General features: G+C 38.3%; 3 protein-coding genes and 1 long non-coding RNA gene across 4 annotated transcripts in view; 1 reads left to right on the top strand and 3 right to left on the bottom strand.

The window, feature by feature from the left end:
* LOC139138402 (2Fe-2S ferredoxin-like) overlaps positions 1-7,679 on the top strand; it is a 13,983-nt gene extending 6,304 nt beyond the window's left edge. The window contains exons 5-6 of the mRNA XM_070706769.1: positions 3,443-3,495; positions 5,623-7,679. Coding sequence (XP_070562870.1) covers positions 3,443-3,495; positions 5,623-5,726 — 157 coding nt within the window. The 3' untranslated portion in view covers positions 5,727-7,679. The remainder of the gene's footprint in view (positions 1-3,442; positions 3,496-5,622) is intronic.
* Positions 7,680-26,806: 19,127 nt separating this feature from the next.
* On the bottom strand, positions 26,807-54,577 carry LOC139138401 (uncharacterized). Its single transcript, XR_011553600.1, has 2 exons — positions 54,011-54,577; positions 26,807-34,828 (listed from the first exon to the last, which is right to left on the bottom strand). It is a non-coding gene; the product is annotated as an uncharacterized lncRNA (long non-coding RNA).
* Positions 54,578-57,181: 2,604 nt separating this feature from the next.
* Positions 57,182-72,338, bottom strand: LOC139139495 (uncharacterized). The gene is made up of 17 exons (XM_070708409.1): positions 72,305-72,338; positions 71,755-71,883; positions 70,882-71,007; positions 70,219-70,335; positions 68,659-68,781; positions 68,092-68,211; positions 67,383-67,618; positions 66,733-66,908; positions 66,164-66,270; positions 65,726-65,889; positions 65,215-65,307; positions 64,807-64,912; positions 64,112-64,184; positions 63,769-63,826; positions 63,271-63,341; positions 62,788-62,863; positions 57,182-61,300 (listed from the first exon to the last, which is right to left on the bottom strand). The coding sequence occupies exons 1-17, from the start codon at positions 72,336-72,338 to the stop codon at positions 61,028-61,030; spliced, it is 2,082 nt and encodes a 693-aa protein (XP_070564510.1). The 3' UTR covers positions 57,182-61,027.
* A 1-nt stretch (position 72,339) lies between these two features.
* Positions 72,340-135,847, bottom strand: LOC139139494 (neurogenic locus notch homolog protein 1-like). Its single transcript, XM_070708408.1, has 13 exons — positions 135,660-135,847; positions 104,326-104,577; positions 102,477-102,599; positions 100,894-101,016; positions 96,295-96,441; positions 93,228-93,344; positions 90,665-90,784; positions 90,139-90,267; positions 88,062-88,184; positions 87,614-87,739; positions 74,791-74,930; positions 73,165-73,223; positions 72,340-72,748 (listed from the first exon to the last, which is right to left on the bottom strand). The coding sequence occupies exons 1-13, from the start codon at positions 135,727-135,729 to the stop codon at positions 72,340-72,342; spliced, it is 1,938 nt and encodes a 645-aa protein (XP_070564509.1). The 5' UTR covers positions 135,730-135,847.
* Positions 135,848-144,179: the final 8,332 nt, after the last annotated feature.

Genomic DNA, 144,179 nt, shown 5'->3' with positions numbered 1-144,179 from the left:
TTTTAATCCTTCACAAATACTCGATCTTGTGTCATTCAAAAGCTAATTTTTTTGCACTCTAAGCAATTAGTCATCTGAGTCACCCAAGGGAAGATTCTGTAGGGTTTTTTTTCTGCCAAAAAATGTGAAATAGATTGAATGCTTTGTCAGCGGGGATAAACAAGGAGCCATTGTGTGATTTGGATTGAGATGTTTATCTCAAGACTGTAGTCACAGTTGCTGCAGTTTGTCAGAACAAGAGTTCTTTTGTCAGGGCTTGGCAGCTCACCATTGGTGATTTCTTGGTGAGAGTCTTGAATAAATACCAGGTCTTCCAAAACAACATCTTTACTACATGAGATAGTGTCCATGTTGAGCTGTCTCCATCGAACAGTGTATTATAAACACTCTGTGTAACATCAGTGTTGTTATCTGGCGCAGGATAAAAATCGCCAAGTTCAAGTTGGTGCTACAATAACAAGTGTGTTGAATAACATACACAAGTTTATTGCTCAATGTTGTTTACATCACGATGCCTGAGTGATGGTTGAGGTCAGGCTGATGGAAAATCAGATATAGGGACTTTGTTTCTTTCTCTTTCTGTGTCCTTTGTGGTGGTTTCAGATTGGTCCTTTACTTGGTTGCAGTGTCTCTTCTTACATATATTACTGTGTAACACATAATAATAATAATGCTGTTTTTTAGGGTAAACTATAACTTTACCCTGGTGTCAGGATCACAAGTATTTGAACTACAATGCAAAATGACAAAATTTTCATTCTCTATATTGTATATAATTGTAGGTTTTCTGGAAATCATGTTTGGGGTTGGGTGGGGGATGGGAATGACGTGTCCACTGGACATATGGATATACTCTTCAAATTCAGTTCTGTGTATGTGTTGGGGGTGGGTAACGTACAGAAGTATAATGAGAACACAGACTGACCAAGTTATGAGAGTCGCCTGAGGTGGCATGTTATTCATGGTACAAGTGTTGCAAATGAATTCTACATTGATCTAGTCAGAGTGGTCCTGGAGTGTCAAGGCTGAAGAGTCCACCAGGTTCAACTACTCTGCTTCAGGCATCAACTTTTCATCTCCATCTCCTGGTTTTGTAGAATTGACCTTCCCTCTTGGAAAGAATGCTGAAATTAAACTTGCCCATAAAAGACAGAATGGTCAAGGTTGATAAGAGGACAAGTTTTTGACCTTTAGGGTGAATTTTTATGAGTTAAGCTTTTATTGGTTTCAAACCATAAAACTTCCTTGATACAAGTTTAATTGGTCCTGCAACTACGTTAAGGCTGTCAGCTTGTTAGCATTGTGTCCTGTACAAAGCATATCAGCCCATGGAAACCATAGCGAATAAAGATGTTGAAGGGAAACACTGGATTGTTTTGGTCTAGGTTATGAAGTCCCTATGTACCTTTATTTCTTTCAGTAGTCACAGCGTACATCCATGCCTTGTTCATTATAAATATCATGATTGTCACCCATATAAATAGCCATGTCAGGCCATTTTTAGCTACTATAGACTATAGTCTATAGAAGCTATTGGGATGGGTATCCGTCCGGCGTCCGTCGTCAGTCTGTATGTATGTATGTATGTATGTATGTATGTATGTATGTATGTATGTCCGTTTGTGAGGCGTCCGTCCACTCAAATATCTTGAGAACCGCAGTACTTACTGATTTGATATTTGTTGTGTAGATGAAAAATATGATTTTGAGAAACTATTTTTTTTAATTTTTTGATATTGTTGAAAATAGGCAAATTAATGCCAAAAAAGGTGTTTTTGGTAAAAAATCTTCTTCTTCATAACCGCTGGTCAGACAGCTTTGTTATTTGGTATACAGGTCCCTAGGGATAACCCAACTTAGATTTGTTCAAATTGTGACGAAATATGCAAATGTGTATTTTTAAGGAATTTTTTTGTCATTTTTGGTCAAAGTTTGACTTACATTGTATGTAATTCTTGTACTGTATAAACCCTATCAATTCACCCAGAAAAAAATAATTAATATGATTTTAAATAATTGAATTAATTAGGAAATCATCAAAGCCAAAATAAATTTAGTGTGGAATTATCAGAAAGTTCAACTGTTTTTGACAGTTCATAGTGAATTGAGGATTAAAACATTTAAAGGCAACTTTCCTGAATCCCAACTTTGATATATTCTGAACCACCATTTATGTTATCTTAAAGAATTTGCTCACAATAGTTTGTCATGATAGGGTGGTCAAATAAATAGAGATAGAGAAAGTTCTAATTTCCATTTATGGTTGACTTGGTGAGGATAAAATAAGATTACTTTTTGAGGAAAAAAATAGAGTGGTCAATTATAAGAGTGGTCAAAGTGATAGGGTTTTTATGGTAAAGCTCTGCTGTAAGATTCCTCATGTGCTATTTATAGCAATTATGCAATCTGTGTAGTGCAGTGAAAGTGTAACATGATTCCTTATAATGCTTTTGATGACCTTGAACTTCTTAAGTTTCAAACATTTGTCTCTTCAGTGTGCTTTCTCTGAGTACGTACAGTCTCAACTTATTCAACAGAACTTACTTACGATGTTAATTTGAAAGTTAAAATGTGCTTGGTTAATAGGATTAAAGTACTGATATTAAAAGATAACCAGCTCAAGATTTTTTATAACCTGACAGATATGCTGTTTTTTTATGACGTAAATCTTGATTTAAGCAAGTCTTGTTTACTTTAATTAGAATGTAATTAACTCTCGTTTATTTGCTATTATAGACTAATATAGTCTGATGAAATATGCAAATCTGTATTTTTACGGAATTTTTTTCCATTTTTGGTCAGGCCATCCTGAAATGAGCTATCAAAGATATCCACCTTCTTCATCAATACATGTGTCACAAAAGGCTATTCTCTACATAACACAGCAGAGCTCTGTCAACTGTTGAGTCGCTTGTTTTTTCAAAACCGCTGGTCAGACAGCTTTAATATTTGGTTTACATATCCCTAGGATGACCTTAGTGAGATAATTTCATACAGTTAGGAAATACTTAATTTTGTATCCATGTCTATAGTAGCTTCAGGGACTTTGGCCCTATGTTTAAATATTAGGAATAGAGGATTGGAATGTGTGTCTCAACATGCTGTGGGGAGAAGAACAAGAAACTGTAGTTGATATACAAAACAAACATAGCAAAAAAACTTCAAAAGTTAAAGCTACTGGCACTTTAATGGATCTGATTAGTGTCCTATGCAGATAAATTACCCATAGGATTCCCACTGCTTGCAGACATGGTCCTATCACTGCTACCAGTACTGCACAGCGCCATCATCGGCAAGAATAACATGTTACATTGTCTTTATATGATCCACCCTCCATCAAGTAAAATGTGAAACTTTATACTAGACATTTCCATTTATAGCAGACAAATGTATGGACCAATGAAAGCAAATTTTGATCAGTGTAATTGTTATTCTTTCACAGGGAAGATGACATGTTGGATATGGCACCATTTCTCACGTCCACATCAAGGCTAAGTAAGTCAAAACCTGTCATTGAAGTCAACGTTTTCACTTGACGTGAAATTTCAAATTTTCTGAAATTTTTTGGTAAATATGAAATCTTTCCCCGGTGAAAATTCAAAGCCTATTGTTTTTAACTAGGCTGTTCTGTTGGCAGAGACATTTGCAATGTAACAGATTGGAGACAAAACTAACATGTGCTTTCATTCACATATCACTAATAAAAAATACTCCTGGAATTGAGTCATTCAATTTCAAGTGTACAACCAGTGATGTGATACAAGGTTACAGCAGAGATATTATAGGCTTGATGAATTATTCAGTTCTGATGGTGTTATTTGTTAAGTTAGGAAACCAACGAGAGCTGGAAAGCAAGTCGTGATTTCACAACTTCCTATACTATTTTGCTTCTCAGTAAAGATTGCTTTTGGCATATAATACATTAGTTCCAGATTTAAACATTTTAGTCATGTGACTGAGATGGTCATTTTCTCAGAAATAGAGCAAATATGCTAATAATTGATAAGGAGAAAACGGTATGTATGTTGTAATGATTTAACTAAGTGAATAGATTAATGTGATGTATGTGATGTAAAGATCTGTCTTCTTTGGTTAATCTAAGTTTATGTTTTACGCTTCTAAACTAAGAGAGGAAACCTTTCATTGTATTCAATAATGCTTTATTGTTTCAATATTTACAAACACGCATAGTATGAAATTGATTTGCCGACAACGCGTCTGTATCAAATTTTCTTTTCATGTATTGTACAAAAGGACATAGGCCTACAGTACTGAATAAACCATTTAAGTATATGATATATAATTCCCCGTCGACTACAACATAAATATGATAATTATACACAATGTAAATTGCATTGTGCATGCAAAGACTTACGGTGCTCTCCTTTTATTGCAGTAACTTAGTACATGTTTGTATCACCACGGACAAACATAAAAATAAGTGTTGTAGGGTGAATATATTAGTTTTTAATCATTTAGGAATTAGTGTCCTTGCTACAAGTCATAAATTTCTAGGCCAATTTTATCATGTACTCTGTGTAAAGTAGCATGCCGCGTTGTCAAGCCTAAGGAATGCCATGAATACAAACAGTAATTGAACTCAAACTGTCACTTAGTATAAGACATGAGTTATCGCCTTGCGGCAAGCCTCTTGGCGCTATAAAGTAAACATTGGCCCTCTGGGTGCCAGTTTTGATATTTTCTAAAGTGTGTTCCCTGTGGGTGTCCGTTATGACTCAAACAGTGTTGAACTTTGACCTGTTACAATAATGTGGATTTTGCTTGTTTGGAAAATATGGTTATTAATGCACAGAAATATCACATGTTACCTCCTCTTACTGAGAAATTTGACTTCAAAAAATGTGAACGCAGCCTTAAAATGTTTTGCTCATACAACTTGAACTCTGTGAGCTCGGGAATTTTGTTATATGGTAATTCCAGATATAGTTTACTGTTCTTCATGATGAATATAGTCTTCAAATTTTTATGACTCACTGGTGCAAAAAGTCCAAGAGGGAGAAATTTAGAACTGCAAATGAAAATTGTGTCAGCCAGACAAATCTGATAAATATCTTCTATGAATGGCGGCTTGCATAATATAATATAATGGGTGACATAAATGATAGGTCTGAATTTGTTACTTTTTAAAACCTAGTGTTGCACCAATGGGCATTAGTCTTGATCTCATGTGATTTCACTGCCCTTATCAATTACCATAAAAACTCTATTAATGTAATCACCCTTAATAAGTTAACTGTTATTATTGTGTGCATAATTTTTTTTCTTCTGACATCTGTTGACCCACCCAGATTCTATTAATTTCACTAATTGATATCTTAAGTGTTTAGAGCAGTATATTTTACTAATGCATAGTGTTACATATTGTCTCAAGTGTTTCCAAAATGGACTACTGTAATTCTATACATTTATTCTGTATATATGTGCATGCCCAAGGAAGTTCCTACGGTAATATTCCATGTATGCCGATAATACCGGTATGTCAGCCAATTTTAATTTTATTTATGCACATAATTAATAGAAATCTTAGTGCAGGCAAAACCTAGTGTCACAAAATGTTTTATAATAATAAAGCCTTAAATTTATTTTTATCTTCTCTCCTAGGTTGTCAGATTATTTTAACCAAAGAAATGGATGGAATTGAAGTGAGACTGCCTCAAGCTACTAGGAACTTCTATGTTGACGGACATGTCCCCCAGCCGCACTGATTGCCTGTCTGGGATTCCGTGTATATTCAAGAGACATTTTGTTTTATTCCACAGGCAACTCCACATCTCTATGATAATTACTGTGAAACTGTATTCCATTGTTCCAGGTGTTCTTTCCTCTACTAGTGAACTGACCAGAGGCTATGTTCAGTCAAACATGTCAGTTACGCTATTGAGTTGCTCTTATTGGACAAGAGCTCAGGCCAGCTGTGGTAAAAAACTGTTTTTACCGGTGCTAGTCAGTGTGTGTGTCAGTCTGGTCAATGCATCATTCTGATTGGGCAAGAGCTCATGATGGCTGTGGTTAAACAAATGTTTTACCAAGGTTAAAACAGGCCCCTCAACTAGCATAGAGGCTTAATGTAGAGACAGTGCATGTAGACAGCAGGAAAAATTTGAACCAGTTAATTGGTTAAATACTTGGAGATAATTGCAAGAGTAGTTGTAAAGTTGTTTTTAGAACTGCTATATCAGAGCATTTGCCTTGTGCTTAGCCAAATCCGTACTGTCCCATTTTGTCATCTGCATCGCTTCCACTATGAGTACGCGTGATGTGCGTCCTTCATATCAACAATGGTCGGTCCCTGGTGCTGGATTTCTGTTTGACGACGATCACTCAATATTTGATTCTGCTTTCTCCTTTCTGTTGTTAAAACTATGGAGGAAACAAATGCCATAAGCACAAAACGTTAATACAATATGACAGTAATTCCCTTGGCAGATGGATATACCATCAATTTAGGTACAATTCGCTCCATATCACACTTTCCCAGTTGCTCATGTAACATGTTGCCCATTACTGTACACCCAAAGTTCAAGTATACCTGCCTTGGGGTTATTGCTTAATTCAGAATAGCTGCTTGACTTCAATATATCACCTTTACTTGTTTCAGGTTCTCAATGTCTTTTTATAATGATTTGATGGAACAATGATGTTTCGATGGAACATAGTTTGAAGGAGTGTGGACAGCAGCAATCAGTATTTACTTGCAAAAAATAATCCCCTCTGCATACGGTTGGATAGCGCCCTCTATAGGCAGATTAATTGAGAAATTTTCCATCTTGGCCAGGATACAGCTAGCACCTGTCAGGCGTTTTCTGTGAAATGAAGCTGTCTTTTCTTTCCACTTTCATATCATTGGTGCTTAAAGACTCTTGTTAGGATGTTTGAGGATTTTTATCGTGTCTCTACCGATAGTTTTACTGAAATGTGCTGCTCCGTGACACGCACTTTAAACGATTGCGCAGACTGTGTTGCTGTAACATGGTTGGAGCTCTGCAGTGGTGTTTGGCTTTCATTTACTCCAGATTTCAATGTGTTAAGTATTTATTCATGATGGATGTAATGTCAAAATAAATAAAACCATGCTTTGTCAAACTGAGCATGTCTTGACGCTGTAATAAATTAATGGTAGCTCTTTATTAAAAGTGAACAATAGACGATTGTCGGATCCCATCAGTTTCTCATGTCCTTGACACAGAATTTTCCTCATTTTTCATGAAATAAAAATAAGTTGAAAAAAAAGGATATGTACAATGCATTGGATATTCTGTACCGCTGTGTTTGTACCCTGGTACCAGAGTCATCATTTAGTTGGCAAGCCTGCCCTTTTTTTCCATATTGTACAAAGATACAACATTTATATTTAAGTCTCTCATCCATAATAAAGCTATAGCAATTTTGACATAAAACACTGAAGTGCTGTATATTCCATCTAGGCCAACCATTAGTATGATGGAGTGGAATGTCTCTATGCAAATTTCTAACCACACTTAACACAAAGTAGACGCACCTTTCGCTCTTAAAACAACCTGCACACAAACACATTTAAGAGACCAACTGTTCATTTAAATCTTCGTTATCATTATGAAGCATCCAAGTCTTATCTCTTTGCTATGGTCTGCTCGTCACATATCTGTAATTCATGCAATTAAACTTTTGCCCTTTCAGACAATAACATGAAAAATAGATTATTTTCTGACACCTTTTTTTTCTTGTTTGCATTATATAGTAACATAATGAGTACCTTTTACCTGTCCTTTAGTCAGGCTGTGCCCCGCCCCCCTCTATTACCCTGGGGGCCATGTGTTACTATCAGAAATACATTGCTATTTCAGTAGGCCATATGCCCAAGGCAACAGCAGTGCGTTTCTTGAAACAGGGTCACTCTATATAGAGGGAACGTTTTTGAAACAAATAGCAAGGACAGGGGATAAAAAGTGCACTTTAGCCCAAATAAGGGTGTTGTATAACACACCCATATACTCATGTTGTTTTGTTAAAGTTTTAATTTGGTCAAAATGGACTCGTTTCTTTGGTTTCAGCCTATTAGAATTTTTTGACAGAGGTCATTCAGAGTTAGATATGCTGATCATTATATATACAGGTATTTGTACCAAATTAGGTCAATTACATTACATGTGGCCATGACCACATGGTGGCTGTTCCGTAGAGCGCCTGTCACGTAAAGTGTTACGGGACTGCCACAAAGTGACCATTATAAAGCGGTGACCGCTCTGTTAGATTGAAGACCGGTTTTACTGTACCCTACCTTGACACCCTCCCGCGAAATGATGTTCCTTCCCCAAGGCCACACTCACCCTTTACGGCTGTCGCGGCAAAATGACCAGGGGATCCGTCATGTATGTCGTTTGTAGTTCGTGTGCAACATCCATTAAGAGTATGAAATATTCGCTAAAATCCAGCTGTTCCCGCTTCTCTTGCGCAAAGTGCGCCTTGAACGCCTGGAGGTATTTTCCAGTTATCGATTTACTCATCATATATATAACTCACTGTTAGTCTTGGGAGGATAAAGTGAAAGACTTAAACTTTTCTCAAACTTTCCTCCAGGAATCTTTCATCCATTCTCTTTCAAAATCAAGAATAAAAATCGGGGTCACCGTGCAAATTTTGGTACAAGAATAACAAATAACCCAAGATTTACAGATATTTGAAATTCAAAATGGCCGTCATTACCTGTGTTAACTGTATGGAGAAAAAACAAAAACTAAGAGGTGAAAAATTGAAAAGGAGCCCTCATTAGTGGTAGATAAGGTGAGAATTTTAAAAGATTCCGAATATCTGTCCAAGAGGCGCATTTTACCTTTTCTTTTCTTGTCGTCTCACCTGGCAGGAAAATCGTATTCTTCTTCAGCTCGAAGGGCAACTTGGAAGAACCCTAAATGGGGTAGGACTCCTTCACTCGTAAATAATGTACAGTGGATCAGGTAAAAAATAATGCCACCTCGTCAATCTTTAACCACCCAGGATGTCAAATGGTCCATCCCTTATTAAAGCGCAAACAGTGTCAGCTGTCTGGGTGTTAAAAAAATAAGTTTATCCTCTAATCATCGATACATTTCATAGATCATTCATTAATAATACCAAAATGTGTGAAGAATTATTAAAATTGATATGATATAGTTAACATCATGCCCGATGGCAACTTTTCTTCAAAGTCCCGGATATCGATTGCAAAATACTGTTTATAGAATAGTGCACGGTTGAAGAACTCATGATACACCTATGATAACAGATCACTTAAAACACAACATGGCGCCGAGTTTGACTGTGCAGCATCCGTACGCGTGACTTTCGACAGACGATTATAATATACGGTCTCTGGTAATTATGGGTAAATTTTTCGAAGTTAAAGACCAGATGTTTCTATAAAAACTCGACATTTTTTACGATCACAGCATACTTTACTGGCGATATGACGACCGAACACCAGGGGGACAGATAAAACACGCCGCCCCGTTACTTTCAAGGACCTTTTTATACCGTTCGGTAGGTTTCCGTAGACATTCAGCAGCGAAGCGTGGGCTTGCCGTAACGAGGCTCGCAAAAGCGATCAATCGAAGTGAGTCATTAAAAACTGAAATGAACGAGGAGTTTGCTGTTTTATTTGCTCGGCTGAGATGTCGCAGCAAAACAAAAAACCTCATTCATAAGTGATGTTTTTCTCACGTGTTTACCATTAAGTTGTCACGTGCTATTGTTTCAAGCTTAGAAATAAGGAAAGGCGATTGTTGTTCCCACACACTGGTAAAGTGTGTCCACGGGGCCGGTTGGGTGTGTTATTGCAGTGCCTTGTGAAACTTGGTCATGTTAGTCGTTTCCAAGAGAAGAGAAATAATTCCTTTTATTTAATTATCACTGAGACGCCCTCTTGTCGGGGTTTATGATCCATTAAAGCGAAAATGCGACGTTTGTAGTGTTTTGTTTAATTTCAGCACGTCGTGCAACTGCGGAGTTCGTCAATTAATATGAATATTATAAACGATGAGACTACCCAAAATGTCGACAAGTCTCGCTAATGAGCGTTTTACGACTTGGCTGATCCGCGTGCTGTGCATTTAATGTTCACTGTATTGCCCTAATGCATGGATCTCGTGATACTCAAACGTTGTTATCTCGTTATGAATAGACGAAACAGGAAAGATAATTCTCTCTTTCTAATACCTTTCGCTCTGAAGATAAAAAGTACTTGTCCGAAATCCGTGATGAAAATTCCTAAGGAACAGTGAAATATGAAAAATGAAAAGTCTGTCGTATGAGATACGCTGTTACATCAAAACGCTCTCCGGAATAAAATCACAGCATCAATGCCACGATGAAAGGCCAAGTTCAGACCTGATGTTATCGAAGGTCATCGATGATTTAGATGTAAGTGAATTGGGTTTACTTTTATGGCAAGAGGTCAAATTCAAAAATCAAGATGAGCCGCTGGATAAAGTCGTGTGCGATATCAAGAAGACTAATTAGAGTAATTAATATAGCCTTGTACAAACAAGCACAAACGACCTTGACATTGATATTGTCTTTTGTTCTAGCTGTTGAAGTACCTGTTTCTTTCTTGCGACAAAAAAGTCAAACCACCATAGTCCAAAAATGAGTAATTTAATAATTGTCATTTCGGGCAAGTTTGAAAAGTTTCATGATAGCATAGTAAGATGGGCTGGAAAGTACATGTCATACGTTGACTGAGAAAAGGTGTAACATAATATTGAGTAGTCACGGTGGAAAAGGGCCAAGCTAACATCATAAAAACCATTAATTTTGCATAGTATCTCGATTCTCCGGAGACAAATTCTAGTTATAGAGATATTTAAAATGCCCCCGGCACAGCGATGCGATGATATTAAACGCCGGCTTCAACAGTCGAGCGAGCTGTATGGAATGTCAATCCGAAAATATCAAAATTATGTGTGAATGATGACTAACTCTTAAAAGAGAATTCCGTGCAGTGTTTGCTCAGATGAATTGGCCAAGGGCAAAATTCGTTCATCCATCAACATCTGTCAAAGAAAACCATGGTAACAGCATATCTTTCCATGTCATAGTAAAAGGTAATTTATCGTTAAGAGGGAAATTATCCATGGCTACACTCCCGACGGCGAACCTGACACTGAGACGCGGCGAAACGACAAAGCTGAGAACCTGCCCTAGCGAGGGACGCACCTATATCTTAAGATAAGCGATCACAGGCACAGATATTTTAATACTCGGCAAAGAACAAGGAATATAATTTGAAGGAAAGTAGTGTACGAAGTAAACATGGAAAATACCCAGGTCACCCAAATAATTTGGTTCTTCAAAGTTGGTCGCGTGGAAGTGAAGAACGTATAATTGTTGTAAAAATTAAATGTTTGTCAATCAAATTAGAATCGTGACTATCTTTCAATTTTCAATCATTATTTCAACGAAATAAGGATTATTTAACAATTATATACCGAGAAAAATAGACTAATTTCACGCAGGAGATTTATCTGGATTTTCTTATCTTAATTTTATTCCCGCCGGGTTTTATTTTTAAACAACTTTCAAATAGTGTAGTGCCTTGTGTATATCGGTGAACGTAGTCACATACGAAGGAGTTTCGGAATCACATGTACCGTTAATGTTTTAAAACGTTCGAACTCCCCAAAAGACGACGTTCAGAAATACGGTCATGTACTGTGGAAGACTCATTTGACCGCAGATTCTCCTTCCCGTGTGTGTTGCAACCGATTCCACACGTCAAGTGTATAACATTAACATTGACAGTGATCTGTGCGTGGAAAATGTGTATAATTTGCAGTTGTCGGTCAGGAAGTCTTGGGAGGTATATTCTTGCACGGTGTATGGGCATGGGGCGTGCCAGTCGTGGATTTGCTGGAATGTGAAACTACGGACGTATTCATCCGACGATTCATAAATTTTGAAGGGCGATAATGTCTCGTGTGTCTGAGAAAGACGTCATCGCGAGTCCCTGTCGGCCGGCCGTACATCAATTTTTGCATCCTGGCGGGCAATGTAGGCATTCATCCGACGTAAGGCAATGGGCTCAATCTTTCTGAATTTGTCCCTCCGGTGGCGCTGTCAGAAAATAAGAAAAGGGTGACGTCATTGACAAATTGATATCTGGACTGTCGATGTTGACAATTTATCACTCGGTTCGAGCATATTACGACATTTACAGAAATGAGTTTGCGAGATCACAAACGATTAACGATTGCTTTTTGCATCAATAACAGCGAACAAAACACAGCTTTAGGCATTTTTCAACATCGATTGCAAAACATCTTTCTCTACGTTTTTAATTATTGTAATCATTTCGGAGAAAAAAACTGACATGGATCAATTCTGTAATTGTTGAATGTAGACTCCATCTCTTTGCAGGATTCTCTCTCTCTCTCTCTCTCTCTCTCTCTCTCTCTCTCTCTCTCTCTCTCTCTCTCTCTCTCTTACACACACACACACACCACACATATATATATATATAATGAAAAAACCCGCCAATATATTCCGAAGAACCATAATACCATTACAAATACTGTGTACAGAGAAACATATATATTTATTTTGTGTGTGGATTTAAGGTAGTCGGCGCCTCCAAAATGAGATTTTAAGCTTTCGCTTATACTTTGCTCACGACGTCTTTAAGCTGTTTTCTTTCATAATCGAAAGGGGAAATACAGGTCACCTCAAATTTTAGAAGGAACCACAGGGGAAGAAATAAGTCCCCTGGGATGGGGAGGGAGTTTTTTTTTGTGCGCGCAACGGTTTACCATATTTGATTTATATCTTCGGGACGTACCATTCTAATTGTAGGTGGTGTTAAATTTGATAAATATCGCCACCAAAACAAATATTATTTATCAAATTTTAACCTACATATATAAATAGAAAAACAGAATCACTTATACGTTCCAAACATATAAATGAGAGTGTAAGGCTAAGAATCCTTTCATATATATATATATATATATATATATATATATATATATATATATATATATATATATATATATATATATATATATATATATATATATATATATAATGCTGTAGTTGTTACTCATACATATCATACACAAAACATCAAAAGCAGCAAAGAAACATAAGACACTCAGGTAACATTAAATACGGGAGTATCATGCCCATTGCATTCGAGAATGAAATAAGACACATTAAATCAGCTTACTTCTAAAGTATGACCAAACTTTGCGATTGATCATAAGATCTTGAAAGGAGTGTGTCGGAAAGATGATATATGGTGTTTTGTTCTCCATAATAATTTGATCTGATATAGAAGTAGGTCGAATGTTCATCCTCTTTTTTGTCGCAATCCAATTTTCGCTTTCATGTGTATATTTGTTGTAAACAAACCGGGAGTTCTAATGTTTTAGAAACAAGTTTTCATTAATTCCGCATACTAATTGTACATTGACCATCGATCCAAAGATAATATTTTTCCTTTTCGATGTCCGACAATCAGTCAAAAATGGGCTAATCTTAAGCTGTTTTCCTATAAAATCAACAAATTTCGATGTGAAAGAGCGAAACCGATCAAGGGTACAGCAAAGCCCATGGTAAAGAATTACTCCTGTATCAGTTTAAAGGGAGGATGTCGTCGGAAGTGCGCCTGTGCGACTTTCTTGTTTACGCTGTATTCTATGCACTCATATCGCTGCGCAAAGCACGATATCTAGATGCATCACGTCAACACATAGCTGCAACACTTAAATTTTACGGTGTGCATTATGTCAAACATGTTTTAACTTTCATCAATTTCCAACGTACCTTGGTTACAGTGTTTGCATTGGCCGTATGGATCCCATACGACCTGTGCGCCCAGTTCCGACAACCTCCCTTTAATGTTTGTGTGCACGACAACGTGAGAGTTCATTAGAACTTTCGCTTTTTTACCTGCCGTCTTGGATCTTACGGAGGCTAAACTGACAAAATGTTTCTAAGTTTGATGTCAAAATAGTATCCACACCCTTCGAACATAAATGCAGGCCGATTTAAATATAAATCATTGGAGGACGTAATGTCGTTATGTCCGCCGTTATCTCCTTTTTCAATTTTTTACAAAAGACAGTTTAATGTATTGGAGACGCTAAAGTTCTATTAAGTACTGGTTAGCAGTTTTTAGGTGCACTGCACTGGATGGGTGCAATTAGCTCGTTGCTATGAGTAGTCAGAGAGAGAGAGAGTCATGTCTAGACTCTCACAATCGCACATAATGAAACATTTGGTATTATATTACTGATGATAGGGTCGATTATTGTCGTCTAGATCCATAAAGGTAAAATTTAAAGGAGTTTCCTGTCGAAATAGGATAGTTATGAGCTGACGGACGATGACCTTTCGTTACATAAGAAATTTTAACATGGCGTCATGTTCATTTGACTAATTCGTATGCGCAGTTTCAAACTATCTGCTATTACTATTATTTGTCCTGTCCTGTACTCATATTCAGTCATCAGCGCCAAGCCGTGCATTATCCCGTTTATCTATCGACTTCTAATTTCCAGCGCAGTTCAGGGTTCACTTGTATTAAAGCGGTTGCAAAAGATCAACCGAAGATTGATTGAGTCGAGGTGCCCTTGTCTCGATATTATGGCCTCGGGATCCGACGCATGATGAACGATTGCCAACAAAACATGGAAATGTAGTGTAATGGCTCGTCCTTCTTTATGACATGTATCCCGTTGTACTTTATTTACTTTTTTCTCAGCGTACAGTCGATTCACCTAACGAAACAAGTCATTTTAGGGAACGCTGAACGCAGACCATAGCTCTGATTAAAGTGACAGCGGTCCCTCGACTGGAACATTCATTATTTTATGAGAGGAATAGAGCATGATAATTACAACGCCGCAAATAGGCGGAACGTCCAGGGGGATTATGCGAGATAAAAGATGAGATTATTAGAAGATTATGATCGTAACGATGTCAGGCGTACATGTCAGGAAAGACCGGTCAATGATTACTTTTTTAACATCGGGCAAGATGATATCCGACAAAGAAGAAGACAAGCGCAGGATAGTAGGAATAAGGTCAGTTAGGGACTGGTCAGTTTTTGCGGCCTGAGAGGGGCGGTGGATTTGTCCGGGTCGCCCTGTTTTTTTTATTTTGGCGATTTGGGGCGGGGCTCACGTTTTGGAAATGCTCAATAGGGAGGGGATCATTGCGGTTTTTTGTAAGATACCGGCCCATACTGCCATAAATTGATCGTACCGACCACAAATTTAATCATTTAGTTGCATTTTTCGGCGCGCTCTTCGGAGCCTAACCTTTATACATCAGGAAAATATCAGAGATATCTAGATTTTTTTCAAATTAAAAATCTATTTGCAAAGTGTACTCATCATGGTGAAATCTAAAATTTATATACAAAGCATGACAAAAACCCGATCCTTGACTATTTAAAGAAAACGTGGTTGGAGGTCGTACATGGCAGGAGGGGGTGTCACCCTGTTTTTTCTTATTTCCGTAAGGGGAGGAGGTCAGCCACTTTTGACGTCCGCAAAACAATCATCGCCCCCAGGCCGAAGAAACTGACCACTCCCTAACAACATCTGTTAGGGCGAGTTTGTATAATTCATTGGGGGTTGCCTGGAACGCTGGCAGCACAGCTTGAGCAGCGTGCAAGTAGGCGAATAAACGCGGCGAAGATGAATATTTACAACCGTGCGTATACCTGCCCCAAACAATTTTTCGAACCATCCATCCAGGAAAACGCGAGGCTGCATGCCTGGTATGTTGACAACTCCGTAAATGTTAAGAGAGGAATCGTTGTACGAAATTGATTTATGACGATGGTCTAATCTAGAATCTATCGGTGCGTTGCAAGCTGTTTAAGGTAATTAGAATTGGAAACGCAGGGACAGTCACTCGGTTAACGACGACTTTGCTGATGATGCGTGCACGAATGTCAACCTAACCTTCGCACTGGAGTATTAAACTCAAGCTGTGTAAAACTTACGCACTGACCTATCGGCAAAACAAAAACGAATGGACCAAAACAGTGTTATCGTACGATTGCTACATATAAAAACCGAAAAAGTTGATAAAATAAATAAAAGTGTCCATATATACCGTGTGCGACAATTACTCACGGTAATTAAATTCTCATTTGTGCTTTGTAGCGTTTTTTTTGAACGATGTGGCAATTCGTCAACATTTATTATAAAAATTGGGCAATTCGACAATATGTAAAAATTGGGCAATTCACATCTGATGTCATATTCACATTACAAGGTCAGACTAGACAATGTCGACTCTCCACTCTTGAACAATTTTTGTTTTCTGAACGTTTTGGACGAAAATGAAATTCTCCGAACACCGAATCTGCATCGCGGTCTTCTGTAACTATGATACATCGCGGTCAGAAAAATTAGTCGCGATTACTCTACTACGTCGCATTCACCAAAATTATTTTTTATTCACAGACTTGGACAAAGTCTGGTCCAATTAATGAAAGTTATTTGAATTGCATATTTTTCCTTCAAAATCACCTCCCCCAGGCTGAGCAATTCTCAAATTCGTGGTTTGAAATGGTTTGTCATTCGCCAGCCCTTCACGAGCCATTTCCGATTTCGTATCTCTGGATCTTCAGTTGCGCAGGCGTAGGCGAGAAGTTGGCCCGGGGCCCAGGGCAAGTTTGCCTTTCTTGGCTTTGCGTTAATGTATTTTTGAAGATTAATTACAGTCAAGTAAAGCTTACGCAATAAACGCATGAATACAAATAGAACAACGAACTTCTGGGAGTCCTAATAAAAAAGTACATAAACTTTAAGGGACCTTAGCTGTAATTGCAGATAATTTTTTCAAATTTTTTTTCTAATAAAACGAGTAAATTTTCTACTTCTTCCCCATGGATGTTGAAATGCAAACTATTTGATTTGCAAACTCTATCATAAGTGTACTTTGTAAATATGTAATGTAATCGTTGACAAATGAACTCGAGTCTGGACCAACATTCAGTCGTCCATAGGAATATATTGAACATCGTATATTACACACACACAAGCTGTGTTGAACTGTGTCACCGGGCAATTCGACTTGATGTTGGAAGTAGGAAAACAAATGCGCTTTCAACACACAAAATTACTGGAAAAATACACGAAAAATCAGAACTATGGAGCTCAAAGTACATCTAACAGGAAGTGATGTTATGTTTTGCGATAGGTGTGACTACGGCTGCTTAACGAGGATCCCGCTGTAAGCTAAGCCGTATAGCAGGTGTATGGCAGCACTCTAAAGACAAATTTCATTCACCGAGTATCATTGTTTGCCAGAGATCATCATACATTCACAAGATCATGATAATATCTGCAAAAAAGTCTTTATTAAGTCAGAGACAAACTGTCCTAATGCGTAGACCTTGATGCCGCAGTCAGCAATTGCATGCAAAACTTAACGAGCAACTATCATCCATATTCGAACGAATCCAATTTGTACAACGATGGCATTTATGTGAAATTTAAAATCATGCTAGAAGGACGTCTGACCAGTCAATGTAGAGAAAGTAATGATATAAACTTGGAATAAAAATGACATCCTCCACTTTACAGTAGTCTGCTGAAATCCAGATGTTACTTCGGTCGCTGTCGGGGACAGCTCCGAAGATCGAGACGGTTGTTTGTTCTCACACCACTTTACTCGTCTATGCACATCGTATGTTATCCTTTTCTGAGAAGATTGTAGAGGCAACAGTTCAAGATCGCGATGAAATAATGTTTTTCTATTTGCGTTTTCGTGTGATATATATTCTCTGTCCGATAATAATCCGGCCATCAACTGAACGGCATGAAAAATAGTTCTCCAATTAGGTGTAACGTTTTGAGAAACAAACTATTCCTGGTGATGTATACACGATAGTTGAATTACGTTTGAAAGCCTCGATTTAACCACAAACGTGAGTTTTTTTTATGCAAAACAGGATGTCTTTTTTCAAACGATTCTCTCGGGAGAGCCGTGATCATTCTAGATAAACAGCTGTCAAAAGTTGTCCTGCCCCAGTTTTCATATCTGCGTCATAGATATATGAATAAATTTTCCAATGATATTGATGCTATTTTTGTCCTATGCTTGGTTTAGATAAGGGAAGATATTTATGTGCGATGAAAGTACCAAGCGTACACTGAACTGTAGGTGTTGTCTGCCGGCTCGAGCTCATTTGCCACGTCGACGGTACATGTTTAACACCGCCGGGAGAAAATGATCTACTTCTACTCCAATTCCTAATCACCACTCCGATACCATTTCAAGGATATTTGCGGATATTAGTGCCCGCATGATGGCCGAACGAGTTTACTAATTAGTCCAAATTGCGACAAGAATTGTCAAAAGCCAACAAGTAGTGAAACGATTCGGTATGAACGACGCCATCTATAGGCGCCAAATTGCAGATGATATCTTTATTGCCACAACTCTCAGTTGCTCGAGTGGCATTTGTAATATATGGGCATATTTGCAATTCTATTGATTCAAATTTTGTCAAAGTATTATAGATATGAGTCAGTTCTGCCGAACAATTTGCAGGTATTATATCAAAATATTATTATATTTTACTGCGCATTTCAAATCGGCTACATATATTCCAGTACGGCAAAGGTTATCTGTTGCGTGCATCGGGATCATTGCTTTTTTCAGTGAATTGTCTGCCAAGGTCAAGGGTCATCCATCTTCCTTTTCCGTCTCTTCATTTCAGCGATAAGCGCACTTTCTTCGGCAAGCGCTGTCAATACCTAAAAACTTGAATTGTGTTCCAGTGTGAACCCCAAAGGAAGCTAGTGATAAAAACATGCATTTTTTAGAATGCCTACGATGTTTGGGTTATTGAAATCTGCTAGACATTGTTGAAAATGAAAATCAATGGGAAGGTATAATGAATTTTTTTGTTGAAGCATCAATACTCAGATAGGAAATAGGATTGTCGAACCATTTCTGAAAGGCTTATAAATATAAAAGAGAGAGAGAGAGAGAGAGAGAGAGAGAGAGAGAGAGAGAGAGAGAGAGAGAGAGAGAGAGAGAGAGAGAGAGAGAGAGAGAGAGAACATTTCAAGGTTTTAATGAAATCGAGGTCAGTGCCCATTTAATCCCAACCTTCATTTTGCAAATCAAATTTGCCACCTGAAAATAGATATGCGTATTTCAATGGCCGTAACTTGTGCAATGTTCACGCAACAAGAAATGCTTCCTTAAAACAAAGACTGTTCAATCTTGCCGTGCCAACAAAGTGTATGTACCTAATGGAAGCCTACATGTACAAAGTAAATTTGTCTACACTCTTTCCTCACTCTCCGCACCAGGGGACTGACGTGTACTCACAAACCTCTTCCCATTCAGGATTGACCGTCTTCCTCTTTTGTAGAGATGTCTTGTTAAAATTACATTTGCTTCATATGAAACTAATCGTATGTCTGAAAAGACTTTTCTTCACGATTTTTCTCGTTGGTCTCCGATGAGTTTACTGTGACCAAGTATGTGAGTGTCAATTATTTCATATTTCAGTCACAGCACATCGACACTATATTATATTAAAACAAACATTCAATGCAAAGGAAAATGCACGTTTCTAAGGTATGTTGCGATGGTTCTTGACAAAAACAATCTGGAATCTTGCAGAGTTGTTACAGGAAGCAGGAAAAATCAACATACAATTCCTCTAATTATCTACTGTCATATTGCCTTTGTTCAAGAGGATAATACCTGTAAGTTTTGATAATACTTTCCTTATTGTTCTTCAAGTTCACAAAAACATTTATAGAACCTCGCTCCACCTTTTTGTTATGATACCTCAAAACACTGCGGAGAGGTCCTGGTCAATAAAAACAAATACATTTTCTGATATATTCGTAACAAAAGCATGTTGAAGTGAAGATGATTAACCTCGCAAGCAGGCTGCACTGTATCAACAATATTCAATGTATTGTGTTCAAATGAATTCTAGTCCTAAACTAGAATTTAATCATCAAAAATAACATAGTCATTAGCCATGACACAAATGCGGGCTGTCTTGACACGTTGAGCCCTGATAATTGTTTGGCAGCTGAAGAAGAAATTTATTTCCTTTTTTTCAGAGAGAACAAAAATCCTGGAAAAATACCTGAATAATTAAACGTAAAAGGCCTTTAACAGCGGCATTTTAAGTTTAACAATTGCGTTTTCCAAAATCTAGGATTGTGAAAATTTTATACAATCAATAATTTTTCCTTTGGAAGAGGGGCCGATTCGTATCTTCTTCCGAAGTCTGAAAATCAAATGTTGTTTGTTGATGTTTGGGTTACCTGCGGCAAGAAATCTTCACAAGTTTCTATAAACATTCCCCGTTAATGTGTTTTTCCCTAGATACCACCTATGATTTTTTGGGAGGTGGAGACAATCCTCGCTTGTTGCCTCTTGTCTCATAATCCTATCGACACAACCATGGACTAGCGAGTTTTGATAACACAAAATAGATAGTACAGACATAGATAGTAAAACATCGATACTAGCTTCTGGCCGTCTTACAAGAATAAAAAGATAATAGAAAAGAAAATACTTGCGTGTCACCGACTGATAACGTTATGGTGCAGTTCTCTTTTGCGTTACGTTTAGCATGACGGACACCCTAGTTAGCTGGCCTTGATTCAGACGAGGCCACCTAGGATACAATGGCCTGACAAAACACAGACTCGTTTAACACCATTCTCAACCACGGTATGGTTTCTCCCATTTGAGGTTTTCTCCCGACTGGCATGACATTTCAAAACATGTATTAAATTTGCGGTTACTGAACTAGCCCCTTTGCGTGCATTAACTTCTACAGTTCCCCGTAGTGATATCCAAGATGGACTTCGTTCAACCTTGTCAAGTACTTAGACAAAGCGTTGGACCTGTTCAGCTTCATGGGCATTGTTTTTCAGAATATTTTTTTCTCCTTTTTCAGAGTCACTTGAAGGGACAAAGTCTCTGCTTTTTGAATTATTTCTGTTATTTTCGTTTCATGTGAGAAGTTATTATGTTGTTTGCCGACTTGAACGTGCCGTAGAGCTGTAGTCATACATAGCATGTCAATATGTTGATGACATATAATTTCTGATATATACCATAAATTGTGTCATTAAAGCATTTATTGTTACATCTACGAACAGCGAGGGAGTGCAGATTTCACGACTGACAATTTGGCACGTGAGCAGAACAATATGAATAGCCGCTCACATGAAACTATCATAATAATCGAAATTATTCAAAGAGATGGCGACTTTGTTCCTTTAAGACCAGAAACAACAACTGTTTCAAATTTGCACAGCTCATGCATGATAAAATTTCGTTACCAGGCCTATGCTGCACACTCCCCGATCACGTGTGATGATGTCATTGTTATGAGCTTATACTGAGATTTATCTCTATTACCAGCATGGCATGAAATATTGATCTTTCTTATTGCTACCCTGAGACTCTGCTCTGCTTCATTTCATTTTCTTCAATTTCAGCGACGCAAGGCTCAAACAAACCCTTACGGACGCCACGCGACCTGACACGCCTAGGCTCACCATGGGCACTGTTGAAAATGGTTCTCCATGGTTCCGCTGAAATCATGAACCAACAATCCATGTCGATGCCTGAGTAGAAACAATGAACACACCACAATTTTTATTTTGCATCATCATCATGTCTGGCTGTGAAAATCACAGAGCAGTTGACATTTTTGATGAGTTGTATACAGTATAGCGCACGCACGTTGACTGCGCAGGCGTAGCATGTATGAAGCTCTTACGTTACACAAATCCTATACTTACGACAATCCGATTTACAAGCAAACGGCGTACGACCCGTCGTTTAAGTGTGCCCATAGCATTAACGTCATAACGAACATTTCAATGCATAAAATTAATCGCTTGACTTCTCAAGATATTGTAAAAATATGGTAAATAGAAAATAATTATAACTGTTTTGGCTGCAAAGGCCGATGATGCTCTTAATTTACTAGAGGATCTTGTCGGCAAATTTTACCATTAAAGGTATACTAGTGTACAATCTCTCGAGGGCTTCCATCGACATATTAAACTTTTGAAAGTTGTTACAAGTAACTTTCTCTTGTTCCATCGATTAAAGACAAATCGTATATGAACACAGAACTATTGAATACAGACAACAGAATGTGTTTAATTTTCGACATCTTCGGATTTCGGTGTAATATTTAGTAAAAGTAATATAGAACTGTCCTATTTTTATGGTCTGTACAATTGCTGTCTAGGTCTGAGAAATATTTTGATATTTACAAACACGTTAGCGTTCGTTGCAATGAATTTGTACTTTGTTACCTTCAGATAACCCGTGCATGTGTCAGAGAGCTCTTTGGGTGATGAGGGCTTCATTCCAACTCGATAGAAATGTCACTTGAGAATGTAATCTGCATAGTCCGTGGCAAATGATTGAATTGGTCGGTATCGATAGGTCTGTAAGACAGTATCTACACACGCATTCGAGCAGTTGTTACAGCAACGATCGTTGCTAGACGATACATAGTAAATATGAGTGCCGAAGCTGTCCCATGATGAATGCCACTGACTCATATAGCCGCCAATAAAGCAGTTTAAGATTTTGTAATGTTACTGTTACAGAGCATGCATGCATGCATGCTTGTATGTATGTATGTATGTATGTATGTATGTATGTATGTATGTATGTATGTATGTATGTATGTATGTATGTATGTATGTATGATATGTATGTATGTATGTATGTATGTAATACACATGTATGTATGTATGTATGTATGTATGTATGTATGTATGTATGTATGTATGTATGTATGTATGTATGTATGTATGTATGTATGTATGTATGTATGTATGTATGTATGTATGTCTATGTAGTTTGTATGTTTGTATGCGTGTGCATGCATGTACATACGAACGTACATGAGCAAAGAATATATGGACGCAACTACGTTTCAATTAGTATTTCAATTAGTATTTCAATAGTATTAGACCGGACAGCTCTTGTTTGTCGGCATTTGTTACCAGCCAATCTCTGACGCCTGTCATAAAAAGTAAGTCGTAAAGGGGCGTCAAATTACTACTCTAGTAGCCACTAAATTTCAGGGGTTATCAATTTTTATCCAAAGAAAGCATGGGTCAGAAAACAAATGATTGTATTTTCAAATGAATGTTAGACAGTATACGGTTCTTTGCAACTAATATAAAACAACTGAGTAGACTGCTCGTAGTCTCCTACAGGGAGCCTTCAGTAATTACAAGGGGATGGGCTTTGGGAATTAGGGAAGGGCCGGTTTTTAGAAAACTGTCCAAGGGGAGGGTCACTTTTGACAGAAGATGACTTTACGGCCAATTCTTTGAATGTCCATTTGATATTTCCTGAATAGGAAATTGCCGACAAAATACATCAATTCTTTTAGATGCATACACATTATCGACTAGCTTCACAAGCAAAGAAGATGCAGTGGTATCCTACATTAAACACCTTGAACAGTTAAAACTGATGAAAGACAAGAGACGAAAACATATGGGACAGATGGCAAAGTGTATATCAATTATCAAATGTTTATAAATGCACAGATATTGTTAGTTTTATGTTTTATATTGGCAAAAAATTGATCATAGTTCTCTCATAGACTACCATGTATAGTGAATCAACATTTCGGTGAAATTCCAAAATCCAATTTCTTGCACACACATCCATTTGTAACCACCCTAGTCTAATCAAGTACATTAATATGAGTAATCAAGCATACGTAAATACACAGATTTACCTATTTGTATTGGAAAAAATATTTATAGTTTTGTCATAGACTAACTTGTATAGTTAATCAACATTTCAGGGAAATCCAAAACTCCAATGTCTTGCACACACATGCAAATTTATACTTCCCACTTCAAGCAAAGTACATTTATAAATATATATATATATATATATATATATATATATATATATATATATATATATATATATATATATTATAAGATATGGCCTATAAAGCTCGGAAATCTTCACGGTGTAAAACAGTGCTAAAAACCTAAATGGCAGAGCAATTTACCGTATTATAAAATATATATATAAATGTACAGATATAGCTTATTGTAGGGGGAATTTGTCAATAGTTTGCCTGATAGACTCTCATGTATTATGATTTGATATTTTTGGATGAAGCACTATATCAGCCACATCTTGCCGCCTTATCGTTGCGCAAAATATGGTGACCCTCCCGCAAATGCATGACCCTTCAAAAATGCTTGTCTGATAAATTGTAACACTCCCTCCAAAAACGCCAGCCCTCCCCCTTTAATTTTTGTCTGTAACTTACATGTAAATTAAAACTAAATGTAATGTAATTTAGCTGTACTGTTTTAAGTTATTCCTGGGAAGAATACTGCAGTGACTGGGGAGGGTTAAGTTTTAGAATGCCGGACGAGCGGGAGGGTCACATTTTAGACACAAGGATAGGGGGACGGTCACATTTTACAAGTAAAGGTGCGCACGAAATTCCGCCGGACCACCGCCTTGTAATTACTGAAGAATATATTTTAATGTGATCTCTGTTTAGAGATACATCAGCACAGTTTTAATTTTGCGTACTGGCCAGTTAGAACGTTTTAAATTTCGTTTACAAGCTAGGTCGGCATCGAAAATAACAGAGGCAATCGACTCTCTTTAATATAAATTGTGTGTGAAAGAGGTAGAATAAAAATCTTTAAGCTTTTCAGCGAGTTATGGCTAAACTATTTAAACAGCCGAAAAAAATGTCAGCCAGATCGCTGTACAAAATTTGTTTGGGCAATGTGCGGCGAGTCGGCAGGTTATATAGCTTAAATTGGTAGATTGTGATTTGTCACAGCGAATTAAGGAGTCGGTCTAAAGCTATGGTTATTGGGTAGTTTATTGGCTCTTTTATGAAATGATTTATTAATATCGATATTTTTTAGCCGACAAAGAAGCTACGTTCTGAGACTCAGCACGTTTGCAGAATTTCTGCATACCATTTTCTATCGTTATACCTATGCAATCTAGACAACCATAGACGCGTTTGTGGAGAGAATTCACCAGTTTCCGCTGACCTCTTTTCGTCTAAACCTGAGGTCCTGCTCATGACCGTGTATGTAAATTACGTCCAGCGTTTGCTGAGTTGAGACTGTTACCCTAGACGACATCAGCGCTTCTACAAAGATAAATTGATACATTTAATTCACCGGAAGTGTCTAACTAGGACGGAGAAGTAGGCAGATTACTGGGAAAATTCAACACAAACTACGTGACAAGAATTAAAGAGATTCGTGCAATAAGATGGCCTCTTTTCTACGATTGCAGTTATTACACGTCTATTCCAGTCACACGCAACGCAACGTTCTTTTGTCATGCAAATCAAGATCGTTTCTTTATGTTATTAAATATCACGAGGTTTAGATATATACATGTACAGAGACAGCTATGGTCATTGTCATACAAACGTTTAAAAATGATCATAAAGTCTTAATGGAGCAATAACCGGTATCAAAAATGTATCCAAAGAGAGAGAGAGAGAGAGAGAGAGAGAGAGAGAGAGAGAGAGAGAGAGGAGAGAGAGGAGAGAGAGAGAGAGAGAGAGAGAGAGAGAGAGAGAGAGAGAGAGAGAGAGAGAGAGAGAGAGAGAGAGAGAGAGAGAGAGAGAGAGAGAGAATGATTTCAAAATAAATTAAAAAAAATAAATCACCACGCTACATGAATCTTTGATTTATCCAATCTTTATATGTTTAAATATTAAAATCCGTGATACATGTTTGATAGTACAAAGCGGTTGCTACGGAGGTGGAGAAACAATAAAAAATGCATAATTAAGGCAAATCTTATTGTAGAGTAAGATAGATGAGGAAATGAACAGACATGAAATGCGAAACCGATAACCACCCCTTATTGAAAATAATCCACTAAAGAGACATACTACATATTACATACATTTGAAAGACGTTGAAGTACTGTACGTCAACGTTAAAAGGGGGAAAGACAGGCATTTTGTAACACCGGATTTACCGATGAGAACAAGTATTTGCACTGTTGAGCTTTCAGAACGAATGCAAGTTATTCTGTCCAACCGCGTTCAAGTCTAATGCATTCAAATCAAACAAGGCTTTTTCGAGAACTGCGACGCTTATCACAAACGCTAACTGCAAGGTTTCAATCATGGCGGCAAAAGTGCCTGTTGCTTGCGTGCAAAAATTGATATTGATGTCATATAACATGGATACAAGGTTTCTTCATGAGTTCGCTCGTCCTCGTCGGCTTATTTGGAGTGTATATGCGTATAAAAGTCAAGGCTAAACGTCGCTAGAGGTGACATTGAAAACGAATAAAACATGGTAATTATTTATGGCAGTACTGTGCATGCTCTAATAAAGATTAGTCGTAAGGGATCGACCATTGACATTCGGGGAGGCAGGGCACAATATAAGAAAACGCGGAAGGGGGATTTTGCAGTTCTAGCACAACTAGGCTCGTTTATCAGAATGCCTTGGAAAATTGTCAAATTATGTTATAACACGCCACTTCCTCGGTGAATTATGCTAATATAAAGTACAGTCGTGCTGCCAATAACTTGAAAAATGTGTAAGGAAGTCCGGCCGATTTAACAGAATGCAAAATATTCTTGACATTCTGTTTCTAATGGTGGTAAAATCACAATGTGGTATGATGGAAGGGGGGGGGGATCTCATTCTCCCATATTGAAAGACGCAATAACATTTCGCAGTGTCTACAAGAGCGTCTTGCATAAACCACACTCTTCGCATGTTCTTTTAGTGACAGATCACATAGACAATGCATATTGACTTTAAAAATCACCTTTATTATCACCACGTCCATTACAATTTTGAAGAAAAATAACAAATCTTACTAACATAAAGAGATCCCTTCGAACTGTGTGTCATCTCTTTGTCTTGTAACAGGTGTGATAATTGTAATTGTGTTCTTTGTTGGTTCTTAATACTTTTACCCATCTCTAAATTTAAACAATGATTTAAATTGTAGGAATTCTAGGAACATTTTAAAACCCTGAATACCAAACCAATTATAATGTTATGAAGAATATGTAACAGGATAGTAAATTTAGAATCCTAAATAATCTATACTTCTCTACTACCCTAACGTAACTATTCTTAAATATACATCCTTTCAAGGGTAAATCGTTTTCCCAGAAAAAAATGACGAATAAAATTACAATTCAATTTTTCCACTTGAAAGAGACAAGTTAGTCACTTGTAACAATATCAAGAATTTAAAATGATTGGCAAGGCTGTCCTATACTTTTATGAAACAGAATTCAAATTGTTATTTCCTGGAAAAAGATATAAGAATATAAAACACCTTGGTAAATTTTTAGACTTAATATAAGTGTAACTGTTATTTTAAACATGAAACCAAGCCTCAGAGGACTTAGTTTTGCTTAATAGGTCTCGAACTTCTTACAGATCTTTCTCAGCAATTCAATAACTTGAAAGTGCTTAAAGAATAAAGGTACAGAAATTGGAACCTCATTAAACTTTGTTCAAATGATGACGAAAAACTGTACACGTTAACCTGCGGGACACCCACATATTGACATGCTGCGACAAAGTGGTCCACTTACAATGCATCAAACAATACATACAAAATGAAAACCATAGAAATGGTTTTCGTCAATGCAAGAAACAACCCTGTGATCGATCATGTCACGCCAGAGATCACTTTTGAAGTTTGAATGAGCGATGTGTGCATTTGTAGGAATCTGTTAACTAATCGACAACAGACATCACATCATATCTACCAATGTACCGTCATGAGTCAAGGCCTTTTCATGAGCTCTTGAACTAATATTCCCGTTTCAAAACGACGGTGCGGAGTACCTGCATGGCAACCCTGCAATATGCTAGCCGGATAAAAATCTGCATAAGATATGAGTCAAGAAACGTCGTTTTCTTTAAAACAGCAAACTCCTGAATATGATTCCCCATAGAAAGGACAATAATTTCAATTTTCAAAAGAGGAATAACAGTTTTACCTTTCGTACGTAAGAGTTCTCGATTTCAAACCGCGTAATGTCACACACTACAATGCTAATCTCCTCAACTTTATTTACAATAGATACTGGATATATAAAATGATAAGGGTGCCACTGGCACACTGTTCGTCAAACTTTTCCCATTTCAAAAAAGATGTATACTATCGACCTACAACCTTCGGTTGTGTCCAACCGCGTTTTCATCTTACAGAATGTTCATTCTTATACACTTGACAAATGGCCGCCGTGGCCATATTTTACAAAATTGCCCACCAAAATGAGTACAGAGTGTTTATTTCAAGACAATGTCATGCCATTTGCACAGTGCTTAACTATTTTAAACAGTTGGTGTTGAAAGTTACAGTTATAACACATGAAGCACAGGCAATATTGCACACATATTGATTACTGACTGGCCATGCTGGTAATGGCATTCGTTTGTTTTCCCCAAGAGCTCAAGAGTCGCCCAAAAACAGTCTGGTTCACTTAGGTCAAGGGAAACTTTTCTGCTTTTGGCGACTCTTAGTCCTGGGGGAACAAGCGTATGCTGTTATGACCTATTGATATGTTTTGTAACATACCTAATCCAACTTTCTCACCGAAAAATCGTGAATGTTCTCTGCTCAGAAGACACGGCCTGCTTTTCCAAAATGTGCGCATGCGCAGATGGCACTTACCCGGGTAACAGCTGTCCGAACTGTCAACCAGTATGTTACGTTTCAAAAACTGTTAACCGATAACTGGCGCTTTGTATGTATCAGCGTCAAAATGACGCAAACCACGTGCCCGAATAAATTGACAAATTACGACAGAGATTTTGAATGAGGTGTGTTACATCACCATTTGCTGTCCGTATTTGTCGCCACTCTTTAATTGTTAACACTGCAACAAGTTTTCCTAGGTCACCTATATCACTATCAGTCTTGTATAGTACCATTTTAAAGAGTGACGACTATAAAAGATGTGATATCACTTATTTGCTGTCAGTGACATGTGTTGGTTTTAATCAGAAAAAAATGCCCAAGACTTACAAACGTTATCAAGAATCGACTCAGCAAATACATCGGAAGTCCTCAAAGCAAGAATACTGGGAAAATACTGTAAAATACTGATATCGCGCTGAGTCGTATCACGATTCAACATCTCCCCGCGGTGTGTTTCTACCTTCCTATTGTAAAATGCACCCTGAGACACACGGATTACTATCACATCACAAGGAGTTACCCCATCAATCTGAAGGTGCAACCAGTTCCCAGCTGGACAGAACGGAATGAGCTCCATCTATCGATGGCTGAGACTCCGAGTGAAGCCGGTTCAAACAGAGCTTGACCGACACAGTTTTGCATCGCATCACATTTCTATCGCCGCGAGTCACCGTACTACGCAGAGAGAAAAAAGTACTCATTCGTGTCATCTAGATGGATGGGCACTGTAGCCCATGTCTCTCTATCTGATTTCCCAGGAGGAAATGCTGGAATTATCAGGTCTGAATTGAAGGCGGAGACCAGTTCTCCGGCGCACTTAATTAACAATCTACAAGAAACCCACTTGAATCATGGTTAACAATACTTGGCTAATCCCATCTGACCCCTCGACTAATGAATCAAAACTCGGGACGACACTTGTATGGCAAATAGTCACTTGCCAGTTGCGTTCGCATAATAGTTTGTGGATATGCCGAGCATGTCTTTTCTTTGCATTCACAGCCGAAGATCTCTATGCATATAAGAGTGAACAAAGATTTTCACTCTGTTGTGAAGATCATATGTGATGGCCTGAGCAAGGGGCTTTGTGTCCGCGTGTAGGTGACCATTTGCCCGACAAAGAAGGGCATATTGTCTCCTGCCTCGACTCGGAAGGTGCATAGTCTAATGTTTGGAATGTAATGCTTTTATTACATGCCTTTCAGCTTACTTGGTTTTCATTTCAAATGTTTGGGTTTATTCGCTGTATTTAATGTTACACGAAGTTCAGTTTAAAAAAAACCCCGATAACCGATTTGCATCATCGATCGACGCACTGATATATTTAAATCACTGTTATGCGGTTTATTAATTTTGGCATGCATAAATTTCTAAAAACCTGATTTCTTATATAATCGTGCAATTCGAGTAATTTGGTCACATTAAATTCCGAAGTTGTTAAGTTGAAAATAATCTAAGTCCATTTTCAGTCAAAACATGTCATTGACTATGCGGCCTGCGATTTCATCAATGAGTTACCATTGAATCCTATGGAGTGTGCGATATTCGCTGCACAAGGCATGTAATAAATTCATTTCATTCGTATAGAGAACATCCTTTATTTGACTCATGTCGACTGGTATCAGCTCCTGCCCAGCGTTTGAAGATAGCACGAATGAATAGCATTTCAAACGCAATTTCTTCGACTTCCTATTACTTTTGAATTATGTTCACGCATAGTTCTGCCAACACCATACCAATTACAAAGAGTACGTGTGGAAACAACTGTTTTGCGATTGTTCGAAATTTCCAGTGACTTCTTAAAAGCGTGTACTCACAAGCGATTGTTTATTTGGACTTGCACATTTGTATCTGTTGTATGACTTTATACCTTACAAATTTTTCGAGCCATTTAACGAGGAAATGTCAATGTACCAGGTCTCGGGACAATTACGAGGTAGCTCGATAATTTTCCAGGTGACATGCATCATGAAGTGACCGTGCCTGAACGACCGTTGTTAAAGAAGGGTTCGTTCCGTCTGTGGGTGCGCGAATAGGACCAATACAAAGGATATCCAAAATTTCAGAACGGCGGTTGAACAAAAACTGGTGACCACGGCTGAAGCAGCTTCATGTAAACGAAGGGACACAGTGCATATGGCAAAGTCTTCCAGTGATTTGAAAGCTACAAAACTGTTGAACTATAAACATGCATCAAATGCTGAATTTACCTCACATTGCTCGACATTCATCGTCAATTTTTGGGAAGAGGAAATGTTTATCAACAGGAAAGTCGCGCAGCCGCAGAGGGACGACCCCATCCCTTCAAGGTAGAATGCGTCTCAGTGCCAGATATAGGGACTTTCAACTTTTAAAATAATTTTTTGGTCTACCACTTATGGGGTTCATTTTGAATTTGAAGCTCACGGAACAAAGGAAGTTTTCATCTGTTGTTTTTGTAAAAATAGAAAATTTGATTCCTCTCCATGGAGTTAACACAGGGATGGCGACCATTTTGAATTTCAAATGTCTTTAACATTTGGGTAATTTGATCTCTCATAGCAACTTTTCTACGGTGACACCTGAATTTTATACTAGGTTTCAAAATGGAATGGGTAAAAGTTTCCTTGAGGAAAGTTTGGACAAAAGTTTGAGTCTTTCAATTCGAGGCGCATACTACCTTAAACCAAAACAATAGCAGAAAGAGTAATCAAAATCACAAGCGAAAAGGAGAAAACATGACGCAAAACGCTCAAATATTCAACTTACTGAAACTGAAATCGAAGGTTCATTAAAAGTGTATATAAATTGCTTAACATAGTAAATCACTGACAAAGTCAGGGAAGACTCGTTCCGAGATCGTTTAAGATAGTCAGATAAGATAAAAAAATCATTATCTCTCTACAGGTAAAACTAACTGTTTTACTTATAATTAGGTTTCAACAATATAAAGAAATACAAGTCTTGTTGACATTTTCATGATTGTGCATCACGTGTATCTATATTCGTCTTGCATGAGCAAACGCCGTGAATGTGTTTTAAGGTCATCTGTCACCTTAGTTTGGAGACAATTCAGTACGTGAAGCGCAAACATTAAGATGCACTATAAACTTCCTTACGCGATTAAACGCTAATGAGAATACTGACCCATATGCTACGAGATGCATTTATAGTGTTGTTTCGTGGAATGCTTTCGCAGGAAGGTACGAATTGTAGATGTGCTGAATTTATACGCCCTTGTGCGTCTAATTGCGGGCGAGCAGGCACGCCCACGACTTAAACTCGGAACGGATAAGTGTCCGTGGCGTTCGTTGTCTTCTCCTTGTGGTCCCATAAAGCCACTTTTACCGACGCTATTAAAACGTGTGACTTGCTGCAATATTGATTGCCTTCGCGAGTGTGACACGTCTTCCGCCCGAAAGGCAGCGGAGAACTAATTGACAGCCCCGGGAGGATTATAAGGATTCTGTGCACTAGATGCCGTCACTGTATGCTACTGTACGACCAATACACTTTAAAATGGAGTCGCCTTTCGTACTCGCACACCTGAGTTCTGATGATAAGTGGACCACTTTTTTCACTAATAAATTCCCTAAATAGAGGTAATTTTTCATCCAAAACCTCCTAAACACGTGCAAGTAACAAAGGAAATGTCCCTATTCAGGAAAAACCTTCACGTGCAGTAGAATAACGGCAAAGTGTAGATTTGTGTAATCTGGATTTTCGAAAATCCTCTCCAGAATGAGACGATAAAACTCTCCCGTTTCAGTCCTAGTAACCTTCATATATTTACATATTTAGTAGCAATTTGCATAATGCTATGCAGTCATGATATTGAAGAATGACAGCAATCGATGACCAATTCATATAGCGTATATGAACATAAAGTGATGTAACAGTCCTTCGGACACATCTCATAGTATATGGCGTCAATAACCTATCTCTTGAAGTCACACTTTTTTAACCTACTTCAGGTCTTTCACCTCATTCAGAATTCAGATCAAGTGAATGTATGATAAATTGAATTCAAATAGAAATATTTCGATTTATATGTCATTAAAGGAACGCAATATGGTGGAAATGTTTCTCTTAAATACTTGGATACGTTGATAAATTAAACTCGTTACCGCACCCTTCAAAAGTGAAATCGTGTTCATTGAATAACGACTATTCCATGAAGGTGGGTAGAAATTGGTTGGCAATGTAAACACTGCGATGTGTTCATCGCCAAGGGTCACCTATTGGATCAAAGGTCAACCCCGAGCGAAATGTTTATCTATACTGCAAATTGATCTCATCGTACAATCTAATTAACTACACAAAAATACCTGACAACGGAACAGTTACGTGAATAGAATTGCTTCAATCTTCCTCCTGACAGCGATCCTTTGCATCGAGCCTCGCCTGATTGCTTCAGCAAATTGTTACTTCAGCGATGCGTGCAAATTACATAGGTTCAGTTCGCTCGCTGAACGTTGGCGTTCAGACGTCTTCCTGCCGTTTAATATTGGTGGAGCACTGCATTCGACAAGGCGTCAGACATGCCTTGTCTCACTTGCGTCAGTAGACTACAAAGCAGAGAAAAGCCTTGAGATGTGTTGATGAAATGTGAAATTGTGTTTTTTTATTCATGTGGATAGATTTTATGACATCTAAACCACGTGAAGAGGTAATCCATTAGTCTTGCTCTCCCGTCTCCAAATGCGGCATTCAAGCAAATCCGATTGCGCGCCGACCACATTTTCTTGCACACCCAATGCTCGTCTTATCGCTAGCCCAGAGTACCCGGATTTAAATTTTGTTGTCTGAAATGCGTTGTGTGGTTGAGTTGTCGGACATTAACCAAAGTCCCGCTTCCTGGGGTAACACCTACATATTTTATGACGTCATTTCTTGCATGTTACCGAAATGACGTTTTCGATGTACCTGTGTTTACATCAACAAGCAGGGCTCGTGTAAGGTTGTGAATCAGGGGGCTGAATAAAATCAGAAAATTGAGCACTTCCTACGCCAGCTGGACGGAGTACCGTCGGTCAGATTTGTGATGGCCGATGGGTTTTAAAACTCCAGTGCCACCAACTACACACATGAGATTCTCGTTTCCCGATTTACACGACAGTCCATTCATTATCCATGCACCCGGATATGACGCATCTACAGCCAACCTTCTCACGTTTGATGTCTTCAAGAGATTAATCGTGTTCACAGCACTCTAAAAGAAAGTTTGCCTCCGGCAAGTTGTGATTTCCAGTAATGCATTTTGATGTAAAATGTTGATCTGCGCTTGCGCACCGATGGAGTCGAGTTAGGATTGTAACTGATTAGCAACCCAAACCCATTGCAAATTGTCACTTGTTGTTTGTTTTGTTTGTTTGGTTTTTTTTGCAACTCAGGCTAGACAGCAGATTTTGACGTATTTAACATTCACAACTCATCTGGAATATCCTGAAAAAATCGTTCAAATGTTGTCTATATAGCATGAAAGACAGCAGACAGTCAAAAAATTAGGTTTATGCATAGTTTGGAACAAAAATGTCTTCGGATAACATCCTAGAATAATTTGGTTAACTTACATGAATGATCCTTTAGTAATACGTACTCTTACATGATTGGCAAAGCAATAGAATATGCAAATCAACGGTTGTGTGGTAGAGACACGTCCAGTGTCCCACTGCATTAAGTCATGCTGGTCAATGGCATTCTACAGACACACCAACACAAGCACGCTCATTACAAGAAACACAGATGTCGCTAGCGCTGGTGATATTACTACCCCTGCGGAAATATCGAATGGCGATCGGACGTCTTCGGTCTCCGTTTTGACCCTGTACGAGCAGCTATGCAACCGACAGATGCACTTTTGGTTGTCTATCTCCCAAATGCAAAGTTTCCTCCTGCAGTCGGCGTAATCGCACTTACAGGCAACGTCCGAATTGCTCCTGCACAGCACTTCCTTGGGCTCAATAATCCTCGGAGTGTCTCCTTTTTCCTCCTCAGCGTTGTTGGCCTCCCCTTCTCCGGCGACCGTCGGAAGCGTCTCGGTAGATTGCTCCTGTGCCGAGACCCCGTACAACGTCAGGAGATGAAGAAACGCGGCAGCAACTGCCAAAGAGATCTTCACATTCATCTGAAAGAATCGAAGCAAGCAACGATCGTCAGAAGACATTAGAACAAAACATTTCCCCTAGCCATACCCGTTGATAAACACCAGTACAAGAAGCTCACGGAAATCGAATAAGTATTCGGTCACAGTAACTGTAAAAAATGCTGACGAAAATAACTTATTTGTGGTGGAAGTAAAATTCCTGCTCTTTCCTTCATGTAGAATATTGCGGATGTCTGACGGGAATTTGAAAATCATTGAATCAGGTTGCTTGGTTTCCGAGACATGTGGCGATTTTTTTCCAAAGCCAGGATTGCTAAAAGCTTACCTATACTTGAAGCAGCCTGATCTGCTACCTAAGGGAGTATAGATAATGAAAAGACGCGCATGGCGGACACTGAGTTTGATATCAACCCTCCCCAGCCTCCCAGAACGAAAAGTTTGGAATTGCGAAAATCTACGATGACACTATGCTTCAGAATTCCTCTGTACACAATAAATTGCTGAAATAGGTGGTTGGAAGTTTAAGCTGCCGGCGGGGTTTTGAGCAAATCATATTCAAATAATCTTAGCTTAATCTTGAACATCATGATACACTCGGTTTCCATCTCATAGCGTTGCTGCGAATTTCTGCACGATAATTGGAACGCCGTCATCCATTCCTTCCCCTACTAAATTCGATTAGTTTTGTTTGTTATAAGCGCGTGTTTTAATCATCCACGGCACCTTAGCGTAGAATGATTCTCGCGGATAGATTTATCAGACACTTAATTTTTTCCAATACTGTTCTTGTATCCTGTTTGTGAAGACCGCGGAGTATGAATGAAGTTTTCGTGATCTAGTGAAATTAAATTAACAAAGGTTAGAGCAGCCATTTTGAATTTCAAATATATGTAAATTTTAGGTTATCTCAAACTTTATACACTTCGCCCTATTTTTATTCTTGATTTTGAACGAGAATGTTTCCTGTTTACAGATTCACGGAAAAGTTTAAAAATTTATGTGTAGAGGCGCGCATATTTAGAGTAAAGCGATTTTGAATATTGGATCATCGGTGTGGTTTTTACTTGGCAGTATTAAGTGCAAGGTGACTTACAAGCATATATATAATTATATATATATATATATATATATATATATATATATATATATATATTTACATATTTTCAGATTTGATATATCGAAACTGTAACAGATAAGTGAATAACCTCATATTATTCACGCAAAATTTTGAGTTTGTGTACATGTGTGTGTGCGATTGCCTGTATGTTTATCCTTGTCTTGGGTTGCCCGTCCGACTCTCTGAGTGTCTATCTTATGTGATTCCAAGTATGTGCATTATAGACTAATGTCATCTGGTAATTTTGACAAATACGCCGTTTTAGACATTATTCCATTGACGGAAAATAAAATCTTGTCTTCTCAAGAGGATTCACACTGCGATCGGAACCTCTGTGATCACTTCATAGCTTGAAATATTAACAACTGACTCATCTCTTGAGGTGCAGTTTATCATAATAATGTTATCGACTCAAACGATACCGCCGGAGACTTCGAGTGAGAAAGGTCACGTGTTTAGAGGTCGTAGCGCACCTTCTCACAGATCGTTTTACATGTTCCGTCACTTGGGACGGACCGTAGTGCTGTGTGTCATCCACACAAGAGTGCAAAAGGTTGAAATGATTTTACTCACGGCCGCTTTTGCCAGACGAAGAATTCGCAGCATTGATTTGAATTTTTTTGCAAAGAATACATATTCTGAACAGTCGATGGGTGATAAGAATGCGACAAGCACTCCTCCGGCACATGAAGCTTTTCGATACGTCTTGTACGCGAATGCGAGGAGTGTAAATTTGCAAACACATGTAAGATAGAATATATTCGGACTCTCAAATTTTTACAATTCTCTTCTGATCTACCACTTGTGGGGGCTGATGTTAAAGCTGTAGAGAGTAAAAACATCTTCACCATCTTAGTTTTTCTAAATTCGAAAATTATGTTTTTCTCCATAGAGTTTACACAGGGATGATGGCAAGTTTGAATTTCGAATATCGGTAAGTGTTAGGTAATTTTTCCTCTAGTTCCAAAATTTGCACGGTGACCCCTGATTTTTACTATTCTTGACTTGGTAAGAGAATGGTTTTAAGTTTAATTGAGGAAAGTTTAAGCAAAAGTTTAAGTCCTAGGCGCATACTACCTGAAATTTGCTTCTAAAAATCAATCGAAACCCGTGATATTGTTGATAATGACTGATAGATATGCAAACGCTAGGAATAAGACTCAGTGGCCTTCAGTGCGACCGTTGCGTTTGTACGTACACTAAATATGTCGCATACAAAATGAGAGGGAAAAGGAGAAATCTTGTAGATTATCTCGCATGGCACAATGTCTCCTTGTGAAGAACGTCCAATTTTGGAAATGCGACTGTGCAATTATTTTACATAATTGCTTTGGTAGACATGACAATAACAGTTTTCTTTGGCGTGGTACTTGTTTGCGTCAGATTGGAGGCGTAATTTTCTATTTTGGCTAATTCAATTACGCCCAATATAGGCGTTTGTATGACGTTATTCAACCGCAGTACAAAGCAAGCTGATATCCTCGTGTCCAGAAGAACGGGGCGCTCTTGATAAAGTGTACATTTGTTGTCCATGAGCGGAACCCTGACGCCAAGAAATTTCAATAACGAAAAATATCCTATACAATTAAGCTAATCCAAGGGACAGAGGTGGCTTTTGCATTAAATCTGTTTCTATTCTGTCCACCAGCCCCAGTAAACGTTATACAGTAGAACGTAGTGTTTTCCCGCGCGCATGCTCATTGCTGGGCCGGCTATACATCGCAAACTCATTTGTTCAGAGTATGTGCGTATTCATGAATGCCTCAAGATTTCGTATATGCTTTCCGTCGTAACACATAATGCTCGGCAATACAAGATGCAGCAGAAGCCTAACCCGCGTTTACCTGTTAACGTTTACCAATTCTTACAAGAGGTGGTTTTTGTCAGCTGTGATTTGAAAAGACACTGATTCCGACTCATATCTTATAAGCTCTGGCTACTCTCAAACACCGTGCAAAGGACCTCCGATCGGCTCATTGTACCTTAAAAATCAAACCGAATATGCTCGCGTTTATGGAAAGTTTCGCTAAGGAGCAGCCCAGATTTAGGCACACTATATTGATAAAATTTTATCGACGGGAATTCAAGAATTCAATCGTGATATAGAGGGAAGGCCGCTTCTTCACTTTCATTCGTTCGTCTCTGGGGAATGTGCTTCGCTGGCGTTCTCATTTGCGTACGTAGTCCCTGGCTTTTCGAATGAAGTTTCTGAAAGTTTTTACGCTTAAATTACAATACATTTTCTCAGATTTGTTCATCCTCCTCTATACGACAATTACAACTCTACAACGAGAAACTTCACAGGAAAACAAAGGGTCTTTATTCAATTTTGGCGAGTATATTTTCAAAAATCGGCTTTCTCGATGTTGTCAAGGTGACGTACGCAATGCCACCTAAACTACTCCAATAGCACGGACACCTGTTAGTAGAGTGCAGAAGTCATAAAAGATCAGTAAGCCAATTGAAAAAGGGATAACAATCTTTATGACGTTCAACAGGCCGACAAGTCACTGAGCGCATAGCTGTCAAGCCCACGCCTCAACACATAACTCTCTCACGCGTTGAGGGTCGTTCGATGACGTCATCCAACCCATCAAAGAGAAAGTACGCCATTACAGGGGCGGTATCAAGATCAACTCAAACGCCACTGTGGCCGATTGATTTGACCGCATGACACATGCATCGACTCACCTTCTGAGTTCACGGCACGACTTCAATCGCACCAGGGAAACGTTAGTGGCAGGTTTCTGTGCCAGGAACTGATTGAATTGGGAAATGTTAGCCTATACTGACATGTTTCAGCGCCATACAGGAGCTGATTGAATGCCTCGATTCGTCAATAGTGAAATGAGTTATCCAGTTCACGTGATTTTGATCTCCGGAAAAGTAAGACAATCCCATTACAGGAGAACGTAGGGTGTAATCACAGTTCCTCTAGAGGGACCGTGGCACAATAGAGGGACGAGAAGGAATAGGCTGGCTAAAAAATGATCGTTCAATTATGTTATTTTTTAAAATTCAAATTGGCTTCAAATGCTGCACTATGAAGTAGCATTGAAGTAGCTCACTCAGACTTCAGTTTCGTAATTGAAGTCTTGTAGGTAAGGCCAGCACAGGGATTTACAGAAACAAGTACCAAATGTATGCATGCAATGTACTTCTTTCCCTTGCCGACAAATTTCGCGTAAAGTTTTTGCTCCCACATTCGCCACAAAATATGTTCTTTGCAATAAAAAAATGACCATTAATAATCATCCTCGTGATGAACCGAGGCAGTTCTGTTAGGAATTACTTTAAGTAGCAAAATATGTATGGAAATCTTGGGTTTTTATCGAGACGGTTGATTTGTTTGGCAAATTTTGCCTGCCCATGGTATGTTGTAAATGCATTTCAAATTTTTTTCTCTGGAGCTTTGATATGTGATGGTATTTCGAAACATAAACTGGGGAGTCCCAAATTTTAGGACAAGGATGTGTCTTAATGAGCGGGACACATCAATAAAACCCCGTATTTTCCTTTGGACGAATATCCGCCATATTACGATTATTTTTGACAAGGTGTCACTGTGCCAATTTTAGTCCCGTGTGAACGCAATCACATTGCAATTTCGACCGCATTTCCCAGAGGTCCAGATATTTTGATATTTAAGAGGACCGTACTTGAACCCAAAACAAGGCAATTACTCAATGACTGTTTACCCGACACTACTAGGTAAATTTTCAAGTGCTGTGCAGGTTTTCAACCCTGACGAAATACCACAAATAGCCTATCTCCACGTAATATGCAAATCTGAACGTCCTTCGCATGCTTGCGGTTAATTAAAGTTACTTAATGATATTTGATCTGCGGTTGCACAACAGATGAAACACTTCATGCATATTCTTGCGAGAATATATAATATTTATACAGGATGCAAGGAGACAATCGTTTACGTTTTGAAATATGCAAAATCGCGCCAAGAGACGGCAGACAATAAATCCGGTTAATACTTTAAATTTTATTAAATTTTATTATTTTTAAGTTTGTATGTGTGATGTGTGATAGTGAGCATGCGTGAGTGAGTGCTTCACGAACTCTACAACGTGTGGAGCGGTCTCAGTCAGAAAATGTAACAACTTAGCCGGCTATTGAACCACTCTTTTTGAGAGTGGGGATTTAGTCGAGCGGTTCTCTCGGTGGCCTCTCCGCTAGGCGACTGATGCCGTATGTTGTGGGTTCGAACCCGATTGAAAACTAGCCGTATTTTAACGAGACACAAATGGATCAGATATGACTGGTATTAATTTGAATTCAAACGATGTTACAATATTGTCTTATCACGTGAAATGAGTCAACGATGCATTCATGAAACGTGGCAAAGGCAGTCAGAATTGATTCCATGGTCGCAGAAAAAGTCGTTGACGCGGGAGCCATTCAGCTGAGAGCTATCTCTCTTTCTTTAACCTTGTCTCATTAATGATTGTGCCCATATGTATTCATTAATAATATTTGTGACTTACGTTTCATGCATTTGGCGATCGTGCAGTGCTATTGTTGTGAAAATAATCTGAGTTCTGAGTAAAATCAATTGTCCACAATAACATTGAACGTAAAAAACATAGAGGCTGTATTAAGGGGTTGAAAACTAGGCAAATTGACATATCTTCGGAGTGAAAGAAGAAGCTTTATTTTTAGACAGAACAAAATAATTAGAAAATTAATACACACATTGGTTTGTTAACGCCGGAAAGGGCACAATTCAAACCGGCCGAGATTGCATCGGCATAGAAAATCGACTTGGAAGATGGCAGGCTGCTTTTGACAGAGCGCCAAATTTATGGACTTCAGTATGAATGATGATTAATGACCTTGGCATTAGGGTTGTACGGTGCCATCAGTCATTCGAAATGCCTCGCTTAGCTGGATGTTTTTTCGACCTTTCACTTTGAATGCGAACTGCGTAATGCGAGTAAGTCACTCAAATTATGCCAGGCTCTTACAGCGAGCAATCTATAGAACAACTTTATTGGTAACCAACTGACATGGTGCTCCGCCATTCTTGATATCGTTTGTGATCATGATATAAATGTGACGGTATATATATGAATACGAATGTCTGTTTGTGTTTGTAAGCCTACGTGTGTGTTTGTGTCTCTGTATATATATATGTCTGTGTGTGTATAAACGTATGTACATATGACATTTTTATATTTTTGAGACACCTTGAATGTTTTAATCAAGAGACGGGGCTTTTTGCTTATGGCGAGATCTTCCGAGACTTTGATGATCTATTGATCAGTCTGTTTCTAACCAGGTGAATCAAGTCAATCTTCGTATAATAGCAGTGCATCACAGAGTTTAATAAAAATCAGTTAATTTGAAAGTTTCAAAAAAAACTCAGACGATATGTAGATCGACGTGCTCAACAAGACAATTCCCCGCGAACTCCAAGTTACGCGATATCTCGTAGTTTCTCGCGCGGCACGGGAAACGGTCAATTTCAATTGTTAAGAGATGGAAGTTTGTTGTGTGCCGACTCCTTCTACTTCTGCGATAACGTATAACGCAATTTGACGTAAAAAGTGCAAACATTTATCTGGGTAAACTTTTCTACTGCAGTTTCCACGGGGGAAAATTAATGACAGCAATGAGTTTGACAGCATGATTCCAGGAGATGACCTTTACGCAGTAATGGATTAATGTATATTCCGGATGTGTTGCCCGGATGTGAGTATGGCGGTATATCCACTAACCTTCATCTCATGAGTGTATAATGAGTGAATTCTCGTTTAAATTAGATATCACGGTATTGCGTTTATCACGGAGAAGACATGACCTTGGCTATATGCAAATTCCATTGCATGATCTGTGTTTTGTTGCAATCTGAGATAAAAGACTTCAGCATAATATTTATTGCGAATTCAGTCTCAATACAAGCTTCCATGCACTTGCCACAAGAAGGATTAGACTGAACCCAATCTTGTCGAATGCATCTCGTTGGCAATGTAGGCACTAGAAGAACTGCTGAAAATTAATCAGGCTTTATACGAGATGAAGACAAACGGTGGTGGCGATTCGCTTCCAATCAGATGGCGAGTCAGACTTTAGAACGTGCCAACGCCGTTGATATATTGCAAAACTGGGAATTCCTCAATCGTCAATGATTGACTGCGCTAACGTGCCTTTCTTTCAACACTAATTTAGAACCATCGCTAAAATTATTGACAATTTCATAGACGCGTTCCCAAGAGTGTGCAGTGCCAGTGTCTCGGTGAAAAAATTAAAACAGTTCTCACATGAATGACGTGTGTGGCAGAACGAAATTGACATAGCATTACGTGTTTTCATCGCACGGATGGTGTTCAACGACGATGTGTTGATCAGTCTAGGCGTCTATGCATGAGCATACCGATTTCGACCACTGTACATGTTCTAAGGCTCATGCCACCGTGTTTCCTATAGAGATAATCCATCACTGCTTTGATCTTTAAATTTGGAAGTGAAAAAAAAAAAATCATGCCGTGAGCTTCAAATTTTGACGCATAAAACCAATGCTGCAGTAATTAACGGCACCATATATTCGTGGTTGAAGGCTGTTTTTCGTTTATATTCTAACACTGATGGGAACGCAAGCGTGATTTAATGTAAAGCGGCACTAGTAGATGTTGCAATCGACTCGGGGTTCAGCTTATTACAATCTGTCTACATGACGATCTTTATGGCCGCATTCCTAGACTTTCCCACCTCCACTCTCAAATCACTTGATCGACAACTGCGCATTGGAAATTTCATATCTCCTAGTGGAAAACCATCTCGCAATGTACCCGGTTATCTCAGCTTTAAGATAAAAGCTCATTCAACGTGCACTCAAAGTCGGTCAAGAAGCTTGACTCAGATTGTCTCAATCTCGAATTCCACGTTACCTTGGATACAACCTCGACAAAATGCCACGCAACCAAGAATACAAGTTCAAAGTTAACCAGTTTGTGCTTTTCTAGAAGTAATTGGTTCGTGGTTGGGGGTTCCTCGTCTCTATTTGAAAATTGTGGTTTGTACGAGGCTTACTGAAGAATCTGATCGCCTTCAGGCGAACATATCGAGCTGAGTGAATTAAGCTTACATTACACTCCGAATTGTTCGCCCACGAACACACTGTGCGGTGAAATGGAGATTTTCACTTTAGCTTTGAAATTTAAATGGGCCACTATCCGTCTGTAGCACTTTGATGGAAGCTTACAAGAATCAATATGAAGTACACAGACCTGTTTGATATTAAAATTGAGTTAGGGTACACATTTCTCGATCCCTATACACTTTCGGTATATGACTTCTGATCGGGGTGGCAAGAAATCTTGACAATGGACATACTGTGTCGTCATCTATGAAAAATCACTGTGGCGAACGAAAATTACATAATGCCTATACCATACCGGAAGTAGCAGGCATTGTGGGAATCAGAAGTTCTACAAACCATATAGACCTTTTCCCGGTTATCCCACAATGCATTGCAGCGGCTATATCAAACACTGTATATACACTCAAAACAACGAAAACATAGTTTTGTGTTGTACAACGGATTATTATAGAAGAATGACACAAATTTGCCCATCAGCGACGAAAATATAGGTCAGGGAGCAACATACTCTGCGTGTACCCTACGGCAAAATAGTTCTATGCTTAACGTAGGCTTTGTATACCCTGGTGCGCACTGCATCATGGAACCGGTAAAAGAAATATAATGTTCAGACAAGTTCGGCTAGAATTTTCACATGAAGGTACTAAAATGCGTAAAATTTCCACGTTCGCGGTCGCTTGAACGTCACGAGGACGCGCAATCTGGGTCCGTAAATGCTACATAGTTACGTCCACCACCTAATTTCACACAAAAATATGCAAACGTCAATGTGTTGGTTTATCTAACTATGAAACGCCAAATTTACAAGGTACGATTTCGGACCACTGTACATGTTCTAAGGCTCATGCTACCGTGTTTCATGCTTCTTTTTCTGAGTATGATGAAACATTCACGCATTTACTCACTTGAAATCAGCTGCATCCATGTAAATCACAGAAAGCCAGAAACTTTGTGAATTTTGTGCCCTTAAAATAATTTCTGAAAAAAGATGAACTCTGACGGCTTGTGATCGTTCCACCTGGCAGCATAGATAATAATCCCGGTGTATAAATTTTAACGACAACACAAAGTCCTGGACTGACTTTGTTGTAACAGCAACCGAAACCCCGTCTCTTCGTACGCGAGAGTCACAGAACAATTTAATGACATCACCTCAGTGGTCCCTTGGTGTTGACGTAAAACATGTAGGTGAAACTTCGCGTCAAATACTTTTCGGACTTTGATAAAATGACATGCCACATATACCTCGAGAGGCGTACATGATATATTCAATTTAATTACAATTGATTTTGACAGTCTTACACTTAAAGTTCGCCACACCGGTTTTTTTTTTGCTATTTAGCATTGACTTAAAGGTAGACGGTCGGAACTGCGCGTGTGCGACTTTCTTGTTTGCAAACCATGTATTTCATGCATGATATCTAGATGCGTCATGTCAACATAGCTGTAACAGTTACATTTTACGATATCCATTGATTAAACATGTTTTAACTTTCATCAATCGCCAACGTACCCTCGATACAGTGTCTGCATCGGTCGTAGGGGTCCCTGGCAACCTTCGAGCAGACTTCCGACGACCGCCTCCCTTTAAAGCGTTATCATTCAATTAATAACTGCCGTATTAGTAAGAGCGCTCTCCAGTCCATCCTGCCCACTTGCACACGTTAACATCTGGTACGAATGCAAATTATTATTATTGGCCCCTATAAACACTGTTATCTCGTGTAGACATCATAAAACGATCGCACTAGTTTTAAATCACATCTCAGCTCTGTCGCGAAGACGATGATAGACAGACTTTCCTAGGGCAATGATTATGGAGAGACTCTCCCTGGGCAATGACGCCACCATTAAAATAGCCATATGATTAACTAATAAAGAGGATTATTAAAATTAAAAACAGTGACAGAGAGTCGCAATTCTTACAAAACCGTTAGTAAAGATTAATACTGAAAGAAATAATTCATCATCGCGCTGAAAGATTTGTATTCGTGCTGTATGTACGCCTTTATAACTGCATTGTCACCCAGCAGACATATGTGTTTAATTACTGACAGGGATAAATGACGTCATCGTTAATGGCATCGTCCACCTGAATATCAATTTGCAGTACAAGAAGTGGCACGCTTCGCTGGCGGGAAGCTAGTTTTTGTGTACTCCTTGTTGAAATTTGCATCCGTTTGCCGGTAAAAAAAACACTGCCATTTTCAAACTGGGAAGATTTACCGTTCTTATTCCGAGCGCGGTATGTTGATTTTGCGGGAGACGACTACAAATAACGCGCCAGTTCGGGTTGATAGGCGCGAAAAAGCGAGTAACATGACCAACGAAGTGTAAAACAGAGTTGGATTTGCACGAACTCACTCTGCTTTGTCCCTGTCGATTGGACGATCTCCGTCGGCGCATGGACTTTGCTGTTCTCATAATTTCGTACATCAACGGCATGTGCTAACATTTACAGCTTCACAAGAAACACGGCGTCGTCATCTCTTTTCCGCAAGCTTCGATAAATGTAATCCGGCACATGCACGTAAATACGCATGCGCGTGTACGAACGCAACACTAAAACTCGGAATAAATTCAAGTACAGGAATATTTTCACTTTTCAATTCGTACAGTCTTTGTCGTATCCACTGGTAACATCCTGCAATTTGTAAATTTGATAAATTATAAATAAAACAACCAGACCAACAGTTGAGTTAAATTTATTCTGTGTATTCATACCAAATGTACTCCTGTAAATGGCTCAGTTTCTTTGGACTGTAAGTCTTAATTTCCATTGGATGCCTAGACTTTCAGCCACTGAATGTAAAGCATGGAGTCCAGAACAAGTGGATACATGGTATTTTGTATCTTTGATTGACAGCGGCTTTTTCACTTAACCATTGTAAAACATCACTGGATCATCCAAACGGAATTTCGGTTACACGGTGAAAGAACTGACTGTATTACATTCTCGAATGTTCTCGATAAAACCGAGACACCAGCCGGGATGTAAACTGGGTTAAGTACGTCATGAAAAAGGGCATTTTCACATCCTTGAAACGACAGCTTATTAAACGGGTTAACATGCTGATTAAACTCGAGGCAGTGTCCTTTTCGCGTCTCAATCACACACTAGAACTTTGAAAGACAAGAAATGTCGCCTACGTAAATTAGCCTCACGTGGAAATATTTTCATGTCCAATTACCATGTACTCTATAGTTTGTGATGAATATTCATAAGCTCCGAAAATAGTCTGCGTATAAAATAGCAAATTGTCTGAAGAGAGTCACCGAACTGATCTCTTTGCCGATCAGAATCTGACCTCGTGGTAGTCTCCGGTGTAATACATCTTATGCAGGAAATGCGCAATTCCGTCAAACGAGGTGGCACTTAACCTTTCTACCAACTCATCCAGTCCATTAAGTATGAAGCATCCGCCACTATCTATGTAACGATAAACGAACAGTCTATTTTTGTTCTCATCAAACGTGCGGCACGCTACAATCATAATTGCTAAAATAATGTCCATATTGAAAACGTTCGATCCGTTTCACAGGGAAGTTTGTTGTCACCAGATGACTGATACGTTACAGCTTTGTACACGGCTGTCGTAACGAATGTCAGAGAGAGTATGTGGGACTTAATAGCTCATGCAAATACACGCTGGTTTCAGGAAATCTCGTCGCTACAGTTTGCTGAATGAATTAACCAGGTTATCAGCCATCTTCACGGCAGCGTGGAATCCTTCGTATTGATCAGACACTTTACAGCGCTGTAATAATCAACCGAAGGGTGCACAAAAGGGGGATTTTGGTTAGACCGATGTTTCAAAGAATCTGAGCGTCGGACAGATTTTCTCTCAGATGTTTGTTATTCTGAAAAAACGAACAAACAGTGGATCTAGTCCGAGGTTTCTAATCACTGAAAAGCTGGTCGATAGTTGAAAGGCTTTGACAAGGCCATGTGTATTTCTATATCCGTGATTTTCATCCTCTTTTTATTTTAGTCTGATCGGATCCAGATTTAGTCTGATGGGATCGTGTCAAGTCTGACAAACTATTTATGCGCTTTGTCGACTCAGATACACGTACTTTCACATTGCTGCTAACCTTCAGGGCAATGCAGAAGGAGGGAGTTTACGTTAATTTCTAGAAAAATTATGCAAACGACTTTGCGCAATTTAATCTAACGACCACCATCGTTGAAATAGCCCAAACCTGATTACGGCAAATCTTCCTGAGGCCATATCAGCGATATATGAGCACTCGCGGGCATCGGAGCATTATTTTCATCCGGCACGGTACAGCAGCCGCGATTTGTTACAGGAGACGACAAGGCATGTGTCTTTTTGAAATCCTTATCTTCAGAAGCTTGCAATGCAGTCTGCCGGTGTTTTTGTGTACAAAACGTGATAGACGATGAAACCCCTATTGATAATATCCATAACTTTCTTTTTTTTCAATAAATAGATAATAGTCTATGACTATATTATCGGATGTTTACTTGACTTGTAACATTCTCGGTCTCCATAGCAACGGTTTCATCATATTCAACTAGTTTTGGCGATATTTAAAGCATAACATGTCATTCATCGAACCAAGCCAAAATTCTCAATGCAGAAACAACCGAACATCAGTTTAGCCAAATGGGAAAATTAAATAAAGTTATCAAGGAAAGCTTTTGTTGGATCTCAATTTATGTAAAGAATTATGCTTATTTTTTATTCAGGTCGGCAACAATAACCCAATACATCTCCAGCAGTCAGTACGCCTGCGCAGAAGGTTATGTAAGGAGATTTGCCGGTTCACGTTCAATCCATTTTGAAAATATGTTCGTTTAAGCTTCTCATATTGACGTTTACCCATACGGATCAAATATCCCCTGCTCCGCTTCACAAAGCTAACATTAACACCCGACATAACAAAAAGATTGGCGCCTGATTCGGGTGTTACTCGATTCGTCTATTGCGCTCTCTGCAATATCAATTCATCTATTAAAATCCCGGCACGAAATTTCTACATTTACTGGAGATTTACTATCACGGCAGGCTTTAACGTGGTGATATCTGCTTTGGGTTGGCAGTCTTGTACAAAACATGTCGACTCCATTTAATGGCTGCACATGTCCTGTGTTTGCCAAGCGTTCAAACGACCTTTAGTCCATTTGACCTTTCGTTCATTTGGCTTTGAAACCACTTAAAATCAATCTGCTCTTTTCGAAATTGTTACCTCACGGTGCAGGTAACTACAGGATGCAATCAGTCCGTGATTTCAAATCTACTTGGATTGGAAGGTATAATTAGCCAACATTTCAGATATACTGATTTTATTCTTGAAGAAAACAACACATTTACTTTAAATTATCATTTGGTTCAACATATCAGAGTTTCCGCCTAGGATGTGACTTCGTTTCAGGCATGATTTCATTGCTAACTGAGTGATTTGGTAATTGAATCATACAATGCAGAGGTAACAGAAGGCAATTTCGCGCATTCAAATTAAATTGATTAAGAAAGTAAGCGATGCATTCATGGGCAAAATTCGAAAGCACAGAATACAGCCCTCACGGGGAGGAGTAAACTACGCAGATTTATTTGTAGACTAGACCTTTGTCATCAGTCTTCATACAGTGCACAAAGACTCACACACAAAGCTGGCCCACTCAGACATACAGTTCATGCTTGCGAGCAACCTTGGTTGTTACAGAGAATTGTACGCTTAGGGCAACGATTGGAAAACGTTCTCTATAGAAAGACCAGAGCTTTGAAAGCATCCAATCATGTATAATCAGGCTTGGTTGTGGGTTTCAGGGACTACAGAGAAAAGGACGAGATTGACGTGTGTTAAAAAAGCGACAAAAAGATTTGGGACACGACTGTGTTTTTGGTTAATGAAGTGAACATAAACATCTTGTGATCGCATATAGATCCGACAGTAATAATGAATTTCATACGGGAATTCAAACAAGCAGACTCCATGTAATATATTGTCGTGAAAACATCACTCTCGGCGCGGCGTCAAGTCGATTCAGGTGATAGGTCAGGTTTAAACGATTCCTACATGATGCAATTTGGCGTTGTCCAAATGTAATTTTATGCGCCTGGGCGTACCGTCTAACCTGCTGAGTTAACACCATAAACTTTTATTGCACAATCGTAAAAAAAACCCCGGTAAAACATTATTCCCATTTCACTGCAATAACATTATGTGGAGAGCACATGCGTGGTTGTAAATCTATTGGGCAATTATGGTAAAAGGGCAATGCACGTAGAAGAAACAACGTCACGGAGAGATAAAACACCTGCCTGCATCCACTGAATTTCAAACATCGCTCTCTGAGTAATTGATTCCGCTTCGTTGGAATAAAACCAACACGTCACAAATTGCAAATCGCGAAAGACAACACTGTTGACAAGTTATACGTACGTACGTACGTATGTACGTACGTACGTACGTACATACATACATACATACATACATACATACATACATACATACATACATACATACATACATACATACATACATACATACATACATACATACATACATACATACTCTAACTTTTGAGACCCTGCGAAATCGCTTAAAGTGTGAACTGTTCAATGAATGATACAAAATACCATTTCCCTTAAGACTTGAGTGCCTTATCACGGTCCACTGTGAATGACGACTTTAAATATCAAGCATTTCGATTTGTGTATTTCGCTTTTGAATAGTAGGCGACAAGCTTGATTAATTTGTATACCACTGTCATTTTTAGCTCAAGTGTTCACGTCAGCTAACTTCGCAGCGATGTCTATCTGTGTCAGTGTGTCTATCCGTCTGTCTGTCTGTGGGCCCGATATCTCGAGAACGGCTGATTGGATCAAAATCAAATCTGATACATAGCTTCTTTTGAGAATGGCAAGAATCAATTATGTTTTAGGATGGTGTGGCTTGCATATTTTATGCTCATCTGCATAATTAATGGTGTAAGAAAAAAACAGACATACGATGAGAAAGGCTGCACAGAATCGTATGAGATTTGCTACAAATGTTGATTACACAAGGATTTATCCGCCATGAAAGACATAAGGGTGTGGCATGAAAATTAATTGCTAATTTGCATATTTGATAAACTTTCCCGATTATGTATATATCTGAACCGACACGATCAAAATTGACGTAACTTGGTATGTATATTGAAAAAATATATAAAGCATTTTTACTTAAACAGTTTAAAATAGACAAAATGTGCTACGTACATTGAAGATACTACGATATTATTGAAGTCATTTAGCATTTTTATGTTAGCAAAATTACTAATTTGCATATTTAACGAACTTTCCAAATTAGGGATGCATATCTTGATTGACTTGACCAAAGTTGACAAAACTTGCTATGTATGTTGTCGATGCTATGATATAATATTACCAAAAGTCAGTTTTGATTTTGTTAAACATCTTATTTCTAATTTGGATATTTAGAGAACTTTTCTAATAAGGGATATATCTTGATTGACTTCATCTAAGTCGATGGAACCTTCTACATGTTTTTTACATTTAAGAAATATTATAAAATATAAATGAAAAATTTGTTCAGCTTTTTTACATCAGCAATTTACTAATTTGCATATTAAACTAACTTTCCACTTTAGGGATATAATACTGGAAGGACTCTAAAAACGTTTATGAAACTTGCTATGTGTATTGATGAGACAATCAGTTTGTATAAGTGAAAGATATTTTGCCTTTTCATGTCAGCTAATTTATAATTTGTATGTCTAATGAGCTTTCACAGTGAAGCATATATAGTTTGAAGGACTTGACTAAATGAAACTACACTTGCTATATAAAATGGTGATACAATGACACCAGTTAAAGTGTTTTTGTTTCACCTGATTACATACTTATATACTTAATGACCTTTGGAATTTATCTGCTGTGAATATTGTTCAAGCTGTTAATCATAACACTTTCAATGAAGTTGCAAACATGTTGCAAAGGTTTAAAGCCATAGACAACTGCAACACCGAAACACGTGGGCATTTTCAGTTCATATCTGGTCTCTGTTTCAAGGGTGCCCTGAAAATCATCATCCAGCCTGTCCCATGAGTATTTAAATAATAACATCGAAAAGATTGCCATGCCCTGCAGGTCGTTCGCTGTGAAATTTTCTAGCAAAGTCTCGCACGCCGCGAGATAGATTTATCATGTGTCAGCGTCAGTGGAACACTTCTGCGAAAATAGTGAAACGTGCTCGCTTGAAAGTATCTAGTTTTAAAAAGCCTTCTTTCACTCCATGAATTTTTCAAGAGTGAATCTGGTTTTAGTCGATATCGTTGAAACTCAATCCAAGATTCGTCAGATGTAGTACCTTTCTTATTAGGTTTCATCCATACTTTAGGCATAAATGTACAGCGTCGAAAGATATTGCTGCGGTGACAGAGACAAATTAAATTGCTTTGGGAACGTCTCTTCCGACAGCCTTTCCTGAAGGAATCAGGTGATAGTCTGTGCAAATTGATGATTCAACATCGTCATGAAAAAGAAACCTTTCTTTGTACTAGCAATTCCTTTTCCGGATTGATAAGCATGGCAAGAATTGATATCAGCGCTTAGGGACTTGCTTGCGTCGACGTCTATATCCGCGGGAGCTCAGATTCCTACTGCCCAGCAGCTTACTAACGGTACATATTCAGTCGCCATGTCAGACGGGACAATAGAGGTACTTGGTTAATCATTGCCGACTGTGAATTGACCTTGTATGGATGCAAACGTTTTAATAGATTTGTGTGTTCTTCGGAGACCTTTAGTTTCTGTTGATGAGTCTGGCGAGGGGAATACTTCGTCTAGGGTATTATTTATCGCTACAATTATACCTCCATTGAGATTTGCTAAATTATCTCTTCGAAGCAATTTATCACCGCGAAATTTTAGTTTAGAAAGCAATCAGATTGCATCATTGTTCTGCAAAAAGAACAGAAAGATAATAAAAACCTATCCCATAATTTGAATGTCATTTGCCTAGCGCAGGCTGCACAGCATAGGGATTACACGTGATAAATTGATCCCATTGTGGCGATCCAAAATGTGCCTCGTTAGATTTGCATAAAATTTATTTGCATGCTAGTAGTATTTTCGGACGTCCCTGCTTTGCATAACGGGCGTGTCATTTACAGAATGTGCCGAGCATTCACCGTCATATGTAAACGAGCGTCCCATTCGTTGTCGCAGCCCTGTAGACGGATATGCCGAGACATGATTGAGACTCGCGACAAATCTAGCAGCTCTGGCAAATATATTTTGAAAGAATTGTAGCATAATGATTTGATTAGGGCCTCTGCGATTTCCATTGTCGTTATTCTTCTTTTGACACGTTGAGCTGCTCAATACCGACACTATTGCAATCGCACTTTTGAATAGGTCAGGGTCGACCAAGGTGAGGGGCTCAAAGGAAAGGCAAACGCGGGGTCCATATTCGCATTCAATTGCCGTTATTAACGTCTAATTGATACTCGGATTACTGAGAATATACACAACAAGATTGCCTTTCTACTGTCTATGCATAATTTGAATAGCAGCAAAAAAAACACGCTTGCATATTAGTACTCCTAAATGCCGGCACTTTAAAATTTTAACCAGCCGTGGCAAACAGGTGGCGATACAGAAATTGGGGTCTTCGGAAAGCCTTTCATCGTTCAGATTTGTGTGTCAGGGCATAAAAGATTATATCATGTTATGTCATTGAGTATTGTGCGAAGCAAGTCGTACCAAATTTGCCCGAAGCGCAATAATACATTCAACAAGCAAGCCTTTATTGACAGAAATAATATCGCATTTTTTCGAAATTGAATGATACCAAACAACAACGTTGAAGTATTCAACGAAATATGGAGGATCAACGTTAATCATAACAAATATTAGTACATCAGAAACACCCGTCTTTCAGTGAAATTTTGCTGGTACGCAGCAAAGGTCGCTCGTTTGTCGGCACACTGAGCAACAGCGTTTCGCGTTTGACTAAAACTAGCCATTTATTTGCCCCTTAGATGAAATCATTCGTAAATGGGTCCGACGTTTATTAATGAAAGAGAGAAATGAATGACACATTAGGCTATGCGATTACACTTTGCCCATTAACCACCATCAATGCAATACCTTCCACGGCGAATTTACACATTATTTTTAGAACAGAACGCGAATACAAGTACCAAAGAGTGCGCACTTGTAGTTCATCCGAGCCATCGAATATATTTCTGTCAGTTTGGCGTCCGTCGTTCATTTTCTTCCCAGTGTGCCAAAAACGCTTCAGAGCATTGGTGTGTACTAGTAATTCATCGTGCCTCTTTATACGGCGGTGAGATATCTACTCGGTGGATTGTCCTTGTTCTGAAGAACGGAAAATTCTGACAGTTCTAACAGTGTGCGCCACTTAATTCTCTTTTATATGTTAATATCTATACTGATGCAGCATTATGCTCTCTAGCTCCATGACCTCTGACCGGCAGACCGAGTGATTGCCATGTATCACCCGTATGAGCGCATGAACAGACTTTTTAATGCGTTTTACAAAAGATGAGAATTTGAGAATAGTCCGTCTGTATTGAGTGTGGTAGTTTGAAAATATCACAATAAAATAAAGCAAAAAATGCATTTATATTGAAAAACAGGGGATAAAATGATGTTTTAACGTTAGCCTTAAATGGTGGAAACACGGGCGTGGTAGTCGTGCAGTTCCAGTGCGGGCGCATAAAATCACCCGCATATGTAACTGAACAATATATGAATTTTAGAGCTGTGGTCCAAAAATACACACAAGACTGATTCGCTGCCGTACAATGCAACATCTGATGGTGTCATTTTCGATATTTCTAACATTCTAACAATTTCGCTGTTATATAGGTGACACTTTTTGCGTATTTTGACTCGATAATTTCTCCCTTGAAATGTCGTTTTAAAACAGATGGTGCAAGGCCCAGTCTGGACAGGATGTATCTACTCACCGTTTTTACGTGAACAGACTATCTGCTACAACAGCATTGAGGCAAACAGACCGTGTAAAGTAACCTGCATGGCAGACATCACTTTCTCTCCTACAACAAGCTGCTCTCGCTGCTATACATGACCGTGATGCGACGTCGAGGCTGTAGGCTGCCTTCTTCGTTCCCTTGGAATGGTCGATATTCACAGCACGTTGTCAGATTTTGCAGTATCCGAGGATTCCGAAGATTAGGCACGGGACTAACTAACACTATCTACCAGGTGAATTACAGAACCGCTGCAAGGTTGGAGTCCACGCAACACTGCCACTGCGAAAGTTACCGAGCGTATATCGCGCCCTCTTCTAAATGACCATTATAGATGGTTTCTATGGCGACAACAATTTGTCTCTCTCAAAGAGGGCAGGCATAATATTGCTTCACGGCTGAGTGAGAAACTGGCGAGCGAGCACACACTCTCTGTCTCGGCTTTCGCTTGTCCCAGGATTTATGTTGCTTTAACAACAACTTGTAATTTTAATATGCTGCCACTGTTTACGCTTATCAATAAAATTTGCCAACAGGTCACAGACTGAATTGAAAGATCACACATCGCGAGGATTTAAAATGCGATGCTAATAATCGATTTTATTTGCTGTCTATCACTAAGGTGTAAAGTGTAAAATGAATTATGATTCGACGGCATATGTGTTGCACTTCTTGAAAGTAAAATCTCTATAAGTAAATAAGTTATATATAAATAAATACGTAAATATAATAGTAATACTAACACAAACAATAATTCTAATAATAAAATTGTTACATATGGCATATTGTTCATGTGGTATCATTTATTCAAAATTACATCTACGTCGAGTATATTGTTGAATATTCATTTAATTAATATTTCAAACTTTGAACTTCTGAGGTGATGATTAATTACAACTGTCGGCTCTAGCTCTCGCATGTGAAAATGCGAAATGGCCGACACATGGTAGAGAGCATTTACGTGAGTGTGTTTTTGCAAGATGGCTATGTGGTCCCTCTTCTCCGCGTTAAGTCCTATCTTGTCTGTGTTTGCGCACCTTACTGTCGCTGAAAACACGCCTATGCGTGAATGCATGGGCGAAAAGTGTTGCATACATTATTGTTATTTGCAGACATTGGCCTGTTAAGTACGAATACCTTATCGGTGCGCCAGGAGACTGTTACAACTGTGATCTCTTAAAATTATTATCAAATATCGGCTTTCAAATTAAATTTTAGTTCAAATTATCCAATTCCAGTTGATGAAGCTATTTCCACGATGAAGCACGTTATACATTTTTCACGTACTAGCCGACACCAAAAGTAGGGCATGTTTGGCTAGGAAAGCATGTATAAATAACGGGTATGGCGTGTCCTTCGGTGATGAACGACGACTTGTATTTGTCGAAAAAAATCGCTTCACAACAGAATAAACATTCTTCTATACATCTATGTGATTTTTTTGTAATGCCGCTAAAATGAATTTCTCCTGACAACGAACGGTTAAAATGTGTCGCATCGATCCCAACAACAGACGCTCAAATACATGCACTTAGGATGCGTGTGATTGACAGTAGAAGTACGGGTATACATTTGCACCGTACGCTTGCATGGATGTTTGCATTTTCAGTCGAATCACTCTCATGCAGAGATCTTCACACTGCAACAAGCGGTGCGGTTTGTTACGGCCTCTTCACCCTCCGATTGATTACGCCGGTCGTTTTCAGCTGCTTCTGCGAAATTCGAGAGCCAAGCTTTTATTGATGTGTCATTACATGCTATTTACCGTTCATTACAGTCTCGTCTTTCAGTAAATCGATGACGTGTGCGACCTCAGGAAGCGTAGGTTTTGAAGTAAACGAACTCTCCGTGAAGCCGCAGAACGAACGAACAGTAAAACACAGTTCTGATCAATTTTTAACTCGCCTCACCCTAACTTGCACAGATAGGCTACTATTGCATGCAATACACTCTCTCACATGGTTATTAAGTGACTGACTTGCCTCGACGCACAGGTATTTCCCAATGAGAGTCTTTTTCAGCGCTACTAACTGCAGAGTGCTATTGCGCCAAAACACATTCTTGTTTTTCAGTCTGTATGACACCAATATGATTAAACATCAATATTTTGCACGCAATTTAAGCACAGCCCTTCGTCAACAAAAAAGGGACCGTATTTTAAGTAAGAAATGTTAATAAGTTAATCTACAAGATGAAGACCATTGAAATGCTGAGAAATATTCGTCAACGTATCCTATACGTACTTATGTAGTAATGTAAACTGACAGAAATATCATAATTTTGACCCACTGCATTTTGTAAGACCGAGGTGACTTATGGGTATTTTCGTTCAATACCATATGCCCTACAAACTCAGACTTAAACCATGGCTGCATGGTGGTTTCTCTTCAATATGGGACCTTTCTTGTAATCTTAAACTTGAATTCATGGTAGTGGCCATCGTTCTATTTTCGTCAATATAGTCAATTTTGATAGATGATAAATGTTTAAAAGATAATTATTAGTCTTAAGGAAATCCTGTCTTTTAATGTTGTTCCACTGCTACGTATAGAAATGTATAAGAGCAAATTTTCAAATTTCTCTGTCAGGAGTAAATTTAGATATGAAGCCTCTGAAAATTAGAACACTTTGTTTTCCAGGTGGACTAAAAGGTCAGTGTATTCACAAGTTTTAACTACCTCATAACGAACGGTTATAATATCAATTTAATAGTAACCATTTCTCGTGATTTCACTTTGCATGTAATGCACTTCTATGATAACCCCTTTCTGTTCCTCTCTTTACGTTTGACACGGACTAAGAGTCGAATTTAAAAGACATCCGAAGGACACCCTTGTCTGAAGCTGCATCGGAGTAAAAAGCACGAAGAACTGGCCCTAGAGGGCGCTAACGCGTGTGCACGGCTACATGACGAGGCTCGGCTGAGACACGTAGTCCGTCAAAGTTTAATGCTATTCGGGTCCAAGTACTGTCATTTTCAGGGTAACATAACTGAGAAGCAATAGGCAGACAATCAGGTCAAATGAACCGTTCCTGAGAAAGTGGTCATGTAGAAACTGTTTTTTTTTAAATAATGTTAACAGGGGATAGGAAAAAGTAATTGACATCTGATTAGGAAATATGCAGAACACATCATGAAACAACGACTATAGATTACGCGTTGACTTTTATTAATAAAAATATTTACAAATCAACATTTCACAGTTAGATGTTATTACATTGATTGCATAATTTCTCCCTACCGTACACAAAAATGACACCCAAAGTAACGCACATTCACTTTTCGGACGTCGCGAAGTATAGTGTAAGTGACGCTGTCGAGTTTCGGACACTCTGTGCGTTGAATGTTGATGACCCACTTACACATTGTTGTTGAGGAAATTGAGAAATTGTTGGCTGGAAGAGATATACGAAATATACTAAGAAGAAGAAACCTTCATAGGATGAATCCACTGTCCCAGGCTTGAGTTCCCTCAATATTTATCATACACGGCACTGTACATACCGGTAATGAAATGCGCGCGTGACAGACGGAACTGTTAACAAATTAATATCGGTCATTTCAAAAGCTCAATATTTCACTCCATACCCCTCTATACAGGTCTAATTCTACCGTAGAAAACAAAGGGGTTGCATTCAAACAATGGCGGTAAGTTGGTTAAGGTAGTTTGGGCCTCGAAAATAAAAGATATATACACTTTTGCTCAAATTTTCCTCGAGCAAGCTGTTCAACAATTTCCTTTCAAAATCAAGTGTAAGAATCAAGGTCATTCATGCATATTTTGTTACTAGAGAAACTGCCCAATAATTATCGATATTTGAAATTCAAAATGGCCGCCATCCTTGTGTTATCTGTATGGGAGGGGGGAATAAAATTCCTGATTTTCACATAACTGAGCCGCTGAAAACTTTACATACTCCATAAGATTCAGAATGAGCCCCTACAAGTGGTATGCCACAAGAATCTGTCCCCGAGGTGCATTCTACCAGGAAAAAACAACACTTCATCAGCAGCTGTTCTTGCTGCACTGAAAATTGAATAAATTCATTGAAAATAATATTGCGTGTTTCTTACCGGAGCTATACATTTACTTGGCACAAGTTGTCATAAAATTGTTGGATATTATTCGGAAAACAAAATTGCTCGCCGCTTTTTATTGATTCATCAGAAAGAGCCCCAGAACATTATTTTTTTTTTTTGGTCTGGCCTTATTGAGATATTTTTATCTGCATTTGTCGCGCTGCCTGACCTGCCACATAAAGTGGAGATGCGGTTTGCATAATTTGTAGACAATGTCTTTACACCATTATTCACTCGGGAGGGGAATATGTTATTCTACAAAATGAACTACTTTTAGTATGACGGCCGAAGGTATCGAGGCACAAGATTTCCACAACGGATGATTGATCTCACATTAGAAGCTGTGCAGCACAAATTTTGTCTTTGAAAAAATATAGAATCCATAAGAGGGAACGTACAAGCAGCTATCATCAACCTGACAAATTTAACACTTCACGAAATAATTAATACACTTCCTAAAACAAAGATAACTTTAAAAAAATTACGGATAATCTATAAAACAGGCAATGTAAACGGAAAAAATGTAAGTAATGTTATGTTATTGATATCAGTACCCGTAAAACAACCAATAGTCAAGCACTTAGGGATGGACCATTTTATATCGGGGGGGCGCTTGGGAGATTTCGGAAAAAAAGATTCCGAGAGATTGCCTTTGAAATAATCCAATCATGGATGACAGAGAAAAAGGAAAGCTCGACAGCAGATATGAAATAAAAATAATGCATGAACAGTAACTTACTTTACATTTTCGGCGCGTCCTCCGGGCGCTACATTTCATAACATCTTTAATTTTAGGCGTGCCCTTCGGGCACACTTTTTATAGCATCTTTCAATGTCGACGCGCCCTTCGGGCATCTTATTTTTATAACATCTTTCATTTTCGGCACAAAAATTCCACACTGAACATTTGAATTCATTACATTTCATTAATGCCCGATTTTACTCACACTTTTGCTGTTTTTTACATGAAGCCAGCGTTTCAATTTGAAACATTAAGTAGCATTTTTCATTTGCTGTGCTTGTGCTGCAGTTTCCTTATACGTGGAAATAGCTTGAATACTCAATTCAGCTTGTTCACTTAGCCTGTACTGGACATCCTGTGTCCATTGTTGTTCTTTACAATGCTGTGCTAGGCTTATCATAATTAGTCATAAAAAGTATTTGTTGCACATCGAGAGGTTCCCGCACTGACCCCAATATTGAATGTTTGTAGAACTACCATTTTTCAATTTCTATCAACTTGAAGCACAACATTTGCCATACAATGTGACAAGGGTTGGACAATAGTGCAAGAATTTGCTATAAAATAGACCTACTTATAAATATCTTAATAATATCCTTAATATCGTAAAATTGACCTTCTTATAAATGTCTTAATATTATCCTTTTATGATTTATTTTGTCTTTCAAAGCATGTTATAGGATACACCTGTTGATACCAAACAGAAGCTGCCTTCCACAAAGAATAGCAATACATACCCTAAGTTTTAACCAATGTATAATGTCAACTTTTGAAACATTAGAAATACCAAATACTTCTGTAGCATATACATATGCAGCAGCTGCATTTTGAAAAAAAATCCTATTCTTGGGATATTCATTTGTCTATAATGGGAAATCATTTTATGTATAATACATTTTGACTGTTCATGAAATTCCAGTATTCAACTATCTCTATGCATTTGTAGTCTTTCAAATCCTTAGTCGGTGTGTGCAACATACTTTTAGCCTAATATCTAAATCAAAGTTAATCACTAACAATTGTAGTGGTTTCCTTGCACTGAAACCTAAATGACTTCGTATTTGTCTCCATCAGTAATTTTTGCGGTAGTAAAGGATGTTTATCTTTTCTTTCCAACTTTCCAGAATTCTGAAGCAGATGCCGTTTGCCTACAGTTCTACTTAAACTTTGTGCTGCTTTTCGTTTCTTTCCTTATTCGGTCTTTTTTGTTATGCCAAATGCAGAGCAGAAAAGCATCTTAACAAAAAACAGCAATTATTGGCATTTCGGCGTGTGTATTTTATTCGCGCGAAAAAAAAAACTCTGAGAGGGAAAGTGAAAAGAAGATGCAAGAATTCGATCTCACGGTTGCAAAAAGTAATTCCAGGTGAAGCAGGGAGAAAAAACAATGCTCCACAGACAATCTTCCAACACCCCCGAATACAAAATGGTCCATCCCTTAGAACTATTAAACCATACCAGGGATGCAACAATGACATACACCATTGAACATGAACCGTCGATCTTGCTAACAATCGGGGACAATCGTCCGATGTGCCCTCCGTGGCTAGGTCAGCATTGCAAGGTGTTTTGAGGGTCCATGTTCGAAGAAACACCGTTTGGCCAGCAAATGGCTAACGTATATGTCATGGTGCAAAGTGTCGTCACTCGGAAAGCGGGGTTTTCTCACTTTTCATGGACGTCTGTAGACAGCATTCTTTAAAATCATCAAAATATCGATTGAATCTCTTTGAAATATTGACATTTATGACAGGCTAAATGAAATAAATCAACTCTTCATGCCTTTGTAACACGTAATGTATATATGGTAATAACTGTTATGGACTGTACGAAGACTTTGGCCGCAAAATACTCCTACCGGCACGGTGTCCATTAGAAGGGATATGAGTCTCGCGGCGAATGGAGAGTCACTATTCCGTATTCCATTGACATCTGGGAAAATTGATGCTGCTATCTTGGAAGTTCTACGGCGCAATCAATGCTACACGAGGTTTTACGTAGAGTCAATATCTCCAATCCATGACCACATGGCTAATTCGCGGGAAACTCCTCGTTTCCATAGCAAGTCCTAATGGGTCGATGACTGTGGTCACGAGCGTCTCTTCACGTATAGTGCCACTTGTAAATGTCTGTTGATATATCCGTACATACTAGTAGAACAATAACACTGTCACAAATTCTCGGTCTCCACTGTGGTGGAAACAGCGCCACCATCGTGCACCGAAGTGTCCGCGACGACGCCATTCACGCCGGCGTCCTGCGACTGCTGTGTGTCATACATGTCCGATTTCTTTTTCCTCCTCTTGAAGAACGCGTCCTTTATTCGAAAGACGAACAGCGCGATGAGGCTTTTTATAAAGACACAAAGCTCACATATCGTTATGACGGAAACTCCTATGTATAATCCAAGCAATCCTCCAAGATCGCTCATCAAATCGTCATTCTGTATATACAGAAAAAAAACACTTTTTGTCAGAATATGAGTGGATTTGTCAGCAGATATTTCTAAAATTTCAAGTCCAAATGGGATACTTTGAGAGTCTGTCGCAAAGCTGACAAAGAGTTAAAGGAGGGTTCAGTTAGGGACCGTTCAGTTTTTACGGCCTGGGGGGGCGGCAAAATCTTGTCGCCGGTGTTCAAAAAAATGTAGACCCCCCTGCATTTTTCGTGAAAAAAAGATGATCCCCCCTTTGTAACGAAAAAAAAATTGATGACCCCCCCCCCCTACGGCTGAAAAATAACCAAAACCCATGTGTCAAATTTACCCGCACGGTTTGGATTTGAACTCAGGTACGCGGCGCAATTTATTCGTGTAGCAGAGATGCCAGTGCTCAAACTTCCTAGCCACAACCATGCAAACGTCTGTTAAGACAACTGTAAGGCAATTTTTAACTTCATTTCCATAGACAACTTATGTCCATGGACATTGTATTTTTTGTAGTGGGCTGCCGATGGCGGCCCGCCGGTAAAGAGGGTCGATCATGGCCATTGCATGAAGTAAACCTAAATGGAGTGGGCCACCAAAGGCATCTGCCCGTTAAGCGGGTCATGGGCCAATACATAAAGTCAATTTATTGTAGTGGGCCGCCGAAGGCGGCTTGCCGGTAAAGAGGGTCGATCATGGCCATGGCATAAATTGAACTTTATTGTAGGTATTATGTTTTTGAAAATGTGGTGACCCCCCCTATCCTACGAGAGAAAAAGCAATGACCCCCCTTTGCGGATTCCAAAATTACGATGACCCCCCCCTGGATTTTGCCGCCCCCCCCGGCCGTAAAAACTGAACGGTCCCTTATCATAGCCAGGGGTGGGCCGACAAATTCTTCCTGTGCATCAGTCAACATAAGTGAACCCCCTCCCATTCATTGCCACCCCAAAATGTTTATTTTAATAGTGTTACGTATATGGACTATCTTTTATCTGTCGCAGCTACACTCGCAATCATTAAAGATCACGTGGCTTTGAGTTGTTGGCTACCCCATTTGAGAAATCGCATCTGCACGTTGAGATATTTACTGTGCCACAAAATCTATGAAAATAATCAGTTCCTAATAAAGGAAGGCGCGAAAAATCAACATTTTTAATAGTCGAGTCCCACATCAGAGAAAGTCGTCAACAAGTTTCAGCATTTTTTCAATTACTTGATTTTCTTAATTTTCCCGCGGTTTGATGACGTCACCATTCGTTTCCACGTGACAATCTTATGGTCTAAAGTGTATCAACCTCAATGCAAAAACCAAATATATTAAATCTTTGACATAAATATTGACATCCAAATACTTAGATGTTGCAGATCTGCACAAAATGTATGTACGACAATATTGGCATGATGAGCAAAAGATTGAATCTGTCGGTTGTTTAGGTCAGGGGTCATGAAGAGTGTGTGTGTCAATTGTCTAGGTCAGGGGTCATGTAGAGGCTGTAACTCACCGTATATGCTATGTTTTCTCTGATAAACTGCACGCTTAGACTGTCAAAGTACACCTCTATGTAGGCAAGGTTTTTTCTGCATTGATGAACAAAAGTATTACAAACATCGTCGTTAACAGCAACTATAGCTTTCTTACGACTGACCAGATACACGGTAAAACTATTGTGTTCTGCAAAAGTTGGCGGAAAGCACACTATGAAACAAACAGGTTCTCCGTACATATAGAGATGGATATTTCACCAGCCTTGTTAGTAATGCATTTCGCAAGTCCCGTGTCAGCGAGTGTTCTCATTTTTCCTATTTTACAGTAATTTAAGTTGTCTTTTCGAGTCGAAATAAAATATGTACTTTTAAAGCTGACAGGCCTCGTATCAATGAAAAGACAAAAAAGCTTGATCCCTCATGTATAATAGTCCTGGGGGTACGCATTGAAAAAATGATTGAAAAGAACGGTTTATAAAATCATATATACATGTACTTACTGCGCAGATTCAGCGTCCGATATTCTCTTCGTCTTCGGGTTAATTGCATTTATGCTTTTCAAAAGCTGTCTCTATGGAATATAAAAGTAAAAAATTACTTTGTTATGTTCAGCAATTTTATATGTGAATCGGAAGGGTCTGTAAGCATTGAAAACTTTTACTGCTTAGTTTGTTTTCAATGGCATCGTTTGATATTTACCTTAGGAATAGAGTGACAGACAGTTTGAGGTGTATACATCGACCAATAATAAATGCACTGACCATAGATAGATAGATAGATAGATAGATAGATAGATAGATAGATAGATAGATAGATAGAAAGATAGACAGAGAGACACATACATACATACATACATACATACATACATACATACATACATACATACATACATACATACATACATACATACATACATACATACATACATACATACATACATATAAATAGAGAGGTAGAGAGACAACGAGTTGTTGTTACAATAGGAAAGATATATTTACCAAGTAACTTTCAGATGGCCAGGATGCCAAAGATGTTGTCTTGCTGAAACCATTTTCTCTACCGAAATAAAATCGAATTATTTTAATTAATTGTCTCTGTCCTCTGGGTTTGTCTAACTAAACAATAGACTTCGAGAAAGATAAAATAATCGTGAATTGTGGCTAAAAATAGCCATGGAGCATATTCATATAAACTAAAACTGTGACGTCATAGATAATTTACTGTAAACACAATATTAAACATGGCAAGAATCATAGGAATAATGGTGAATTGTACACCACGCATGTACTTCGAACAGCTCAACGCACCACAATGAAATAACGAAAGTAATTCTTCACTTACTCGCATGGTGGCCAGCATTCACATGGAAGAACTTGGTTATGCTGGAAATAGTGCATCAGCTGACGGCAAGCCTCTGATAGTTTACAGGTAGCCGGATTTACGGAAAAAAGCACAGAAAAAAAACACGAACTCAAAATTAACACAACAATAAAGTGGAACTGATATTGTGCGGTGGGGGAAGCACCCGGTACTTAGTGAATAGGTGTAATATATAGGATAGTGGGATGTGTCTTTTTTTAAAAGGAGACGGTCGTCGGAACTGCGCTCAAAGGTCGCCAGAAACTCGTACGACCGATGTAAACACTGTATCCAAGGTACGATGGTGATTGATGAAAGTTAAAACACGTTTGTCATAATGCACATCATAAAATTTAAATGTTGCAGCTATGTTGACGTGATGCATCTATATGTAGTGCATGAAATACATTGTTTGTATACAAGAAAGTCGCACATGCGCAGTTCCGACGATCGCTTGATTATTTAGCGGTATCAGTTCTTTTACACATCAATCAGAGTATATTTTACTACCTTCGGTCCCTATGTGTTTATCTTTCGACATTTCAGCAACAATTTGCACCGAAAAATATTAAACTGAATTCGTATTTCAGCAAAGGATCATACAACTGCCAACTCTACGACCAAGAGTCTCCACCTCCGAATGCGAAAAATAGGGCTTCAGTTCCCGTGCCCCTTACCTTGACGTTTGTCTAGAATTTTACATTTCCCACCGCCGTAAAATGGAACGTCCATGCAACCGCAATACTCCTGCATCCGTTCTTGAAGGCAGATATGTTTGCAAGCCTTTGAAAGAAACAGAATCGAGACTGAAAATATTTCCAATAATTGATAGTTGTTGATTCGTCGAGCATTTTAATGTCGTCATCTCCTAGATGACCGTTGCCAAGCATTTTGTGAAAATGAAATGTATAACATGTTCTCCGAGCACAGCACAATAAAGTTTTCATCTCAACAACAGCCTGAGCAGACTATAAACTTGCCTTAAATAATAATAGTAATTTCTTAAAAGGAACAAACGTATGCTTTAAGCTTACACTTTTGCTGACAGGGAATTATGAATCAATATCTCTGTTAAATACACCTACCAGGGTGGAGTAGCTGAAACGCAGACCTTCAAAGATCGGTTCCTTGGTCTTTGTACAAAAACCATACGGGCGCCCTCTCCGTTCGTACGTGTTCTGTAACAAGAAATTTTCATCCATTTCACTTATAATTCTTGACTTTTAATCACTTTTCTGTATTGATCGATAAGTTCAGACTGACTGCGTTGCATGCTAGGTCATTATTGACTGGTCACGTCATAACTATATAATTATTTATGCCATGCCGTGTTCATCCGCGCAGCCGTCTTTGCTAGATCAAAGCGCATTCACTTTTCGGGCTCGTGATTATAGTACCTCATATATTGATGAAGGTCAAAATCGTGCATTTGGTGGGAATATCAAGGTTTGTGCAGTTCATCAAACACTGAGTCATCAGAATTGACGTCATAGTTGATGCCTACAAGCAATTTTACTGCATTTGTATCAATATTTCCCTCTTATCCACGCATGTTACGCCAGGAAATGGAAACTTTGACGACATGACAAAACTCACCTGTCGAATTGCAAAGGACGTTGCAGCCCCAGTCTTCGCTGTCAAACCGTTATCTGCCGGCATAGGCATGTGATCTGGGTTATGGACACTGACACGAACGCCAGATTCCTGGCCGTAGATTCCAAGATACTCATGTTGTTCTGTGAACAGCGTCAGTTTTAGTCCTGAATGGTGAAGGCGTATAAACAGTACAACTCAATATACTTACAAAGAACAAAATATACCGCACACATAAATACTGTTCTCTGCCTCTCCGAAAGGTAGCTGCGACCTCCGACGTAAAGTACATCCGGGAACTAGGAGCGAGACTAGCCAATCAGCAATATGTCACAGACAACATTTGCTTTATCAGCCTTGCTCTACCTTGGAGTGACTTTATGATAATTAATTATGATAGTAGGTTGTATTATCTGGCATGCCTTGATAGTAACTACTCACCGTACTGTGCACCGGACTTTGTAGCGTTTCTGATGACGTCACCGTCTGTACCGTGATTGAACGTGTAACAGTTGCCATACACTATATCTTGAAAGGGTTTGAAATCACTGGAGAAAATAAAGATTAAATGACACAATTAATTATCGTTTGAATCAAACTTCTTGTAGTGTAGTCATTAACTCATTAAACTTCTGTAAAAATAACAAAATAGACAAAAACCAAAACCGCTTGATGTAGTTAAATCGCATTTTTTGCCGAGCAACCGACTATCTGGTTTTGCCAGGAATTTTAAATTTTGACCATTTTCAAATCGGTATGTAAAAGTGAGCTTCAAACTATTACAGCAATATTAGAGATGGCACAATCATCGTTGGTCCACTAGAAGTTTTTCTCTTGTAGAGGTGTGAAGGCTGTTAACTAGTTATTGGACAAACGATGCCTGAATAATTCAACTTAAAGGTTCTTGTTAACTTTATAAAGCTTTCAATGGTTTTATTCCTGGCAGTGTTTCAGATTTGACTCACACCGTCATCATTCTAGTGACAAAGTCGTGTTTACTTCGCCCCTACCTGTGATTACACGGCCGTTCATTGTAACTACACTGCAATATGAAGTCCTCGGCCTGGTGGCCGTACTCCTTAATCTCCTCGGCGCTGAGCTGCAGCACTTGTTTCAAGTCGCTGAAGTCAGGCGTCGAGCTGAACGTGACAAAGCCGTTCCAGTCGGGCGGGTCCTCGCGACGCACCTGTCAAAGCCCGGGTCCTTGAAGTAGTACTTGATGAAGTTTTCAAAGAGTTCTTCGTCTTGGGAGATGTTGGCAAATCTATGCCACCAACCGTCAACAAATACCTCATTGTTGTCCCGTCCAAAGTCTGGTATAAACATACAAATTATAAATAATGCACGGCATTTTGTGATAATGACGAACACTGTGATATATTATTCTTAGATTCATATTTCTCTCATCATCAAACAGAGAAGACAAAATCGCCAAAGGTCTGTCCCAATCACACCAAGCGGAGGTCACAGACCCCCCCCCCCCCCGTTTCCGAGTTCTATTTTGTGAATCAATATTTTCGATCCCTCCATGAACCATGCCAACCGTGTTGAACCACAGTCAAAACATCTGCACGTACTAGTATCCAGAGCATACAGTTGATGGAGAGACCCCGGGAGAGACCCCGCCGTGGCCGTTAGCGTGCTAATATTGAGATCTCACATGATACAAATGCCTTTGCAAAGTTATACCGCCACCATGTGTCATCACTGACACATCATTGAAAACTCCGATACAATGAAGCGAGATTTTACCCTGATAGATGCATTTTGGCCATTGTTCATCCTCCGAGTTTGGACAATCGCCGTTGATGTCGCACACCATGATCTCGTCAATACACATCTGGTCGTTGCACTTGAAGAATCCATCGGGACATTTGCCAGTTGCGTCTGGTACGACTGTAAATCAAGAAAATTGCATCTTATCAACATGTCGAGAATTAGTATTAGATGAACGTGCAAAAGTCTACTTTGATCAGGCAGAAAATGTTATATTGCCTGACGAGGAAAGAGCTGTACAGTTCTTTGAGCATGCGCTGTGAGTTTTAACTCGAAAAGGCAGGAATCTTTGGTCTGTGGAATAAAATCGGCAAGCTATGGCGTGACTAAAGCGGTTTAGTGTCTGAATTACACTCACCTGTAATTCCAAGCTGCCCCTCGCGCCCCTCAGACGTGTGTATCAGGCGTATATTTACACGTCTGTGGGGCGCGTAGGCGCAGAAATAATAGAAAACAGGCTACTGTGGTCTGACTAGCTATAATAACAGGAGAGGGGAAATAGTACAGGGTATAAAACTGCAACGACTAAACTTTCCTGAAGATCAACTATGTAGTGAGCGAATCGATATCCAAGGTTTGTCAGGGAACCTTACCGTTTTCGCCTTCACAAATTTTGCAACTCAGAGGGCAGTATTTCTTCATAAACGTCGGCGTTTGGTCGCACTCGCCGTTATCAGCCCAGAACTTACAGTTGATGTTGCTATCGGAACATACTGCACAAAGAATGAATGAAAATGAATGAAAATAAATAATGAAGGATTCGCGTTAAATGAAGATGTTAAAGCGGAGTAATTTTTAAAAGTTGGTTTGTAGGAATACTAGTACATGCGCACCTAAATTACAATCTGCGCGAGCAAATATTGTTGCGCTTGTAGTTAGGGGTAATAAGGGTTAAGGTTCGAGATAAAATCTCTACAAGAATGGGCGTTACAATATGTACCATGACGTCTGGGGATATATGTATATGTAGATACTTTTATTTCTTTGGAAAGACAGGGACACAACTTTGAATAATGCTACCTTCTATCATATGAAGTTAACTTTCCACTTTAAAGTGTTACTTTAATGTTTGGATATATGTTGTTTTTTGATGCGAAGTAGCATGGCGTGTAAGTCACGGTATATTGGGACAGATGATCCGTAGAATATGCACAACTCACAAAGACTTGTACAGTTCTGTTTCTCATCGCTTCCATCCGGGCAATCGTTGTAGTTGTTGCAAACTTTCCAAGACTTGATGCACTCGCCGTTGGTGCATTCAAATTCGTCTTCTGCGCACGGAGCTGAAAAGGGTAGGAGTAAAAGTCAGGGTGTGATATTTCGGGAGACAGCTGAGTGCTATTCTCGAAGTGATGCTAATCACGGTTTATACCAATGGCAATGCATAGTGCTCGCAAGTTCAGAGTAAAATTTTCCTTCATCTGGTTTTAGCTGGATACAAAATGCGTTTTACTTGCATATATGTATTTTGATTGAGTTGTAGACTTTGTGTCCGAGTCAACATCAGGAGCACGGCCTGTGTCTTTCCAGCGCAGGACCCTCGACTGATGATACAGGTCTTAACATACGTTCAAAAGATTGCCACTCGATGAGTCTATGTCACCTCCGATTACTCCAGTGCAATCCAGTTAGCTGGAGATTCGTTTATCACGGATAAAATGTATTTTTATGTCCCTGCTCATTCGGGATCTCGGGCGTAAAAACGTCTGATTCTGACGCGCGCGACTGTGCAAAAACGGGGTTTCCCCTAAAAAAGTTTGAAGATTTCATAACTTGGCAGACCCATAATCAAATCCGTTCAAAACAGTCACTCTGAGCTAACCCGCCATTTTCGATTGAAATGTAGATCGGTTGATAGTCAGATGAGCTGAAGAGGTCAAAGTGTAATGGCACTCTTGTTGTTATGCCACAAAGAAGGCAGCATTTTGTAACTCTAACTCACTTCAGACGAATCTCATTCCATCAAACCATAATACCAAGCGCATTTTCACTCTTAAGGTAGAATGCGCCTCGGAGACAGAAAGACTTAAACTTTTGCTCTAACTTTCCTAAAGGAATCTTTCAATCATTCTCTTTCAAAATCAAGAATAAAAATACGGGTCACCGTGCAAATTTTGGTACTAGAGAACAAATTACCCGAGATTTACCCATATTAGAAATTCAAAATGGCTGCCATCCCTGTGTTAACTCTATGGAGAAAAATAAAAATTTCCGAATTTCGAAAAACTAAGCTGGTGAAAAGTTTTCCTTCACCAAGAGCTTTAAAATGAACCCCCACATGTGGTATATCAGAACAGAATTGTAAAGTTTGAGAGTCCGAATGTCTGTCCCCGAGGTGCGTTCTACCTTAAGGTAGAACGCGCCTCGGTGACAGACATTCAGACTCTCAAATTTTTACAATTCTTTTCTGATCTACCACTTGTGGGGGCTCATTTTAAAGCTCTTGGTCCAAAAAAATTTTCACCGTCTTAGTTTTTCGGAAATCAATAATTTTATTTTACTCAATAGCGTTAACACACGTATGGCAGCCATTTTGAATTTCAAACATCGGTAAAGCCTGGCAAATTGTTTCTCTGGTACCAAAATTTGCGCGGTGACCCCGATTATTTTTCTTGATTTTGAAATAGAATTGTTGGAAGATTCTTTGAGAAAAGCTTGAGCAAAACTTTAAGTCTTTCGCTTTCGAGGCGCATATGTGATATGATGAAAACACAGCTTACCATAATCACAACTCTTTTCGTCGCTCTGGTCACCACAGTCGTCTATCCAATCACATTGCATTTCCTTTGGTATACATTTCTTATTCTCACACGTAAATTCCCATTCTTGACACACCCCTACAAAGTTAGAAATATTTTTTGTGGAAAAAAAAAAAACTCGCACAACGAAGCCGAAGATACGGAACAGTAATTTAGAACATGTTAGTCGTAATAATTTTGCAAGTATTCACGTAAACTACAAACAACCAACCAAATAGCTTGTTATGAGTGTCAACTAAAACATCTTTCACAGAAGCAAGTATTATGTAAACACTTTGAAGGTTAATAATTATAGTAAGTTGCAGCGATTTATACGCCGTCTTTAATACACTTGATCAATATCCAGTTGCTTTCGGTTTTCTTAGAGAGACTACAAAGATTTACCTAAAATAAATAATTACCAATGATAGAAATGTTTCAACGAAATTTCCAATATAAATTGAAATTTCCCGCAGTCCATTCACCCATAATAAAACATGTCATGCTCAAGAATCGATGTACGGGTAATTGATGGCGTCAATCCCACTATAATTGGCCTTTTTCCTTTACGGACTAGTGGGAGGATGTCTTTTAACTCAAATGTGGCTCACTTCTCATCATAGGGAACATGGAAGCCATGCTTACTGAATTTACAGCCTTCCTCATCGGTACCGTCACGGCAGTCCTGAAGGTAATTGCATTTATCCGTGTACGGGTGACAAAAGTTGTTGTCGCAAAAGAAACCGTCGCATTCTCGACCGCTGCTTTCACCTGTGAAGAGGAAATACTAGTTCAGTGTGATGGCCATTCGCACGGTAGACCTGTTCATTGATGGTTCGACTCTCGACGATTATAAACTTATATGCTGGACGAAACTGACATCAAGACAGTATGTTCCACACCCATAGCAATTCCCTTCCAACTCGATTTCAGAAAATTTTTGTCACACCTGGAGAACATTTGGCCACATTCTCCTTCTGGTAGAAATCAGTACTTGCCCGGGGTTCCTTTAATGGTGTATAATTACAAACATACCCCCTAGGATAATGTTGAATGTTTCTACTGCAGCTTAGTATAGGACCAAATTCTGAAGTCCCGCTGAACGTTTTTTCTATTGTTTACTATTTAATTGCGACATCAAAGAAACAAAACAATACTTGTATGTTGCCTATTACAAATCTTTAGGTAATAGGATCTGTCGAACGGTTTGACGATTTTTTCGGCATTTACATTTTCTCAGCCTGTGTGTTACAGTGTCTCAAACCGTTGACATGTCTTGACATTCGACCCTAGCCACCCCCATCCCCCCAGTTATTAAATGTTCTATGGACATCGCCATTCATGGTGTGATCGAGGCGACGGGACAAATACCCTCAGAGTTCGACATTATTCATCACCAGAACATTTCTATCTACCAGTTAGGGATACGTTAGGGTAAGGGTCGAGTGGACAAATGTCCACAATGGCACCGTGGTTGGGGAGGGTTACCGGGCTCGCCGGTTACCGGCTGTTACTCACCGCAGTTCGTTTCATCTTCGCCTTCGTTGCAATCCTCAATACCATCACATCGTCGCTCATCTGGTATGCACACCCCGGAAGTGCCACCTTTTGAACACTTAAATTGATTCTCACCGCAAACATAGCTACCTGTAAATAAATAAATAAATAATAAATAAATAAATAAATAAATAAATAGATAAATAAATAAATAAGTGTTCAAAGATACTTCACAATATCAATATGTGAGATCAGCAACTCATCATAGACCACTGACCAAGAACTTAAGTATGGGTAATATGAGACTTACTGAAGTCACAGCCAAACTCGTCACTCCCATCCGGGCAATTTCTCATTCCATCGCAGACCAGGTAGGCTTTGACGCAATGAATGCCGTTATTACAGAGACTATCTCCAGGAAGGCATGGCACTGCAAGGAAAAGTTGTTGGACAATTTAATTTTTTTGCCATAGACGTCTTGGTACGACACACAGGAAAATTTTCAGGAATTATTTATTAACGGAACTTTCAAATTTCATATTTATAAATCTTTTTTTATGAATATACTTACCATAATAAGCTTGGACTCTAATATTTAACATCATGTTAACGAAGGCTAGTGGTTGCTGTCCAATACGCCGAGGCACGCACTTTGTTGGTGTTGCAGATCGTGACTGCGGGGAATTTCAGCGTTGTGGCACCCGTCTCTTCCATGTCAATGTTCGTCTTGCGGTCGTAGAACCGTATCATCATCACAGAAGCTTGTACTATGAAGCCGATGCACGCACCTACCACGACTAGGGCCCACAAGAGCCTGCTGGCGCCCGACCTGGACCGACCGATGTTGGGCAGGCCGTGCCACGTCGTGTTATCACAAAAATCATGGGCAACTTCACTCAAATCCTTGGAGAGGTCGCTTTTCTTGACGCTTTCGTCATCATCAGAACTGAGAGTTGATAGGTCATCGACGGCTATCGACATCGCTTGATCCTGGCTACCATCTGAAGTGATGGCGCTGTTCCGGGAAGACATACAGATGAGAACGTGATTAGGAAATCGTCCGAGACTTTTCAACACCACCCAGAAATTCCTTAAATGAAGTTACTAGGTTGTGCACTGTGTTGGGTTCCCAATACAGTTCAGTGTCACATTACAAACTACTGAGTGAAATTCTTGGAAGAGTGTAAAGCTATAAAATGTTTCATTTGCCTTGATCGTGAAGTCAAAGAACTTTTTGACGGAGAACAAGACGTACATAGTAATTGTGGGAAAGGAAAAACACAGTGATTCGGATAATCGCGATGCATGGGACGGGTTGATCTTGACGTCATTGCTTTCTGCCGCAGGGATATCAGTAAATTGTACTATTTTTTTGCGATGCGATAACCACATCAACGCACATAGGAAGTAGTCTATTTTCATTCAGCTTACCTTGGTATGTTACCGTTGCTTGAAATGTCCACAGAATAACCATTGTTTATGTGTGATTTCTAAGCAAAGGGAGATTAAACAACAATTAATTAATCAAGATTTTCACGGTACGTCCATCTTGCTTGGCAACATTTAAATTTGTGTCGTTTGAGATAATTGCATAGAGCCATTACGTGGACTGCGTTGATTATACGTACGTACACATCACTCAATCACAAATCACTAACTCACTCAATTAATCAATCAATCAATCAATCAATCAATCAATCAATCTATCTATATATCTGCCGCTTTTGTATGTATGTATGTATGTATGTATGTATGTATGTATGTATGTATGTATGTATGTATGTATGTATGTATGTATGTATGTATGTATGTATGTATGTATGTATGTATGTATGTATGTATGTATGTATGTATGTATGTATGTATGTATGTATGTATGTATGTATGTATGTGTGTGTGTGTGTGTGTGTGTGTGTGTGTGTGTATGTATGTATGTATGTATGTATGTATGTATGTATGTATGTATGTATGTATGTATGTATGTATGTATGTATGTATGTTATGTGTGGTGTGTGTGTGTGTGTGTGTGTGTGTATGTATGTATGTATGTATGTATGTATGTATGTATGTATGTATGTATGTATGTATGAATGTGTGTATGTATGTATGTATGTATGTATGTATGTATGTATGTATGTATGTATGTATGTATGTATGTATGTATGTATGTATGTATGTATGTATGTATGTATGTATGTATGTATGTATGTATGTATGTATGTATGTATGTGTGTGTGTATGTGTGTGTGTGTGTGTATGTATGTATGTATGTATGTATGTATGTATGTATGTATGTATGTATGTATGTATGTATGTATGCATGCATGCATGCATGCATGCATGCATGTGCATGTATTTATGTATGTATGTATGTATGTATGTATGTATGTATGTATGTATGTATGTATGTATGTATGTATGTATGTATGTATGTATGTATGTATGTATGTATGTATGTATGTATGCACGTACGTATGCACGTATGTATGTATGTGTCTGTCTTCATAGGTCTTGTGTGAATTGGTTCACATATATGTATGTTTTTTCACTCATATATGTATTTACTTATGTCTGTATTGATTTATTTATACTTATGCTATAGTAGTTTTTTATTGATAAATGCATGCAAATACACCCTTTTCGTTGAATATGTTCTTCTAATGTGTAAAATAATTATTTTACATTTGGCGCCTGGTAGTACCTACCTACCTATGTATGTATGTATGTATGTATGTATGTATGCATGCATGCATGCACGGTATCTATGTATCTATGTATCTATGTATCAATGTATCTATCTATGTATCTATGTATCTATGTATCTATGTATCAATGTATGTATCTATGTATCTATGTATGTATCTTTGTATCTATGTATGTATGTATGTATGTATGTATGTCTATCATTCCATCTATCATCTGAGTCTATCTATCTATCTATCTATCTATCTATCTATCTATCAATCTTTCTCTTATCCTTTCATATGTCTATTTGAACTTATCTACCCATGCAAAGCGTCCAGACATTTGAAGTAAAACTATCATTAAGAGTTTTACCATTGTCATGCGTCTGTTTTTCCTCTGCCGTTGTTTTTCTCTCTTTTTCCGCTTTTTGGATCGGCGGACACAGACCACAGTGATGTTGATAGCGATCAAGAAAGCGATGAAGACAACCTGACCAGCGATCAGTATTGACACTGAAAATGTAAAAATAATTATGCTGGGGACATGCTTAACTAAAGGAGATACGAAAGTTTGCATATTCTCAAAAGTATTTAGTATTTCTGTGCTGCATTTGAGTTTCAAACTTTGTAACGTGAAACAATTACATGTATGCAAATTTCTCTAGGAATCGTGATTCACCGGATTTAATATATGAACATACTTTCGGAATGAGATTTATCAAATCAATGGTCGATACCTCTCGATTGGTGTTTGGCTCAAACTATTATGAACCAACACACACAAACGCACACAATTGTAAACAAACACGAGGCTTCTTGCTGTTATAAAGCTCACCAGCAAAGTTCTGTGTAGCAGACCACACAGTAATAAGAAAATAGCACAGCCTCTGTGTGAGGGGCGACCTCTACGATGAATTCGACAGTGCAGGAACTGTACGCACAACGCATAAAATCCTATGGAACGCCGTAGCTGTCATAAATGCATTTTAAGCATATTATATTTTCCAATTTCAGAACATGATTCGCATTTTCATAATATGCTAGGCATTACTCCCACGTCACTACGCATTGAGATGAATATTTTGACATTTACAATAACGTTATTGGCATTCAATAAATCATGTTAGGCATTTGCAATACGTTTGTACGCATCCAGTTAATCATGCTAGGCATTACTCTTACGGTATTAAGCATTGAAATGGTCATGTAAGGCATTTGCAATGACATTATTCGCATTCAGTAATCATGTTAAGCATTTGCAAAAACATCATTCGCATTTAGTTGATTTGTTTGGCATTTTAAGCAACATCATTTGCATTTAGTTAATCATGATAGGCATTCACAATAGCTTTGTAGGCATTCAGTTATTTATATTGGCATTTTCATAAATGTTACAGAAAATTAGTTGACTTTAAATGCATTCAGTTTGTTATTTTAGGCATTTCAAACACTGATATAACCATTTTTTAAAAATTGTAAGCATTTTTTTCTTATCAGTCCATCATCCAAACGGGCGTTAGCCCAATTACAGGATGAGGTACGCATAACCCACTATTGCCCCCCAATGGAGCACTGAGGAGTAAAGTGCCTTGCTCAAGGGCATTTTATTACTGTTATATCCTTGTGACTGATTTTGAGGCATTTATTTGGTCATTTTACGAACATTTAACAATTTGATAGGCTTTTAATTAATTATTTTACCACTTTACAAACGTTGGAGTCATGTAAGTAATGATTTTAAGAATCAGCGAGATTTTCAAGGCGTTTCATCTGTTATGACAGGTATTTGTAATAATGTAAAAGTTACCATAGACACTTCGCCATTGATCTTAGGCATTAGCAATACAGGCCTTGGCAATAGCTTTGCATACAAGTATGACATCATGGTTGGTATTTTTAACATTCTGTTGAAGTATCTTTTTTCAAGGAGGGATGACCTCTAACATCAAATGATTCTATTTTCCGAGTGACCTCTGAACCCAATGAGTCATTCGCGAAAAATGATCAGATCAACTAACAAAAACGATGAAATATCTTCTTTTAGGCTTTCACATGGTTGACACTTTATTTTGTGACAGGAATCACAACATGTTAGTCACATGAAAAGAATATAAATGAATTTCCAACAATGCATTGCTTTCACAGCAAGTGTAAGCTCACTGTACTGACCTAGAACTGAACTGATACTAATATCTATTCAAAATGAAGACGATGGCGGAGATTCTTGCCCTCATAACCTTGGGGACGTAATTGATACTTTTGAGGGACATCTTGTGGTATCTCGATCTCGATCTTGTGGTATACAATGGTCAACGACATAACAGTGAGAAAATACTGGACATAAGAACACACACGAAAACCACAGATACGTTTCATTCCTACATAGAACATCATGCCATCCAAAATCTACCTTTAAAGGGGAAGTTCACCAAGGATGATTTTTACATATGTGCTAGCTTTGTGGTCACTTACCCCGGAAAAGCTATTTTCGCCATTTATAACTTGCACGATTTTTACAAAAACCGATAGAAATAGTACAGGAAGTTGCCCATGTAATTTGAATCATGGGAAAAAAGCGCCAAGCTTGGAGCTTGCATCATGTGATATGGAAGGCACCATTTTCCCATGGGTATGGCATTGTCCACTCACCCATGCTTAAACCAGGCTGTGCGTATTTACATAACTTTTGTTTATACTGAGTATCCTTGCATAAACGGTGAATCACTTATAATAAACTGTCCACTGTCAGATTTTGTGTTGCTGTTTACTACTGTATTACTGTGAGTGGACAATGTGGGGGCCATACCCATCCGAAGATGGTCCCTTCCATATCACATGATGCAAGCTCCAAGCTTGGGGCTTTTTTCCCATGATTCAAATTACATGGGCATTTTCCTGTACTATTTTAATCATTTTCGTAGAAAATCGGGCGAGTTATAAATGGTGAAAATAGCTTTTCTGGGGTAAATGACCACAGAGCTACCACATATGTAAAAATCATCCTTGGTGAACTTCCCCTTTAAAGGCCTGATCAAAGGCGAAACACTAAGGTACATCAGAACTTGCACCTGTTACAATGAGAATGACTTTAGTGCTAAAGTCAATTCATTCAATGCAAGATTAGTTGAACGTGGCAACAAACAGGATGAAATCTCTAGAATTTACATCGCAAACAAAGTTCGCCACCAGAATTACGCAATTACAACACCAGCGAACAAAAAACAGAACGAAAAACACACTTGTGTCACAACAAGACATTGCCCATACATAAAGACACAAGCTATCAAACTAGCTCTGTGTGAAAACTGGGATCACATAGAAAAGGACGAAACATTAAGGAATTTATTTCCTTAACAACCGATCATCGCTTACAAAGAAATACGAACATAAGCCACACACTGATTAAGGCTAAAAACCATTGCATTAGAAACAAGTCAATGAACGAACGAACACATTGCGATCTAGCCCTGCGTACGATGCTGTGTGTTCCGCTACAGCTAATAGCCCCGCTCACCACATTATGTGGTGAGCGGGGCTATTAGCTGTAGCGGAACACACAGCATCGTACGCAGGGCTAATAACGATCCAAACATAAGCATTCTGGCTTCACTGCTAGAAGCACAGGAGATCAACAATACCGACATGACATAAAACAAAAAAGATATGCACATATCTTAGGCGACTGAGGAAGAGACGGCTCTGGTTTCGAAACGTGGGGATAAAAAAAGAGTCACCGCTGTCAAGGACACATCTGACTGCGCCCACGTCTCGCCATGGCTTATTTTAAAATTAACGACTCGTTTGTTAATTTCCACACTAACAGCCAAAACACAACTCAGACACTAAACACACCAAAGCACATACAAGACGAGATGGCTGATGTGTGAAGCCACTTTCCCTTTATTACACGGCGGCGTCACCTTCACTTTCCTGTGTTTCTGCTTGAATATACGCCTGACATAACTGTTTAAGACGTAGCTGGAGACCCATTGTGCCGACTCCCAGTCGCATGAGTTGGCCCTCACTCATAGATGGAACAAGCGTTGGATCGATTCGTTCAGCTTCAAAATTCGAAGCCAAAGTACTGAGAGACATTTGTTCGAGGATTCGTTTCATGGCCATGGCGAAAAGTTCGAGCTCAATGCGTACAATATCATGCGAATGCCCGTTGGAGACGATAGCAGTAAAAGTGGGTTAAAAGTGCGCGGAATTCGCGGGAGCGCTCTGTTGATTCGGACCTATTGCGCAGACTCGGAGTTGAGAACAGCGCCCTCACAAATGGGCTCTACAATGATGAAAATGCCTAGACGATGAGCTGAATGACTGTGGCTGTATTGTGCAAGCCTACTATTGACATGGTAATGAGTTGGTCAATCTAACATAACAGAACAGCGCCCGTACAGTACTATAACAGTATTGCAAATGCCGAAAGTGAACAATCGAGTGCCTTCAACAATCACCTTAATTGTCTATAACATTGTTTGAAATGCCTAACACGATCATTTAAATGTCAGTAATGTTATTGCGAATGCCTAAAATGATAATTTCAATGCCTATAATATTGTTTGAAATGCCTTACACGATCAGTTGAATGTCAGTAATGTTATTGCAAATGCCTAAAATGATAATTTCAATGCCTATAATATGTTTGAAATGCCTTACACGATCAGTTGAATGTCAGTAATGTTATTGCAAATGCCTAAAATGATAATTTCAATGCCTATAACATTGTTTGAAATGCCTTACACGATCAGTTAAATGTCAGTAATGTTATTGCGAATGCCTAAAATGATAATTTCAATGCCTATAATATGTTTGAAATGCCTTACACGATCAGTTGAATGTCAGTAATGTTATTGCAAATGCCTAAAATGATAATTTCAATGCCTATAACATTGTTTGAAATGCCTTACACGATCAGTTGAATGTCAGTAATGTTATTGCAAATGCCTAAAATGATAATTTCAATGCCTATAACATTGTTTGAAATGCCTTACACGATCAGTTGAATGTCAGTAATGTTATTGCAAATGCCTAAAATGATAATTTCAATGCCTATAACATTGTTTGAAATGCCTTACACGATCAGTTGAATGTCAGTAATGTTATTGCAAATGCCTAAAATGATAATTTCAATGCCTATAACATTGTTTGAAATGCCTTACACGATCAGTTGAATGTCAGTAATGTTATTGCAAATGCCTAAAATGATAATTTCAATGTCTATAACATTGTTTGAAATGCCTTACACGATCAGTTAATTGTCAGTAATGTTATTGCAAATGCCTAAAATGATAATTTCAATGCCTATAACATTGTTTGAAATGCCTTACAAGATCAGTTGAATGTCAGTAATGTAATTGCAAATGCCTAAAATGATAATCTCAATGCAGAGTGACGTGAGAGTAATGCCTAAATGTTCTAAAAATGCGAAACAAGTTCTGACAATGGGAAAGAGAATATGTTTAAAATGCATTTATGATAGCTACGGCGTTCCATAAAATCCGCCCCCATAAAGAAATTTTGCATTTATTTTTATAGTTACATTTGAGAAAACAAGGTGTTCTATTATGCAACTCCCCTGTAGTACTCATTGATCGCATGTTTCTGGGCTACAGTTTCACCTTGAACTCCACCCATTGGTTTACATAAGGCAAGCGCTGTCGGATCATATATTTTAACTCCTAAGGCTTAGGGGTTGTGAGTGATTTTATATGCTGTATAACTGCATTTTTCTGTCACATCTGAATGTAGTGATTACGAAGAAGAACACTTTCATTGCTATTTTCAGGGCAAACTAATAATAGATTCACCAGAAGCTTCGTTGCTAAATTGTTGCTGTATTCACTTAATCATGTCCACTTTGTTGCTGTTAATACCACATGGGCAGCATACCAGCATTTTCTAAACCGAATGACACTCGGCAATTATCCACTGGGAACAGCTTCCAGCCTAAATTAATGACTCATTTGCTCGCCAAGGCATACATTATACAGTAAATTTCCCGTGTCTCGGAGAAAAAATTACTTATTGATTTTGACGTGTTGAAACATTTTGATTTATTATCGACGGTGGCCTATGCCATGGTTCTGTCCAATGTTTGTTAGCCCTGTGTGTGAATGTGTGTGTGTATATATGTCTGTATGTGTTCTTGGCCACACTCTTGTTCTATTAGTAACTTACAATGCTGTGTCAGAGCAAAAGTCCAAGAATTTATCATGTTATATGCTCAAAGATTTAGTCAATGAGTGTGCCATACGTAATTAGCATTAATTTGCATATCGTCCAAGAAATAATATGTTTCCACACTCAATGGCGGGTCGGCACTTCGTGAAAAATTGGTATACAGGTTACTAGTAACCATGCATGGCGAATGGTATTACTTTAACACAGTTGGTCCTTGCAAACAAAATATCTCCTAATTAACATAGCTATTAGCAATTAAATTCTACAGTTCATGGATTACTGAGACAAATCCTGGGCAATCTATCATACAGAATGTTTTACAATATTTTTCCTGTATCTTTCTTAACTCCATTATCCAATACGAACTCTAGGACCATTTGAGTCTTTGCTTGCTAGGGTAATGCCGATAACAACACGTGGATTGCTTTCAGAGCCCTTGTAAAATTAGAGTTGTTAGTCAATTTCGGAATAATGGTTGGTTGTGAATTCCGTGATCAATGTTTGAAACTGCAGCACGAGGCCAGACGATTTTAACAGGTTGGTTGATCAATGGTAATTTCACCGTGACTGAAGACGGACGGTCACCTTTCATTTTTTCTTTATTTTCCACGGCAAGAACTGTTAGACTCTTTTGGAAGGCCCGATTTTTTTGTCATCATCCACACTTTTAACATCAAAGTGATGCCGCATTTGGTATACGATAATGACTAATAGACGTATAAGCTTTTAATAGTTCTAATTACAGAGTAGTGTGTTTTCGTAAGATTCTATTCAATTTAATTCCATTAGTGATATTTGACCTTATCAAAATAATTCATAAATATCGGTGGGTGCCATGTTTTTCGTCGGGTGAAATATAAATAAATGATAAATATATTAAGTAAAATCAAAACAGAACAAATATTGAGGCTCTGATTTTGTCCTTTTCAGCAACCGATAAATGCAAAACAGGTTTGATTTATATTACAGTTTGTTAGGTGTTTTTCACACGTGTTAGATTTATCAAACTTTTCATTTGTTTTCATATCACATGATTGTTTTAAATGGAGCTATGGCCGTTATGTTGATTGGCTAAAAATAGCCCATTTGAAAGCTAAAACCACACAGTTAGGCACGGCCTTGTTATCTGTCAGCCCTTGAGTCATTTGTTTCTACAATATCGATTTCACAACGATTTTGTCACGAATATAGGATCAGGGGTCACAACTATTTAGCTATTTAGCTATCCAACACGTATCGTATCCAACACGATTAACACAAGTTGAAAATTTTCGTATTCCCGGCTCAAATTTGACAATTTCACAACATAACATTAGGTATGCAGCTGTGAAACACTGGAATTCGCTGCCTGACTATCTCAAACAATTGTCAAGTAGACAAGTTTTCAAGTCTGCATTGAAACATCACTTACTGAATTTACATTAAATCTGTGTTTGTTTCTATCCTCCATCACACTTAAGCTTGTACCGAATAGTTATTAGTATACTCACGGGCCATGAACTCGACTAGTCCTTTTAGACTTTTTTCATGGCCCCCACCAGATTTTACAATATTGCAATGTTCTTTTCTTTTCTTTGACTTTGTACAATTCAGTAATACACAGTTTTCTGATAATTTTCATTATTGTACATACTGTGAAGCAACTGGTCAGGTATGTAAGGGTGCCGGAAATCGACAAGTGCGGGGCCAAAGTGAGGGCCAGCACAATCAAAGTGCGAGCGAATGTGAGGGCTTGAAGTGAGGGCTCTCACAATCAAAGTGAGAGCGTATTTGAGGGTTGAGACTTGCGAAAATCAGTACTAAATTCACCTTGATCGAATGAAGACTTGTGATCAAAGTCACTGCTAAAAGCGCGATACGATCTCCACTTGAGTGTAAACGGCGCAGCCCTGTGTATGAGCATGCATGGAGCTACAGCATCGATCGAAGCTTCACGATATGAGCGAACGGCTAATAAAGTACATGACGTCCCTGACGGAAAAAACTGTCAAACACCGTAAAAATATGAATGAGGCATTTTGTAATCTTTACATCGTTGAGTTTCTTTAAGAATATAATGTCTGGCTGATTTTTAAAATCGGCGACTGACTGATCGAGCAGGGATCGCACATTCAAAGTGCTTGTCAAGTGAAATCAAACGCTATATGTGCGACAGGCAGAAATATTAAAACATCAGTCATCGCCATGATTAGGTTATACACTGTCAGGACTGAAAAACACTTTCTTGTAAAGCTTTTAAACTTGAGATAAGCCCATCGATGGATTATCGTTATTGAAATTAATGCCATGACAATAATGACACACGACTGATCACGTCGTTCAAAATCTCAAGTGTCTCTCGACACTCATGAAGGCGCGACTTTGCACAATTTTTAAATAACGGGTATTTATAATCTAGTATCGAAGTTTGACATATCGACAATTTTGGGACTATAGAATCGATACTAGAATCGAATGAACTGTGGTTGTCCCATGGGAAGCCGCGTCTGTGTAACCGCCGATGTTCACCGGCGTTTTTAGGGACTGTAATATCGATACTACACGATACCAGAATAAATTGCTTGGAGCCATGGCACGCCCGGTCTGTTAAATCGACGATATTTACCCGATATTTATCGGCGATTTGGGGATTCTAATATCGATATTAGACGATACTTGAATGACTTGCCCTGTGCCTCGGCACGCCGGATCTGTGAAATCTCCGATATTTACCCTATATTTTTCGGCGATTTGGGGACTCTAATATTGTCGGGAATGGAAATCCGACAGAAATAATGCAAAACAGATAGTTTTTTTCTGTTTATTATCCAGGGTTCTGTACACATACTAATGACGATTTCACAGCGTCAGTTTATGTATTAGTTTATTTGTTAGTTAAATGAAGCCATAACATGCAAATCTGACCTTTCCGTTGTTTTTATTTTATGTCGACTTTAACATTTAACTTTGGTCGTAGACCCTCGAGAAAAACTGTGATCTTCATCGTTACCAGAACATTCACCATGACTGGTATCAAAAAACCCTCAAAATTCTGTGTGTCATTACTCGGAACGTGCCTTGCAAGACCAAAGTGTACATATTCAGAACGTCAGTTTGATCGTTAATGAGATTCAGAGTTATACGAAGTATTGTTGTCGGGGACCGCTTGGCAAATAAACGTAATATATTCCAAGATAGATCGGACAAAAAAACAGCAGTTGCCTGTCCCGTTTTTCTCGAGGGTCTATGGTTTGGTGTATATATAAGCTTAGAAGTTGAACCACGGAATAAAATGTGTGTTGTAGCAGAATTACAGAACACATCGTGTCTGCTTGTCTGTCCATCAGTCACACCAAGACGAATTTCCCTTCGCCACAAATATCGATACTAAACGATACTAGAATGACTTGCCCTGTGCCTTACAGTTCTGGCCAAACCCGACTTCTGAGAAATGACTCTAGCTTCGATACTAGACGATACTGGATTCTGTCAAATCGCAAGTAAATATCCGAATGTATCAGAGATTTCACCACCTCACACTTCTTGCCAAACCCGACTTCCAAGGACTGACTCTAGCTTCGATACTAGATGATACTAGATTTTGTCAAATCGCAAGTAAATAGATATCGGAGATTTCATCACCTTACAGTTCTGGTCAAACCCGACTTCCAAGGACTGACTCTAGCTTCGATACTAGACAATACTAGATTCTGTCAAATCGCAAGTAAATATCCGATACATATCTAAGATTTTACTACCTTACAGTTCTGGTCAAACCCGACTTCTGAGAAATGACTCTAGCTTCGATACTAGACGATACTAGATTTTGTCAAATCGCAAGTAAATATCCGATATATATCGGAGATTTCACCACCTTACAGGTTTGCGTCAGGGTAGCGTCAGGGTTCAGGTGTCCGAATTTAACGTGTTCATCGGGTCGATGGCATGTTCAAGCCGAAAATACCGTGATGTAATATTTTTAGACTCATACTCTCGCCATTGCTGCATTGGTAAGGTTGAAAAAATACGCGGAGTCTTTGAGGTCGGCAGTAATGCTCTGTCTTATTTATTGTTGACAGTACAACCGGCTTAATTTTGAATGTCTGAAAATTTTCAACGGTGAGTTTTAGTTACACGTTCAGTATTTTACGCGTGCGCCCTTCGGAAGCAAAAACTTCCGACTTTTATACAAGCTGATAACTTGCTCCAGACCATGACAATAATTAATTAATTAAGTGTCTAGTTATGACGTTTGACCAATTTCAAGATTAAACTGCAATGATCATTTCGACCACACTCGATATTGACACAAGAGAGAGAGAGAGAGAGAGAGAGAGAGAGAGAGAGAGAGAGAGAGAGAGAGAGAGAGAGAGAGAGAGAGAGAGAGAGAGCGAATGTTACGTATTTTACTGGGAAATAGCCACTGCGTTCAGTTGAAATATGTTTCAACACCACCTTCTTACGATCGACTAAGTCTAGGTTGTAGTAAACGTAAATGCACAAAATGTCTTTGGCATTCTGCATGCCTGTCACAGAGTTTATGTTTATCTCAAGGCTGATTCACGATGCATGCATAGGACGGTGATGCATATTCGTTTTACAGCAAGTGATTCGTTCGGTCGCGATGTGTTGCTCGCCGATAGATTGCTTGTTCTAATCATCAAGTCGTTGGCTTAAAAGTTTCAGAGCCAGAGCGGCACAATCATTTCCGCTACAGACAATCAACGTATGAATGTGATGCAATTCAGGTCGCAGAGCTTTCTGATTATATAGTATGAAACAAAGGAGACAGTCAAATTTCTATCTAATGACTGGTCAATCGCTGACTACACAGAGATAGCTATGATTTCTGTGACAATATATGTGACCATGGGATTGATTCAGTGAACAACATTCAAGGGCTCGTTGACCAAAATGGCATTCTTTATTGAGGTAAAATATCCATCATTGTTAACAAAATGTAAAGGTTACAAGCATTCATGACCCCTGATATTCTGATGAAATTGATCTTTTGAAATGATTATCAAACTTTGTGTACAGAGAAAATAAAAAGCATACTGTCAGTACAAACGTAAAAAAGAATTTGTCATTTGCTGTTGTCTGATTTCTCAGTAGCTATTGAATTTTTTTTATCCTCAAAAAATCAATCATAGAAACCAGACAAGTCTCCAAAAATACATTTTCCCATGATCTTACTTTATCTGGTGAACAACAAGCCACTCTAAAATTTCTTCAAAAAAGTTTCCTCTTTCTTCGAAAATTCTCCGGCAAAAAACTCCGCATACGACGTCATGTCGGATCAGTATCAGAGTTCACGTGCCCAGGTCGTGAACTGGTTTAACTGAAGTCACATTTATCAGTCACGCTATAGTCGTAAGCTTACAATGGTACCAGAAGAAGTATCGCTCGCTTGAGTTGCATGTATTTATAATAAAAAGGATATCAGTGATATTTGAAATGCAATGACTAACAAACACGAAAAGGTTAACGAAAAAGACGGAAGTGATGTAATGATGTCAGATCTGTACGCAGGTCATTGTGTACTCGTTCCGCGCTCAGCCGTTCAACTGTTCACAGAGCTGTGCCGCGCCGCGACCTTGTTCTGGAGATAGTAAGTTTTTATTCAACGTTGAAAACGACTTTGATTCTCATTTTTCGTATGTCTGAGCCCGAATTTGATCGGTTCAAGGCGCCCCTCACTTCAAGCCCTCACATTCGCTCGCACTTCGATTGTGAGAGCCCTCACTTCAAGCCCTCACATTTGCTCGCACTTCGATTGTGAGAGCCCTCACTTCAAGCCCTCACATTCGCTCGCACTTTGATTGTGCTGGCCCTCACTTTGGCCCCGCACTTGTCGATTTCCGGCACCCTTACATACCTCATCTGGTGAAATAAAGCGTCTTCATTCATTCATTCATTCATAACGTAAACCACAGTCCCTGGGGACTGTGTGAAAATCAACGACGGCCCTGTCTACGACGATTATACAGGCTCGAACAAACGCCGAACAACCAAGAGGTTAAACCAGACGATGTTCCTAAGAAATTGTGACTGGAAATATTTCGCACGTAAATAAGCGTTATTCTAAAGCAAGCTCATTTGGAGGAGAAGTGTACATCTTTAGTCGCGACTGCACTACCTCAATGAATCGAAAATTCCCGCCAACTTATCCATTACTTTCCCCTCTCTCACTTCAAACAAGAAAAGTTTGTTTCCGCCTCACTAAAAATCCGAACTGCACTCGGCATACTACAACATTCCTCAATCTTCCTCTCTTTGCGAGATTCTTTGATCATTCCCATCGATAAACTCTGAGAAAACAACAAATATACTAAAAACCGCACTCTGTATTTGCTTCAAGTTGGAAAAGAATGAGATTTCTCTGTCCGATAATGACGCGAAAAAAAATGTCTGTTAACAAACTGCCTGCCCGCAGATTCGAGACAAAAATCTCATCCTGCCTTCAAGGAATTACATTAATAGGAAACATTCTTTACACGAACAGTTTTGTTGGCTACTGCTGAAACAATCCAACTTTGGCTAGTTTTATCCTTGAGGTTCACATTCGCTGATACTTGGACTCAAGTAACTACAATTTGTGAAACTCAACTCGAGGAAATCTGAACTAGGATAAGGCTGACGTCAATAAACGCACATGCGCACTCCAATTTCTTGGAAGGTTCCTAAATATTTGACAGCGGCTCAAAGAATACGTAGAGATATTGTAATATGTGATAACAGTCTCATTTGTTGGGTGTAAAATGGCTGTTGGAAAGGAAAGAACTTAACGTATAGCGATCAAGTTCGTAGCATGTCACATACAGCATCATTTAAAGACCTTATACCTTGTCGTGTGTGCAAGAAGGGAGAGCGCTGATAGATACAGTTATTTGGTGCATCTCCCTTGATAATCTATATCGAGAGTTTATGAACACTTTTTGCAGCAAGAACATTTTGACATTGAAAGATTGAAGCTCACACTATGTTGTTCATGATTCAAATGAAAGATACAAAATATGCAAATGACCTACCGAGGCTCCAGCTACAGTTAGGTCCGATCCACCAGGTGTTACATTGACATGTGTACTGGAGGCAGTCATCGGACGGTGTACAGGTGCCACCGTGTTTGCATGGAGATGATTGGCACGCATCGATACCTGATAAAAATCAGAATCAAAGAATGTTACCAGCCTCGGAGGGATCACACTTGCCAGTATGTTAATCTGCGATATATCCCGAAAATTTTCATATTCTTTTTGCAAATGGGAATGACAAACTTTTTAAAGTGGACATTAGTGCTAAGAAGGTGACATCAGTACACTTTATATATAATAGTGATAAGCGCATGGGAATCCCCAACCCTTCAGCGAAGTGTCGATGTATATTTACATTCGATAACATGGTTTGTCGCGACACCAGTGCGCATGTTGTGCTCAAGAAATTTTCGGCGCAAACTCTTTTACATTTCTCGTGACTTACTAGTTTGGCACTGTTCTCCTGTGAAGCACGTCGGGCACGTACAGTTGTACAGAATGCACGTGCCTTCAAGTGGATCGCAAGTTCCGCCATTTAGACAAGGTCCAGACTCGCAGGGATTGTGATCTGAAATATGAAAGTAAGAAAGATATCATAGGACACGCAAAAATGCAAAATTCTCATTTTTCAAGTATTGATATCAAATATGATGTGTGCCATGCTTCTTATGCTGAATTGGTCACTTCTTTGATAAATACTCGAAAATTGTTTAAAGATAGGGAAATATATTTCCGAATTATCTGCTAAGTTGTTATACAGTGTTCAGAATTCAAAGTAATGAACAATTAATCATATATAAATCTAATGGATTATATTTTAGACAATAAATTTTCAACGCCGAATTACCATTTCTTTGACACCACTGAATTGGAGTGATTTAGTGGTACATTAAAAATAGCCTCGGGCAATTTTCACTTCGACGTGTTTTAAGGGAGCCATTCTTTTAGCGAGTGCGTACGTCTTTTTATTGTCGACCTGACTGTTTGTCATTTTCTCACTGAGAAAAAGAAAACATATTTGCATTTGCAGAACACAACAAGTCCATGATACGTATTTGTTACATATATAATGGCCAACACGAAAAAAATATCCACCGGCCGACCACTCTATCTCTGAACAAGCAGAGCCATACTTTGACTAGTTGGAAATTTGAAACCATCGTAACGGTACCTTTGTCTAGTCCATACGTTTCACTCACCACAGAGACACGATTTACACATGCCCATTGAGGGAGCGTGGATGATTTAACTATGCGCATGGCCACAAAACTCTATTGGTTTGGCCTAAAACTCATCTCTATTAAGGTAGAATGCTCCTCGGCTACAAATATTCGGACTCTCAAACTTTTACAATACATCTGTCTATCACTTGCTGGGACTAATTTATTTCCAAGCTGGTGGAGTAAATAAAATTTACATCAGCTTAGTTTTGTGAAAATCGAAAATTTCATTATTTTAAGAGTTAACACAAGGATTTCAGCCATTTTGAATTTCGAGTGTCGGTAAACATTGGGCAACTTTGTTCCTGAGTACAAAAGTTTGCACAGTGACACCTGACGTTTATTCTTGATTTAGAAAGCGAGATGGTTTAAAGTTTCCTTTAGGAAGTTTGGGCAAAACTTTAAATCTGTTAATTTCTAGGCGCGAACCATCTTAAAACGAAAGTTCGGTGATAGAAAAATCCGAAGACAATACTCATCTGAATTAATGACAAACCGATTAATTGCTGAAATAGGTTATTAGAAATTATATTGCCGATCGGTGTTTGAGCATCAAACACATTGAGAATATATCTCAATTGTAATTTAGTACCTTGTATACGTACGTTTTCCATGAGCGTGACCTTGGCATAGGTGTACGAATTTGCATACAATGATCGAAAATCGATCGAATGATCGCTAATTAATTCAACTGGATGACTTTGTAACTCTTTTGCCAGCCCTTTTTGCCATGGGCATCACTGGCTTCAAAGTTTTATCGAGAATGCTGACACTTAATTTGCATTTACCTCGCCGGCGCCCTTTGAAGCAAATTCACTGCCCCCTGATTGGTTGTCAACCATGCCTTGTCACATTTCTGATAAGCTTGCAAGTTCACTTTAAACATTAGCAAGAGTAATTAACTCTTAGTCATGTTAGAGCCACTTTGTTTACAATATTCAGAGGCACAATCTCATTTACGCTCACAACAGGTCGAACGCTAGATGTTGGGAAGAGGCGGCAAAAAATGCAAGGAATATTCTTCGGATAGTAAAGAGTGAAAAATGTAACACTTTGCAACCTTGCAACCTTGATGTTATCGCAAAGTAGAATATTCACACGACTGTGAACAGAAAAAATGCATAATAACGGAAAGACGCGCATGCTATGCCAACTCCGAAAAAATGCCAAACCTTTGAAACAAAAAACGTCCTAAAAACACCTGCGTGGCTTCAGGCTAATCACTCCTAATTGAATGGTCCGTCCCCTAATAAGTGCACTTTTGGTAAACCCTTTGGACAGTCACTTTATTTTAAAACTTACATTTTTGGCAGACTTTCCCTTCATAGCAGTCGATACATTGGCAATTGTATTCCATGCACGAGTCGGGAACACTGACGCAGCTGGCGTTGTTTCGGCAGGGAGAGTAAAAAGAACACGGGTCTTCAAAATCTGTACAAATAAATAAAAAAATTGACAAGCAACTAATGGTTATTGACAGCTGTCCATAGATTCTTTGATAAGAAATTCGATATGCTGATTTCATGACTTCTCATTGTCGATAGGGAAATGTGTCGCCTTGACTGTGAATGTACTTCTGTTTTAGTCTCAAGTCAAACCAGCGATATGCATTATTTATAGCTCTTAAAATCTACTGCGTAAAAGTTTGGCGCTGTCTGAAATAATTACAGAAGGCTTGTAGTTCAAGAAGCATACTCCAGCAGGTTGAGCAACAATGGTCAATTTATTTCGTTATTGTCTTTTTGTTGTTGTCGTCTTTGTTATCGATGGTGGCGTTGTTGGCCGTGTCGTGTTCAATCGTGGCACCATGGGTTTGGAAATAACTTACATTGGTCGCAGAGTTTTCCTGTATAACACTCATCGCAGACGCAACTGTACTGATAACACGATCTGTCGTCCCGAACACATTCACCGTGTTGACACGGGTTCGGTTCACAGGGATCCAAAACTGTGACAGAAAAGAAAACACAGAATATTGATTGATAGCGATTTGTCGCGGCATTTAATCGGGACACGGTATTTCCGAGTGTCTTTGCTTCGTCTTCTATACTGCCTTAACTACATAATGTTGCGCTAGAACACTGCTTTGACAATTCTAGAAAGATGGGATGTGCGCGGAATGAATTCCACTGTTTGATTGACTGAAATTCTATCGCACCATGTTTAATTACAGAATATTTGCATTGCGATTGGTGGAAAGTTTATGGCGTTGTCACTCCTTTAAAAAATGATAAGCATACCCTGTGATTGTTGAGAAATTTGTTCACATAATGACTTCTGCGCATTTGCTGCAAACTAAGTCTTATACAGAACATGTTTGCACCTTGACACACTGATCTAATCTGCTCATATTGGTATAAATATTCTAAAAAACTGTAAATCATGAGACAGTTACAAAGTATGGAATTTGATAAAAGTATCTGAAGGGTAGCAATAGAATAGCTGGCCATGACGACACTAAAACCTTTAGTTTCTGTTATCGATTCCCATATATGAAACGGGGGAAAAAAACAAACCCGCGTAATTATGAAAGAATTCGCGAACACATGTCGCAGATGTGACGATATTTACATATCATGCGGCATTGTATGTAAATGATTCAGTGGGTTTAACCACCTTGCTCTGATGTACCAAACTGTTACGATGTGACCCGCAAATTCTTACACTGAAGCAATTATACCAGTTGAATTTTGGAGTCTGTTTAATAAGGAAATCATGTCAAACGATTAGCCTGAACTCCTGCAAGACAGAAAGAATATAATGTTCTTTCTCAGATTTGATCAAAGTAGGGTGATTGAATACATTGTCCAAAATACTGTGAGGTGCCATGGTTACACCAGATAGATAGAATAATGTAGTCCAATAAAACTCTTTCCGGCCCTCACTGAGAGATGTTAAACTTTATCGCTGTCAATAGTTTATGAAAGTCGTAAAAGTATTGTAAAACATGGTGATTTATCACTCAGATATCACGTGATGCTGTAGGTTTATCTTGTCGATAAAAGATGATTGATTTTAGAGCGTCTTACCTCAGACTGGGTATTTTTAGAAATCGATTGAAGAAATTGACATGATTTATATGACGTGCTGTTTGTGTGAGTGTGCATTATGCGTCAGATTTCAAATTGAAAATCGAATTTTCCCAAATCCCTTTGAACGGCATAAGGCACGTAATGTTCCTTTGAAGTAAGAATATAAAGTTGACCTAGTAACGAGCTGGGCTCAGTGTATATTTTTTTGCATGAATGCAACTAAGCTTCGCGCGAAATACTTAAATAAGCCACAATCGGTTCCAAATATTCTGAATGTAATACGCATATTTGTTATGCAGTTTCGCTTTGAAAAGTGCCTGCAGGCTTTACAGGATGCAGAATTGTGTGATTTCCCGCCAAAACATTTCCTCATTTCGCAATGATGATGTCAATCACTGAAATTCCAATAAGTTTGTAATTCACTTTCAGATAATTGTCGCCAGGCTTTTCAACATTACGGTCAAAAATTTTTAATGATTTCCCTGACTGGCGGAACCTAAAACCGTATAATTTTGTTGAATATAATTGCAATATATATATTCCAAACAGCCAAGAGAAAATTCTTTTCCATATCCAATTCAAGCAAATACTATTCAAATTATTATAGGATTACCTATTCCATTTATTGATGTTATATTTATCATAATACGGAAGAAATATTGTGAAATTTCATAGCAACTGAAGTTTAGACATTTTGACGTTTCCTGGCTGGTAAAAATTAATTAGTTTTAAATCCGAGCCAAAGAATTTTCACAAAGTTATTTCGATCTGTTTTGAGTCTCTGTCGCTGCTAGCTCGAATTTGAATCGAATAAAAAAACTGACACAATTCACGTGGATAGATTTAAGTGATTACAATTTTATCAAAATCTTTACAATAACATGTACAGGACCTATTCACAAAACAGTCGAAAACGTCCGAAGCTGTCACGGTGTCTTTCACGTTGTTTTCATGAAATCTGTTTAAATTAAGAACACGAATGGTTGAGTCAAATAATTACACTCATTAACAGGTTGGAGCGGGTAGTGTTAGTGTTAGTGGCCATGGGGAGAGGGGAAGCTTAGAGATTTTCAGGTGAGGAGTCAAGAGTCGGGAAAACTAATTAATGGAAGGGCAGTTACGTAACACATTGTAATGATTTTTCTCATAATTAGAATACAATGCCGTGTGCAAAACCCATTAAAATCGGCTGGTTGGCCGCCGCGATACAATCCGACGTTTTGTGACTCTAACTATTACACAGGTAGCAGACATTAGTACTTGCCGACCTCCAGACTAAAGCTGTGTTGAACCTTCGGGTACATTAACGGTCATCGGTTTGTAAAAATGCTGGTATAGCAGCGACACAGATATACTTACGGGATTCACACGTTTCGCCGGTGTAACATCCGGGACAGTCACATCTATAGTCACACGAATTCTCGTTCGGCAGACACACCCCGTGCACACAGGGGTTTGGTTGGCATGGATTGTACACTGTACGACAGAATATGAAAACGAATACGATGAGACACTCAAAGCACACACTGTATGATCCAAAAACGGCATAGTCCTCCCTCCACTGCAAACTATTTGTTACATTAAACGAGTATAGGAAAACTTTATAGATAATGAAAAATAAGTTAAAAGTGTGCATTCCTCGTACAGTTGTCAAACGTAAATTGTTTAATTGTTTAGATGTGTTTGCATGAAGTGTTAAATGTCCCGAAAACTCAATGTAGACTCGATCTTGTCATAAATTTTGTATATATATTTTTATAGAAGACTTTATGTTACAGAGAAATTGCAGTGAGAGAGAGAGAGAGAGAAGGAGAGAGAGAGGGAGAGAGAGAGAGAGAGAGAGAGGGAGAGAGAGAGCACTTAGATAGGTGTTTCATGGAGATTGAAGAAGTGATACGATTATAGGAGAAAAATCATTCTAAAGAACGGATTGTTCGTCAGTTAACGGTCAGAATAATTTGAAATTACACCTTATCTTTCTATTACTATTATTCTTAAGGGAGCTTTCAGTAATTACAGGGGGTGGGCCGGGGGAATTTCGCGAACACCTGTACCGTAAAATGTGACCCTCCCCCTATCCTCCTGTCTTACACGTGACCCCCCCCCCTGTCCGACATTCTAAAACTTGACCCTCCCCCCCAACCACTGCGGTATTTTCCCAAGGAATAACTAAAACAGTATCAGCTAATTTACATAACAATTGGTTCAATTATTATGTTAGGGACAAATTACAGAGGGGAGGGCTGGTGTTTTTGGAGGGACAGTCGCAATTTATCACGCAAGAATTTTTGAAGAGATATGGTATTTCATACATTTGAGGGAGGATCACCATATTTTGTACAACTATAAGAAGGCAAGATGTAGCTGATTTAGTGCTTCATCCAAAAATATCAAATCATAATACATGGAGTCTATCAGGCAAATTATTGACAATTTACCCCCACAAAACATGCTATATCTGTATTTTATATATGTTTGATAATGTATTTAAATGTACTTTGCTTGAATAGGGAAGTAAAATGTGCATTTGTGTACAAGAAATTGATTTCTGAATTTCATCTAAAAAGTTGGTTCACTATCCATGGTGTCTATGATGAAATTATGAATAGTTTTTTCCAATACAAAAATAGGTAAATCTTTGCATTTGTGTACTCTTGATTATTGATATTAATTTTCTTGATTAGACTAGAGTGGTTACAAGTCTATGGTTGTGTAAGAAATTTGATTTTGGAATTTCACTGAAATGTCGATTCACTATGCATTGCTGTCTATGTTGAAACTATGAATAATTTTTTTTCAGTACAAAATAAGATAAATCTGTGCATTTATGTATGCTTGATTATTTAGATTATTGTTCTTTATTAGACTAGAGTGGTTACAAATCCATGATCCTGTAAGAAATTTGATTTTGGAATTTCACTGAAATGTTGATTCACTATGCATTGCAGTCTATGATGAAACTATGAATAGTTTTTTTTCAGTACAAAATTAGATAAATCTGTGCATTTATGTATGCTTGATTATTTAGATTATTGTCTTGATTAGACTAGAGTGGTTACGAGTCCATGGTTGTGCAAGAAATGTGATTTTTGGAATTTCACCGAAATGTCGATTCACTATGCATTGCGGTCTATGATGAAACTATGAATGATTTTTTTTCAGTACAAAATTAGATAAATCTGTGCATTTATGTATGCTTGATTATTTAGATTATTGTTCTTGATTAGACTAGAGTGGTTACAAGTCTTTGGTTGTGTAAGAAATTTGATTTTGGAATTTCACTGAAATGTCAATTTACTATGCATGGCTGTCTATATGATGTGCACATATTTTGTTGGTGATTTCCAATTCAGGAAATATCACATGGATAATCAAAGTTTTGGCCATAAAATCAGCTTCTGTCAAAAAAGACCCTCCCCCAAAATAGGTTAATAAAAAGTGACCCCCCCCTTGAAATGTTTTCTAAAAAGTGACTTTCCCCCCATTCCCCCGGCCTACCCCCTGTAATTACTGAAAGCTCCCTAAATATCCTGAAAACTTAAGATTTACAACGCTAGTCGTCTAGCTACTGGCGATAGTCAACTTAGCAATGCTGTTCGTCTCCGAATTATTCTGATAGGAGATAGCAGCTAGTTGTGTATGGGTGCCCCGCCTCGTTATCATATTGGCCATACGTCACTGCTAATAAAAGAATATGTTGTAATTATCGAAAGCACCGCCGGTCAACATTTTAAGACTATCTTGAAGGAAATAGTTTGCAATTTGCGAGAAATAATTTGAATGCTATTCCGGATTGTTATCAATAATTGATTGGAATTTACGCAAAAGTGTGAACTTTCGCCCGATAATCTAGAGCCACGCAGTTGACACCAATTGAGCGCAGTGATTGTCCACAATAATGAAGAAAATCTGAATGCACAATCACTCCTGACTTCCAAAACCCTTAGGCATTACCTTGAGACGGTCGTCATTCACGCCCTAAGTATATCAAGTTTGGCGTAATTGTTTCGGATTCAATTTGCTCCTACTGAGAGTCAGCAGAAGGGAATGATAGAACGGCCAGTGATAAAAATGTGTTGCAACGCGTGTATGTTTTGAAGGTGCTTGATTTAATCCATTTGCCAAATGGGATCTTAACATATCTAATGGCATTTTTCGAAAACATACCTAAAGGCGTGTACAGCTTACTTAAATGCTCTGACTCGCTCTGATCCATGATCTTTGCCAACAGTATACAATATAAGGAACAAAATACCAAACCAAAATAGTTACTTTTAAAAACAATTTTTTAGACCTGGATTAAATAAGAAGGTGCACGATTTATGTTATTCTTATTAAACGGGATCACTTTAGTCTACAGCATGCTATAGAAAAGACAGAAGAATAAACTTGAGCGAAAAATCTACAGAAACAAATAGCGACCCACCTTTTTCGCAGTCTTTGCCGATGAAACACCCGTCTACTGGGTTATTGCAACGGCACTCGTAATCATTGCATAGCTCTCCCAAAGGTACGCAGGAAGTGTTGAACCCCTCTTTTATAGGACATGGGTTAGAACGACAGGCGTTGTTATCTGCAGATGATGAGAAATCAGTTTTTGTTTAAAGGCGCCCTTCTCAATCCCAGGTTCTCGCATTAGCAAATGTGTCAATAGCCCATTAACAGTTTGTCATTCTTTTGTTTTCCATTGAATATTTCATCAAGTAAATAATATTTATATAAGATAAATCTGATAATTGAGTGGGGGCTTTAAGCAATATACAAGCAATCTGCATTAGACTATTAATAAATTGAAAAGTATAAGAAGTTACGATCCAAAGATTATGTTAAGTGAGTATTTTTAATAACTAGACCAATTGCAACACTGTCTCGTGTATTTCTGCTTATTTAAAAAAAACCATTTGATTCGGCCGTACAATTGCAACTGGGCATTTGATGAGCGCAAATTAAGGTTGTTCTATAGCTAACTTTATGCTGTGGCGTCTTCACCAGTTCGCGGTACAATGATCGCAACGCAGGCAAGTTTTATCAGCAAGGTTGTAATTTCTTGGATAGCAATGCCGTGTCGAGTTCTGGCTGATCAAACTAAACACACACAGACACTATACACAATAAATTACTTTTAAATATAATGTTCAACCAACTCCAAAGGGATACAAGGAAGGGGTATCTGTTGTTTATTCATGTTGTCTAGTTATAACTGACTTATTTTCCATGAATTGAAATATTTTTCAAAATGGCACCATCTCATAAAAACACGTATTTAAAAAAACCCCAAAATATCAAATCTAATAACTAAATGATGTCTTCTCAAAACGTCTTATTTTTCATTATAGTTCGACGTCGACATTTTTACAAGCCACACTTGAGCTGATGAAATGTAGCAATATACCAAATATGGAAGAATTGCCTCGGTCGTCTTGTTGTGACACGCTCTCTTTGAGTGTTAATGCACATCTGACAGTCGTCACTGGAATCATTCTGGTGATGGCATTGGACGACTAATCTTCAGAGTGCGTTTAGATTCGGAACGGACAAAAAAACACGCTTCCCCTTCAAATTTGAACATCTCGTTAAAATGAAAAAGATAGAAAGTAGCAACCCATTACTTCAATTGAATTAACGGGACGAGACAGGGGTACACACTACGAACATTTTCATTCACCGTGAATATGTCCTCGTCTCTAAGTAATACATGATTGCATGAAGACCACACTGTAAATTCATTACCTAATAACCATGGAGCATTTGATTTCGAACATATTGAAGAAATGACGTCGTCGACTGACGGATGGACATGGGTGCGCTTGACATCCTTTTACGCAACGACGTGTAATTTTTCTGCTATATTAAATCCTCGTATAAGATTTAATAAGGCCTCTGCGTACAAATATTCTACAGTCCCAAGGACTGCAAAAGCTTCTTGACGGTTCTCATGTATACATTTTGTGTAAAAAAGGCGAATGTTATCAGTGTTGCTCGAAGACACGGAACTATTTTTATGTAGCAGACAACAGATCAGTGCGCTGATTCGAACTCTGGTCGTTTCGTGTTCAGCTAATTTCTTTGCCGCCACATTAATCACCTTCAACGAGACTAACTCTAAAACGTATTTGTTGACGATAATTTCTACCACTTGACCCTGAAGATGGCTGATATTAATGCACGTGGTACACATACACTATACACTGTCAATGAATTCACACACGGCTTCAGACAGCAGAGCGTCAAAGTCTCACAGTCTATCACACACTATCACGCATTCATCTAGTCCATCAAATGTTAACTTTCAAAGCGGCCTGATGAAAGCTTCTTTGCAACATCCTGATGCCGTCAGGTCGACAGAACACCTTCGACTGATTTCCCGAAAGATATTTTTAGCCACTCGCTTGGGTATAAACAACAGAATGCTAATGACCAATAAACTCTGACATTATATATATGTCGTCAATGTGACAATATTTTATTGAACATAGCAGACACGAACGCCTGTTTTGATCATCAGCGAGTGCGAATTAGCAAAATTACGGCATTCCATATAGATTAATATTTAATTTGGCAAAAATATCCATCAAAACTGAGTTAATTAACTGATTAGTAAGGTACGTCGCTGCTCAATTATATTTCATCAACGATAGGCACATTATTATTACAAAATCATTCACTTTATTAAGCGAGCTGTCATGTATTTATAGTCAGCGTGCCTGGTGTGACAATTATCACTTTGATGTACCCGAGTTCAGATGAAGTTGCCGGTTATAGGTCATGCCTCCGGACAGCATAGCCAGCATCTCCGCTAAATCACTGCCTATAAGCCTCGACGAGTCACTGATAGAGCGCCGCAAATATCCAGCGACGACTTTCTCTCACGTTCAGTACACCCCATCAGAGACTCAACAATACATTTGTCAGTCGCCATGACAGCTGCCAAAGTCGAGGAGTTTGTTGTATTTTCTCAGTACTGTCCTCGCCATGATTAAACAACGGAGTAAATTACAATCCGATTAAATAAATCGATAGCTTTTATACACATGAATAAATCGCACAGAAGACAGGCAATAAATATCTTTTACGCTCAGGAAAGGTTTGCTCGCAATCTACATACAGATTGCAGAGTCTAGATTTACAAAACTCTGATTTCCTCTGTCTTACTAGACGAATTCAAAGCCAGCTTCTATCCACTTTCAAACGTATCACACGTTTCGTTGGAAAATTGGAAGATTTCAAAAGTCTGTATTTTGTAAGGAAATTGTCCATATTTAACTGATAAACCCCGTTGAAAGACCCTTTCTTCTTGAAGACAGAGCGAAAGTATTATCCATTTTTCGATAAATGACTTCTTTGAGAATTATTTTTACTCAAGCGACAAGCAATGACCGTTCGTGAAAGAGCTAAATAAATATTACCTAACTTGAAGCAAGAATTCTTTGTACTATCAACAGAAGTTCCTGATACGGGAACTTTCATGACGTAACTCTTTTGTCAATTTATACAAAAGTGAGATCTTTTACAAATCAGCGAGAGTACACGTTGTCATCAGCGTAAAGTGATCATACGATGACGTTATACATCTAACGTAAAACACAAAATGATCACCTGTGTGTTCCTGTTTTTTGACAACGAAAGAGGCGCAATTCAGTTGGGAATTTACTTTACAAAACAAGAAACACACGAAACAAATGTGAGCAAAAACGTGATACAAAAACTTGACCCCAATTGTTCGATTCAGAATCGCAATGGGCGCGCGTGGAGACGGTCAAAAAAACAAACACACTTGACTTTTGTCATATACATAAGCTTACATACATACATACATACATACATATATATATATATATATATATATATATATATATATATATATATATATATATATATATATATACAATATCCAAAATTAGTGGTTAATTGAGTTGAATCCAACTAAAATGAAATAAGTCTTATTACGGCCTGGCATTCTATAACATCAATAACATCAGACATTACACACATACTGGCTGTGTTGACAAGTTGAATACTGGGTATTTCGATATCGGGGGGCATGGTTGGGGGTCGAACAAGAAACTGCGTTTTACGAGCACAAGTAATATGATGGAATGTACTTCCAAAAGACAACTAATGGTGGTTAAAGTTTGCTTATCCTTGTGACCATCTCTGACCCCATACGTCAGACAAGTTCATTTGATGAATGCAGCTGTCGGAACGTCAGTGCCAAACGACAGAAAAACGAATGTCATCATTGTAATTTCCCAGAAGATGATCGAACAACATGCACGCATAATTAAATTTAAATGCGCCATTCTATAATTAGGCTGCTTTCTGCTGTGAGTCGATGACCTTGCGATGCCTCGGGGTCGGTCTCAGTTATTTTGCCTTTCCCTAACGGAGGTGGAAAACGAAATATACGGGCCTTTGTGGCGCCTCAAAATTTTCAACGTCGGCATAATCTCCCGTGAACATTACTCTTTGGTAAGGGTTACTTTGAAATTTAAATTGATGGCCATATGGAGATAAGATTCCTCCCCGGAGCATTTAATTTTGTCGAAGATTAAGCTTTGCATCATCCCGACATTGTAATGAAGGTTATATCAATCAGGCATACATTTCTCTGAACAAAGATAATCATGGGAATTCAATTCTAAGCGGACTATACTCTTAGCAGTCATCACCATTTTGTAATGTAAATTTTTGCTTCTTCGAAATATCAGGTGACATTATTTTGTCAGTTGTACAAAATTTCTAACTTTCCAAAAAGGTCATGAGGAATACAACATTTTCCTCAGTACTCGTCAGTTGTCAAATTATTTGCCCTTTTTATAGGTCAAACTAGGTTACAATAGCCATCCGACATTCTAAGGACAGTTCACAAATTGCCAAGTGAGTCAATGCTAAGGTATACATATAATGGATGATGGTGTTAAACAATAGTCCTGCCTCGTGAAAGGAGTCAGGTCGCCTGTGACGTTGATTAAACCGAGAAGAGGGAAAACAGCATTAGAATATAAATTATTCACACGGCAATTACCTATTTCACAGCTGTAGCCTGTGTAACAGTCAGGACACTGACACTGGTACTCGGTACAAGAGCCTTCCTTCAGAGAACACACACCTCCATTCTGACACGGATTGCTCTCGCAAGCCGCAGGACCTTCAAGAAGAGAAACATCAACAAAATCGGTTTTCATCTTGTCAAGCAATGTCATTCACATGCAAATGGCTAAATGAAGATCATGAAGTTGATTGAAGTAACTGTATTGGTAGTGATGGCACTGAAAGTAAAGATGGTTCGGAGGGAATATAATATGTGCAACCTTAAACACATATTGTATACGTTTTGACGTTATTCTTATTTGTATCATTACATTCATGCCGATATACATTTTCTGGAAGAGAAATAACAATAAGTCTGTTCTCTTGATTAAATCGCACGGGTTGTCTGTTAAACAGCGCTTCGGAACGATATCACCCTGTTTGTTGTTACAACTGTCAATTAAAGAGCATTTGGGTTTCAAGGTACGAATGTTATGACCCCATTATTCCGAATTAAATGAATATGAAATGAATATTCATATGTTATAAGAAACATAACCTTGCTGATGTATACGTTGAAAGCGTTGTATGTCTGTCTGTCTGTCTGTTTGTTTGTTTGTTTTTTATTTGTCTTCTTATCTGTCTTTATGTACATGTCCACTTATCAACCAAGAACTTCGAAAATAAATTCATGGGACCCCAATATCAATTAAAAATTTACAGAACCTCACCACATATTATGAGTGAATTAGAATTCAAGGATGACGGAACGTGACAGATCGCATCCCAATGTGTGATCCTCGTAAAAAGTAATATCTTCCGACAAACATGCCGATTCGACCTTTTCTCAAAGGACTCATTAAACAAGAGGCAAGAAACGTTCAGGCTCATTGCCACAAAGTTTACGAGAGCGGCAGAACAAAAATATTATTCTTTGCATCTGATGCTGTTAATTAACATGCTGCGCCAGGCAATTAATCATCATCAACAGGTAGAGTCTATAACTCCACACAATCTACCAATTAGGGTCTGGGCAGGATGGTTTCTAATTGCGGAAACACTGTTGATGATCACGAGACCTTAGTAAATTCTAGTGAAATGACAAACGAGATGCCTCTAAACTTTATAAATTAAAATGAATGGCTTAATAGTGTATTGAAGCAATATTTTTGGCATGAAAGGTTTTATTCAAGATACATAATACTTTTTTCAAAGGGCTACCTAGGGACAAAAATTTCAATGGTTGACATAATTTCGACGCGCTGTTTCTTCATAGGTTAAAAACATTCTTTCTTTCTTTTTTTGGAACAGGGTATAAGAATTGTTTATATTCTGCATCAAAAATGGAGTACGGATATTTAGTAACCTGTTCAAATTTCAGACGATTGCCGCTGTTAACAGCAAGATGCACAACACGTCGGTTGACCAACAAGGTTGGTCTACTCTTTCCATTCAGAAACTGTAATGACCATTCTGTATCTAGTTTTCATTTTGAAGGGGAATGTACATTTTGATCAGTTTTTCAGGGATTTTGTCGAATTTTCTTTACATGGAAGAGAAAACATAGTCGCTACATACCGTATTCACAATGTTCACCGGAGTAACATTGCGAACAATAACAGCTGTAGGCTGTGTACAGACCAATCACCAGTTGGCAGACTCCGCCATTTTGACAGGGATTGTTGTCACACGGATTCTTGGCTGCAAAAAAGCAGAGCAACAGAAAAGGTAGACATCAAACTAAGTCAATGCTGGACCTCTGAAAGTTTTGTCGAAATTTTATACATAAACAGACATGTCTCTCTTGCAAAAATAAAGTGAATTTTCTTTTAATTTTCTTGACGGCATCATTGTTCACGGGCGTGCAGTGTTGCAGAAAGGTCCTAAGAGGCTTATGTGCTATTAACTAGAGTACAGAATCAACCATATGGCATGGCTACAGATGAAATCCCTTTAATGAAACAAGGAACAAATTTCCTGCCGAACAAACTTTAAGTGGTGAAGGTGTTTGTGTAATTTATTCACGTTACACGTGAAAGTCCAGACAATGAGACTCCTGGTGCAGATACGACAGCGGCCTCGGTTTAATTGGAAGATGTACAATCTGTAAATAATGTAGACGAGCGGAGCTTAAACGTAATTTGTACAAGGTTTGAATGCACTCTGATGGCATTCAACCCTGCAGGGGCAATGCCTTCTAGTGTTTAATTTGGGCTATCGAAGACGATGAAGGTGGCACTTTAAGCAACTGCCGTGGTGTATGCAAGACATTTGGTATATAACATGCAGGCAGTAAAACTGTGCAGAGAAGCAACACTGCTATCTCAAATCGATCATAACCACTTGCTGAAACGTCTAAATAGGGCAATTCGATTCTTCTAGAAACATTTATGAAAAGTACACATTGGAAAAATTTGTTTCACCCGGTGCAAACAAAATTGCCAGAACATAAAAGTTAAGATAGAGTCATACACGTTTCCCTATCAGTGTCAAAATTCAGGGGTACTGTAGAAAGGTTTTCGATTATATTTTGCGCATTCAAATTTCCAATCCATTGTATTTAGATTCCTTACTCTTAAGACTGGGGAAATCGAAGTTATAGGTTATTGTACAATTCTATGTTGCTTTGATCGAAAATTTCGCCAAACAAGTCAATGAGACAGTATGGTACATACTTCAATAGATAAACGTTTAACCTTTCTATGAAATAGAAATAGAGTGATAATAAAGTGCATTTTGTCATGCAGTGTTTGGTACCCTCGGTACTCCATAACCGTGTTATGTTTAACACAAATATAATCTATAAGCTGAGGCAATTGTTAGTTTTGATTACCTAAGCCTACTGTCCATAAAAATATGGCAGTAATTGTTTGACTCGCCCGTATATTTAATTTGGCAATGCGTTTAAATTGCTTATGTTTGACGAAAAAGAGATCCACGGCTTGTAGACATAAAAAACTCAATGTTTGAACAAGATGTTCTCATCTCTAGGTATGAATTCAAAGCTGCCATTGACCCCACTGTGGTTGAGAATAGTTATTTGTTATGCTTTTAACGACTGCATTGGTAAGCAAAACGATCATGCGTTTATTTATGTTGACGACACAATATTTTGCATGCTTTATCGTCTGTCACTATATGTGTTCCGAAATTTTATATTACATTCTGCATATTTTGTCACCGGGGTAAACACAAGTCTGACAATAATATAGAAAGTGTAATGAATGAAACTAGGCGAAAAAATACCTTATATCTATTTGAACATATTGGCGTAAATGCCAGTCCCTTTTCTATAATGGGTTTTCTATGACGTCATTAAATATTTCAATGAATAATGATCATATTATGATCATGATCATGAAAATATAAAAAATGAATAAATAAAATTATGCAGTATAATTGAAATATTGTCAAATTTAAAACTTACTCGTTGATCTTGTCACGACCGCTGTCTCATTCCTACCGTTGATAAAAGCTGAAACCGATATTCCGTATTGCGTTGCTGGTATAAGTCCCGTGAAGCTGTGCTCGGTCTGTGTTTTGTCCACGTGCAATGGAAACTCCCCGCCATGCGGTGGATCCAAAAACACAAGGATGTCATCTCCGGTGATCACGCCTGATATCCGCCATTTCGTCAAAATAACTGTCGGGCTGACGTGTGTTATTGTCAGAAGAATGTCTACAAAGGAAGAGAAAAGTGGGCGAGTTTAGTGACACGTTGCAGGTTGTGTTTGGGTTTTCACTGGAGTATGCCTTGTGGCATCACTTGAAGCGTTTGTTCGATGTAATTTCGTATATTTTCTGTTACCAAACATTTCAAAATCATCAGACGGTATATAATCAATACAAACATGAGTAATAATAAAAGCTGAAAGGAATATTACTATTGATTATCATGTCCATATTGAAGGAAGCGCAAAAATTGCTCTCGAAAATGGCATAACACAAAAGTGATGGATTCACGTTGGAAACGTTTGCCAAACTATAGAATTCGTAAACTCATCAACATATGATGCGCGAAGATTTGATGATACAACCTTTCGTTCTGTTTAAATGCGCGTTTCTTAATTTCTCTGTCGTCCCTTTTTGCGTGAGTATAGTGTCTTTTTACAAAAGTAAGGGTTACATCTGATAATTTCATGTTATAATTCATAGTCTATACATATCCTATTCATAGCCTATACATAGTCCATACAAATCGACATTTTAATTGAACATTAGTGAACTTTCTACCTAAAAGTAAGCAATCGGATTTGCAAAACATTAAACATGCCACGAAATGAAAACCATAAATCCAAAAATATGGTACACAATAAAATTCATTTTAAAGCGACATTACGGATGATACTACAGGAACTATACGTTGCTTTGACCCACAATTTAGAGTTATGAATTTAATACCTAGTTTTAAAGTATCAATTTGCCAAGATAAAATGAGACAGGCCTTCGCTAGTGACTAAAAGTTCTCTAACTATGACAATTTCACGTTATATATCATTTATTATACAGCTGATTGACACATTTTCCCATGAAAGTTTGACAGGCATTCAAGAGGAAAAGGGTTATGTTAAAATACTTCTGAAGAAAGTTTATAGAATAAAGATAACAGTTCTTTCCATCAATTCATTGTTTGACTTGGATTTTTTTAAAACTCACGATGTCATTAGTGTTGCGATCCCGTTTGAGTTTATTGACATGAATAGGACTTAGGTAATTTTGACACGAAATGTTTAATCACTTCTTATATATACAATGGTTGCTCGAGACTGCATCAACGTTTCCTTAAGCCGATAGTCACTTTTGTCATCGTTGCATTTTATCGTCATCAAATTATCAAACAATTTTACTAAAGGGAGGCAACACGGGGCAGCTGCAGAGTTTATGGCACTTGACTCACTATCGATGGACGGTGAGTTTGAGACCCAATTAGTCCAGAGAAGCGTAATCACTATCGAAGGATCGTGAGTTCGACACTACAGCATGCTGTTGTGCCCTTGAGCGAGGCACTTTATTCCTCTGATGGCTATAGTGGTATCTCAACCTGTAATTCGGCTTTCGACTGTAAGATGACGGATTGGATAAAAAATCAAGTAGAAATGTCACGATGACCGTTTAAAACCGAGGAGAAGTGAATGGATGGCGATGTTATTCGTAAAACTTTGAAAAAGAAGACCAAGTGTTCTCGCTATTGCCTTATTATCATCGGATTTAATGTAAAAAGACTGATAACAAATATCGTTCTATATTGAACTGTAAATTTACATAAAATATATGGGTGTTTGTCGTCTAGTGTTTACTGGATTAGAAAACATTGCATTACATTTTAATGAAGAGCAACAATATACAGACTTTGCCTTTTTTCACTATGTTTATCTTGATTGGCATCAGAGATGGAAAGTGATAGCACGTTATTGTAAGTACAGTTCATTAAAAGTGATATTTTTGATTCACTACTGTTCTAACCAGACATCGTTCTTCTGAGTAGCAAAATTGTCTGTAAATCTCAAAAATTGCCTGTAAATCTGAAAAGTAACAATCGTTTGAGTCCGAATGTTGCATAAGTATTTGGCTTTGTAACGATCGATGTGCGGACTACATTAATAGAGGATGGATGAACGGATGAATGAATGGATGAGTGAGTGAGTGAGTGAGTGAGTGAGTGAATGAATGAATGAAGTAGAAAGAAGAGGAGCCAGGACACAGCTGTAAATAGATTCATTTAAAGTATATAACCGAATCGACATGCAAACCTTTATCGAACTACATATATGTATCTTTGTGATCTATTGACGAGAAAACCACAAAAAACACAAGACTATTACGACGATTAATATTCCCCCTGAGAATTTCTCCGACACGTGATTTGAATGTCTTTGAAAGATCTCTTTGAAAGATCGTGACTCTGACAAGTGACATGTTGACCTAGTTTCTTTCAAAATGTTTCGAACAGCTTTTTTTCAAAAAGAGAAACATCCTTTAAGGCACAAGTACCAAGTGAAGAGGGTGAAGTGCGAAATGATTGAGAGCACATTTAACTTTATAAAACGTTTCTCCAATGTGTTATTTAGTAGCATTTACAGCAACTGACTGATTTGGGGGGTTTATTTAGACTTGGTCCAAGTATGTGATTTGTGAATTTTTGAGTGGGGTTGACAAGATGATTTGTGTTCTATTTCATTTGAAAAGTGTGAGTGGGGTGAACGCGATGAGTGGGTGTACGTATACAGGAGAGCAGAAACTAACTCGCTATACCAAGCAGACTCAAACGTAACGCATTGAATCGCCTGGAAGACCTCGCCTGGGCTGCCAAATTCCAAATAGGTTTGTATGAAATAAGAGAGACACAAGATAAACTATTGCAAATAATGCAATTTTTTAAATTCACCGACTTGAACTAAGTCTAGGGTCTATTGGTCTCTTGTTTATTTTCCCAGGAACTGGTATTTCTGCAGGGTTATCCATTTCTCCTTAATAGTTGAAGTGTCAAATTTCATTTTGAAAAGGTGATGAAAGACTCAAAAAGCTGAGTTAGACTGTAACAGTACTTCAAAGTTCATCACTTGACATCATTAGACATCATTAATTTTCAAACTTGACTCGGACTGTGCATATTTCATTGCGTACGATATCTTTGTCTTTTACCAAACTATTCTCTCTGTGGTCTCGCAGCCGGTATGTTTCGTATATAATTATCCCTATTTATTGAGCACGATTTTACAGATTTACATCAAATGTTACATGACCACGATAACCTTAACCACAGTACAAGGCTACAGCGATGCAGAGTTTGGATAATTACGAGAATGAACTCATCAAATCAGCTAAAACTGACTCAAGTACTGAAATATCACAGCGTGATGCAAAAGTAAGTACATGTATATCGTCCCGTGTAGACCTCTTCAAATAATTTAGCATCCACGTAACTATACTGGCAAACATTTACACATTCGATCCGTAGTAGCTAAAGGTGTCTGTAGAGAATCTACTTTATCGATTTTATTGACATTGTTCTTCAAATATAGCATCGCAATTCAGACGTGAGTCCAATGACGATATCATTAGTTATATATGCCTACGAAAAGCAAATTCTGACTACGTTGATAATTACATGGTTTGAAACCGACATATTCAAAAAAAAGTATATTTACGTAAAGGGCAATTAAATATCTTTTTGAGAAGTTTACCCGATAAAGTTTGTGTTGTTTAAATATTTTTTCATCGGGGCTGAACAGAATACCTTCTATGGAGGTTTGATGAATTGTTACGCATTAGAGTTTACGTCACTCAACTACTATTCGATTGTACCTTTAAAGAACAAAAAATAATTATATTCATGAAAAAGAAATTATATTCATGAAAAATAAAATGTAATTGATTTTGCATATACCTGTTCCTTTTAACGGCAGTCACACCAAACCCATTGGTCTCAGTTTTATGCATTAGGAAACTGAAGGACAGTTAAATGCTACAACGAACTCAGACATACTCGGTTTTAGCACCTGTCGGCATGCATTCCAGATATTCGGTAGATTCAGTCCTTCCTGCATGGCTAGGCATACCATTTGCTCGACCCCTTTATTGCTCTTCCCGTAGCAGGGCGTCATTTGTAAAGACTAATAAAGTACTTCGATTGGACACTATGGACATGTTTTGGGTAAAACATAGCTAAAACGTATCTTTTGTTTGCGAGATTGTTAATTTTGAATTTTTCCGCAATTATATACAGATCCACCTAAAAACTGTTACATATTACTATACTATGGTCCTTTCTGAAGCGTTTCGTTCGGCGATAGAGTATTTTTGTACTTTTGACGCGTTCTAAAATACTTTTCTGTACACTTACCAAGTACTTTCTTTGTACTTGAAAAACAGTTCGATGTTATTGTTTTGAAAATTAATGTTCGTAAGGACTAGAATTCATTTGTGAACACTAACGTGGCATTTTGGCAAAGCCGATGCTTTGTATTTCGTCACGCTCGAGAGACTGACGAATTAAGGAAGAACGCACCTTGGGGACAGATATTCGGATTCTCAAGCTTTTATTCTTTTCTGATCTACCACTTGTGGTGGTCCATTTTAAAGCTCTTGGAGAAAGAAAAACTTTCACCGTCTTAGTTTTGCGAAAATCCAGTATTTAATTTTTCATCATGGAGTTAACATGGGGTTGGCGGCCATTTTGAATTTCAGATATGGGTATATCTTGGGGCATTTTGTTTCTCTGGTAAGCAAATTTGCCCGGTGACCCCTAATTTCCATTTGTAATTTTGAAAGAGGATAGTTGAAAGATTCCTTGAGGAAAGCTTGAGCAAAAGTTTAAGTCTTTCACTTTCGAGGCGCATACAACTTAATAGTTAAAAAGAACCTGGTTTACAAAACAAAAATGATAAAGATAATTATCAAAAGTTCGACCGTTCCTCTTATGAAGTAAAATGATTTTACTGTCATGAGCACAACTCCAAAAAAAGACGACAGGGTGTATGTTGTTGGATCCATGAACTACAAATGCTTGTCAATGCAACTTTTCGAATGATTAAGGTAGTATGCACCTCGAAAGTGAAAGACTTAAACTTTTGCTCAAACTTTCCTCAATGAAACTTTCCACCATTCTCTTACCAAATCAAAATAAAAAATCAGGGGTCACCATACAAGATTTGGTACTAGAGAGACAAATTTCCTGAGACTTCCCGATATTTAAAATTCAAAATAGCCGCCATCCCTCTGTTAAGTCTATTGAGAAAAATAAAAATTTTCGATATTCGAAAAACTAAGACGGTGAAAATTTTTCTCATACCAAGAGCTTTAAAATGAGGCCCACAAGAAGTAGATCAGAAAAGAATTGCAAAAGTTTGAGAGTCCGAATTTTAATATCTGTCCCCGAGGTATACGTTCTGCCTTAATGGCAGCATTATGCATAAACTCCTTTCCATTGTACTTTGTACGTGCTCCCTTTGACCCTTACTACTCCATGGTCGCTCGTTAAATTAATACCTGCATGTAACGTCATGTAGGCTACCTCAGCAGTTCTATTTTTGTCCTTGATACAATAAATGGCGACCTGACCTTTCAAATTTGAAACAAAACCGGCTTATTGAAGATATTTTAATTTAGAGGACAGTGACTTTTGCATAAAAGTTTTATCTGATCAATGGTTGGATGCACTTTCCACGCGAGAATGAACCGTTTGGAGGGAACTAATTGCGTTTCAGACTAGTAGGGATACAATCACAACAAAAATTCGGAAAATTCGGAGCAATTAACATTTGTAGTTTTTGCACTTGCTTGTTTAATACCATGTGCCTCGGCTCTATCCCGTTCTCGTCTACATCGTCAAAAGTGCAGTGAAAGTAAAAATTGTGATGTAATATTTCAGCAATAAACCACACCTAGCGACGGTATACCACGAGATTTTGACCAGTTCATGACATATATGCACTCGCTATCGCTCGTGCATCTATGGAGTGATATAGTCAATATCGATTGGTACATGTATACCCATTGCTGATGTTGTTTGCGATTTTATCATAATATTAAATTGAAATTCTGGCGTTAAATGTCAAAAGCGGAATTTTCTTTGGCTGAGAGCTCGTGCCTGTTCCGACCGTGCTATATTGGGAATATAGCACGGTTATTTTTACGTCTCGACCAATCAGATCAAAGTATTTGGGCTATCAGTATACTGGACCAGGTATGATATAATACGTGATTACATGATTACGTGATTAAGTTTATGCGTGAATATATCAACTTGCCATATTCAGAGCCCCTCCCACACGTACAACAAAACAACTCGCTTGGCGAAATATAAAGGAGCAGAAAAAAACCATCAAAGCAGAGCTGAAGTTCTTGCGTGTTGCCGATTGCCAGTTAATTAAACAGCGATCGAAATCCTAGTTGTTACCTTACAAGATTGGACAATCCCATTCCATGGCAATTTCCCCCACAGTGAGAGCCATCATTGTATTGGAGATGTACCATCGTTGTTTGCAAACAGCCTTGAAAACATCCATGCATCAATGAATTGCACTTTTCAGTGTCAGTATTGAATTCTATGTTTATTTAACCCTTCATCGAACTAGGACGCAGACAAGAACATCACATCTTTACTGCATCAGTCGAATTTATCTCTGCAATTTCAAAGCGTGGTTCTCATTTTTTGCCATAGCACCATATTAAAAAGACTAGAATCATTTAATTACTATAGGGAAATCTTTCAATTCTTCAGCTTTCTTTAATATATTATCGATTACACGGTGAATGTGAAATGCAATTGTCGAAAAATTGTTAAGGCTGACTGAACCTTTGCATCACGGGAAACAAATGGCTGTCGGCAAAAATCGACAGTGCGTGTCAGGCGTAGACAATTTTCATTGTGAAGTCTCCTCGTTGTATTTTAGACCCCAGGGCTCGCTCCAGGGTCTGAGGAAACTGTTGTTATTTTGACTAGCTATTTGTTTATTTTTCTATGGTCGTTAACGGTCCTATCAATACAGGCACGATGACTTAAATGGGGCCGATGCCACTTCATATATTTCAACTCATCAATTCATGACTGCTGGCCTTGTTATTTTAGTATAATTGGGGCGTTCTTGATTAAGTGGTGTGAATTCATAGCGTAGCAAGTGATGGAAGATGTAACTTTTCGATGGAAGCATCCAATTTCAGATAAACATTAATCAATAGGATAATGGATTTCTGCGTTACAGGTGTGCATATGTAAAATATAGACATCAACACAGTGGAAGTAGCTGGTGAGCACGTGTGTGGCAAAAACAACCGGTACAGAGCGATGCTTTCGTGCCGACTTAGTTACTCCGGACAAGGGAATAAAAATTAAACAAAATGGCTGACCGGTTGCCACATTTGGCTATTCGTTATCTTTCATATCTTTCTGTTCTACATGCTTTTACCCCTAATAATGTAAAAGTCAATACAAAATAAGGAGTAAGGCCTGTAGTTTTATTTTTATGAATCTTAACAACATTGCACTTTGGCCAGTTTTGACATATTGCCCTTTGGCCTCTCCACAAAATTGATGCTTTAGCATATGTACACATTGCATTAAATAATCCCGTGAAAACAGTCATTACGCAGTCCTCGAAGGGAATAATGCCATCAAACTTTTAAATGGAGCATTAAAGCGCATTGCCCTTTTTGCAATTTGTATAAAGATGTACCGATATGTACATGTAAGGGTTTTGGCTCAGGACATGTGATGAATTAAAAACATAATGTGGCTACATTAGAACGGATTGGTTCTCATATGCAAATCATATTACATTATCCTCTTTATCTCGTGTCCTCACAGTAAATTGCTAAGGCATGTTCAAAAACGGCCGCCTGTCGGCATTTTGTATCGTGTCGCAAAGACGTGTGTCTGTGTACACTCGTTATAAAGGTAGTTGGAAATTGAAATACGTAAACTTTTACCCATACTTTTACATGGCCGCCACCTCCGTGTTGACTGTACGGGAAAACAACATTTTCGATTTTTACAAAATTCGATTTTTTAACAAAATTAAACTGGTGAAAACTTTATTTACTCAATGAGCTTCATAATGAAACCTCAAGTCGAAGATCAAGATGTATTGTAAAAGTTTGCTAGTCCGAAAATTTGTCCCTAAGATGCATTCTACCTGAACCTTGAGTTGCCCAGAATTGTTTCTGACAAACATGAGCATTGACTCTAAATGGACTAAAAGACATATACGACGACGACGGTCTCAAGAACGCACAAAAGTCCAAAACATGGATACCTCAGCCTTCGGGCACGGGACGCGAGACTGACGTGCTCAGTTTACCATCGACATAGTTCCCAATGAACTTCTCATGCATTGATGCAAACGAGATCTCACCTTGGTGTAAATATTTGATTGAATAACAGAACATTTTTATTGAGAGATAAAACCTAACACTAGACTCGGATAGCCTGACTCTGATATCACTTACTGCACGATAATTAGTACAGCACAATGTATAATGTTTGGAAGGGTCCCCCAATAACAAGTTATCGACTTGTAAAACTGATTTCGACATTTTGATACCGACAGACTACAGCTGCATTTTTTATATCAGAAGTTCATTCTGCAATATCAGGCGTTGTTAATTAGCAAAAAACCAACATTTGCCATAAATGGACGTGAAACGAACTACGGCGTTCTCTTTTGCCTATATTGATAACTAATTGAACAGGTTGCCTATTGAACAGTATATGTAAAACTAATGTTATCTCAACAGTGCTCATAGCAACTACCACAAGGTGAGAAATTTCTGGGACAGCAGGGAATTACAAAAAGATAAATACAAAAGATATCTAAAGTCATTGTACTCTTGTAGTGACCTATATGTGCAAAGCCTAGATGTTTTTATAAGTTTATTTCCATGGAGATGTAGGGTTGGAAACTTCATAAGGCTGACGAACATAATGATTGATATTAACCATCAACTAATTGGTATATAGGATTTCCATTACAGCAAGACGTTGATTATAACGACCGACAATGAGGACAATTAATCTACCCGCACTTATCGGAATTAACTTGATTGAAGAACGGAAGCGAAGAGTGAAGACTGATCGATTCGGACAACTTGCGAAATAGAGCAAACGTCGAGGTTTTGTCTAGTGGCCGTGGACGTTTCCACAGAGTACGTGACCTTGAATTGACAAATGCAGCCAAGCTTGGGCATACAACTGTGTGTTGATTATCCTGTCAAAAAACCCTTCATGCCCAAGGAGGTACAATGTCTAATTCCTCGATAGAATTAAGATTTGACCATCTCCCTTGCATTTCAAGCGTCGCAAAATTTGAACAGGCTGGGCTACTAAGAATGTATGTGTTTATTTTTTATTTTTATTTACTTTATTTTATTCTCGTCAACAGCGCCATTTGGCAGTCACTTACAGACAAGTAAAAAAATGAAATATAAATAATAAATCTATTAAAAGACAAAATTAAAAATGAAGAAACTACATAAAAGAAACATACGACAGAAGGATTAAAAATCACACAGACAAGACCACAAAGATGTTTGTTTTGTGAAGTTGCATTGAATTGGCAAAGATGTCAATAATACTAGTACTGTTGAGTGAATTAAATAAGCGAGAATGTGACCAATGAACTCTCTCTTTGTAACGTCGACTCTATTATGAAGTATAAAAATTAGGACCCTTCGTCTAGCACTCAAACGTGGAACATTGAGACCAGAGAAAGATACTCTATCTGTACAATTAAAATGTGACAAAAGACATCTACATAGGAATACGCAATCCAAAATATCCCTACGAACATGCAAATGTTGAATATTGTAAAAATTGCAGAGTAGTCATAGTCACAATGACACCATACACTGCTGTCCATGAGAAAACTATGTTTGACATGTAAAAGACAGAGAAAGCTTTTTGGATTGATTCCATCATTGCTTGGTGCTTTGAGATAGAATTAAAAATAACAGTGTTGTATTCTAAAATCGGACGAACAATTGTTACAAACAAACGACCAAGAGCAGGAGCATTGTCAATAAGACTGAAATTATGCTTAATAAAACCGACAATGCGATTTACCTTTGCAACAATATGGTCTACATGTTTGTTCAAAGAAAGTTTTTTTGTCAAGTATAATACAAAGGTCTTTCTGATGATTAAGCCTGGCAAGAATTTTGTTACCGATGTGACAGTCGTACACAATGGGATTCTTTTTCAATGAAATCGTCATTGTGCCACATTTGTCAATATTTAGGGGTAATTTCCAAGTATTTGACCACTGTACAAGTTTGTCTAATGATGACTGCTAATTGTAACAGTCTTCAAAATTATAAAACGTACTGTAAAGTTTGGTATCATCTACAAATAATAAAGAATTGCACTGTAGAGTAAGGGGTAAATCATTGACGTATAAAACAAACAAAAGAGGACCTAAGATAGATCCTTGCGGTACACCAGACGTTAAGTCACACCACGAAGACGAGGTACCATTAATAAGTACCCTTTGCCGTCTGTTACTTAAGTAACTATGAAACAACTTTAACAGATCCTTATGAAAACAGTAATATATGTCTAACATACCTTCGATATTTATAAAAAACTTTTCAAAGTTCCTAATTCACATTTCATTGAAGTTACAAACAGGTCCTATACGTGTCTTTCACTGGGAAAACAGTGATATTCAATAATAATTATTATTATTATATTCAAATTATAATGATTACGTGCAAATATTATTTTGACATTTAAATTTTCTTTATCTTAATTGATGTGGCACAATAGATTTTTATTGACCATTTTCACTTTTAATTTTACTAAAGTGTTTCAATTTTTTTACAAAATGTCAATAATATTTACTCTGCATTCGATCGATACCGACATCATTCTGTCAGCAATAATATTTTTAATTTATAGGCCTATCAGGATCGCAATTAATTCACATCATCAGTCAGATACAAATTAAGGTAGAAAGCATTTCGGGGACAGATATTCGGACTCTCAAACTTTTTAATTTTTTTCTGATCTACCACTTTTGGGGGTTCATTTTGAAGCTCTTTAAGAAAGAAAAACTTTCACCGTCTTAGTTTTTGTACTATCAAATGGCGGCCATTTTGAACTTCAAGTATTGGTAAATCTTGGGTAATTTGTTTCTCCAGTACCAAAATCTGCACTGTGACCCCCATTTTTATTCTTGATTTTGAAAGAGAATGATTGAAAGATTACTTAAGGAAAAATCGTGCAAAAGTTTAAGTCTTCGCCTTTCAAGGCGCGTACTACCCTAAACGAATATTGAAGTTTCTTCCCGTTTTATATTTTGACATTTTGGATTCTCAGTTGACGCACCGTGTTCTAAATGTAAAGAAGCAGTCACTTTCAATCAGTAATATTTTCACGATGTTGTTGTTCCATAGAACGAGTACGTTTTCTCCCTCTACTTCGCAAAGCATGTCAAATCGAAAATTGTAAACCTTTCAATCACGACCGCACATCGTGCACTATTTGCTCTTTTAAAGTTGGAGCGTAAATTCTTGTTCGGTCGTCAACAGTAACATCGCACATATCCTGTTGACAAGTTCAATACCAGGGTCCTGCTACTTGAACTTTGGAATAGAACAACAATAAACTATATTTAAAACAGCACAAAAATACTGAAAATTTAACTGCAAATTATTGCTGGTGGAGCTTCACATAGCTTTAACCGACAAAAAGGATTTGGAAAAATCGTTGCATGACGGGTTCATTTCAGTGTGAAAATATGAACTATAGTACTTGCTTTCTTACTTGTGTCGACAAATTACTACAAACGTTTTATTGGTCTAGTCATACTTCATTTCAGCATAAGCTACTTTATAAAACAAAATTGAAAAGTTGATTGCACACCGACTAGTTCAGAACGCATAAATTGTCCTTATACCAGGTACCGCCGGTAATACCAATTGAATACCTCACCAGATTTTCCTCAAATTCACTTGAATGGACACATTACATCATAAAAGAATTAGGGTGACTGCGGATACTGAAAAGAAACTGACCTTGTGATCTTTTACATAGCCACATCCCTCGTGTGTGTTTGTACGAAACAAGGCAATGATAGAAAATGGCCTATCCAAAAATTCAAGAAGTGCGCAAGCGTGGGGGTTCCATATTTTTTTTCTCTTCATATATCCCGCAAAACAAATTAACGATCTATCCCTCTCGATACAGTGTTGCACACAAGGGAGAATACTTAACATAGGGTAACGACCTTCCGAAAAAATGACGAAATATAATTATTGAAGTGGTATATCATTCCCTCCAACAAGGAAGTCGTTGACCTTAAAGTCTGTCTCATTTCCCTCTGGTATAGTGCATGCGGGCTGCCCCGGCTTAACGTTAAACGCTTTTCAGAGACTTTTCCTATTCATTACGCCTCCACGTTCGCCATTAATATGCCCGCATCAGTGTAATTACAAAAAAAAATACTTAAATATTATGAATTCACAATGATCCCGATGGAGTCAGGTTGTGGTATTCTAGGAGCAATTAATCGAGCCATACAGATAACTTCATCAAGCTATTCGATATTAACAAACATTCAGTTCTGTAGCGTCGATGGGTTCGTGACTGGCAGCGCTACTTCGGTTATCGCGACCTGAACTCCAGCTGTACTTTACGTAGTGACAGCTGTCAAGGTACAAAATGTTCTCTTTTCAGTCTCGTATGATTCAATACACCAATAATTACAACATGTGTCCTGCAGAATTCTGTTGACGAGAAGAATACTAGCTGCCCAAAAGATATTTCAACATTCTCGAATAAGCAAGCCAAGCAGCTCAATATACCCTGAATAAAATTGGATGAAAAGTTTTAATAGGCACACACAATACTGTTATTCGGGGCGGGGGGGGGGGTCTTTGTATTTCAAGAACAGTGACTGTCCTGCATAACGTCTCCAGTCGCCATTTAGCAAGAGCAATAAAGAAGATAATATTCTCGGTCCCGTATCGTTTCTTGAAAACATTATCAGTTCTGAAAGAATTAATGACTCTAATAATCTCATCTAGCAATTAAGAACCTTTATTGAGTAGATGGTCTGGCACCGAATCGTCATTCTTTTTGGAAACTGAAGTAAGCGAGGCGCCATGAATCTTGATGAATCTTCCGCTATCCACGCATACGGTTAATGATCGAGGGTTGACTTTTAAATATCATGGTTAAGATGTTATCAAATGGGAAATGTTAGTCTAAAGACAACAGACTATATTCACACCGCAAGTCTTCAGAAAACAGCTGTCTTAACATGCACTTGCCCTCAATTGTGTTAATAAATGGTGTATCTGTTCCCCGTGTAACGTTTCTGTTTGTTTGTTTGTTGTTTGTTCGGCAGTCATGAATAACTTTGCTTTTAAGGAATATTTATCTCGAATACCTGAGCATCTCTTGTCTCCTTTTTGTGAAATAACACTCTACCACGTGCCAGCGTCACTTTCGCTTTTGTATATATTGCTGAACCAGGGAAACGATATTATCCCGTGTTTTGATCACTTAACATAATGAGTTACTGATTTATTTCCTCGCCATGAAAAGGGAAAAAGCATAAGACGGGCATGGCGTTAAGATATGCAGAATTTGAATCATGTTGTTAATATTGTAAACACAATATTCAAAACGATGCGGGTTCCTGAAACTTCCGTTTTTGACGTTCATATTGGCAAAACGAAATTCTGTATGGAATACTCAATTCTCAAATTCTGAACCGTTCATTGAAATAGACACAGCGTGGTCCAAATACAGTGAAAGCCTTGAAGGTTCGAAAAAAAGCGAAAACCTATAAGGGGTCTGTATTTGTAGCTTTTTCAGTGCAATTAGTTTTAAACGCGTCGTATGGCAGGTAGTTTTCCTGAACTCTAAATAAGTGAGCGTTCGACTAAAATGCAAGATCAGTGTCTATACATATAACGTTACATCCATTGCCCTGGTATTCTACACTGATATGACTTCAATTTATGTGACAAGAACTTTTACATCACACCTACATAAAATGAGGAGAAAATGAAAGTCGTCGTTTGTTCCTCAGCTCAGCTCAAACCCGGAGCACGCTCAATGTTTATCAATACACATCACCATTCGAACCTATAATAGTCCAATGATAGCAAGCAACATCAGATAACATTATTTGTGTTCTCCTTGGACTACATACATTATATGGTAAATATGTAAATTCAGTAGATCCGATGCCTTTGGTATTTGGACTGAAAGACACGTAAATATATCAATGCAGCTTGGATTCATATTATTAGGGAGCTTTACTTTTACAGAATAGCTACTTTAACTTTTGATTATATGTTAGCATATTTTGTTCTGCAAAAAAGGTACATTGCTCATTCATTTCACTGAAGCATGTTCAAATAACATTTGTTACCCTCGTTAACACAGTGCACTCTAAGCATATATACAATATGCAATATCATTATTTATGAGTGAATCATAGTCCAAGTAGCTATTCACTTCTCAAAATACCACAGAGGGACATAACACATAGAGGACATGTGTTCATAGGTTAGTTGAAACCCGGGCGTTTCGAATTACTCTTGGGATAGAGCAAGACGGTGTACTCTACCTATCAGGCTTAACAAATACAAGAAAACCAACTTTAAAAGCTACTATAAATCCTTTTGTTCAATTTCGAAATTCACACAGTGATCCTTATACTTTCTCCGCTGTGCACTGGCATGAGAAACAGCGGGAAGTTAGTTCCACATTTGACAAGATTTCAAGAAAAATGGAACTGCAAGTTTTTCCTGTAAAAGTGTCGCGACGTAGAAGGAATTACCCGCCGTCTTGAAAGAACGTGTCTTAACATATCTATTTAAACTCTCATATTTAACAGGTATGAGAAATTCATTCTACCTGTAAGCGGAAACATACCTTTTCCTGCTGACAAAAGACTCACATTAGACTGGGCGGTTTCTTTTGATCATAGAAGAAATATTATGTTCCTTAGCAACAAAAAGGATTCTACAGTTTTTTGCTAGGGTGGTTGTATTGCGTGCGCATACCGTACTTTGTAAATGCCACTGTGATCTCATCGTATCGAATGATCACCTGAAATAATTGTTCATTTCCCTGCAGAGCATATATTAACTTGCCATCAGAATCGATGGCCTGGATGAAATCGAAACCAGTAACACCACTGACCAGCCACGGAGTAGTCGCCCATGGCGCACATACATACTAGTTCTCTATTGCAAACGGTACTTTCGATGCTTTGTTCTGCGAAGGTAGAATAATGGTTGTCTGGAAGTAGCAATTCAAAGAAAATCTTAAAAAGGGTCATCTTTTGTTGGCAAAAAGGATAGTCATTGGAATTCAACCCTCTTTATTCACCGTTGCAATTTCAGATCAATTCAATAATGTCATACGTCTTGCTGTTTGATGAAGGAAACAATTGACAAACTAACTGACAACTTAATTGATTGTCCTATTAATTAGCCTGTTAATGATACCCTCGTATTACATTTCAAGCGGAATGTGGCTCTTGCAGCTGAAGAAATAGAGTGACACGCTTGATAAAATGGACCGCGTTTCCCGCGGGTTGTTCAGTCGAATGAGTAATCGTAGGTAAACTGAGAATGTTTCGGACACTCACATCCAGCATTATGGAACGACAGCGTTACATGGCACGCAGAAAAGTCATCGACAGAAGAATCTAAGTGTTACTTGAGAAACGCAAGTGTTTCGCAGGAGCAAATTTATTGCTATTAATCACTCATAATTACACAGATCATTCGACGTTGTGTTTTGTTAAATAACAGTAAGTTCCAACTCCCTATGAGATTAAATGCCACATTTTCCCGCGCCTTCTCAAAGAGTGAAAAAAGCCCGCGATACTTTATTATATCGTCGACTGGAATCATAAGCTTCGGACGAAACGAAATTTGACGTCTCCGAGACGAAATAAAATCAAATTCGAAGTCGGGCATTGGTGTAACCGAACTCTTGAACTTGTATTGCAAAATTAGTCTCGTTATGGTCAGAAGTGAAGGACAATCTATAAGATAGTTTTAGGTTCAGATATTTACATTAAGGGGGGAGGGGGTAATTTTTGCACTTGTTGTCCAGAAAGTGTGAACGGACGTCCAAGATCTTTCTATTGCTGACACTGCATCCGAGATGAATCATGGTGGTGTGTTTTATACACCAGAGTCAGTTACTACTAAACTGAACATCTGGTTACATCACCAATTTTGTTGTAATGCTAATACACAACAGTAGAGACGATCCGAGTCAGGGAATTCGGGGGAGATTCTAGGCCTGTCACCAATCTGATTTAGCAAGAGAATACCGAGCAAGTACAGTCGTCGCCGTACTCTACGTCTGATTTTAATCAGATTGAGCCTGTCACTAACAGGTTGAGGTTTCAGATCAACATTAAAATTGGGAGACGAAAATATACTCTGAAACTCTGCGACACATTTTTTGATTTCAGAAATCGTTTGGTCGATTTTATCATAGACATTGACCGTTTACCACCGAGCAATTAACCCCTTGACATGTGAACTTGTTAGCGCACGTGCAATACGGCACTGATATGCTGGTAGTGTTCTCTATTATATGTTCACTTATTCAGGATGATCTTCACCTTGCACATTCCGAAGGAAAGTATAGTCTTCCCTTGTTTGACTTATTTATTTCCCGTGAAGCAGAGAATTTAACATAGACAGTCGGGTTTGATTTCTCTTTGTATGCAGATTGGCGTGTGATGTCATGCGAAAGAAACGCGAAACTAGCTTGTTCTGCTCGATCTGCCTTTGCATCTTTTGCTTACAGGTATAGGTATGGATAACGAAATCTACATTTTACGTAAATCCCTATACTTTTGCAGACTACCCACTTGTTTAACAAGTTCTGGGATATTCTTTTGTAGACATTTTACGGAGATGATGAAGTTAGGTATTTAACGTGATCACGTTAGGTATTTAATGTGTTGCTAAGGTATCTTGTGGCACTGCTGGACTCGTAAAGGGTTGCTATATGTCTGTTGGTCAGCCAGCCAGCCGGTCAGTCTGTCTGTCTGTCTGTCTGTCTGTCTGTCTGTCTGTATATCTGTCTGTCTGTCTGTCTGTCTGTCTGTCTGTCTGTCTGTTTGCCTGTCTGTCTGTCTGTCTGTCTGCCTGCCTGCCTGACTGCCTGTCTGTCATTCCACATCTATGCATATTTACTCAAGAATATAACTCATGCTATCGTTTACGAACTTAGAGGACATACTAAAATAATTGTGACCAGCAAGTAAACTATCGAAATGATAAACCAACATAAATAAATGAATATATAAAGAAGTAAATAAATAAATAAATAATTTAAATAAATAAATAAATAAATAAATAAAAGTTACAAGTTATATCCTTTAAAGATCCAAACCTCAATTCAAATATCTTGCATTTTGTTTGCTCGATCACATTTATCGAGAAGGTCATTGACTTCAATGACGTTGCATTTAACTCAGTGTCGTTTGTTGCTAGCTGATAAACAGGAGGTAGAACCTATCTATTTTTATATAAATAGATACACTGACTGTATGTCGCTTGTTTAAAAATGGACACAGCATTTATATGGTACACTCATTTATGTGTAAACCATGTACACGTAGGGCCTATGGGAATAACGCAACAATATGACAATATGTAAATTCAGCTGCTTTAGAAGCGCCTCGTATTGGATCAATATATACCTTTGTAGTGGAAAATTAAGTATTTCAGTCAATTAAGACTCAAATTGGTTCTTGTGTAACAAATACTTTGTCTTTGAGCGCAACGTTAAAATAGATCCGACCTAACATGAGAACCTTGACAGGACAGCGACCCCGAAAATCCTATGGATTTCAATAATCTTTCACGCACAACGCAATATTTGACAGCGTTAGAGATAATTCTGATTCAATGCTTTACAGCTTAGATGGATCAGAATGAAAGTTCGAGTCAAATCATAAATTTGACATTTTTGTGCGACAGAGATAAATCGTTAGTCTCGCATTGTGGCAATGCGTCAGGGCAGTTGTAAAGCCATCGGTTTTATTTGTAAGTTTGTTGTTTATGTCAGCCAGTTTTGCTTTTCCAATATCCAAGTGTTTGCGTGTCTCCTCTGGGTAATCAAACTTTCATCGTTTCTGACATTGACGGCAGTCTTCCTTCTGTACGGTATATGACTTGTGCATATATTTATGTGCCTACGTGCTTGTGTAGCTATACACGGAAAAAAACAATACAACTCGGGTACTTTAGTATGATAAACTGATTTTACTTTAGTTGAAAGAAATGCCTTGGATAATTATAGTCAGGAATTATATCACTTTTTAGCTGACAGACCAAAAGAAAATTTGCTTTGCGAAAATGTGCAATTTACCCGTCATGCTTCATAAATATGCATTTCGAGAGACTCAATCGGAACCGCTGTCATTGTTACGAATGACGTCACTGATCCGTTACTTCGGCTTAGGTATAAATATTTGAAAAGAGAGGCGCAACTGACCTAAAAGCGAATTTGAATCTTACAGCCGACGTTTGTTCTGCTTCTGTTCACAAAGAGAGCATCAATTACGCATTGAAAGATGACAATTACGACAATGACACAGTGACACCAAACTACCAGCATGTTCTGGGCCTGTGTCGTGTGTCATCTTTGACGTCCACATAGACGACAATTGCACCGAGGGAAAGTACAAACAGGCCCTGTTTGATCACGGCGTCGAAAACCGCAAAGTCCAGCTGTTCAGGAGAAAAGGAAACGCCCGCCTCCACCTTTCTCCGTTAGTTTTTTGAGGCGCAACATTTGCTTTCCTCCACTCCACAATATCCATTCTCTTGTGAATTCGCATTCAAGCACGCCGTGAACCTTACTTAGACGCGTTAAATGTCAGAGATACATGATAATGACCTTGACAGACGACCTCAGTGCACCTTCCCTTTTGTGACCTAGAAAAGCGTCCGTGACAGTCGGTGCAGTGCACGACAACAACAAATATTCCTAGACATAAGGAGACAATTCCCAAGGGCATGGAAATAGTCAATAAAGAAAATCAAATCATGTGTGTCATTGAAATATCATCTTTGTACGTAAGAAAGTGCTCTACATTTTCTGTCTTTTGTGACAGTTTTAACTTTCACGGAGCATTGCCAGAGTCCTAACAAATTCATTGTCCAACCTGAATTTGAAGGAGAGTATTTGACGACAGTCACTACTTCGAACTGTGACACTAAATGCTTTAATATCCTGGCGTAATGAGCCAAACGGTTACGAGTTTTGAAGGTCTTTGCGTATCATTATTTTCCTCTGTGTCAGACTTTAAGTCAGTACTAGGTCAATTCGTGTTCAAAACAATCGACAACCAAATTTACTGAAATAGTTGTTGTTAAAGTTTCATTAAATCTCTATAAACCCTAGCTTTTGATGTGCTTCTAAACTTTTTTGTCATATTAGTAAAAGGTACGTTTTTGTTGTTCACCTAAGAATACGTGAAAATGCCATGTATCCGACATGTCAATAGAGCACTTTGAGAGTGATTATGCAACAGTTGACAATCGAATTTTTGTCCGAAGTATGAAGTTAAGTTCGTGTGTCACCATGCAAGAACACTGTACATTATGTACAATACATTGCGTCAGCCAGGCTGATAATTTGGACAGAAGAATAAGAGAGTATATTATTTTTTACCAACTCAAATAATGATGGCGTTGTCCCTCTAATTGATCCATATAAAATGTGAGTCGCGACATCGAATTTGGGCGTTGCGTTAGGCATTCTCGATCACAGAAAGCATTGGACAGAACAAAACAAAACAAAACAATTACAAAACAAACAGGAATAGCACTGGCACCAACACGGTGGAAGCACCTATTTCCGTCACAACAGATGAGATCACGATATGAACATTGACACTTTGGGGACGATTTGACAAACGCGGAACATCTGATAGTTGAGGTCAACGTGCGCCAAATCAACCTTGGAAAATGTCATCGACTTTGCAAAACTACTGGAAAACCTGATAGTGATATAAAATTTAAATTTTTATAACTCTTTTTACAATTTTGCTGGTCAAGCTGACAACTGAGGGTCACAAACTGAGGAATAATGTTGTCAGTGACCTTAGGACATGAATTTGTTTATTACGAGATATGCATATAACGAATTTATTAATTTAAAATACTTAAATATTCGGAACTGTTCAACAATTCTCTTACCAAATGTTGGAATTCGAAATGGCAATCATGCCCGTGTTAACTCTATGGGGAAATTAAATCTTCGATTTTGCACAATTCAACTACGTCAGTAATTTTTCCAAGGGGGGGGGGGGTGCTGCTAAAAACCGAGCCCCGACAAGCAGCAGATTAGGAAAAAAATCGGAAAAAATTGAGGGTCCGAATATTTTTTCCCCGAAGCGTATTTTACCAAAATGTTCAACAACCTCGACATCAGAACTCGAAATAAAACGCTCTTTTGGAGTCGAAATCAATACGATGAAACCACATCCGTTGTTTTCATGTGTACTTTGGAAATGTTAGTCAGTTTATCAAAAAATAGGTATTACCGATCTATTTTGAGTTATATGAGGGACAGCTTGACGTTTAATGCGTACACATGAGTCACAAAGAACTCTAAGGACACGCTGAAAAAAATGCATTATTTTAAAAATATATGACTGATCGTAAAATTAATTGAAGGGCTTTTTAAACCTCAAATTGCCAGAATTGTGTGGTCGTTTAAGTCTTTTTATTTGCCATCAGAATTTATTGCGATTCTTCGTCATAGAATGCATTAATGTTCACTTCCAGTTTATCTGTATACATTTGCTGATGAAAACAATAGCGTAAATATTTTAAGTAAATTACAGACCGTCCTGAACAAGCTGCCACTGGCCAGCGAACGGGTTCGTCCTAAGCATGATTTGATAATTACAGCGGCTGAATCTATCGGGGAATGGCATAGGCGGAAAGGAGAATAGTTGCCAACCCAAGAAATTCACCCTCGACGTTTAAAACATACGCATGGCAAACTAAATTCATTACGATTTGACATCCGACGACCCTGTAAACGAAAGTTTGGAGGCGCGAAAATCCGGCGCGTAAATAGGCCTAATGATTTGAACTTTCGCGAAAAAGCGATAATATTTGTAAAGTTGACTGTGTAAAGTTTAAGGTAGTATGCGCCTCGAAAGTGAAAGACAAACTTTTGATCGAACTTTCCTCGCGGCATCTTTCAAGCATTCTGTTAAAATCGCGAATAAAAATCGGGGATAATCGCATTAATTTTGGTAACAGAGTTACTAATTACCAAAGATTTACCGATATTTGAGATTCAAAATGGCCGCGGTCCATGTGCAAACCATACGGAGAAAAATAAAACTTTCAATTTTCGAAAAACTAAGACGGTGAACATTTTTCTTACACCAAGAGCTTTTAAAACGGCCCCCACAAGTGGTAGATCAGAAAAGAATTGTAAAGTTTGAGAGTCCGATATCTGTCCCTGAGGTGTATTCTACCTTAAACTGCTATCAGGTTTTTTAACAACAAGCATTTCAAAATAAAATCTGAGCAGTGATCTGGTGTCATGCACCCCAAACGCCTTAATATATAGGCAGTGCCGCTAATTTGTACACGAACAATCGATATTCGCCGAAACCCACCTCTCCCCTGAACGCGCAAATAGTTTCATTTGTCACCAGTACCTTTCAATTATCTATGGCCCCTAACATAAAACTCTGTGATCGAGCACATAGAAACATTTTTTAAACTCACCAAGGTTTTCCACTTCAAAGCAATCCGACCAGGAAACTACGAGTCCATTTATCGTATGGGCGTTAACCATGAATAAAACTCTCTATTTCGACAGTCATTTGGAAATATCATACCACATATTTAATAGATGACATTTGTTTCTCGTTTTACACGATTCTGAAGGATTTTTTTCTCAGAAAAAGAGGCCCGTGAGCACCTTGGTTAAGTAAAAATAACGTACAGCGAACGGATTAAAATTTAGCTTTCAACAGTGTTTAAGTTCCGTAGCCTTGTACATGACACCGACATAAAGTGTCGAACATGTATAAAGTCCACGCCCATTCTACTTTAATCAATCACTGCAAAAGGCGTATATTATTGTGACTTTCGAAGTGACAGGTGGCAAAATGGTTTTCAACTAATCTGCTAACAGTATATCATAACTTGCTGAATAAATCACCACGTCCATTTTGGTCCCGGTAGAATTGCTCGAGCAATGAAACACATAATTGCACTAAATTTGTAATCGTTGAATCTTGTTGACAGACCCGAATATATCAACAGGTGTGGTATCTGGTGTATCGAACACTCCACATGCGATTTTGCAGATTGTAAAGAGTATATATGATGTTTATCGTGTTTATGCCTAAGAAAACTGTCGAACTATATGCAGGTTTGCAGAAAAGTATCTTCCAACTTTTCTGGGTATCATCATTTAAAGTATATAGCGTCCATGACTGTTGAGTTGTTGATTCATACGTGACTGACAGTTAAGTTAATTCTGCCTTCTAGTTTTGATAAGTTCCATCACAGTCCCTGTGGTTCCATGTGTATTGAATCTGTACATGGCCGTTTTATCCATGAATAGTGAAGCCGATAAAACCGTGCCAGTGGTAATTATAGCGATTATTTTAAACTTGCCTATGGGACATGACCTCGTCACCGTTCAAGTTGTCATATCAAATGTCAATGGCCCTCACCTAATCATACTCTGGTACTCTGGCTGGCCAATATAAATATCTTGACGCTGGTTGAAGAGCACTTTCTCGCGTCTTTGATCAATATTCACGAGATTAAGGCTGTTACATGCATATTTCATGTGAATGGTGTTGAATATGTAACGAAAAGTGTGGAATCGTTGTGAAGTGGATTTGAAAATAAATTGGCGAATGTGTCACTGAGAAATTAAAAACAGTCTTTGTCTTGATACTGTTAAGGTTCCAAGACAAGAAATTGACCTTTTTAAGCTAACAATTCTCTAGTGGTTAATAAGCTCAGAACCCACGTAAATTATATATTTTCGTAAAGCCTAGATATAGGGGAACATTTTGGTTACAATAGTGTCACCATTATTTACATGACTATAATGTGACAGGTAATTTGCATAACCTTTCAAAAATCGGTTTTCCCCATGTTTTGTTTCAATGCTTTGAGATATGTGGCCGAAATTTGTGTGAGTGCAAGCTGTCTTAAGGATCTTCCAAAGTGTGTCTCAGAATTTTTTAAACCTTCTTAAACAAATTTTACGCCAGAAAAACTTCCAGAGTGGTGAATTTAATCCTAGTTGATTTCTTCAAAATTGTGCTCAAATTAAAACTAAGCAAGATATAAAAAATCTGATACAGTTTTTGGGAGAGCGTTGTAACAGCTTGCATTCCAGAAAGTTTGAGTTAGATATTTTGAAGTATTGAGACAAAACATAGGGAAAACCGATTTTTGAAAGGTTATCCAAATTACCTGTCACGTGATAGTTATGTAAACAATGGCAACACTGTGGTTACCAAAATCTTCCCCTATATCTAGGCTTTCCGAAAATATATAATTTACGGGGGTTCTTAGCTTATTATTCACCAGAGAATTGTTAGATCAAAAAGGTCAATTTCTTGTCTTGGAACCTTAAGTCATCAGTCCCTATAGTAATTGACTGCTCGTGAAGTTTAATTGAATGAAGCAATAACAGGCATTTTAAACTTTTCAAGGAACACCAGGGTGAAGTTTTATTGATATGTTAGGATTCATTGAAAAAGACAAATCTGAGCAGCAGTAGTATTTTCATGGATATGTATAATTTATAAGACCACGGGTCATAGTTCAGAAATGGCAATCAATGTCCATCCCGGTTAAGTTCCGTTGCTCTCTATGGTACTTGCAAATCCGTTAAAATGTTTTATCGCGACAGATGAAGATAGCCTGTACCTTTGCTCATTTGCATCTAATACATTTCGTCCGAATCAATATATGATAAAATAAAACAACAATGCACCGCGAAATCTACGCAGGCGTAACACAAACAAATTTCGAAATTATATCCGGCAGTGAACTTGAAAGTAAGTGAACTGTTAAACCATTCATTTGGATCCTTTGATTTGGGGTTGATTGGCGTTTGAGATCATAAGCGTGTCATGGTGTTCTTTTGTCAAGATTATTACAAGCGATCATGATAAGCGTGGAAAATAATTAAAATATTTTAGTTCGGTCTATCTAAAGAAGTCAAGGTCATTGTTTTGCAGCAGAATGGTTTCAATAAAACGAGCTGTCAGCCTCTAATATATTCCTTGATGATGATGATGATGATGATCTCTACAACGTTGTTTCGTGAGTCGCGAGACTCACTCATCAGGAGACTAGACTGGAGTGAAACTACACATCTCGCACTACTTTTGTATTGGGCACTTTGTATCGGACAAGTCGAACCGCATACTTCGTATATATATATATATATATATATATATATATATATATATATATATATATATATATATATATATATATATATATATATTGTTTCTTAAAAATTTGGCCGTGATTGGAGTAAATATGTCCAACAGACATTTCAAAAGTGTATGAACCTGCATGGTTTGATTAGATATACTGGTGAATTTGAGCTGACGTAACAAGACATTTTCAATCTATTAATATGTATTGTCCCCGTAATTGAGTGACACTAGGGTCGTTTTTCTGTATATGCTGTGAAATACCTTGCCCCATATGTATCCGAATGATTTCGTTTAACATATTACTAAGTTATTTCTATGGGCGTATTATATGACTTCTTTATAAATTGACAAGTGAAATGATTGAGTTAATCAAAGTGGTAAAATAGCGATATATTAACACATGCTCTCTTATTTTGCGGCATGGACGTGAAAAAAGACCCGTATAATACACATGAAAATAGGGGGAAAAAAAGATAATATGCATAGGCAGCTTAATATGTATTTGCTCGAGTAAGTAATCAGGATCGAATTCGATATTGGCCATCTTGTCACATTTTACATTTCAAAACGTAAACAAACAGCGACATGATCAGCGGGAAATAGTGATTATCATATAACACAATGTCCGGAATAACTCAATTAACACTATAACACAATCGTGTAATCGGTGACCTCTCTGCAAATGGCAGTGCCGTAGAGCTGTGCGGATTATAGGCCATGGTGGGTGTTGAATTATTTCAAGGGTGTCTAGTCTTGACACTGTAGGTCTGTAGCTGTATACAATGCACACACAAACGTACAAAATGACAAAAATACATGACGGGGGAATTCTGAGGGTCAGAAACTCTTTCAAAACGTAAACACAGCAAACCCTTAATAACATAACGTAATAGTTATTTCTCATGCTTGATAGCATACCAACTTTTGGTCAGGAAATGCTGACAAACTACTCTTTTAGTAATGGAAGTCAGTATACTTTACATACCTAAACATCAAATTAATATTATACCATGTTTTGATAAAATTGCATCAATTTTTAATCTATAGTGTTTTTAACTCTTTTCTAATTTGTATCATCTCATGAAAGCTTCTGTACATTCCCAAAAAAGATGATTAGACCCCCTTATTCCCTCCACATTTTGAACAACAGTATTCAACCATTTGAGTGACCCCCTCCGATTCATACACCCGGCAGTGTTTCCGCTGCCGTTCGCCAATTAGGCAATTGGCGAATGGAATGTCCATTTGGCGAATTTTTTGAAGACCAGTTCGCCAGCCTGGCGAATCCAAATTCCTAATGCGGAAGTGTTGAGTCATTGCCACAGTTTTCCCTCTTGGCATAAGGGGTTTAAAAATGGGTGGTATTGCGCACGCTCTGTTGACTTTTAAACAATAGTCTAGGGGGTTTAAGCTGAACGTCGCTGAAACGTTTTTAATGACCCGCCATGATTGATTTGAATAGCACACATGGTGCATTGACGGGTCGCTTACATAATGACCTCTTACGGACAGAAAAGCAGCCGACACTGATCAAAGTTCAATAGGGCCAGCAGAATGCAACCCGATAGCCAGAGACCCTGAATCACTACCGGTAAACTCTCAGTCACTGGCGAGCTCCACTGTCTGTACAAGTGAAAGCGGCAAGAAACGCTAGAAAACGTGACCAAGGGTAGCCCTGCGTACGATGCTGTGTGTTCCGCTACAGCTAATAGCCCCGCTCACCACAGCCCTGCAAAGACCCATACGTAGGGTCGGTGACTTCAAATCCATTTTTGGACTTGACGTAAAAAGCTAAATTACTGCCGAAATTCAGCGTTCTTGGGCCCAAGTCGTATCCCTGCCTACCTCAGCTACTCGATCGCTTCCAAAAATGCCAGTCTTTTATTCACTTCTCGTAAATAACCGTCGATGTCGGCAACTCTCTCGCTAGCCCTGCGTACGTACGCAGTGTACGCAGTGCATTCCCTGTGTGCGTTCCTAACACACAGCGTACACTGCGTACGTACGCAGGGCTAGCGAGAGAGTTGCCGACATCGACGGTTATTTACGAAAAAAGAATAAAAGACTGGCATTTTTGGAAGCGATCGAGTAGCTGAGGTAGGCAGGGATACGACTTGGGCCCAAGAACGCTGAATTTCGGCAGTAATTTAGCTTTTTACGTCAAGTCCAAAAATGGATTTGAAGTCACCGACCCTACGTATGGGTCTTTGCAGGGCTGTGGTGAGCGGGGCTATTAGCTGTAGCGGAACACACAGCATCGTACGCAGGGCTAGACCAAGGGCAGTGTTGAGAAGAAACGTAAATTACAGGAGGAATGGTTTGTCGAATTCCCTTGGTTGATTTTTGAGAATTTAGAGAAAGACAAACAAATGTTTTTCTGTAAAGTGTGCCAATCAGCAGGGCAGAACAATATTTTGACATCTGGTCGGTCATATGAAGTTTTTTAAAAAAGACAACTTCACCAAACATGAACGCACTGCAGGGCACAGACTGGCAAGTAAACTGTAAAGCCCCCAAAGCAAAAACTGTCGACAGATTAATGAGGATTGCAATTGTAGGCCCTGATATAGAGCAATTTGACTTTCAAAACAGAGCTTTCACTGTTTGGTCAAATATGAAAGACAGAAGAATATTTTGTTCTGGTGTACTTTGTAAACTAAATGAACATGAATCATCAAGTATACCTTTCAGAGAAGGACTTGTGGAAAAGCTGAATGCTTTTAGAGAGATCATGGATTGTGAAAGTGAATCACTGGCTCTAGATCTGTCCAAGAAAGTATCTTGATCTGTCAGTGTGGGGACAGTGTTCAACAATGTGTTGATACAGTATCTCGACGAACGAGAAATAAAAAGTTGTTCACATGACTGTGTTAAAAATATGTGTGTGTACATTTGTATGTTGTTTTCTTTGAAATATACCACTGTGTTCTCCCCAGAGCATTAAAAAGCATTAAAAATCATTACCATAACAATTGCATGTATTGTTATGCAAATTAGCCAATATATATGATTTTTTTCCCTGGGGAAAACTCTGTGGGCACGCTCATACTGAAACATTTTGGTTGCTAAATGGTGGCTAATCAGTTTTGATGCTAATTAGCCAGTATGGCTAACAGAAAAAATTAGCCAGAGGAAACACTGACACCCCCCCCAAACCGTAAATAATGACGGTTCCCTTACATGCTCGGCAGTTGCTTCCTTTCGGAAAACCAAATGATTAAAAACAGATGTGCAGAATTTCGTAAGCTCACGTAACATCTGATGTAAGACCCTGCATGTTTGCAGGGTAAGGGAAGGGTATTGTAATTGGGTTAAATATAGCTCTATCAAAATGAACACATTTTATTGGTAATAAAAATGGTACGGCCACAAACTACAGACCGATTGCCTGACGCAGACATGACACAGAGCCCAATAAAGTTTCTAGAGTTTGCTGCTGTACAACTTCTTGAAGGGGAGATGCGCCAAGGCGATTTTCTTGTCTACAAACAATGTGTTTCTTGCACGATCAAAGCTGCATCACGTTAACGTAAGTGCGACATTTAAATTTCACCATGAACGCGCCCCGGGGACAGATATTTGAACCCTCAAGCTTTTCCAATTCTTTTCTGATCTACCACTTGTGACGGTTCATTTTAAAGCTCTCAGTGTAAGAAAAATTTTTACCGTCTTAGTTTTTCGAAATTCGAAAAGTCTATTTTCTCCATAGAGTTAACACAGGAATGGCGGCCATTTTCAAATGCAAATATTGGTAAATCTTGGGTAATTTGTTGCTTTAGTACCAAAATTTGTCATTTTGAAAGAGAATGGTTGAAATATTCCTTGAGGAAAGTTTGACCAAAAGCTTACGTCTTTCACTATCGAGGCGCACATTACCTTAGCATAACATGTTTTAACTTTTATCAATCGCCAGCGTATCTTGGATACAGCGTTGTCGTATGGATCTAATATGATCTTTGAACGCAGTTTCGACGAGCCAATCCAATTCAATGTTTTGCCATATGAATAAGGGTGGAGACGATTTTAACTTCTTAACCTAATTTTTATGCATAATACTAACCATAACACTGTGTATGTGCCAGTTGTCTCTGTTTGATTAATCACTCGGCCACGTTTCAGTAAGACAAATTTCACTTATGCAAATTTTCTTAATGAGTTTTAGTATGTAAATCCTGATAACTTTTTTCCTATGGAGACGAAGAATATTCATGGTTTTAGGTCACTGCACTTATTAATATTTGTTGGCGTGTGTTTATGTAACGTATAGTAAAGTCGTGAACTATACCGTCACGGTTGCTCGAGTGGATTGTTTCACTCGAGACAGATAGGGACATTTCACATGTGTAATATGTACAAACATGTCGTTTTAATGCAAATGATCGATTTTTGGCTCTGTAATTATCAGGCATCGCAAATATAATTACTGAGAAGGGCCAATGTAACATTTTGCAAATTCGATGACGTAATCAGCGCCACAGGTCGACGATACTTTTACCAATTCATTTCGCCAGTGCCATCGTCACAGCTGGGCTCCTGAACACATATAGATACGGGCTTTCTCGCACGGGTAGCCAACAGTAACAAATTACGTGTTCTCAACCGCGAGGTACCGATTATTACATAGAAGACAGAAAGTACGGTATATGATTATGTTGGTGACGTAACTAGTTATAAAGACCGATGCCGCCGCGGCTGGCAGTTTTGCTACAGCGTATCTCGCTTTATGCAAAAGTTTTGAAATACACTAATGTAGGTACTTTGCAAGTAATAAAATGTTTCCATCTTAAAAGTTCAATGACCTACGGACTTCCGTGTCGTCTGATATAATTACTGAAAATTGGCATAACAAAAACAGTAACTCTTATTCATCTTAAACTGACAATAACTATAACTCTTTCATTACACTTGGTTTAGGTTTCACAAACAGGTATATTTGCTTCATGTTGAAGGTACAAACTTTGGGCGGCATTGTGGACAATTTGGCTATTCGCAGAAATGAGTTCATTCAGATTTGTTCAACTGCCACGAAATGAATTCTAACCCAGACTCTAAACTGAGCTGTCAACAATAACATTGGAAATTACGCACATAAAAGCTGTGTTGACAAGCTGAAAAACAATATGAAAAAGGCACTTGGATTTACTGTGTTTCACAAACAGAGAAATAAAAATTTAAACAGAAACAGTTATTGTTGATGGAGCTTTGTCAAGGTCACGACGTCAAGAGAGAGGGCAGAAAAGAATATAGATATAGAAACACGGACAGACACAGACAGAGAGACAACAGACAGACAGAGACTTTGATGAAATGTTGACTGTTTTCTGGTATATGATATGCTGTTAGTGTCCTTGACAGAACTTCAACCACACAGTGATGCAGTGAAAATATTGAGTACCATAGGTAGGAAACAACATCAAATAATTTGGTAACATAGAGGAAATCATCAGCCATCAACGCTGTCCTTCCGTACTCTTGGCAAAAATTAAATAAAATATTTTGACTTTTGTTTTTTTAACTACAGTCATATATATCCCGGTCCACCAGACTAACTGACAATAAGATGTTCGAAATTTAAAATGAAAAATAACTTATTTTGATCATCGGTTTTTGGTAATGACTTGTCTCTGTACGTCAAACATAATACCCCTTCACCTTCTCGAAATGATCGTATATTCTACTACCTCGTAAAAATTAAATTTTTCAATTTCCTGAGAACAAGGATCGTTTGGACGCCCGAGGGGGATAGTTTGAAGCGCATTGAAGACCGTTATCTCACTATATTTACAATTCCCAGAGATTCGTGTTAAAACACAGATTGCTTTGAACCTGAACGGAATCTAAATTATGTAACTTCAAGTTCTCTGACAGCCCGTCCTTGAAAATTCATTTTGTAAGTAACCGCGCCCGGCACAGAGTTCATTATCATATTTGTTGGAACGTGTATGACGTAAATGTACATAACACATGTTTTGCATATATATTTGCATTTTCCAGGATGCGATACCTAATGTTGTTACAGTACTATAATCCGTTTCACTGCTGCCCATGAAAACTATGAGTAAGGTGAGGTTTCTGAAAAAAAACCCGACGATACACATCGAGTTTTGTTCCTTTCTGCTGGTTTTGTTTCGATCGGAGTGGTTTTTAGACCTCTAGCAACATGTAAAAAGAAGAAACGAAAAAGGAGAAAGAATGTCTTCTTGATGGAAAAAAGTACACGTGTACGCCAAATGTTACCAAATTCAGCAATTTGTGAAAAAACTGCACGCTGTCGATGGTTGACAACAAGGCAAATCACGTGACCTGTATATCCCATATTAATTACTTAAGTTAATTTTGTTTGAACAAATGTCATTTTTTCCGATCTTAAATTCCTTGAGAATGAACATGTGAAAGGAAGATGATTGATTAAAGTGTTAAGTGTTGGTAGAAATATTTGAGCTTATGAATGTCAAGTCAAAACTTGGTAAAACTGATGACAAAAATTTGATTGCCTTATGAGGTGATGCGTCAAATATGACCCCGTGGAAGGCATCGGATTATCATCTCAGTTATAATTATTCAATTTTTAATGGCAAAATTCTGTATGTTTAAGGTTCAAGCGTTGAGAATGAAAGTGCCATGACAAATACAAATCCGTCGTCGCAACGGGGACCCCTGGTGTTTAGTTGGCGTTTGTCAAAGTGCTGTGGTTGGTGACCGCGTCCGACGGTGACGAGAGGACGATAACCGTACATGTACAGGGTTTAATCAACGGGGTTTCGAAACGACCGAACGAACTCGGTCAAAAACAAAACAAGTAGTAAATACCACTTACCGCATTCTACCGGGCAGAACGTCCAACAAAGGAGCAACAGAAACGAGGCAAGACGTTTTACTTTCCTCATCTTCACGGTTTCCGTGAAAACGGAGATGCAAATAGATGGAGCGTATAGTTTATTCCGTACAACAGTATCGTTGTGAAATACTAAAAATTACTGGCATATATAACGGCAGTCCACACGATCAGAGTTGTCAGGATAATGATTATTAAGATAGGGGAGCTTAAGTACCACCAAGTTGTCATTATTTGTACATAAATAGAAAATGCATCAGGTGAGTGTAAAGCAGTCAAGCGTTACCATACGCATGCAATTAATTATGCGGCAAGCCCACAGAATTATTTCTGCGCAATACTTATTGTCCCCATCTGAACAGAGCAAGAGTGAGACATTGTGGAGAGAGAGAGAGAGAGAGAGAGAGAGAGAGAGAGAGAGAGAGAGAGAGAGAGAGAGAGAGAGAGGAATAATACAGCAAATTTTGATATCGATGGATTTTAAGGGTAGAGTGGCGGTACTGCCATGTATGCCATGTATTACTTCTTCGGGTAAAGGACCGTTATATTCTGATAGACGGAGCCATTTTCATTGCTAGTGGCCGGTTGCATGTACCATAACATAACACAGCATAGAACAGCGCGGCATATCATAGCGAAGAATAGCATATCACATACTTTACAACAGCACAGCATAGCATAGCATATCATAGAACAGAATAGCATTGGATAGTATAGTGTAGCATAAAGTAGCATAGCACAGCATAGATAGCATAGTACAGCACAGCACAGCATAGCATAGTGTAGCATATTATTATATGGCATGGCACAGCATAGCATAGATAGCATAGCATAGCATAGCATAGCATAGCATAGCATAGCATAGCATAGCATAGCATAGCATAGCATAGCATAGCATAGCATAGCATAGCATAGCATAACATTGCATCGCATTGCATTGCATAGCATAGCATAGCATAGCATAGCATAGCATAGCATAGCATAGCATAGCATAGCGTAGCATAGCACAGCATAGCATAGCATAGCATAGCATAGCATAGCATAGCATAGCGTAGCATAGCATAGCATAGCATAGCATAGCATAGCATAGCATAGCATAGCATAGCATAGCATAACATAGCATAGCATAGCATAGCATAGCATAGCATAGCATAGCATAGCATAGCATAGCGTAGCATAGCACAGCATAGCACAGCATAGCATAGCATAGCATAGCATAGCATAGCATAGCATAGCATAGCATAGCATAGCATAGCATAGCATAGCATAGCATAGCATAGCATAGCATAGCATAGCATAGCATAGCATAGCATAGCATAGCATAGCATAGCATAGCATAGCATAGCATAGCATAGCATAGCATAGCATAGCATAGCATAGCATAGCATAGCATAGCACAGCATAGCATAGCATAGCATAGCATAGCATAGCATAGCATAGCATAGCATAGCATAGCATAGCGTAGCATAGCGTAGCATAGCATAGCATAGCATAGCATAGCATAGCACAGCATAGCATAGCATAGCATAGCATAGCATAGCATAGCATAGCATAGCATAGCGTAGCGTAGCGTAGCATAGCATAGCATTGCATAGCATAGCATAGCATAGCGTAGCATAGCATAGCATAGCATAGCATAGCATAAGCATAGCATAGCATAGCATAGCATACCATAGCATAGCATAGCATAGCATAGCATAGCATAGCACAGCGTAGAATAGCATAGCAAAGTAGGGCATGGCATAGCGTATCATAGCAAAAGCGTACCACAAAACCAACACGACAGCATACCGTACAGTACAATCTAAATTATAACAATACTAATGAAAGATGTGATGCCGCCAAGGTCGCTCAATAATTCTGATACATGATCTGTCACATATTATCAAAGGCTTAAATCGCGAAGATGACGAATATGAAAAGTTTTTATTTATTTAGATTCTATACGTCATCTCGACGATACGTTTTAGAGGACATAGTGTACGGAAAGACACAGGGTCCCGTGTAAAATAGCATTGAATCTTTCATCTCGATCGCCACCTGACCACATCTCCATACGTCCACATGTAGACTATATTGAAGAATGGTAGCGCCGGGGTTATATTGTACTGCTTTGGGTCACATCACTCATACGCTGAGCAAAGGCAGGGTAAGCTAAACGTGTGTGAATTACATCGCGGTTAGTCATTTTCAGAGATAAGTACGACTATCTTCAGTGACATGGAACTGTATAGGTATTGTTCAACGAAGTGAATAATGACAAAGACTATGGCCGTAACTTTTATGATATTTTATTTGCGTTATTTTCGTTCGAGAAAGTGATTCCATCTTCCCATCCTCCTTGAAAGTTTGTTGAAATTCAAAGTATTGTTATTGTATAAGACAAGTCTTTGGATAAATACGATCAATTTAGATGAGAAGATCCTTAAAAACTTTGCGGGAAATGAACAGTCGATTATAGGAAATAGCTTTAAGTTGATTTTGTTTTTTGTTTGTTTGTTTGTTCACAAATAGGGAAAACGCGTTGAAAATTTCAATAATGAAAAATATTTTAATGTAGATGGCATCCCATTGTAATATCTCTAATAGTCTGATCGATTGTGTTCCCAAACCGTCAAATTAAGATTTTCGCACGCCAGATGATCGTAAAACCTACAATGACTGAATACGAACACGTAAAATGGCTGGGAGTAGTATCACCCAATAAAACTTTCGTATATCATCGTGGTCGTCGCATTGACGCGTAACAGAGAGTACAAAGGAATCGCGCACAATAACAAACTCACAACTCTGTTACGTGGATGTGGAAATTAGTCTTTGAATCAAATAATGGCATTGTGAACTGTGAATTGAACAAAATTTTCACCTTTTTTCATCTTTGTTGCTTATGTATTTTATTACTTCCTTGAAAATAGCTTTCTCTTTTTTACTATCATTATTATTTCAAGGTTATCTTTAATTGGAATATCAGTAACTTTGAAAGAATTAATATTCCCGAGGGCCATAAGTGAAGTTGTTATGATATTGTTGCCATAGCGATATGCTAAACAAAACGAATTAATCACCGAATTATGGCCTGCGAGTTTGATTTCTTCCCAAATGAAGGAATCTTCCTGGTGAACGACAAATGCTCCGAGTAAAGCATTACAAACAAACATAAGCTTATGAAGGGAGAGGACGACAGACGAACAGACATACAGTCATGCCGACAGACAGGCAGGGAAAGAATGGGAGAAAAGGTCCCCTTCCATCATAGTGAAACTTCGCTAATGATGATTCGCAAGCAGTTATGCTGTCTTTGCAGCGACTTTGTCTAGAGAATATTCTGTTATCGATCGTCGAGGATGACAAATAATCGGAAAGACTGCGGACTCACCTTGAACGAAAAGCCGTGTCTCCCCTTTTGAATATTAATCTATCAGAGGCAAACGCGCCTTGAAATTGAAAGACTTTGCCGAAAAATTTTGCTGAAACTTTCCGAACGGAAACTTTAAACAATTTTCTTTCGAAATCAAGAATAGAAATCAAGGGTAACCATGCAAAATTTGGTACCATAGTGAAAATAAGGTCTGCCCATTATTTACAGACTCCTGAAATTCAAAATGGCCGCCATCCCCGTGTGAACTCCATGGGGCCGGGGAAAAATTAAATTTTCGATTTCAAAGACATGAACCGGTAAAAACCTTAGTTACTCTATGGGGACCAAAATAAGCCCCAGCAAGCGGTAGACCAAAACAATATTGTAAAAAGTTTGAGAGACAGAATATCTGTTCCCGGGGCGCATATGCACCTCGAAAGTGAAAGACTTAAACTTTTGCTCAAACTTTCCTCAGTGAAACTCTCAACTGTTCTCTTGCCAAATCAAGCAGAAAAATCAGGGGTCACTGTGCAAAATTTGGTTCTAGAGAGACAAATTACCTCATATGTATCGATATAAATTCAACATGGCCATTGTCCCTGTGTTAACTCTACGAGAAAAGAATAGTTTTTATTTTCCAAAAAGCTAATGTGAAAATTTGTCTTACTGTAAGAGCTTTAAAATGAGCCTCCACAAGTGGTAAATCAAAAAAGAATTGTAAAAAATTTGAAAGACAGAATAGCTGTCCCCGAGGCGCTTTCTGCCTTAATAAACATGATTTCAATATGTTGTGCAAATACTGTGATCATATGGTACTACTCGATGTGTGTGATACTGTGATAGCGTTGGTATTACCATAGGGTCCTCAATCTCCGATGATATTGATGATGATGATGATAATGATGATGATGATGATGATTAAATATTTAAAAATGGAGAAAAATAAATAAATATTTGGACTCTGTAAATTTGTTGTTGTTGTTGTTGTTGTTGTTATTGTTTATGTTGTTGATAGTATTTGCAGAAAAGAACAAAGTATGCGCTGCGAATTCAATACAGCCTAACTATACATATGCGCTGCAAAATTCAATACAGTCTAGCTTGGCTGTATTGAATTTCGCAGCGCATACTTTGTTCTTTTCTGCAAATACTATCAACAACAACAACAATAACAACAACAACAACAAATTTACAGAGTCCAAATATATTTTTATTTTTCTCCATTTTTAAATATTTAATCATCATCATCATCTATATCATCGGAGATTGAGGACCCTATGGTATTACACGATGGCATAACTTTTATCAACGGTGCCCAGCTCTACAGTTTGCGATTAATATACGCATGTGTTACCTTCTTATACACATAAGGGTATTGTAAATTGTACATATATCGAGGTTCATTGAAACACCCTCACAGTGGAGGTGTACGAAGTTAGCGCCCTTCGATGAGTTCAAACATCTTTCTCCTGGCGAAGAGTGTCTACGGTTGCACAGTACTATAAGGCTATCATTTTACTTGACACATTAAAATTGCCACGAGTGTGCGACTTTTGACCAACTGAATTCATAGTCAAATTTAAACCATTCTTCTCACTTTAAAATCAATGAAGTTACTCTTTGCTCTGAATATTGCTGAGGTAGGGTTACTTGACATCAAGTTAGTATTATAATAATCCTGTTCAGCTGATCAGTTGGCACTGCCCAATGTGTACACTCTCATAGTCTCCAAGACAAGGCTATTAAATCAAATCATTTGTGTACGAATCAGGTGATGTGTGTATGTTGCAATCGTATTGACGCACGCCATGGAAACCGTCCAAATGGGAGACTGGTAAACACAGAGACAAAACAAACATGTGAAATGGCTATGGAATACTTGAAGACAGTGAACTGACAAAATAGAGACAATTACATTGGGTAACAGGAAACACGCTGAGCGTATGACAGCACAGTACACAGACACAGAATGACTCCACTGTCATAATTATACGAGCTGTCAATTCGCATACCCATACAAAGCTAAATGATTTTCCACGCATTGATGAAGGTTGCATATAATGTATCGTATTCGATAAGGACTTTATAACAAGAAAAAAAATCCTACAAATGTTGAAAAATAACACGTACACTATGTATACATACTTGCATGCATGCATGCATGCATGCATGCATGCATACATACATACATACATACATACATACATACATACATACATACATACATACATACATACATACATCATACAAATACAAAACACGGTCACTCTGCCTTATAACCGTACGCGTGTACTAAATTTATCGCTTGCAACGACTATTCGTGTCACATTTACGATTACACCCGATGTCGTTGGCATGGATACCGGGCGGGCGATATGAAACAAATATCGGCTACTGATCCTGTAAATGTCTTTCTAAGATGAAAGAAAGGAATGGTGTAATCGACATCATCAAAGTAATTTCTCAAAAGAGTCGTTGGAACTGAGCAGCAATTTCCGGCGGGAGACTGTCACTCAGCGCCGACCAAAGAATGTGTTCAAAAATTAAGCTGCAAGTGTAATGATTTACTGTGTTCTGTGTCGTATATTTATGACTTTTTCCCTTGTTGTCGATTTTTCAGTCTACATGGTTACAAAAGGAAAATAGCGGCTCAAACTAATATTGGCATGGACTCTCCCCTGTTGACGCAAAATTTTGATCTGATAAAAATATTCGTGGTCATGAGCATTATATGAGGAACAGACCTCAGAGCGAAATCCCTCTACGGGTTTATCAATAAGGAAGATTGGTGATTTCAATCATAAGTATAAGACGTGCTTTAATAACATGATTCTTATAACATAACATAACATAACATAAAATGTAGTTTCGTTAAGATTTTGCCTCGACTTCCAACACATCAAGTTTTTAAGACTTTGTTTTACAAGTGTGGTATAACAGCTTATATCAAAAGTAGTATGCACAGCTTACAAACATTTCCTAATCTGTACGTTCGGAAATGAGACAGCATATTTTACATCCGTGCATCCGTGAAGGCTAACATTGGGACCGTCGTGAATTGTGCAATCTCTGTACTAGAGCAGTCATGAATTTTTTTAAATAATATATAGAATCGCTTCCTACTGTCTCGGGTTGACTCTGATGGGAAAGTTCTATTTATCCGTGAAAAATAGCCTTTGCGACTGAAGTAGAAGAAAAAGTACGTGTAATGTGTTTCTGAAACGCACCTAGTCTTCGATTTCGATTATATTTCGCTTAACCTGTTCACCCTCGTGTAACAGGCCCATAATCACCGTTCACAACAAAGGATTTCGACAAAACCATGGTGGTGAAAGGATTGAAGGTGTAATTATGAAGGAAATGGGTTCGTATCTATAGTGAAGCACATTACATAAAATCCGAGATAAGAAGTACTAAAGCGGCAACTTCGTTCAAAATAAAACTCGTCCCTTTTCTTGCTCTGTTTTATATCATAATGAATACGCAGTCAGTAAAGTCAAACTACATCAAATTCAATAATCATGTGATTTTTATGAAATGAATCACATTTGCTTGATTTTTATGAAATGTTAATGGCAAACGCCAGGGTTTTATTAATTTATATTTGACTCATACAGACACGGGCCATCTTTTTCTTGATTCAAAACATTGATTTGTCGTAACTGCCATGCGTTTCATTGATTGACGTGCAAATTGCACTTTAATCAATACACTGGCACTGCCAATTACGTGCCGATTAAGTCGCTACTTATTCAAAATTTATAGAAATTACTTTGCTTCAACGAGTTACGTGACGAAATTAGGTTGGTTGATAACCGACCGCTATAATATTTATCGATCGGAAGTTTCAGACGGCAGGTTGTTACTTGCAAATAATTTTCAGTCGTAAGATTTACGAGGAAATCTCGGCAAGTATGATTGATGGCGCTCTTTCTTAGATGCAAAATTTGGCAGGCGTACGCGCTGGCCATCTTGGTCTTGGAAGAAAATTGTATTTTGTAAAAAAATTTAGTATAAACCATCAAATATTTGACTTCGAAATTATAAGCGGATATCTCGAAATCGATGAGAACTTTTGTGATTATCGGAAAAGCTTGCATTTGGATGGCCCACCGAAGAGCGAACGTTCGTCACTGGCACTATCGTAACCTGGGCTGGGGAGTACGGACGCAATCTTACAGTGGTACGGTATGGTACAGTGTACAAACACCCGCCTTGCTTCTTGTGAACCCCTAGAAATAAAGAAAGGATCGGAAGAATCGCATATCTCAAAATGATGGTGAAACGTCCTATTCTGAGGGTCGCACCCTGAAGCTAAGCGTTCTTTTTAATCTCATTTTCACGCGAACCGCGCCTCATTTTAGAGCCAATATTGGCACTTGGCATCAAACAAGATATCAAGAATAATATAATGAAAAAACGTTACAAAAATACAATACCAATTCAAAGAATGAAGCAGATGTTAACTTTACTTTTCTTACTGACACAGGAGAATTAATGTACTATCATCATCATATTGAAATAACTTTTATCATCATAAACTATGCCGGCATTGGCAGTCGATGGATATAGCCATAATTCTCCAGCTCTGCAAACCCAAACTTTTGCAGATCTGAACCCGAAAATGAGGCTAAGTTTTAGACTACAGATTCTGGTGACCGTAATTTCATGACGTCCACTGTTACGGTTGATATGTATACAATAACTGAACGTACAGCGTTGTAATTTGGACGCACGTGTCGAAGAAAATTATTACTCGAACTAAAAAAGTAAGACTTATCAACCTCTTATAATCATGTTTCACTAATGTATGTAGAAGACCTCCATACTGCTTTACAGTAAACACAGCACCACTTTAAGCATAGCTAATGGTCCGAACGTCAGGGTCTAGGAAAAGCACCCCCGGAAATTTACAGGCACAGAACCCCCCCCCCGAATATAATTGCAAACTTGAATTATTATGTGTCTTTTTTTAAAATTCATCCAAAATGAATTATTTTAAAGCTGAACAAAATTCCTGGAAAAAGAGCCCGTTTGGTTAATTTCAATAACCATTTCACTGGTATATGGCCACATCTGTTACCTTGATGACACCAGATGTCTCTGCTTTTAATGAGGCCCTTTGTAATGTGATGCAACCTTTA

This window comes from Ptychodera flava, chromosome 8 (genome assembly GCF_041260155.1).
Source record: "Ptychodera flava strain L36383 chromosome 8, AS_Pfla_20210202, whole genome shotgun sequence".
Taxonomy (NCBI): Eukaryota; Metazoa; Hemichordata; class Enteropneusta; family Ptychoderidae; genus Ptychodera; species Ptychodera flava.
The sequence above is the reverse complement of the archived record's forward strand: the minus strand, read 5'-3'. Positions and strand labels throughout refer to the sequence as shown.

Excerpts from the sequence above, each read along its gene's own strand:
- LOC139139494 (XM_070708408.1), bottom strand. The coding sequence starts at position 135,729 with ATGAGGAAAGTAAAACGTCTTGCCTCGTTTCTGTTGCTCCTTTGTTGG. Across the intron at positions 90,268-90,664 it reads AGGAAAACTCTGCGACCAAT|ATTTTGAAGACCCGTGTTCT; the intron begins GTAAGTTATTTC and ends TTATTTGTACAG. Across the intron at positions 74,931-87,613 it reads TAACTGTAGCTGGAGCCTCG|TGTCAATACTGATCGCTGGT; the intron begins GTAGGTCATTTG and ends TTACATTTTCAG.
- LOC139139495 (XM_070708409.1), bottom strand. The coding sequence starts at position 72,338 with ATGATGTTAAATATTAGAGTCCAAGCTTATTATG. Across the intron at positions 65,890-66,163 it reads AAAGTCCGGTGCACAGTACG|GACTAAAACTGACGCTGTTC; the intron begins GTGAGTAGTTAC and ends TTCACCATTCAG. Across the intron at positions 65,308-65,725 it reads CGTCCTTTGCAATTCGACAG|AACACGTACGAACGGAGAGG; the intron begins GTGAGTTTTGTC and ends TTCTTGTTACAG.